Source organism: Engraulis encrasicolus, chromosome 2, assembly GCF_034702125.1.
Source record: "Engraulis encrasicolus isolate BLACKSEA-1 chromosome 2, IST_EnEncr_1.0, whole genome shotgun sequence".
Taxonomy (NCBI): Eukaryota; Metazoa; Chordata; class Actinopteri; order Clupeiformes; family Engraulidae; genus Engraulis; species Engraulis encrasicolus.
The window spans coordinates 13,462,938-13,607,116 of NC_085858.1; the positions used below are offsets into that span (position 1 = coordinate 13,462,938).

The 144,179-nt window shown below is 43.5% G+C and overlaps 2 protein-coding genes and 3 long non-coding RNA genes across 6 annotated transcripts; 3 read left to right on the plus strand and 2 right to left on the minus strand.

Annotated features, from left to right (window-relative positions):
• Positions 1 to 6,891: 6,891 nt before the first annotated feature.
• Positions 6,892 to 94,275, minus strand: LOC134459368 (alpha-1,6-mannosylglycoprotein 6-beta-N-acetylglucosaminyltransferase B-like). The gene is made up of 12 exons (XM_063211712.1): positions 94,248 to 94,275; positions 93,771 to 93,913; positions 89,662 to 89,841; positions 85,939 to 86,108; positions 57,613 to 57,744; positions 55,856 to 55,887; positions 52,462 to 52,592; positions 43,418 to 43,564; positions 42,998 to 43,114; positions 14,053 to 14,127; positions 11,335 to 11,582; positions 6,892 to 7,633 (listed from the first exon to the last, which is right to left on the minus strand). Exons 1-12 carry the CDS (start codon positions 94,273 to 94,275, stop codon positions 7,435 to 7,437), a joined length of 1,602 nt encoding a protein of 533 aa, XP_063067782.1. The 3' UTR covers positions 6,892 to 7,434.
• Positions 24,842 to 31,092, plus strand: LOC134468670 (uncharacterized). Its single transcript, XR_010038886.1, has 5 exons — positions 24,842 to 24,919; positions 25,789 to 25,838; positions 26,439 to 26,541; positions 29,106 to 29,169; positions 29,597 to 31,092. It is a non-coding gene; the product is annotated as an uncharacterized LOC134468670 (long non-coding RNA).
• On the minus strand, positions 36,150 to 41,617 carry LOC134460771 (uncharacterized). The gene is made up of 5 exons (XR_010037168.1): positions 41,427 to 41,617; positions 40,489 to 40,538; positions 39,786 to 39,888; positions 37,471 to 37,539; positions 36,150 to 36,254 (listed from the first exon to the last, which is right to left on the minus strand). It is a non-coding gene; the product is annotated as an uncharacterized LOC134460771 (long non-coding RNA).
• LOC134460778 (uncharacterized) lies at positions 63,380 to 69,377 on the plus strand. Its single transcript, XR_010037169.1, has 8 exons — positions 63,380 to 63,423; positions 64,494 to 64,563; positions 64,893 to 64,985; positions 65,753 to 65,837; positions 66,011 to 66,086; positions 66,197 to 66,410; positions 66,678 to 66,822; positions 67,466 to 69,377. It is a non-coding gene; the product is annotated as an uncharacterized LOC134460778 (long non-coding RNA).
• On the plus strand, positions 71,573 to 73,519 carry LOC134460783 (uncharacterized). 2 transcript variants are annotated; one of them, XM_063213337.1, is made up of 3 exons: positions 71,573 to 71,660; positions 71,838 to 72,150; positions 72,238 to 73,519. In XM_063213337.1, exons 2-3 carry the CDS (start codon positions 71,899 to 71,901, stop codon positions 73,303 to 73,305), a joined length of 1,320 nt encoding a protein of 439 aa, XP_063069407.1. In that variant the 5' UTR covers positions 71,573 to 71,660; positions 71,838 to 71,898; the 3' UTR covers positions 73,306 to 73,519. The 2 variants fall into 2 exon arrangements, with proteins under 2 accessions (XP_063069407.1, XP_063069398.1); XM_063213328.1 differs by having other exon boundaries at positions 71,574 to 71,660; positions 71,776 to 72,150.
• Positions 94,276 to 144,179: the final 49,904 nt, after the last annotated feature.

Consider the following 144,179-nt stretch of genomic DNA (forward strand, 5'->3'; position numbering starts at 1 on the left):
CTAGCAGTGTAGCCAGCAGCAGCACAGAGGTTGTTGTGGGAATCATTCTGTGTAACCTTTAGAAGGCTATGTAAAGCACAGCCATTATGTCTATCTTGCTCCACAAGCTAGATACTTTCAGGGTGTCAACAGCCAATCTTATGCCCATAATGACTACACTGCTGGGCAGGGAGAGGTCAAACCACTAGTCTCCAGTACTACATAAAAGCACTGTTGTTTACTCATCACCAAGGCAGCCTAACACTACAATGAGCCAGAGATGCAGTGCTGTGTCAGAGCAGAGAGGTTTACACAAACTTCACACGTACCAGAGTAAAGATGGAAAAAAAGAGAGAGAGAGAAAGAGAGAGAGAGAGAGAGAGAGAGAGAGAGAGAGAGAGAGAGAGAGAGAGAGAGAGAGAGAGAGAGAGAGAGAGAGAGAGAGAGAGAGAGAGAGAGAGAGAGAGAGAGAGAGAGAAAGGGGGTGTCATTGTGTGACAGAAATCAATGCAGAAGAAATGAGGTGGAGAGAGCATCCACACACTCTGCAGCCAGCACATTGCCACCGACACAAGCAAGTAAAGAAGCTGACAGGGAAACAAAGAGCGCATTGACGTGCACCTTGTCCCTGAGAGGGACGTGGAGAGATGCCATAACGACCCTGTAATGGCAGTCAAATGCCTATAAAAGGAAAACGCTCTCCAACACAGAGATAAAAGGGACAGTCCTTTGCTCACAAAACTACAGAAGTTATCTCTCTCTCAATCACTCATCCCCTTTATCAAAAAGGGACAGAAAAAGGATATAATCAAAAGCACATACAGATATGCACACATACACACACACGCACACGCACACACACACGCACACACACACACACACACACACACACACAGACACACACACACACACAGACACACACACACACACACACACACACACACACACACACACACACACACACACACACACACACACACACACACACACACACACACACACACACAATACCATGTACGCACACACATAATCAGAAGTACAATCTGGAGACACTAACTGTAGACTCAGAATTACATGCATACCCCCCATACCCTGTACAAGCTGATCAAAATGCATTATTTCACTCTCTATCTCTGTCACACAGAAATGAACACACACACACACACACACACACACACACACACACACACACACACACACACACACACACACACACACACACACACACACACACACACACACACACACACACACACACACACACACACACACACACACACACACACAAGTGACTTGTTTGATGGATGCTCGGCGTCACATGGAACAGCTGAACACAGGAAATGGGTAATAGATCTACACTGTCACACGTTTAGTCGCAACATTGTCCCCTCTTATTCATGCAGCACTAGCACAGAGGGACACACCCCCCACCAGCACTGCATGAGAAACACATCCCTCACCGCCCCTGTCCATCCATGTTTTTACATTCACATGCAGTACTGTATATAGGGGGCTGGGAGCATGGATGGAACAGTGATGGGGGGGAGGAGCTGAGCCGAGGAACAGTGATGAGGGTGTTAGGGTGGGGGTTAACTTGCTTGCTATACAGCATGTATAGTTGGAGCCACTGATTTTATTCCATGCTTTCTTTTTAAAATATATTTTTAGGGCTTTTTGTCCTAAAAATGAGTGGGGGAGAGAGAGACGGGGAGGGATCAGCAAATGACTCAAGCCGGAATCAAACCCGGGTCATCGGTGTAGTAAGTAACCCAGTGCCCAACCATTAGGCCACGGCAGGCCTTATACCAGAAATGGTCTATTATGAATTATAATTAAAATAATCTTTGCTCATACCATGCTTTCTTGACTGTACCATGATTGGTCCTTGCAAGGTCCATAGGGAAACACTTTGGAGGTCTCATGGAAGTTGCATGGTAAGGCATGGAAAGGGGGAAATGAGTGGCTCCTGCTGTAAGTCAAGAGGCACACATGCACACACACACACACACACACACACACACACACACACACACACACACACACACACACACACACACACACACACACACACACACACACACACACACACACAGAGATTTAAATGAATGCATGCAACCATGGACACAACCATGTCAACGAGAACGAGTTGCCATCACAACTTTGCATCAATCAAATAATATGCAACAGCTTGCAATACGCGCACGAGAGAGAGAGAGAGAGAGAGAGAGAGAGAGAGAGAGAGAGCGACGTCTTCCAACAGGTGCCGTGCCTTCGTAACGCTTGCATAGGCTACTGTACCCCGCGACGTTCTTGATTAGGCTACTGTATAGGCTACCCACAAGTATTTTTTCATAACGTGCAGTCCCGTTTTCCCCCGAAGTCGTTCTAAAATATCGACAGAGATTTATGAGTGTCGCGGCCATGATTTTTTTACACATTGGACGCACTGGCTTATAAGACGCTCTGGCAGTTTTTGACAATATTTTATTATTAGCCTACAATATGTCATTTTAATCATTGATTTCCCCAAATGGTATTTTAGTTTGACAATTTTATAGAGAAGTGTAGACAAGAGGAAATGAATGTAATATTTTAGTTGACTAAAATTATTTTAGATTTCGTCGACTAAAATTGTATGAATTTTAGTCGACTAAAATTAAACTAAAACAAAAATGATTTAGATGACTAAATTGTGACTAAAACTAAAATTAAATTTTCGTCAAGAGACTAAAACTAAAACTAAATTAAAAATTCCTGTCAAAATTAACACTGCTTATATAAGAACCAAAGACTGGTTAGAAGAACCCATGATCAAGCATCTTTGTTGGAGCATGACAATCTAATCAGGTTCTCCAAACAAAGAGACCGCTGCAGCACTGTGTAATTTCTAGACCAGCTCCAATTTACACTTTCAATCAATTCCCCTTGTCTGTTTATTTGGCTACAGTGGGGTTGCCTGGCAGCAGACAGTGTGCCTGGGTGTCAAAAGGAGCCAAGACACACAATCAGAGTGACAGGAGACTCTGCGGACCACCTCAGGTTAATAGTGACATTTAGCTTACTCAGCCCTTCTCTCTCTCTCTCTCTCTCTCTCTCTCTCTCTCTCTCTCTCTCTCTCTCTCTCTCTCTCTCTCTCTCTCTCTCTCTCTCTCACCTGCTTCCCTTGTGTCCAGCTGTACAGCAGGGGAAGGAGGTTTGGCAAGACAAATGGGAGGGAGCAGTGGAACAGGCAGGCTGTGGTAGCTAATGTGTCTAATATGGGGGTGCAATGTACTGTGCTGTACCTTCAGTTCGGATGGTGAAGGGACGCTACAAAGATCCTGGAAAACAGAAGCGTTATGCAGCTGTGGCATGTGGTACAATTTTCAGCACCATGGACAGCGTGATGCTTGATTGAACACGAGGAGTTTAAATGGAATTGGCCAACAAAACAGCACACATGCATACCAAAACAGTTCTCTCTCTCTCTCTCACACACACACACACACACACACACACACGCACACACACACACACGCACGCACGCACGCACGCACGCACGCACGCACGCACGCACGCACGCACGCACGCACGCACGCACGCACACACACACAGAATGTTCACTCTCTCTACTATAGTCTATAGCTTTGACTGCTCCCCACACACCAGTGTCAGCTCAGAGTGGCTCATGTGGTGCCACTCCACCCAAAGGTGTAGACGCAGGGCTTGACATTCACTTTTCGCTTGCCGGTCACTGTGGCTAGTAGTTTTCCCGAGTCACTAGCCATCCAGCTATTCTACTAGCCACAATTGTTTTATCATGACACTGTACATTTAATCTCAGAAGATGAGTTGCAGCAAGAATATGAGTGCATGGGTTTCTACATGGAAATAAAACAAAACAAATAGAAATTGAGTAATTGAGCTTTTCCTTGAACTTAAATACCATTAATTGATATGCTAGGGGCAAAGTGCAGAATATACTGCAGGCTATTCTGATATGTCATACCAAAGAATAAGCTACCTGCCAAATTGGCTAGTGACACTCAAAGTATTACCAGCCACAGCCAAGTTTTACCAGCATTTGGCCGGTTGGCAGGTGCCAGTGTCAAGCCTTGGTGTGGAGGGTGCAAGACAAGAGTGACATCGATAAAGGACATTGGTACAGCAGGTAAAGGAGTTAATCTGAAGGTCTCTGGTGTGCTTGGTTAGATCATGGTTTGCTTGAGCAAGACGCAGTACTGAAGACTAAAAAAAGCTCTTGAGTTGAAGGCCTTGTTGCTTTCCACCATCTTCCACTACTTGTTGGAGACTGAGTGTGGATGGCGTATAGTATAAGACATTACTCTACTGTAAAGCAACTTTGGTCTCATACTGATTAGAAATGTGATATAAATATAGTCCATTTTCTAGATAGTGAATGAACAGTCTTTCACATAGCAGCCGGCCAGGTGTAACCAGGCAAATATAATGCATGCTCCCATACATGCACTGTTCGATTAACCTTTGAATCTCCTACATGGCGTCTGACAAGGATTGGGATTGGGATAAATACAATACGTGAGGAGGGGTATTGATCATATTCTGTCCACTCTAACAATGCCTGATTTCTGACCTCGCATTTGGTTAATTCATTTATCTGAACCAAGGCGATCTCTTTGACCTGTACACATATGTTAGTGTCTCATTCAAAGACATAACTGTCATGCAGCACTTAGACTCAAGATCAGAATAAATAGGATCTGCGTGCTCCATTGAGGGATGATTTCACTTAAAAGTTTAAAAGACCGTTCCCTTTAGGTTCTGAATAACAACACATTGCACTGTGAATTTCAGGACATACGATTACTTTATGTATTTCTTACCTCACCTCCAAAGGCATCAGCTGATATATCAAAGTTGTCACTGGATGCTAGTAAGGAAACAATAGCTTTGCGATTTGCATTCATTTCCCTGTAACCCATTTTGTCCTAAGCCCTGTTTGGGAAAGGGTGCCCTCTGTCTATTACATCCTAAATATCTCAACCTCTGAAGCACATACAAACATGACATGAGTTACATTTAAAAGCTAGGACCCTTGTTTTGCCTTAAAACGTGTTCATTCAGCTCTAACTTACCCACATTTGTAATAAACAGCTCAAATAGCAAGAACCTGGATGCAGCGTATATGTGTTTCCAGGACACAATGGGTTAAACAAAAGTAGGCTATACATTCTACTGTGATGTTGGCTAGGGCTAATACAGATGTCCCTACAGCTTTGTTTACCTTTGCCCACCAATGTGACCACAAAATGTTTTGCCTCATCCTCATTAGGCCTACTCTTAGCCAAGACGATTGGTCAGTAGATCGGCACATCAGAGTGGAAGACAGCGTTCTCCTGTGATCTCATTATCTCTATAATCTGTAATCCCTGTGAAGACAGAACTGGAGGCAATGTGCAAGTCTAGTCTAATAGCCTCATTAGGTCTAGCCTAATAATCAGTGCAGTACAATTAACAAGCATGGCTGCCTAAATCCATCCTGTTTTGGATCCTGTGTCTGTGGATGACTCATTCAGTAGTTAATCGTGTCCAGTTCACCTGCAGGAGGAAGGAAGTGGCATCATCATCATAGCCTACTTGGACAGAAGGGACAGAAACTGAGTGTTTTTCTTTAGAACTGGGTATAGCCTTTGTCTTTATATAAAAAAGACTTTATATAGCCTGCTAAATGAATCATTTGACCAAAGGATAAATGATTGACAGACACATGGCTAGACGAGCTTGTTTTTCAGCCTTATTAGAACACATCTCTCTGTTGCTTCAGAGGCTGTAACGGACTTTATTGATCTGTCACCAGCTGATTACAAAAGCTAATTATTAACCTTGAAGCTTGTAATGGTACCTTTCCTCTCCAATCTGCAGTTAAGTAAGTGGGAGAGAGAGACGGGGGAGGACCGGGAAACGACCCCGGCCGGACTCGAACCGGGGTCCCTGTGGGCATGAAAGCCCAAATGTGGGGGCTTAGCCTACTGCACCACAGCGCAATCTGCAGTTAAGTTATGCCTGTTGTCTGAATTGGGAGATGTGTTCTTGTTCTTGCAGGTGGGGTCTGTGGTAGGAGAACCTGTGGTTCATCACAACTTCCACGCTGTGGAGAACTTTTGGATGTAAGGCAGTCTTGTCCTTTTAACTTCTCTCTCCCTGATTCTGTGCGTGAGGTTAAAAAACTATATATAGAAATGCAATGGACAAAGGTAAAAAAGTACAGGTAGTAATGTGTGTAGGATTGTTCCGTTTCACTTGATTCAATCTGTATGTGTCTTTGAAAAGCATTTTCATTATCACATTACCAGCCTTTGACTTTGTAAAACCCTGAGCTAGTGTTGCTCTCTGTTATCCCAGATGCCATGTTGACATGCAGCTCCGAAGCAAGCTCTTCTTGAGGACGATTAACTTCTATTTTCCCTCACAGTCACAGGCACACTCATCCCATCATACAGTTGTAGACAAAATGGTACAGATAAAGATTTTTTTAATTTAAAATGAGAATTAAAAAACCTTAGACAACAGATGATTTCAGAGGTGTCCAGACATAATAAATAAATAAATAAATAAACAAACAAACAAACCCATCATTTTACTCATTTGGTAAAAAATCTGGATGGTTTTCGGTGCAAATTGTTTTTTGGTGCTCCCACCCAACAGATGAATAGTATGACTAGGACAGTGGTTCCCAACCTTTTTTGTCTTGCGTACCCCCTAAGCATCTTAGTTGTGCCGTGAGTACCCCCTAATTCATGTTCTATATCGCTTTCTCTGTCCTGATGTGACTACTCCATACATTTGTTATAATAATTACATTTTTCCGCGTACCCCCTGCAGTGTGCTCGCGTACCCCTAGTGGTACACGTACCCCTGGTTGGGAAACACTGGACTATGTAATAGTATTGACTATGAGCATCTATTTCCCCTCATCAACATTCATATTCATTCCATCATACAGTCCAGTCATCGTTTTGTAGATGTGTGACACATCATTGGTGTGTCTGGAGGGAAATGTTGACACTTTCATGCAAATGAAGCCTGTGAACATCACCGACCACATCAGTCAAGGAGACCAAGTGACACCACTACCTTAGAGAAGACTCAGAGGCCCAGACTAAGTGATCCTCCAAGTGCCACTGTAACCTCCTCCCTTTCATCTACCACCTGTTGCTAAATGTCACTGATGATCACACTGCTCCCTCATGTTGACACTGACTCTTGTGTACTGGCCCAGCCAGACAACCACACAGCTCTCATATCACTTCAGTGAGAGCTACAGGTGGAGAGTCACATGTCCAGTCATGGAGCTTTTCCACAGAACCAGCTGCAGCCAGAGGTTCCTGCTGTAGCCCCAGAGCTGACCATCCCTGAGGCCGCCCTGCAGTGCAGTGCAGTGGGCATGGGGCCAGCGGCTTTCTCCCCAGCTTGTGTTGAGAGGTGGCCTGGTCCTCATAGGCAGTCCCTGCAGAGGGCCTGTTGGCCCTGGATGAAGTCTCGACAGGGGCAGAGGCGGCGGTGCTTGGGGCCGGCCCCCGCACAGCTGAACAGCAGAGGCTCCTTCTGCAGGTAGCACTCGGCCTCCTCCGCGGACACCGCCGGGTACAGGTGGCTCACCTCCACCTCCAGAGCCTCACACTGCACCTGCAGCCTGGAGGAGGAGAGGAGAGGAGAGGAGAGGAGAGGAGAGAGGAGAGAGGAGGGGAGAGGAGAGGAGAGGAGAGGAGAGGAGAGGAGAGGAGAGGAGAGGAGAGGAGAGGAGAGGAGAGGAGAGGAGAGGAGAGAGGGACAGATGGCAAAGTGGATGATAACAAAGACAGAAGAGGATGAGAGTAAAAGAGAGGGAAGTGAAGGGGGCAAGGAGAGAGGAGGAGAAAGTGGTAGAGCAGAGGGGAGGAGAGGAGAGATGGATAGATTAGAGGGAAAGAGAAGAGTGCAAAGGAGGGAGGAGGGGAATTAGAACATTGGAGAGGATAGGTGGTGAAGTATACTTGGAAAGTGAGGTGGAAGAAGGAGGTGGAAGGGGTTGAAGGAGGGAAAAGAGAAGGTAAAATAAATAATAAAAGGTCTGCTAAAAAGGAAAAGACAGATGGAGTTGAGAGGAAGATAACGAAGAAAGGATCAAGAGAGGAGATAAGGAGGAGGACAATAAGAACTATAACTAACTAGAGTGCATTCTGAACACAATGACCCTCAAGTGAATTACCCACATCAACATGACCATGTGTCATTATATTGCACACAGTATCACTCCTCAATATACAGCTGTTGACACTTCTGTTGGCTGAACCCAAACCTTTTCCGAGACGGAGAGTTTAGTCAGTTTGCTTTATAACTTAGAGAGTGATATAGCCAGGAGAGCACATTCTCAAGTGCAAAAGCCGACATGCTCAAATGAGAAAACAATCTTTTTAAACACTGCGTTTGGATTCCGTGGAGAAGACCCACACACTGAGGACGACTTGACATCAAACAACATTTGCTGTGCACCATGTAATAAACTTAAGGGAGCACATTCTCAATAACTCCTGGATTACACAACACAACAATGCTCAAATGAGTTCTTCCCATTAACACGGCCATCATGTCAACATGTTGCACACAGCACCACTCCTCATTACACAGCTGTTGACACTACTAATGCCTGGGTAATGTGTGTCTGTCTTTGACTTTGTAGAAATCCAAACCCTTTTCCCAGACCTGTAACATGTCCCAAAGCTCCAGTTGTAAAGAGCACAGTGATCACAGGCCTGGTGCTTGAGTTTCAATTGGCCTTCTGTCATTACAAGCTTCACGCGCTCGCCACATTACGAGCTGGTTTCTTATTGTCTTCTGATTATAGACCGGGTTGGGGGCTAAGTTAATTTTCACAAAATGGCTGCTGTATTAAAGTATCATTTGTGTGGGAACTACGCATTGAGGGCAATTCAAATTCTTCCGTATGTACGTACATGTAATGTGCGTTGGGAAAAATGCAAAAATGCTTCATACAGTGAAGATGTTCCACTACCATTAAATTACACATAATACGTGTAATATAGTTGGACTAATTAGAATGATAACTTTTTGCCAATTAAGGTGATTATACTGTGCAGTTAATGAAGTGACATTTTACAAATGATGTGGCAGTGTGTATGTGGCTCCTCTTGTTATCTTTTTCATTAGTGTACTGGTAATTATAACTGTACCGAAGGTAGGCAACGCTTTTGACAAAAGTAAATTAAAGTCCTGTCATTTATTTGTTTTGTTTGTGCTTCTAACAATTTTCCTAATTAGTTAATTTACCTGGTTGGGAATTTCTGCCAAGTATGATCAGTTAGTATCTCAAACAGGAACATCAGTTGGTCAGACGTGTGGAAGATCCCACAGGCAAGACTCAGCTTCCTTATTTGCTCAACCTACGGCACGCTTCCCTGTCCCCGGAACCTCCACCAGTGGGTTGGAAATGAGGAAGGTTGTGCACTCTGCAATGCCCCAAACGTAAGCCTCCAGCACATCTTGTCAGGCTGCAAAGTCGCCCTCTCTCAGGGCCGCTATAGATGGCGCCATGACCAGGTTTTGAGAAAGCTATAGCCGAAGTGCTGGAGGAGTTCAGACAGGGAAGCAGAACACCATCGCCGGCAGAGCAACCCACCACCTTTGTCAAGGAAGGAGGGATCAGAAGCATCAGGTAAAGAGAAACCGCAAGACCCCTCACACCTGGCCAGGAGTGGAGCATGAAGGTTGACCTTGGCAAGAAGCATCAGTTTCCCACAGAGATTACCACCACATCTCTCCGACCAGACATAGTGGCGTGGTCTGTAAAGGTTAGAGCGTTATCCCTCATAGAGCTCACTGTGCCAATGGAGGAAGGGATTGAGGCTGCCTTTGAGCGAAAGAAGGCATACTCCGAGCTGGCTGCTGAGTGCCGGGAGGCGGGCTGGAAGACTACCATCTACCCAGTGGAGGTCGGATGCCAAGGCTTCATGGGGTTGTCAACCATACGCCTCCTGAAGGATGTGGGAGTCAACGGAGGAAGGCTAAGGAAGGCAACAAAGGAACTGGCAGAGGAGGCGGAGAAAGGGAGCTTTTGGCTCTGGCTGCGGAGGAAGGACAGAACCTGGGGGAATAACACCTAACCCCCAGACAACAGTTGCAGGGAACAACACCTATCAGCTGCAGGGGGTGACAGGGAGACGTCCCTGTCGCTGCTCCGCCACACGCTAGACGTTTCAGGATTAAAGGAGCGAAACGTTGATAAAGCAGTGGTTCCTGACTGACGATCCTGCAGCTGACCCATGGGCACCGGAGGAGGTTTTACAAGCAGCAATGCCAAGCAGGAATTAACATCTTCCTGTACAATCCCACATATGCAGCTGGACATTAACTTTCTGCAATCAAGATCCATCTTTTTCTGCACACACACACACGCACACGCACGCACACACACACACACACACACACACACACACACACACACACACACACACACACACACACACACACACACACACACACACACATCCAAAGTGGTGTCTTATGTGGTGAAGGCCTGGAGATTGTTGACGTAGGGGAAGAAGGCCGGTGTCCTGTCTATATGAGCGACCCGTCGATATGTTATCCTTTTCGCTACTGAGCATGCGCACGCATGCGCACACCCTCGCGGCGGTTTTCGTGGGTGATTGCCCATCGAATTGTGCAACCGCGGCAGTAGACTACTGGTTCGGAAATTGCATACTCTCGTAGGCTATGGGTTAAGTAGCCTAAGGCTGGTTTGGTACAATAATAGGTAAGAAATGCACTGGTGGGGATGTTTTGAAAATATGATTCCGGTCATTAAAAGAGGTTGCCCATAAATAGACAGACATCTGCCAATATAAAGCCACAATACGCTATCTGCTATCTGGGAATCTCTAAACCGCGCTTGTTTATCCCCATAGCACATAATTTCATATGGCAATGTTGCCTTGAGATACAGGCCCACGTCGTATTGGAACCAAACCAACAGCAAATGGCTGCATTAAACAACTCGTAGCCAGGCCCTGATCCCAAACACTTTCTCCAGTCCTGTATTTGCGCAAACTCAGCTCAGTCTATTTCATATGGCACGTTTCTTAAGTTGCTCAAACGAGAGGCTAACGTTTTTTTAGTGGTCAGCAGCCGCACGTTCTTATTAAACTCCGCACGAACGATTGCACACCCCTGTCCGTGAAATAAATAAAGTAATGGTTATTAAAACAGTCCTACGTGGACCATGGCCAATTGAAACATCTTCCACGGAAAATCAAGGTTGTTCATTTAGATCAGGCAGCACAAATCGATAGAACACCGCTATTGAGTAAGGCTACCGGTCGCTTATCTCGACGAGGCAACATATCTCGACAGAACACCGGCTCACACAGCAGCTTCTCCTCCTGGCATGTGTGGACACAGGAGAGGCCCTCAGGGGCCAGCACCAGCAGCATGGCAGACAGGGGAGGCCAAGAGGGGGGTGCTGTAACGTTGGGGGCCCACACCAGGGTGCTGCTGTTGGGCAGCAGTGTGAAGGGGCTGGGGGGGTTGCCTGGCCAGGACCTGGAGGTGTTCACCAGGGGAAACGGGGCATCTGGATGGCAGAAGTCCTGGTATGGGGAATAGTCAAAATGAAGCCACATGTATAAACTGTACATACAGTAGGCCTTCCTTGTAGAGTTAATTAAATGAGTCTTTGTAACCCATCTTGATGCTGTGTGTATATGTGCATACACTTGCATGTGTGCATGTGTTCGTTTGTGCATGCATGCGTGGGTGTATCTGTGGGTGTATGTCTGCGTGTCAAGAAAATGCTCAAATGCACACTGCTTGTGAAATGTTTAACTTGGCCTTGGATAAAACGGCAAGGAAACCATATTGTTACACTGGGGACCCGGGTTTGATTCCGGCCCAAGGTTTCTTCATGTTCCTCCTCTGTCTGTCTCTCCCACCAATTCCCTGTCATCTTCGCTATCCTATCACAAATGAAGGCGAAAAAGGCCCCTTAAAAATGTTTAGCGCAGCTGTATGTAATGTGGACTCCTTATGAAACATGTCGAGCCCTGCCTACACTAACATCTCTAAATCACAGAGTAAAGCTGAAACAGAGAAACTATTAGGTTTCTCTTAGGAAAATACCCTCTTAATAAGCAAAACATATCAGGCTATATTAAATGTGTTTGCATATGCATCAGGGAGCATTTAAATGTTGATCGGGTAAATAGCAGAGTTTATGTCTCAGTGCTCTGCAATACAGAGAGTAATGGAGAGTGAAATGTGGTTGAGCAATGTGATTGAGACTAATAAGTAAGTTAAGGGATAACGGCCGACGAGGTGACCGGCTCCACAAAGTTAATGGTGAGGCGGCGGCTCCGAACTCTGGCAACGTGTGCAGCACAGAGTTGCCTCCGCCAAGCGGAATCGGTCGACCTCGAAGGCCGTAATCCCGCTTATCTGCTGTTAGGGTAGGGTACTTTTTAAAATCCATTACTGTCTGAAAAGTTGTGGGATCTAAGCCAACTGCACCAGAATCTTGTGAGCGAGATAGACGCATTGCGTCAAGGGTGCGACTAAGTAAGACGCATCTAGAATTTTGGCCTGGAATGCCGACGTTGTGATTTCTTAATTTTCCGTAGATAATGTGCAGGTTTCTACAGCGTTATTCCTTGGACACCGTCTGTATTCCAAACGAATATTCTAAGTGCGTCTAACTTAGTCACACGCTTGACGACTGACCAGTTCCACGGAATTAATGGCCACCCCATCAGCCAATCAGAGAAGAGAATTCCTTTGCGAAGGCAGATAAAACTGATTTAAATCATCCATCTTCTCATCTTCTCCCCCTTATCTCTCTCTCTCTCTCTCTCTCTCTCTCTCTCTCTCTCTCTCTCTCTCTCTCTCTCTCTCTCTCTCTCTCTCTCTGTCTCTCTCTCACAATCTCAGCACAGTAACTGGCTAGCTATAGAACAGCATGTTTCTTCCAGGGTGAGGGTAGGATTCAATATCAGCTCCATCTCTGCTGATCTGAGAAACAGTAGCAGCAGTTGTAGCAGCAGTGTATTGACATCTCAGTCTGCCCAGTGAGAGTGTTTGGTTGGCCTCCCCCTGCAGGCCAGACTTTCTCTCTCTCTCTCTCTCTCTCTCTCTCTCTCTCTCTCTCTCTCTCTCTCTCTCTCTCGCTCTCTCTCTCTCACTCACTCACCCCACCGCAGGGGCCGGGCACCGTTCTGCACTACACTGCACCTCACCGCACCTCACTAGCCTTGCCTCTCAGCTGAACTCAGTCGACTCATACCAGAATACAGCACCGATAAACAATGCACTGACAAACGTCATATGTGCGAGAACATAGCCATGGGTCTGTGTGTGTGTGTGTGTGTATGTGTGTGTGTGTGTGTGTGTGTGTGTGTGTGTTTATATGTGCATGTGACCGTTGTTGTTGTGTTGTGAGAGAGGGAGAGAGAGAGAGAGAGAGAGAGAGAGAGAGAGAGAGAGAGAGAGAGAGAGAGAGAGAGCAAGAGATCAGTAGGCAGAGTCCACATTCTAGATGCCAGACCCAGTGATGTGTACAGTACGTTTATATGCATGTAACAACGTGGTGTTGGGATGTTGACAGGCCTGAGACAGCGACCCCGAGAGGGGATCAGAGGCCACTGCCCTCTATTCCTCCATTTCTCTCTGGCTGTCAGACCATTATACAGATAACAGATAGCTCAGGAAATAGCTCAACACACACACACTGTGTGTGTGTGTGTGTGTGTGTGTGTGTGTGTGTGTGTGTGTGTGTGTGTGTGTGTGTGTGTGTGTGTGTGTGTGTGTGTGTGTGTGTGTGTGTGTGTGTGAAAGAATGGGGGCAAGAAAGTGAGAGAGAAAGAGGTTTGCTGGTATGTGTCTGAGCGAGAGAGCAAGAGAAGAACCAGATAAAAAGGGAGAGAGAGAACAAGAGAAGAACCAAAGACAGAAAGAGATAGAGCAAGAGAGAGAGAGAAACAGAAAGAGAATGAGAGACAGAGCTAGAGACAGAGAGAGAGAGAAGAGAGAGCATGGATATGATTGTGTGTGCGTATAGAGGAATCTGACCTGGTGTTCTATGTAGGCATTCAGTCTCTCCAGCATCCCCTCACAGGTATACTCATAAGGCAGGTAAGGCTCCACCTGAAACACACACACACACACACTTGTGGACATACATCAGACTGCCAAGTATCACTAAACCTCTGCTGATTGCAGACACACACACACATGCTCGCACACACGCACGCACGCACGCACGCACGCACGCACACACACACACACACACACACACCAGTTTGCACTTACTGGCACAGGGCCTCTTGAGGACATTATTATTTTTGTTAATAATGAGAGGTGCTCCAAAATCATATCTTTATATCGCCCACATGTTCATAACAATTTCCCTACAAAAACATAACTCACAGACAGACAGACAGACAGACAGACAGACAGACAGACAGACAGACAGACAGATAGAAAAACATGCACACACAGAGACACACACACACACTCTCACACATACACGCACACACGCACACACACACACACAACACTATATTACATTGCATTTGGCAGACGTTTCATAACCAAAGCGACTTACAATCAAGTACATAATCATAGCTAACATCACTAGCAGATACAAAGTGCACAGGACAGAACAACAAGTGCAGATGCAAAGAAGGGTAAGTTAGGTTTTTTTTTGTTTTTTTTTGTTTTTTTTAATTAAAGTAGAGTACACACATATACACACATCATGTTAAGAAGCTGGCCTGGGACTAGGCAAGCTCAAGCATTAGTGCAGTAGATAGTCATGAAAGAGGAGAGTCATTACTTGCTTCTTGAGGGCTGAAAGAGATGTGCTTAGTCTTTCTCCCTCTGTTAGACTGTTCCCCAACTGGGGAACAACAACAGAGAACAGTCTTGACTGGGAGTACCTAGAGCGAGCAGGTGGCAGAGACAGACGGCTTGTGCTGGAGGAGCACATTTCTCTTCCATCAACATAATATGTTTAGTATTATGGCTTTAGTAAGTCCTTCAGATAAACTTGGGTCGTTCCTGCGATGGTTTTGTAAGCAAGGGTCAAGGCCTTATGCTTGATCTGGGCGGCGATCGCTAGCCAGTGCAACTGAATGAATAGAGGAGTAACATGGGTCCTTTTGGGTTGATTGAATACCAATCATGCCGCCGCATTCTGGACAATCTGCAGTGGTTTTAGCACACAGGCAGGTAGATCTGCCACGAGGGAGTTGCAGTAGTCATCGCGGGATATGATTGTGGCCTGAACCAGTCGTTGTGTAGAATATTGGGTCAGCACGGGTCTGATTTGCCACATGTTAGACATCTGGAATCGACAGGTCCAGGTGACTGAGTTGATGTAGTTTGCGCATGACAGTCATCAACGCCAAGGTCTGGTGCCAAGGTTTTTGGTGACTTTGTTTGGGGTCACAATGGTGGAGCCCATCTTGAGGTTGATGCTGTGACAGAGTGAGTCTTAAGTTGGGATCACCAGGAGCTCTGCCTTGAACAGGTTCAGCTGTCGGTGGTGGTCTGGTCCTTCATCCAAGTTGACAAGTCGGTGAGGCAGGCAGAGATGCGTCCCAAAACCGTGGTGTCCTCTGGACGGAATGGCAGGTACATCTGGGTGTCATCAGCATAGCAGTGATAGGAGAACCCATGTGTTTGAATAACTAGTCCCAGAGAGGAGGTGTACATTGCAAACAGAAGGGGCCCAAGCACTGGTCCTTGGGGTACACCTGTGGAGAGGGTGTGAGTCATAGACAGTTTCCCTTGTCATGACACACTGAAGGTGCGCCCAGATAAGTAGGAGTTGAATCAAAGAAAAAGGGGGCGCACCTTGCATCAATTTTTTTCTTTTTTCTTTATTTTTTGTGCACAGACGCGTTTCGGCGTGTGCCTTCCTCAGTGTGGAAACGCGTCTGTGCACAAAAAATAAAGAAAAAAGAAAAAAATTGATGCAAGGTGCGCACCCTTTTTCTTTGATTTTAAGTATTCTTTGGGGCAGCACCCTTAAAAGTTATCAAGAAACCTGAGTGAAGCCTGCTATCTACCTGATTTAGGTAGGAGTTGAACCATGAGTGGACAACACCAGTGATTCCCATGGTCGTGAGTATCCTCAGGAGTATCTTGTGATGACTGTGTCAAAGGCTGCAGACAGGTCTAGCAGGATGAGGACCAAGGATATTCCCTCTAGTCCTTCTAGTCCTCTAGTCCTTAGAGCTTCAGTTACTGAGAGTAAGGCGGTTTCAGTTGAGTGTCCACTTCTGAAACCAGATTGTTTTGGGTCCAGTAGTCCTTTCTGATTTAGGAGGTTGGTAACCCGTTTTGCATCTTCCCTCAGTGTCTTGGATATGAAGGGAAGCAGTGTGACAGGGCAGTACTTTTCTACTTGAGCACGGTTCAGTGCAGGCTTCTTCAGTAGTGGTGTGTTACCCTTGCTTGTTTGAAGGCGGAGGGGACAGTGCCAGAGAACAGTGAGTTCATGATGGATGTGATCGCTGGGACCACTGTTTGGGCAATGTCTTGAAGGAGGTTCTGGGACTAGTGGGACGGCTCACTGTGATGAGTCTGGAGACATCTTCTTCAGAGAGCAGAGTAAATTCATGTGTGGCAGCAGTCTGCATGGTTGCCAGGGGGGATCTTTGGGGGAGGAGGGCGGCTCACAGAATTGCTAGTTAATGTTTGCCGTCTTTTCAGTTAAAAACAAGTTGTCTGGGTTAAGGTCTGTGGCCACCGGAGGGGGGTGAGGGTAGAGCAGTGACTTGAATGTAGAGAGCAACTTACGTGAGAAGGTAGTGTTGCACACACACACAAACTCCATTTTCATCTCCAGCATTCTTACTTCCGCCACCACTTATATACTCAGTAAACATGTGCGTCTACCCCGTTCATATGATTATGCTTGCCTGCATTAAGCAAGTGCAACCGCTCCCACAAAGTCATTTGCACTACCGTGTGATTGCCCTCAATTCTTAATCAGTAAAGAGCTGATAAAATCAAATCACTGGCAAATGGACTGAGAGAACATCCACTTCATCATCCATTGGCACACTCCTCTCTGGCTTCTGGAGTGGGCTTTACTAATTCAGACAATGGAGAAATAAAGCGCCCTGACTCCACGTCCACGGCTGATTCCTTCACCCCTCATTGGGTGTTTAACTCCAAGTCTTTTGCTCTCATTGACTTGTTTTCAAGTCGTGTCTGATCAAATGAAAAATGTACTGAATAATAAGTGTCAATTTTGCTGTGGGCGGCCTATTTGCATGGGCTAAGTTGTGTGTGATTATTTGTGCGAGAGGCGCTGCATGGTCAATGAGATTGATGCATATGTGAACGGCTGCTGCACTTCTGTTGGAGGAGTCTCTATTTACTCCAAGTGGAAGCAGCCTTCTGGCACTACAGTGTGGTAGGGTGAGGGTGTAGGGTGTACAATGGTGGGTGTATGGTGATGTGGAGGCTCTGTGAGGACAGTGGCTTTCAAACTGCTAGATAATGACATTTGGAGTTTATTTTCTTTCTTATTAGTTTATTTCATCAGAGTCAAATGAAGTGTATCCAGCACCTCATCAGCTATTCTGCTACATGCTCTGCCCTGGGCGACGCACACACACACACGCACACATGCACACACGCACGCACACACATACAGTATGCTGGAGCAGCAGCAATGAGATAAAGTCTTTATCAGTTCTTATGTTGTCAGAGGAATCATAATCATCATCATTTGCGTTGATGTTCTTCACATTATTCTGGAGAGGCAAACAACTCAGAGGACGCATTTGCCCTCGAAACTGCTATTTGCAACCTGTCTGTCAACTTACCCTTTCATGTTATGAACCTTTCATGTTTTTTCTTTTTTTCCTTTCGTATCCTACAGGAAGCAATCTCAGTTGGTCTTTACTTCTTGACATCTGACACCTAGGCAACAACATTAACACCCACCAAAAGCAGGGCGAATTGCTCTGCTCAAATCATTTTGTGGATCCTCTAGATTTCTGAAAGTAAAAGCTAAAACAAAAACCAAAAGGTGGCATATTTTTTTCTTTCTTTTTATCTTACTTTTGAAAAGGTTCATATTAGAAAACAAAACACTGCACGGTGGCTCAATGAGCCAAGCAGGCTTGTACGAAATTCCGAATGGAAAGAATTTCAATTCAAAGTAATGCCATAATGCTAACACTAGGTGGTGGTGTTCTATGTACTTTCAATGGGGGGTCTGGATTAAATTCAAAGAAATTCAAGGTAACGGCACCACCTACTGTTCGTATTATGGCATTATTTTGAATTGAAATTCTTTCCATTCTGAATTTCGTACAAGCCTGGAGCCAAGAGGCTATAGTACTAGGCCGGCGACCCGGTTTTGATCCTGACCTGAGGTCCTTTGCCCTCTCTCTCTCCTCACTCCCTGTCTTTCTCAACTGTCCTGTCTGGTTAATAAAGGTGAAAAAGCCTAATAAAATATATTATAAAAAAAGATACAAAAAAGAAAACAAAACAAAACAGCTAAGACATTTGTAATGTTAATATCTTAGTGTGAACGGTTCATTCTAGAGGATGTTTCTCTCCATCTGAAGAGGCTGAATGAGAGATATTTTTTATATTTCCATTACACCAAAACTATCGGTATTCTCCTGCTAAATTCATGTCTAGTGTTACTTATCCGTTAACAGTGCCAGTTATCATGTGGCATTATGAGGGCAGATGAGGGGTTTTGTTTTAAGTCAGGTTGGTGAGGAGAGAGCAGGAGATTAGGAAGTATTATGGACACTCCACTGCACTTTGGCAAAGGGATCCTTAACCTGTTGTATTGTTATGCTGGGACAATAGATCAGAACCAGAATTTTATTCATAAATGGTGGCCTTGGCAGACAGCAATTATCACATCGCCTCACTGCTGTTTACTACCATACTAACATTCTTTATCCCACTCTCCCTGTTTTGCTTAAGTCATAAAACCACTCCAGCTGGTGCATAATTTGTGAGCTGACAAGTGTTGTTTTCAGTTTCCCTGTAGGGGAAGACTCAACAGACATAGGATCTATTAAAATAGTTGATTGAGTACATTGCCTATCAGGGGTAAAATCTAATCAGTAGGGGTCACAACCCTCCCCTCACCCAAAACCTAAATCTTCTGACTCAGGAGCTTACTAATGCGAAAGCCGTCTAGCGTAGCTGTAATCAATGGACAAATCAATGGCTCTGTGGGAAAAAAACTCTAAAACTGTTGAGAATCCTGAGTATCCATGGACCTGGCTCCCATCAGATTTATAATTAATATTTCCACAGTACATCACAGTCACTTCAAATGATCCAGCGTCTAAAAATGCACTGAAGAACCCTCTCACTCATAAACTCAAACCTTTCAGAATACTTCCATGTATTGTACTTTATGAGTGGATGGGTGTGGTACTTTTCAAGCAGTGACATGATGGTTTTATTATATTTTTATATTATTTATTTTAGTAGTTTTATATGTATTATTTTCCAAAGTAGTTAAAGTAGTACACATCAGATGGAATAATTAATGTGTGATCAAATAAAATCTGCGTCTTCACACATAATCAAGCTGTTTGAATTTGCAAATATGCGAGTGAAAAGTTCATAATGCATGAAAGATTGATCACGTTTTGAGGTTTTGTTAGTGCCAAGAGAGTTGGATGGTGACTCAAGGACAATGTGATAGAAGTTCAATCCAGTGAGAGAGTTTGGCAGGCTGATATGGCCTCATGTTAAAGACTTTAACATTGTGTGACAGAGGATTTAATAGTGTGCAAAAAAGTTGAGCTGAATGTAGCTGAAGACACTCTCATTTAGACACAGTTCAAACTATGTGACATTTGTTGGCACTCAAAAAGACCTTGAATTATCTGAGCTGGACATTTCAAACATATGGTAGTCTCTCTTTCTGTCTCACACAACACGGCACACATACATGTGTGTGCACAAAAACACATACAAGAACAGACAATGGAAATGGGCCTATTTAAGATAGCATGCATACATATATTGTGCCAATATGTGGACGCTGATGTGAACATCTTCCTCCACTCTTGCTGCCCAAAACAATTATGACAAGTATGCACACTTTTCATATATCTCTGTTTCAAAGTTTAAACACCAATTGTAGTACATGCAATTACAGATACTGCCTTCAGGTGTCTGGGATAGCAGACAGGGCTGCTATCTTGGTGAAGAGGGTGGCAGCTCCAAGCCCATACACACTGGAAACTGAAACAAATGTGCTGACACTACTGTCATACCAGTACTTTTGACCACAAAGCCTGCATCCTTGGCCTTAAATACTGTACTTTGTGCACAGTAGATACGATACTTATTCAACTCAAACCTCACAATTGACAAACCTCACAATTGGGAGCTCATCCAAGACTGTGCTAACATAAATTGATGCGGTCTGTGGAGAATTAAGGAAAACCATGCTGCAAGGTGCCATACTACTAGCCAGGCTGTGCCCTCCTAGTGACGCCACGTATTCAGCGTTGCCTCTAGTCAGGCCAGGAACAATACAAACACGATTCTGAGCTCCCGAAAAAAACGGGAACTCCTCTCACTTTGTCAGGGAGCAAACAATCATTACCAAACTAAGGGAGGTGGGTCAACCATACCGTTTGGGAAATGTTTATTGTTATGCTCTTGGTCAGACCAAGTCTCGAAGAGATTTGAAAGTCGATGATAATCAAGCTACCATACTACACAAGTTGGTCTCCCTCTAGCAAGCAGACTCTAAATACATTATAGTTTTGACTTTTGACAGGTTCTCAGTGATGAACAATGAGCTTAGAGCGCTCATGTAGTCTCTTCTCTGCCTCTAAATCAATTGCTCTCTTTAACACACCTGGCAGGTGCTGTGGCACTATAGCAAGAGAGCAAAGAAGAGCGTGGGAACAAGAGCGGAAATGAATTGATCTGGCCTGCTTGTTGTACTAACAGATCAAGTCTGGCACCAATGATAAATTCCACCTGCTTCCCTTGCTAGGCAGAGTTCATCGATTAGCCCAAAAGTTGGCCATGTTCTCTGGAAGGCTGCCATCTTGGAATGGCGAGCCAAGCCCAGTCTTAAACAGGTGTGTGCCGCACTTCACCACAACATTGTCTGGTAACACTTAATTTTAGGGTTACATCTATTAGCACTAATACATACAATATTAATGCCTGTGTAAGTAACTTGTAAGGCATGTACTAAGCAAAATCAGACAGTTGTTAGACATTTAGTCTTGTTCATGTAAAATAAGGGATTTATTACCAAAATAACCTTAGTAAGGACCTAGTAGACCTAGATTTCTATTTATGAGTAAGCAGTAAGGGCCAGAATACAATGTGTATAATCTCCTGGTACACTGTGTGAACAAATCCTGAACAGTGTGAAAACAGATGTGGAATAAGGGTCCCTATTCTAAAGTGAGGCATTGCTCAGCCCAGATGGCTTAGGGCCCCCGCACTACCTAGGGCCCACGCTCTACCCAGTGTTAATTTTGACAGGAATTTTTAATTTAGTTTTAGTTTTAGTCTCTTGACGAAAATGTAATTTTAGTTTTAGTCACAATTTAGTCATCTAAATCATTTTTGTTTTAGTCTAGTTTTAGTCGACTAAAATTCATACAATTTTAGTCGACGAAATCTAAATTCATTTTAGTCGACTAAAATAGGCTATTACATTATTTCCTCTTGTCTACACTTCTCTATAAAATTGTCAAACTAAAATAGGGCCTACCATTTGGGGAAATCAATGATTAAAATAACATATTGTAGGCTAATAAGAAAATATTGTAAAAAAAAAAACTGCCAGAGCGTCCAATGTGTAAAAAAAATCATGGCCGCGACACTCATAAATTGCTGTCGATATTTTAGAACGACTTCGGGGGAATATGGGACTGCACGTTATGAAAAAATGGCCTACTTGTGGGTATACCAGTAATCAAGAGCGTCGCGGGGTACAGTAGGTGCATGCAGGCAAGGACGCCTGGAGCCGTACGGCCGTACGCACTGTGGGTACCTTCACCAGTGGAGGAAGTTTTTTTTTTTTTTTTAAATAAATATTACGCCTATTGTGTCTTCTATGAATGTTGTGACAATGCAACATATTAGAAAAGAAGCAGCATGAAGCAAATTAAAGAGCAGAGACTCCATTGGGCACCATTAATTTACAAAGGCAGATAGCCTGCTTTTTGCTTCTGTGCGTAAAACTCGCGCGCTCCTGAAAAAAAGATACAGTAACAAGTTCTAGTTCCATCAGCGGAATTCTAACTTGTTGAGCGGCTACCTCCAGTCAGACATAGCCCGCAAATTTAAGTCTAGTAGTTCTAGTTAGCAAAGACAGCTCTACATTTCCCACTTGGAATAACACATAGCCTATGTCGTGGCGTCGCTGATGGCAGAACAGTCAAATAACCAAAGTTAATGTATTGAAAGTGACAAGTTTCAATCGTAGCCAAAATCCAGTTGTCATGTGGGCTAGGAAGAAGGCATCGGATGGTAGCAGTACAGGTAGGCTAAGTTGTTTCATTCATCACTGAGCCCGCCGCGGCAAATATTATAGGGTACTTTGCTTCTGGTGTCATATTTCCTAAAGTATTTTGGTTTAGTTCTGTGTATTGTGGCTTTCTACAGAGACGGTTTTATGAGAGGTACGGAACTTTGCTTTGTAGCCTACTAGCTTCGGACGGCAGCACTGACAGCTGGTTTAGCTGGTTATGTGTGCTACGCAAATACATTATGTTCAGGAAAGCGTTCTAAAGCAATTCTGCATGTTTTGATGACATGCAGTTTGGGTGTTTTCTAATGCTTATTGCGCACGTTTTCCTGTTTGCTGACATGAACAGCATTCTGCGATTTGTGTGCGAGTGCGTCAGTGGTTCTCTTGTGCTCTGTCTCTATTGCGCATTTGTTATCAGCCTGGACTAGCATTCAGTGCATTACAATGGCACTGCACTTGTTGGAAGACGTCTCTCTCTCTCTCTCTCTCTCTCTCTCTCTCTCTCTCTCTCTCTCTCTATCTCTATCTCTCTCTCGTGCGCGTATTGCAAGCTGTTGCATATTGTTTGCTTGATGCAAAGTTGTGATGGCACGTGACACGCGCTCTCGTTGACATGGTTGTGTGTCCATGGTTGCATGCATTCGCAGGACGTTATTGAAATAAGTAAGCCCATACGACTTCATTGCGAGCGTCGACGTTGCGCAACGGACGTCAGCGAGAACTTGTTGTCACGATGTGGGTGTTATTAAATACAGCGCATTTAAAGTCGGCCACAAATATGAACGAGACGATGAGCTCGCACCAGTTTGCTCTACTAACACACCACGTGTGAGGAGTGGGGGGACAGGCAGTGAGGAGGAGCTGAAGTGGGGACCTGCGCAAACTTGTGTAGAGGTGTGAGACAAGACCCATATACACACGTGAGTGAGTTGTTGACCAACCAGTTCATGGGCGCGTGACCTCGGAGGCAGTCCGCCGACGAGCGCCGACGAGCGTTGAAGGGGATAAGCAACTGCAGAGGTTGCAAGATCTGACTGCAGCCGCATTCATCCCGCGATAGTTTTACACCATGTGACATGTCACCTCGTCAACGCAACGTCGACGAAATTTCGAAGTTTGACAGGAAATCTAACCGTCATGCAGCATTTTCCACCCAGGGTGCATTGCTGTCTAAATGCGCATACATGCGTTGACACATCTCGATCGCACCTACTCATTTGAAAGCGTGGAAGGGTCGTTCACTTCCTATTTCAGTGTCCTTGACTGAAACAAGTCGCAAAACTCCACACTTCCGAATCCTTTGCGATCGGCACTAAAGTGATTCTTATCAGAAGGCTTTTGCCTACGCATAGACCCTTAAATTAGCCTACAAACATTAGCGAACATTGAAAAAAATTCAAACAATGACCGTCGGGTAGCAGGTTCATGAAAGCGCAGGGAGTGGAGAAGTTCCACAAAAATGCAGAGAAAGATGTTTGCTACTGTGCGACAGCACCACCACCTATTTCATGACTGCTTAAACTTCTTCCTCATGGATAAATGGGCAACAATATTTTCTCCAGCCAGGATTGCACTGAAAAGTAGGCTACTGCTGTTAAAAAAGGGTCACGGTCACTGCCTGTCACTGTGCCTGCTGCGTGTGTGTGTGCAACACGTTCTCACCCCCATTACCTCGAATACAGACGCTTTGTCAGGACCCGTGGCGTCGGCGTTCGAGTGAAAGGCAGCCCATTTGCGTCTGTATCCGATGCGAAGGCAGTTTCATGCTGCAAGCTGCACAACGAAAAGCTTTCTTATCCACATGCGCAGCAAGGCTGTTCTGGTCCATGAAAGGACACGGCACGCATTTATAACAGAAATAAACATTTATTTAGGCTACCTGCTTTCTCACTACAATAGCATTTCCATCGAAGCCCTATCCTAAAAAGCCACGATTTAATATCAAACTTTATGGTCAATTTGATTAATAGTCTATGCAAATAATATTTTATCCGAATAAAGTTTTATACAGTAGATGCGGCATATATTGCATACCTTTTTAATAGGCATATTTATTTCCCCGATGTTTGTTCTTCGGACCGTATCGGATTAGTTTCAGGATGAATTAAAAACTAAACATTTGCTTCCTACTGTAATAGAAATGATGTCATTTCCTGAAGAGGGCTTGCGTGCGCCTATGAAATTTGAAAAAAATGTGCTGGATTAGTCGAATAGTTGCCCATAATGTCGCATTTTTTGAGTATTTAACCTACTGCTATTTTTATGAACGTGATTGTTTTTTTGGATTAAAAAATAAATAAATGAAGTTTGGAAATGATTGCGCTTGCAATGATGTCATTTCCTTGCGGATGCCTGTAGCAGTTGACAGCCAATTTGTTGACAATTTGCTTCCACGGTGAAATTGTTCTCTCCTTGTCCTTATTGGTAAGTAAGCCTACATTGATGCCGTTAATAGGATCAAACTATCAATATTTTTGTAACATGCATCGGCATTCTTGACAGCTGGGTCGTGTCAAACTTTGTTTTTCATATGCCGTTCGTCAAGCTTGTTTTCAAGATGAGCAGGCTAGGTTAGCCTTCGTCAAATCACATTTGAGCGCTGGAACTACAATATTTGAGCTTCTATTTTTGAGTGAAATGTATTGATTCAATATCTAAACAGCCAGGGAACGATTAGTCATCCCATCCTCGTTTAGCGTCGTTCTGACGAAACTGTTAAGGTGGCTGTTTGGGCTTGCATGCAAGGCCTTTTTAGTAGCCGATCCGGGAGGGTACACCCACAGCTAAAGCCCATGAAACAGGGGTGGGGATGGGGAACCTATGTCTCGAGGGCCGTTTGCGGCTCTTGAGGTAGTTTTATCTTCCCCCCCATATAGTTTTAATGTTATGCAGCTTCACATGACATGCAGCTTCACATTTGCAATACAGCTAAGTTATATTTAGGGAACCTAGAGAAGGTGGGGTCTGTTATAGGTGACTGCTTCAATGTAGTCCTAAAGTGCAGAGGGAAATCCTGGTTTGTGTTCGTAATATGGCCCTCGCAGGACTTTAACGTCCCTCGGATGAATTTGAAGTGGCACCTTGAATGAAAAAGGTTCCCCACCCCTGCCATAAAAGAATGGTAATTAATGTACTCGCAATGAACGAATACTCCTCAGATAATCCAGTAAAAGCCAAGGAAGCCATTTAAGTTATATAACAGTAGTGTTTTGATTGCACCATTCTTGTGTACTATAAAAACACTGATCCACTGTGCATTCTTCTCTTCAAATTGTTTTCATTTATGTTTCCAGGTGTCGCAGAGGAAAAGAAAGTATTTCAACGGAGTGCATGGGACGTGATGGTATGTTACACAAGATGTACACTAACTCACAGTGTACGAATTAAGTCACTACTTAATTCATACACTGTGAGTTTGCAATGTATGATGAGTCATACTTTGCATTGGAAGATGACTCAAGTCTCAATCCACCCTTTACTGGGTATAAAAGTGATTGAACCGTTGACATTAGGGTATTTTGAGTTTGGGCAGGTTCTGTCAGTAGCCTACTGCTTGACGTTACTGTCACATGTACTGTAGGCCTACTGAGTTAACCATGCCCAAATTGTTGGGGTGTTGGGGAAAGAATTTGTGTGGTCTCCCTACACTTTCTGCTGTGACCGAACTTCAATTGAGCAATGCCCCTAACCCCAACTTTCTGCAGAACAATAGCCTACAGTTAATTAACTGCACAGTAACTTACTTAAAGATGAAGGCATGAAATAATATAAAGGTTCCGTATGTCCTTATTAGTATGAATGTGAATGCTCTGTGATTACATCACAATGACTGTCTGAGCGCTATCACAAGTGGCAAAAGTGGTTTCATCTAACTCATAGTAAATCTCCATGTGAAAAGTAAATTGCAATTGTCTGATTGTAACAATTCTCAATACATTTACAGCAGCTCAACACAGATTGTAATGGAGGACGATGCTAAGGAGAGGATGATGGAACATGCTGACAGTCACGGTGTGCGGCCTCACCATGGAAAATTACATTGAAAGGTTTGTTTTACTTTCACTGTCCAAACAGTAGGCTACATACAATGCATACAAATTATAGTACACCCCTTTGAAAAGTAACATTTTGAACACAAATACAGAAGCAATTTCCAAAATTTGCATGGAATGATTTTAATATGCAAGGCATACAACTAATGATACAGTAAGTAGACCTCCTTGCATACAACTGAAAAAAGTTTCAAATATAGCTTATTGACATATTTTCCATTTTTGTGTAACTACGGTGGTGCAAAAGTGAATTCCCTCACTAATGTCCAGTTTGTCTCTTCAAAAAGAAAATCAACATTGGCCATAGGTGTCTGTTTAGGGTAGTGTGTCTCAATGGGGCACTAAAGCCCCCCCAGAGGGTGTTAGGGAAAAGAGACAGCTGAGATGGGTCAGTAGCCTTATTATCATCAAGGTTCAAATCTCTTCGAGACTTGGTCTGACCAAGAGCATAACAATTAACGTTTCCCAAACGGCATGACTGACCTCTGGGAGGAGTTCCCGTATTTGCTGGAACTCAGACAAGTACTTGCATTGCTCTTGACCTGACTAGCTGCAACGCTGAAAGTGTCTCGTCACTTGGAGGGCACAGCCTGGCTAATGGGTCATGGCTTAGTTGCCATTGTGGGACATTAGTCTATTTTGTTTTGTAATGCTTAGAAGGGCATTGGCAGACTTATGATGAGGTGAAGGGGAATTGGCATACACTAGGCCAGGGGTCAGGAACCTTTTTGGTGGAGAGAGCCATAAACGCCATATTTTTTAAAATACATTTTCACGAGAGCCATACCATTTTAAAAACACTGAATACAATCAAAATCAGGTATTTCAATTAAGCCCAACAATTTTGAGTGTACTGTCAAGTTATTGCTTTTATTGATAACAGGTAAGTATAGGGTTGCCAACTGTCAACTTCATTATGGTGAGGGTTTGGGAGAATTTTGTATTTCTTAGATGAAATGTCCTGGATTTTAACACTTGTTAACCTCCCTTGTCCCGTTTCAACTCTATATGGAACCCGTACTTTTATTCATAAATACAGGACGATTCCATATTTCAAGGGATGGTTGGCGACCCTAGATAAGTAAGAGCCATATACCGTTCCCAAAAGAGCCACAGGTTCCTGACCCCTGCACTAGGCATACACTGATGTATGCCTAGATATTCTAGATATACTAGATATTTTCAATAGCAGCTATTCAGCTCCTATTCACACTGTACCGTCCTGTACTGAGGTGAAATTGCTTGTTGTTACCCCATGTATGCTACACCAGCAGTTCTTAACCAGAGATTGCAGGGGGTGTGCTGATGTTTTTGTGCTGAGGTTGTGACCAAAATTCTGCATGGAAGCATTATAATTAGGCCAAATCTAAACCAGAATACGAATGTAAAACATGTTTTGGTCGCCATGGAAAGTCATTAGGGTATCCTAAAACTTTGGACCACATTCGACACAGTATTTTGACATATGAGTAAAGCTTTGATGGTCTTCCAATAGCGTCAAACTAAAACAGATTTTTTGTTTGTCTTTTCTCTTCTATGTGGTGTTATTGCTTACATCAAGAAATGGGAAATGAAAACTTTGTGTGAAGTGTTATTTAAAAATTCTTTTCTGTGGTAATTTCGGGGTAGTCATGGGTAAGTGGTCAGGACTTCAGACTTGTAGGCCAATGGTTGCCGGTCCGAGTCCCGACTCGCCAGGTTGGTGTGGGGAGTAATTAATCAATGCTCTCCCCCATCCTCCCTGACTGAGGTACCCTGAGGATGGTACGGCCCCGCCACACTGCTCCCTTTCGGGCACTCAGTGTACTCTTGTGTTGTGGAATGCTGTGTCACAATGACAATGGGAGTTGGAGTTTCCCAGTTGGGCTTTCACTTCACAGATGGTGTATTAACCCATTGATGCTGGATGTTGCGTAGCGCAACATTCACCGTGACCCTAGTGCCTGGAGCTGCATGACTCAACATTCAAGCTCATGAGATTTCAGATTTTTTTTATTGAAGGACAGTTTACACAAAGAAGAGTACCACACTGCTTCTTCACGGTTCACCACTTTTTATTTAAGTCCCTTGAAAAGCTGCACCTGCTGAGAAAGAAGCCTTCAAGGTGTGCAGGCTCTCACAGAACTTTATTGAAGGACAAAAACCAACAAGGTCGGCTTCTGTGCCTACACTTTTGATTCATGTATTGCTTGGTGCGTCCGCTCCAAAAAAGTAGTTATCACTTGATCCAGTAGCTACTGGAGACATTGAGAATGGACTATGTCCGAAATGTCTGTTGCTCCAGCTTTAACCTCTGTTGACTTCTGTTGTACATTAAAGGAATGTACTCATTATTGGTTTGCACTGTAGCATTAAAATAGACTGTTAACATACTGTTGTAACTCCCATATTCTTTTGCAACTTGTACTCCTTTATCCTATCTGAGATGTTTTTGACGTCCACTTACATGTATAGACAACCAATCAGACAGTGGTAGGGTGCATCATGAAGGTGGCTCTCAGTGGAAGTACTCTAAACCATATTTCTCAACCTAATGTCATTGTCTCTCCCTCTGTCAGTGCTGCAGTGAATGGGCCATGCTAACCTCCCAGCTCGCCACAGCGATGTACAGCTATATCACAGGTAAGCGGACTGCGCAGGAACACCGCAGTTAAATATACAAGTAAAGCATATCAAAAAGTGCTGCAGTAAACTAACTGGAGGACCTATTCAGTATGTAAACAGGACAAAGTAAACTCACAAGTAGTTTTGTTATAGGGAAGCGCTCTTAGAAGAGATGAGTCTTCACAAGCTGTTTAAAAGTTGAGAGCGATCACCCTGGTCTTGTGGCAGTCCCTAGCTTATTCCACCATTTAGGGGCAATGACAGGAAACAGTTTGGGGGCCAGAACCACCTTGTGGGAGTACAGGGCAAGTTTCTGGAAGCTGTTTAGATATTTAATGCATTGTTTCCCAAACACACCAAGAAATGGAAAGCCATTATTATGTCTCTGGATTGTTCATTTACGTTTTGTTGTGATGCACACATTTACATCTTCTTCTATCCACAGAGGAACAACTAAGACCATACTCTTCAGCTGCATAACTGTGTGGGAAGCTGCTCAAGCTACAAGTGCCTTTGAGGCTCCACTCCCCCCTGCAAGACATACCCCCTGCTTCATCTTTAAAGGACTGACGGTTGGCAGTGATGCATGCTGCTCAGCCTTCTGCCCTCCGTGTAGAGGCACAGGAACGTGTGCACCAGACTCACCAGCTTCATCTACTAGACTGTCAGGATGCTGAATTGCCACTCCTAGCCACATCAGCCACTGCTCAACTCCCAAACTTGACCCTGACTCGCCATACCTGGAAATGCACAATATCAGAATTCTCCTGCCAGGATCCTGAAACAGCACAGCTGAAACTGGCAGCACATCACCCCCGTACCCTGACAGCTAGAGTAGAGTAGAGTAGAGTAGAGTAAAGTAAAGTAAAGTAGAGCACCTTTATTAATTCCGTGTTTCCTCTTTTACTCACACACACACACACACACACACACACACACACACACACACACACACACACACACACACACACACACACACACACACACACACACACACACACACACACACACACCTTACATGAATCCACAAACACAAAACATACACTCAGACCTACTACACATTATTGCTACACTGTCTCCCCGTCCAATCTTGCATCTCCTCCTCACTTTCTAGTCCCTCAATGATCTGGCACCTCACAGACATCCTCCATCACCCATCGCTGCGCTCCCCCGCGCTCCCTCGCGCCAGTGTCAAGGCCACCAGTGACTGAGCCTTTTATGTAGCTGCCCTACTCCTCTGGAATAACCTACTGAACCACATTCAAAATGCCCCTTCATTGGCCATCAGTTTAAACAACACCTTAAATCTCATCTCTATTTGGACGCTCTTTGGCTTCTAGTGTCCACAATCACACACCTTCATACTTACACACATGTACATGTATACTGATACACTTACACTAATATTATGTTAAGCATCCTTTGGTGTTTTGAAAGGTGCTATATGAAACGAAAGCATTATTATTATCATCATCATCATTCAAGAACTGCAAAGTTTGACTGTAACTGCATAAAATATGACAGACTATGCACAGGCTCTGTACTCCCCCAAGAATGTCTGTCCAGCTCACCATGCACTACATGACTGGAAATCATTACTTGACTTTGGAACTGCAGTGTATCTTCACTTGGTCATGGCATAATAAAGGCCTGTACAGCGATAATTGCACATGATCCCCTATAAGTAAGGTCATATTTGATATATCAATAGTTTAAATAGCTAAGCAATAATAATGTCTGCTAAGAATTCTGAACTATGCACAACATGTTTTAGGTATGTTTACTTCAAAGGACCTGCCCATCACCACTTGGTATGACGGATAATTACAGTACCTCCTTAGAATGTTAAGTCAAATGGGGATACACAGTTGACTTCATTTTACTCTGATGCTGAATGACCATTTTTGAATGAAGCTACACATTAAACTGAGGCCAAATATTGTGCTGTATTGTGTTACATTGGTTCTGTTAAGATGAGTTGAATGACGTTGGGGCAGAGGTGTCAAAAGTAAAAGTAAAAAAAAGAAACACAGTTTCCTTCCAACATAAGCAACTTATCTAAGTAACCAGTAGACCCATGTACTTGTCTTACGATCAGCTAACTCTGCACTGGTTGGATCAAGTTTGTTGTTTGTCCTTGTTAGGTTTTCAGTGTTTTTTAGTAACAACACAGTCTATCTATCTCATTAGGTACAACAGAGTAAATGGTGTAACAGCTATGTAATGCCATGTGCTAGTGTTGTAATTACACCACAAAATCACTTTTACTTTTGACACCTCTGCTTTGGTGTGTTGTTCAATGCAGGTAAAACAAACTATGATTCTTTTTGTACACATACCTTAAATCAGTGAAAATCCTGCAAATATACTTTTATGTGTTCTCCTTTGTAGGTCCTATTTAACACATATTCTTTGGTGTTTTTACATACTCTCAAAACAAATGAATCATTTTCACACTTGGTGAAAGTGTGAGATAAGGGCAGAAGAGACCTGAAATGCAGGCTACTCTTTTGGCATTCAGGCTGCAGAAGTAAAATATTCTATACATCACCATAACAGCTTTAATGAAATATAATATACGCCATTTTAGATGCATTGAAGTCTGCAGACACACTGCCACTGATTATATTCACACCATATATCTGAAAACCCACTTGGAATTGTTTCTCCTGAGTCATATACAGTTAGGCTCAATAGATGTGTGCCATTCTGAAACTGATGAATATTCAAACTCTTGAGGTGAAAACGTTTGGGAAATACACAGTATGCAAACAAGTAATTTTCTTCCCAAATAAAGTAAGTATGTTTTGTATACACACAAACCTTCACTCAAAACCCATTTAAGCGAGGTGTGATTTGTTGAAGACCCAGAAGGGGGGATATGTTTGAGATTTTAATCATTATCAATGGAGTTACATACAGCCACAAAAGAGGAGACATCAATACCAGAAGGACATCAATTCCAGAAGGGCCCCCCCACACACACAGAAATCGCACCCTGCATTTAAGCATCCACATTTTAGTTGAGTTGATGGGTGGATGTATGCTGTGCTAAAACAAACCTATTCCCAGGCATCAGAGATTATTGGAAATAAATAATTTTAGCAGCAGATTTGACTTAGTACCTACACATCAATAAATCCTTCAAAAAACAACTTTAACATGCACATACTGTATGTGGGTACTTAAATTGACAAGTTGATGTGTGCTGAGCTGAATTAGGCTAAACCATTTTCAGATATTTGATTCAATGTTGCTATTATGGGGCAACAGGGATGGTTGGAAATACATCATTATGGCAGACAACGGCTATGGATCTTGGTACTCAAAAGTAAATAAATCATTAAAAAATAACTTAAACATCCACATTTCTACTTGAAAGGACAGGTTTGTGCATGCTGTGCTGAATTAAAACAATTTTTCAGAGATTTGATTCATTGTAGCCACTGTGGAGCAGCAGAGAAGTTTGGAAATACATAATTTCAGCAGCGAATGGACATGACTTTTTGTACTTAAAAGTCAATAAATAATTCAAAATCCACTTTAACATTCATATTTGTACTTGAATTGACATGTTTATGTGGGCTGGGGTAAAATAAAACAATTTCTGGTCATTGGATTCAATGTGACCACTGTGGGATGGGAGAGATTATTGGAAATGCATCATTTTGGCAGCCAACAGCTATGACTTTTTATACTTGTAAGTAAATAAATAAGTCAAATCCCACTCATACATCCACATATGCACTTGAATTGACAGATTAATGTGTACTGTGCTTAAATTAAACAATTTACAGGCATGTGACTTACAGTAGCCACTGTGGGGCAAGAGAAATGCTTGCAATATGTCATTTTTGCACCATACAGTGGTGACTTTTAATGGTTAAAATTCAATATTTTCCCCCAAAAACATTAAAACATTGATATTTTCAGTTATATTGATCCAGAAATGTGTGATCTACAGAAAAAATATATATTGTACCAACTTTTTATGCTTTGTCAAGACGGAGTCCAAAGATATCCTAAAAAAGTACCATCGAAAGAAGCAAAGGAGCCATGTAGGGCTTGGTATGGCAAATTCCATTTTTTTCATGGAATGTCAGCATATGGCACATATTTTGATAGGGTCTATAGTGACAAACTTGTCTATAAAATTTTAGGCCTCTAGGTGCTTGTATGTTGCTGGGAGGCGGGGCCAAAGTTCAGAAATGTGGAATTTCAAGGGGGCGCTATAGAGTCTGTGAACATAGAAGTTGTAATTTTTCTTCACTTTCCTGTTCTGTGTGATACATAGATCTAACATACCAAATTTCAGGCGTCTACCTCATTAGGTGTTGCCAGTAGGAGGGGCCAAAGATGAGAAAAACGTAGAAAAGTTTGAATTTCTAGGGGGCGCTACGGAGTCTGCAAATGTGCTGGCTGCATTTTGACTTTACTCATATGTTAAGTGTGACCTATATAAGTGACATATCCAATCTTAAGTCTGTATGTACTTCTGTATTTCAAGGGGGTGTGGCCAAAGTTGTAAAAAATACAGAAAATACATGAAACTGTAGGGGGCGCTATGGGGTCTGTGACTGTGAACACTGTAATTTGACTTTACTTACTCATTCTTTGAGGCACAAAGATGTCACATGCCACATTTGATATGTCCAGGTTGTTGTATGTTGCCAGTAGGTGGTGCTAAAAATGACAAAAAAATGCATTTCTAGGGGGCGCTATTGAGTTAAACAATGAGTAATCAGCAATAAGACTCCTATCCCATGTTTTGCGTGAAATAATGATGTTGCATACCAAATTTTGTCCTCTTATGATGAAAGGACGTTAGAAAGGCAAACCCTAACCCTAAGATTCACAAAATCCATAGGCCGAATAGCCTGTGGTACAATGAGCCCAGTTATTGAAAGTTTATATGAGTATGTGTTGCTGTCAGGGATTACACAAATTGCTCTTAAGAGTATGTCACCTCTGGCTGCTTGATTAATGTCAGGGAATGGAGATTTGCATGTTGTTTAAATGCATAACTAGGGAGTTCTACAGAGCCTTGACTGTGTAAATTGTAGATTACACACGTTCTGGTTACAGTGTAAGCACATGTCACCATGTCATAGCATGTAGATTATCAAACCACATTCCATCAGTGTGTAATGTAGCTGGAAATGCTATGTATTGATATGTCAAATGAAGAGTTCAGATGCAAAACCCCATTTCTAAAGACCTGCACTTCTATATTTTTAGAGAACCCCATTGTTGGTTTGGTTTACATCCATGTACTTGATAATACATATAAATATTTAAATTACATAAATAAAATAAAAAAATATGCAATTTTGATAGTTTTGTATTAAATAAAAATGAATGACGAAATGTTTCTGAAAAGGCAATTAGGGGGTTTTGCATCTGAACTCTTCAAATGCAGTGCACAAAAGGCAGCATGGATTAATTTTACATTGTTGTATTTCCATTTTGAGTTCACAACACCAGTACCTAAGACTCCATAAGTCAGTGTTAGCCTTGTATCGTATTGTATTGCCCTTGTGAATATCTTTAACCTTGACCAAGGTGCACAATGTCAGAGATCACAACATAAAAAAGACCATTATAGTTTAGTGCATCAACACGAACATGTTTCATTAATTCCAAAAAACGTGACATTATTTAATTGCAATATAATGACATACACTTCTGATTGATTTGGACAAATAATGGTAAATACAAAATGTAGAATAGATTCGATTAACTTTAATAATGCAGAAGGAAATAATGGTGTACAGCAGCAAACACAAGTTATAATATTGCAAGAGAAAAAGCTCCCATCCACAATACTGTACAGTACACAGTAAACCGACAACACAAAAGTGTTAAGATCAAATAACTTGGGGGTAGACCTCATGGTCATCCCAGTGTCCTTAAATTTCTCCAATGTTGCAGTGCATAGAGTATTCCTTCAATAATAGTCCAACATGGAGGAAAAGGTGTTCTACTGGAGTTGTTACTTGTGTATCTCTCTCTCTCTCTCACACACACACACACACACACACACACACACACACACACACACACACACACACACACACACACACACACACACACACACACACACACACACACACACACACGTTTTGGAATCTTCAGTCAAAGAACATCAACAGTGCTGACTCTACAACAGGTGGGTATACTAAGAAGCTGGCACAGTAGTAAACCAGGTTTGGTTAACCTTGAGGCAGAGGTAAATCATTTAATAGAAGAGACTGGAATCCTAATTTTCTTAACTAAATGACGCTTGCAGGTAGACTGAAGATATTGAATCACATCGTGATTCGTTGTGATACACATTCATGATACTGAAGCGCTATGCAAGGGCGCAGTATCGTGGTGTGTCCTTTCAAAGTTCTGTTGCCCTTCAGTCAAGAAAACAACCACATGATATTGTGATAGTGCTCCCAGGCTTCAAATCATCATTATTATTTTGAAACGTTATTATTAACATTTTGCACCCTTTTCTACGAATGAACTATCATGGTTTTTATTTTTATTGTATAATGTTGGTAAAGGTAAAAAAATGAATTAAGTAAATATCACAATGCATTGCAAGAATACATGTATCGCAATGCATCGAGATCGTATGGCATTGTGGCATGTGTATCGTGATGCGCATTGAATCGTGAAGCCCTTGCCAATACTTGCAGGTAAATGTATTAGCCGGTTTACTACTTCCTGTAGGTTAACTAAGCCTGATTTACTTCTGAGCCAGCTTGTTACTATATACGCCTGATGTGTAGCATTTATGCAGCATACATTTCTTTGACACAATGGTAAACTGGACTGCTACTCAGAGAACCACTGACCCTAGAACTACAAAGACTTCAAAGGCAGTACTGAAAAAGTTAGACAAGAGTGGGACAAACGGCTCAGTTGTCCTGCCCAGAATGGGGTCATTACATTATGCATAAGTTTTTTTTTTTTTTTTAGGGGGGAGGGGGGTGGAAGGTGAATGACATTGTCCAGGGTCCAGCCAAGGCTGTCAGCAGCTGAATAGGCTTTGGGCCAAGCAATCCACGGTGCAGCTCTTTGTTGCGGTCACATTGGTTCTTTAGTTACACCTGAAAAAAAAAAACATGTAACATGGCATGAGTATACACATGAACAGTTCAAAACCAAAATCAATGTTACAGGGTTTTAAATGGCATTGTCATTCAGTGTAACGGATACCTTCTGCTGACTGTAACGGTAAAAAAACATGATTTTTAAATTGTTTCAAGTGAATGCATGACAGCCGAGGCTTTCATGAATTCACTGGGAAAAAAAATAAAATAAAAGAGTCATGTTTTTTTACCGTTACACTCAGCAGAAGGTATCCGTTACACTGAATGACAATGCCATTTTAAACGTCTTTGACCCTACAGTACAAATACACCGAAAGCAACAAAAGCACCCAATGTAATAGACTTCATATAGAAAAGCACGAGTAGTGAAGGTCATCCTGCATAGTCACCACTTTGGGCTTCAGCGACCTGCCAGTCAACGCTCCAATTCATCATGAGAGGCACACATGATACCACTGAGCTTAAGGTCCAGACCAATAACTCAGTGCCACAAAAACTATGTATATGAGGCTTCAGAAGTAAGGTTAACAAACATTATACGGCCATCCCTCTAAACTTTCAAGAAGCTTGTGAAGACTCATCGCTTCCAAGAGAGCTTCCCTGCATAACAAAGCTAACCTCTACTCAGTTTTGTCTTGCTTCACACTCAATAGGTCAGTTAGTTTATTGCCACACCTTGTTTTGTCATGCTTCACTTGTATACACTTCAAGATTCTCATCACTGATGAATCCCTTGACCCCCCTCCACGTCCTCCTCGGATGCCAACCTCCTCACTCCCATCCTCAAGTACTGCACCCAGGGGAAAGAGACTTCGCCACCAGTGCCAACCACCCTCTGGAACTACTGTACCTCCACCTGCCCATCCGATAGTCTGACTCACTGCCATCATTCAAACACATCCTCAAGACCCACCTTTTCCAAACCATGTATAACACCAGAGGCGTCCAGTGCCACTAATCACCATCATCTCCTCCCTCCAGATCTGTTGTTGCCCTTTGTTTGTCTGTTTTTGTACTGCCGTTTCTTCCTACCTCTGTCCAGCCATTCCTTATACTGTGTGTTTGTACTGTCTATATTTTTTTCACTTGTAAAGCATTTTTGACCATCAAGAAAAGCCATATAAAACCCAATTATTATGATTAAATTGGATGGGTGAAATTGAAGAGAAGTGAAGAGTGAAATGAATAGAGAGGAAGTGACTGAGACGCTTACCTGTAATGTGGCTGTTCATCGTCGTGCTGTAGCTGAGCTGTACGTTTAGCATGGCCCATTCAGCAGGAACTGCATTGACAGTGTGGTAGAAGAAGAGAAGATGAGTTGAGAAACATGGATTAGACTACGTTCTACTGTAATCCACCTTCTTGGATCATAATAAATCATAACAAACACTACTTGGTTGTCCATGTGATGGCCACTAAGAACATCACAGGCAGGACAAAGGAGCACAAGTAAAAATCAGAATATGCTATTGGGAGCCATTACAGTGTGTGAATACATTTTTGATGCTACGTACTGTAGACAGTAAAAGTAGCTGGGACGATGAACGACTGAGTGTTCAATCACCTCCTAACCACCTGTAACTATGTGTATGTGTGTGTGTTTTGAGGGAGGGAGGGAAGAAGGCAGAGAGAGAGATAGAGAGACAGAGAGACAGACACAGAGACAGAGACAGAGTATGCATCATTCCAATCATACATCCATGTACTTGTCAAGTGGAGATTTGTGATGGGTTAGCTGAAAGCCTGAAAGTAAGACAGCCGTTTGCCACTTATCTTAAACATATCAGTCATTACGTTTGGAAATGTGTTTCATTATGATATAATCACAAAGCCCATACCATGACACACCACATTAATGACAGCTGAACTTGACCTACTTAATTGACACAGTCATCTAATGCTCATTTGTGGTTTGGCCATGCATGAAAGTGTAGAGACACCATATAAATACTTAATAGTTGAAAGACTCTAATTCGAACCTCTGAGCCCAAGACCAACACCCCAACCATTAGGGATATGAATAAAATTGTCATGGCAGTGCATTGCATCAATTGACTTATGAATGCAAAAAGTATCAGGCAAGTATGCAGGCAATGTATTGCAATAACACAAGTATCGTAATGCATTGTGATAGTATTGAATCATGGCATGTGTACCATGACGCTCATTGAATCATGAACTCCTTGCCAATACTGTCATACCATACAAGAACACACTAACTGCATATCTGGTCGAAATTGGGCATAGATCAGAAATCCAGACCAATTTTTTGACACAATTTGTCAGACTTACAACTTTTTGGAAATCAGGCGGATTTTTTCTCAATCGGAGGTCAATCTTAGGTCACATATCGTGTAGCATAGTGGCATAGTCTTAACCTTTTTTTTCTTAAAAGCACCCCCTTACCTGTGCCCAAGGCAATGAAACCACTCACCCCCAACCCAAACTTCTAGACATGTATGCACTAAAAATGATTTAAGTGATGAATTACAATGATTCTTGCTTGAGACATTATCAATAAAAACCTAATGACTTTCCATGGGGACCAAAACATGTTTTACATTTGTAATCTGGTTTAGATTTGGCCTAATTATAATGTTTCCATGCAGAATTTTGGTCACAACACAAAACAATCAGCACACCCCCTGAAATCTTTGGCGCACCTCAGGTTAAGAACTGCTGGTGTAGCATACATGGGGTAACAACAAGCAATTTCACCTCAGTACAGGACGGTACAGTGTGAATAGGAGCTGAATAGCTGCTATTGAAAATATCTAGTATATCTAGAATATCTAGGCATACATCAGTGTATGCCTAGTGTATGCCAATTCCCCTTCACCTCATCATAAGTCGGCCAATGCCCTTCTAAGCATTACAAAACAAAATAGACTAATGTCCCACAATGGCAACTAAGCCATGACCCATTAGCCAGGCTGTGCCCTCCAAGTGACGAGACACTTTCAGCGTTGCAGCTAGTCAGGTCAAGAGCAATGCAAGTACTTGTCTGAGTTCCAGCAAATACGGGAACTCCTCCCAGAGGTCAGTCATGCCGTTTGGGAAACGTTAATTGTTATGCTCTTGGTCAGACCAAGTCTCGAAGAGATTTGAACGTTGATGATAATAAGGCTACTGACCCATCTCAGCTGTCTCTTTTCCCTAACACCCTCTGGGGGGGCTTTAGTGCCCCATTGAGACACACTACCCTAAACAGACACCTATGGCCAATGTTGATTTTCTTTTTGAAGAGACAAACTGGACATTAGTGAGGGAATTCACTTTTGCACCACCGTAGTTACACAAAAATGGAAAATATGTCAATAAGCTATATTTGAAACTTTTTTCAGTTGTATGCAAGGAGGTCTACTTACTGTATCATTAGTTGTATGCCTTGCATATTAAAATCATTCCATGCAAATTTTGGAAATTGCTTCTGTATTTGTGTTCAAAATGTTACTTTTCAAAGGGGTGTACTATAATTTGTATGCATTGTATGTAGCCTACTGTTTGGACAGTGAAAGTAAAACAAACCTTTCAATGTAATTTTCCATGGTGAGGCCGCACACCGTGACTGTCAGCATGTTCCATCCTCCTCTCCTTAGCATCGTCCTCCATTACAATCTGTGTTGAGCTGCTGTAAATGTATTGAGAATTGTTACAATCAGACAATTGCAATTTACTTTTCACATGGAGATTTACTATGAGTTAGATGAAACCACTTTTGCCACTTGTGATAGCGCTCAGACAGTCATTGTGATGTAATCACAGAGCATTCACATTCATACTAATAAGGATATACGGAACCTTTATATTATTTCATGCCTTCATCTTTAAGTAAGTTACTGTGCAGTTAATTAACTGTAGGCTATTGTTCTGCAGAAAGTTGGGGTTAGGGGCATTGCTCAATTGAAGTTCGGTCACAGCAGAAAGTGTAGGGAGACCACACAAATTCTTTCCCCAACACCCCAACAATTTGGGCATGGTTAACTCAGTAGGCCTACAGTACATGTGACAGTAACGTCAAGCAGTAGGCTACTGACAGAACCTGCCCAAACTCAAAATACCCTAATGTCAACGGTTCAATCACTTTTATACCCAGTAAAGGGTGGATTGAGACTTGAGTCATCTTCCAATGCAAAGTATGACTCATCATACATTGCAAACTCACAGTGTATGAATTAAGTAGTGACTTAATTCGTACACTGTGAGTTAGTGTACATCTTGTGTAACATACCATCACGTCCCATGCACTCCGTTGAAATACTTTCTTTTCCCCTGCGACACCTGGAAACATAAATGAAAACAATTTGAAGAGAAGAATGCACAGTGGATCAGTGTTTTTATAGTACACAAGAATGGTGCAATCAAAACACTACTGTTATATAACTTAAATGGCTTCCTTGGCTTTTACTGGATTATCTGAGGAGTATTCGTTCATTGCGAGTACATTAATTACCATTCTTTTATGGCAGGGGTGGGGAACCTTTTTCATTCAAGGTGCCACTTCAAATTCATCCGAGGGACGTTAAAGTCCTGCTAGGGCCATATTATGAACACAAACCAGGATTTCCCTCTGCACTTTAGGACTATATTGAAGCAGTCACCATTAAAACAGACCCCACCTTCTCTAGGTTCCCTAAATATAACTTAGCTGTATTGCAAATGTGTTTTCTAAAATTGCTTTACAATGTCATATTTCATGTGAAGCTGCATAACTTTAAAACTATATGGGGGGGATAAAACTGCCTCAAGAGCCGCAAACGGCCCTCGAGACATAGGTTCCCCATCCCCACCCCTGTTTCATGGGCTTTAGCTGTGGGTGTACCCTCCCGGATCGGCTACTAAAAAGCCCTTGCATGCAAGCCCAAACAGCCACCTTAACAGTTTCGTCAGAACGACGCTAAACGAGGATGGGATGACTAATCGTTCCCTGGCTGTTTAGATATTGAATCAATACATTTCACTCAAAAATAGAAGCTCAAATATTGTAGTTCCAGCGCTCAAATGTGATTTGACGAAGGCTAACCTAGCCTGCCCATCTTGACAACAAGCTTGACGAACGGCATATGAAAAACAAAGTTTGACACGACCCAGCTGTCAAGAATGCCAATGCATGTTACAAAAATATTGATAGTTTGATCCTATTAACGGCATCAATGTAGGCTTACTTACCAATAAGGACAAGGAGAGAACAATTTCACCGTGGAAGCAAATTGTCAACAACTTGGCTGTCAACTGCTACAGGCATCCGCAAGGAAATGACATCATTGCAAGCGCAATCATTTCCAAACTTCATTTATTTATTTTTTAATCCAAAAAAACAATCACGTTCATAAAAATAGCAGTAGGTTAAATACTCAAAAAATGCGACATTATGGGCAACTATTAAACTAATCCAGCACTTTTTTTTTTCAAATTTCATAGGCGCACGCAAGCCCTCTTCAGGAAATGACATCATTTCTATTACAGTAGGAAGCAAATGTTTAGTTTTTAATTCATCCTGAAACTAATCCGATACGGTCCGAAGAACAAACATCGGGGAAATAAATATGCCTATTAAAAAGGTATGCAATATATGCCGCATCTACTGTATAAAACTTTATTCGGATAAAATATTATTTGCATAGAATATTAATCAAATTGTCCATAAAGTTCGATATTAAATCGTGGCTTTTTAGGATAGGGCTTCGATGGAAATGCTGTTGTAGTGAGAAAGCAGGTAGCCAAAATAAATGTTTATTTCTGTTATAAATGCGTGCCGTGTCCTTTCATGGACCAGAACAGCCTTGCTGCGCATGTGGATAAGAAAGCTTTTCGTTGTGCAGCTTGCAGCATGAAACTGCCTTCGCATCGGATACAGACGCAAATGGGCTGCCTTTCACTCGAACGCCGACGCCACGGGTCCTGACAAAGCGTCTGTATTCGAGGTAATGGGGGTGAGAACGTGTTGGTGTGTGTGAGGGAGGGGAGGAGAGAGGAGACACGAAGCAGATGAGGCTCGCGCCTTGCGAAATAACAGGCAATTCTTTTCCAATGTTTCAGTGACATATTAACAAAAATGCTTCCTATTGGTTTTCGTCTCGGGTGGTATTGTAGTCACATTTTTATTTTTTTGACGAAAATATTAATCAATATCGTTATATTTTTCGTACAAACGCATGCTGTTTTTTTCGTCATCGTCGTCAGGGGAAAAACAATCGTTACGAATATTTATGACGAAAATATTTCGTCACGAAATTAACACTGGCTCTACCCAGCCCCCCTTCTACTTGGACAGCAAAGTGTAAGAATTTAACTGATCCTGCATCAGTCTAGTTAGATAAGTAGTACTCACTTATTATGATTTGCCCAAAAGTTGGCCATGTTCTCTGGAAGGCTGCCATCTTGGAATGGCGAGCCAAGCCCAGCTCTACACAGGTGTGTGCTGCTCTTCACCACAACATTGTTTTCATTATCATAGCACTGACATGTACAGTAACTCACTGAGAACTGTAGAATACAGTAAACGGGAATAGACTAGATGGTACCACATTATGGTCCTGAAATAGCTGGGAAATATCGCATAAAATGCTGAAAAGTGCAAACACAAGAACTGTCCCAGAAAATACTGCAATGTAATAGTTTTGTTCACTGGCACCCTTAAATGTGTGAAGACACAGCTCCTGTTATGAGATAGTTGATACCAGAATGGTGATGGCCAAGTCATTTTGCATTACTAAAGACAGATTAGGCAGATGGATTACTTTGGTTCTCATGATCTCCTGGATGGCTGCCTCCAGCTCTTGGGAGTTGTTGAAATCCACAGTCATGACGTGGGGCTTCCCGATGTACTGCTCTGCATACGGGTGTTGGGAGGAGACCTGGAGAAGGAAGAGTGTGCTGTCACTGTCTATATGTGTTTATCTTGCAACTACAGACTGTGCTCCACTTTATTGTTTATCAAGCAGACCGTGCCAGTGTGAAGCAAGAATTGAATCAGAATTATGAATATTCATTAATCCTGTTTGTAAATATTCAAAACTGTTGTTGCCCACCCCTTGTAAAGTATAAAATGAATGCTCAACCATTCTGAATCGCGGAATGAACCTACTACAATCAACACATTACAACAGAAACATTACATTACTTAAAAAAGTGCAGGGGACAAACAGCAGTGAGCTCACCTGTCTTGACGTGGGCTTGCCCCTGAAGAACTCGTGATTTGGGGAGCTGTGAGGCGGTTGGAATTTGGGCTGGAGGAAGATGCACCCATTGGCTATTGCTTCCAGAGGGGCGGGACCTTCATATGGGAAGCCAAAGCCAATGAAGACCTGGAGGAGAAATGAGGAGAGAGAGAGAGAGAGAGAGAGAGAGAGAGAGAGAGAGAGAGAGAGAGAGAGAGAGAGAGAGAGAGAGAGAGAGAGAGAGAGAGAGAGAGAGAGAGAGCATACTTTTATTAATTGGTGATCACATTAGTCTGTTAAAATGTATTCAACAGAGATGTAGAAAATGCCAAAGTTTTGTATTTTTGTAACTGAGTTGGAAAAAAACAATATAAAATTGGCGACTATGACTCACATATCCTTATCACTGCTATTACACAGCATGGGGGAGATGTTTATCAGACATGTTTCATCGATTTAAGTGCCAAAGCACTTAGTAGTTATGTAGTTTTGATAGTTACAACATGAGTATTTGGCTAATTAAACTGATCTATTTATATAAGAGGACTAGGTCTACTGGAAACACCAGCAACTCTGTGTTTAGTTGATATTCCTTATAATGATGGGAAATGCAACCAACAAAATGCATCCAACCCTAAAGATCAAGAATAGTCTTAAGGCAGTTCCTCTCATGTTTTATTCATAATTACAATGTATGTATAGAAACTACTAAAGGAAATACTAACAAACAGTCAAACTCATCACTTCATGCACCAATAGTATACTGTAGTTAGTTCTAGGTTTTATCTTAATTTTTCTCAGTGAAAGTCTTTGTCAGGTTCTGTTTGTATTTAATTGCAATTAAGAGCTGTCAAGCTGGATTGTGTTAGCGTCTACACTGGCTGGCAGAAATAAAGGATCTATTTTTGTTCAGCAGTCAGACCAATTAAAGAATGACATATTCTGTCAGTTAGACGCCTGGACATAGGCCTAATTGAATATTTTTCAAAGCATAATTTGTTACAAAACATGTCCCAGTCGGTTGTTAGTTTGATCAGAAAAAAACACATCCATCCTGGATGACAACATATCCAAAAAGATAAGAACAAAAAATGGAAGGAAGTGAAGGGAGCAAACATACAGCAGTGTACTCACAGTGCCTTTTGCAGTGTTAATTCAACACTACACTTAACACTCTTCTGACTGCTCCTACTCTCAAAGTGCATGTTCAGGACGACAGAGAACCATGCCAGTGGCCATTCCTGCATCTAACCTCGAACCAGCTGCCGTGTTCATGCCGCAACTTTGAGCATTTGGAAACCAGTAGGTTAATTTGCGATGCAAACCAGACCATAATAACAGCGTGGACGTCAGCAGGTTCATCCGGGTAAGTCATGGCCACATAATTGAAAGTTCGGAGCCCGGTATGAACACGGGTGGTTCGCAGGTAAGCACTTTAGTTCACTTCACTTCACTTGGAGCCCACATTGACGACTCATGATCTCACATGGAACATTATATCATCTTATGAGCGCTTATGACAGTGTATCAGGGGTATAGGTACTCATAACTAGGGGTGTGCAAAATAATCGTCATATCGATGCATCGCAATACTTACTTTCACGATACAATGCATCGATTCAAGACCAAGGTATCGTGATACTTATTTTCTCAATATAGTGCATGGATTCATGACAATTGATTATTTGATAACAATAAAAATCGAATTGCCACGGGTTATTTTGAGAATAGGTAATATTTCTGTTGTGATGTAAGCTCTCTCCCAGATGATAGAATGCTTAAATAGAATGAACTGACTTAAGAAAGCTACACAGAAACTGACAAATAAGCTGTATTTTACACATTTACTGAAGTAAATATCGCAATGCATCACAGTAGTACATGAATCGCAATGCATCGTGATAGAATCGCATCGTGGCATGTGTATCGTGATGCGCATCGAATCGTAAACCCTTTGCCAATACCCACCCCTACTCATAACGTACTATAAGCCCCATCAGGCAGCCTGTAGTTTATAGCCAGTCATGAGCACTCATAACACCCTTGGATTTATAAAGCATTATAAGCTAGATTCATGGTTATTCATAACTATTAATATAAAGCATCATGAAGCATTATGAGTGTAGTCATAATACGTTGTAAGTAATTATAATGCACATTATAATTTGTTATGAATGCGCTTATAATGTGCTATAGATATGGGCTTTAAGTAAAGTGTTACCAATATTGTATTATTATTACTTCCCTAATCTATTAACCCTACATGTTAGAATGTGCGCTAAAGGTTGCCCTTCAAGAACTCCATATCGAAGGCAGAGAATTTCATTACTAGCCAACGAACCTGCCAAATTACTCATCTTCTCATTAGGTTCAACTGGTTTTAAAGATGTTTGCTTCAGATATGCTATAGTGACATTTCCAAAAGCCAGGCTTGACATTTCTGCCAATAACACAGACTGTGTGCACACATAAAGCAGCAAAAGTACCTCACTGTCTCTCTCTGATCCTCAGAGACTCACCTGGGACACAGAGAGTCACCTGGGAGTATGATAAGAGATAGATACAGAAGTTCACTGATGTGAACCTGAGGGAGCTCTGACTAGGCCTGGGGTGACTTTGACAACGACACGATACGAGTTCAGTCAGGAGACAAACCTATTTTACATATCACAGTTTCTCTCTCACACACACACACACACACTGTCTGTTTCTCACGCCGTCTGTCTCTCTGTGTCTGCAGCTCTGTCTCGCTCTGTCTGTCTGTCTGTCTGTCTGTCTGTCTGTCTGTCTGTCTGTCTGTCTGTCTGTCTGTCTCTGTCTCTGACTGTCTCTGCCTTTCTCTCACTGCTTTATTGATAGTCATTTGTTGCATTCATTTAATTTCATTTATTGTTTATTTAGCAGGGACAGTACACAATATACAATTGAGCCAGATTATAGCCACACGGCTAATTTTCATCTGTAGTCCCTGGACAGGAATTGGTGTTAAGCTAAAAACAAAAAGGATTAAAATAAATAATAATACAAGAATTTGATAATGCAATTAAAAGGTACCCAAAGTGCAAATATAGGCCCACAACTTTGCATGGCCAAAAAGGCATATCTAGTTACAAGAATACACCAAAGAAACAAAGAAAACAAGATGTATGATCAAGTAAACATAAAACACCAAACATAAGATAAATGACTAAAAGTGTTCACATTGCTGCCTTGTTTTTAGCCATTTCTTGAGACCTGATTTAAAACTACTGAGTGTGTTGCTTTGCCTAATACCTACAGGAATACTGTTCCATAGCCCTGTAGTTTTTACAGAAAAGGCACTTTGACCAAAAGTGGTACTTCTAAACACACTTGATGAGTCCCCTCTAGATGATGCTCTTGTGTTGTTTTCTGCTCTACTCAGACTTAGACATTACCAAATGGATAAAAAAACATTATAGGTACTTTTATATAAAACCATGGGCATTTACAAATAAGCATGTTGTGCATTTCTGAAAGTTAAAAATTAATAAAAAAAAGAAGTAAAAATATTTCACGTAGCCCACAATGTTTTATTTTTTTTAATACTTTATTGTGTGAAACAATGTATTCAGTTAGCATTTTCTGTTGTTACATCTCACAGATATCACACATTTTTTCCCATTTTTTTATATCACCCCCTGTGTGTAGAAATATAATAATAAAAAAAAAAAAAATTAAAAAAAAAGGTAGAATAGACAAAAAGAAAACTTGAATTATCACATAAACAACAACAATGACAACGACTTTAAGTCATTGTCACTCTAAGGGATGAAACAAAGGAATACTTCTTCTTTACCACACTTCTGTTCCTAAAAGGAAGTTAAATAATAAATAAAAAGTAAATAGATAAAGAAGAAGAGTGATTCAATAAATAAATAAAAAGTACACAAAGTAAATCCCTTGCCTTTGGTTTTCATACATATTCTTATATTGGCTTTGTCACCTCTTTTACGCTAGAACCCCCGCCCCACCCATCCACAAACACACACACACACACGCACACGCACACCCACACCCACACCCTCACTCTCACTCTCACTCTCACTCTCACTCTCACTCTCACTCTCACTCTCACTCCCCCTCCCCCTTCACCACCCCATTCCCCATATTTTCATATATATTTCCCAAATACCTCTTGTTTCTTTAACAGGTAAAGTTCCCATCTTTTCTCGAAAACCTTTTCCTTTTTAATAATACTGTAAGTCACTTTCTCCATTTCATCATCCACAATGTTTTAAATTCTCAACCCCAGTGCTGACAGAGAGAGAGAGAGTCCGTCAATCACTGTGGGAGTGAGATAATACCTTCGTTATCCTTAACCTGAATCCGTATGGCACACCTATCTCATAGAAATGTACGCACAGTATGTAGTGAGTAGAAATGTAGGTACAGTATGTAGTATGTGCTCACCTTGGTCACAGTGAAACTATACAGTAAATGTAGTCAAATGTAAAGGAGGCATGTATAAAATTAACCTGGTTCTCACACGATGGTTGTCGGAACATTGTCAATTGCTTAGCTCTGGAAAGGCATAGGTGTGTTCAAAACAGCTCGAACCTGATTGGAGAATTCACGAGGCTTTTTTTGAATCACGTACTACTTTACCAACTGACTTGTATATACCCCACCCCGCGATCCCGCCCCGCAATTCTTATGGGACAGGCTATGAAATATCTGATTCCGTTCGGGCTCGTCTAAAATTTCCAGACCCTCATGTGAGCTCACAAAGTTTAACGAAGATGCACGACGCAAGAAGGGTCTGCGTGAGAGCCAGGCTAGTATAAAATGGGGCTAATGAAATGATAGTTGTAGTTAAAGAAGGGATGTACAGAATGGCCCAGTCTGGTTTAAACTGATAGCCCTACTGCTGCTAACACTGTTCATCAGATCAATAACCAAAACAAACACTTTGTAAGGACAACTGGATCAAGATCTGTTTAATCTATGTTCAGAAAACAACACCGTGTTTAATCAGGCAATAAAAAATACTCTTGCTTGCGCACCAGATCAATGGTAAACATTCAATATGATAAAAAAGAATGAATAATTAACTCATTTTGATCAGTAGCAGCCAGTTAATAATTGATGTGTTGCATTGAGGTGATTCATCTGATTGGACCATCTGGAGGCCTCTGAGCCAATAATCTGTTGAGCATGCTCAGACCTGCTGTGCCATATGGAGAAGAACGCTACATCATGTGAAGCAGAACTTGCTGGGATCCCACCGTACCCTACCATTACCATCACCACTACCATCATTTTAAATTCAAATTATTTGTGTGTGTGTGTGTGTGTGTGTGTGTGTGTGTGTGTGTGTGTGTGTGTGTGTGTGTGTGTGTGTGTGTGTGTGTGTGTGTGTGTGTGTGTGTGTGTGTGTGTGTGTGTGCGTGCGTGCGTGCGTGTGTGTGTGTGTGTGTGTGTGTGTGCGTGTGTGTGTGTGTGTGTGTGTGGATTTTCATCATGGCAATGCAAAATGAGTTTCTTGAGGGTCCACCTCCACTTCCTGTGAAATGAATTTATTATAAAAATATGAAAAAAGGCTCACTTGTTTGAGGGTTCATAAACCAGTAATAAATGCAAGAGAAGTAGAATAATAAATGTAACAGAAGTAGATCAGATGCACAAACCTGGAGCTGTAGACAGTCCAAATGCACAAGAAAAAAGAGTAGGGAGAGAAAAACAAACAAGTAGAATAAAAAGTTAATTAGTCTTTCGGGTTTCTTAAGATAAGAGCAGCTTTGCATAGTGTAGCATCACCTGAGGACAACTGGGGCTCCAGAGAACAGCAATGCACACACACACACACACACACACACACACGCACACACGCACACTACCTCCTCCTGCCTGCCATTTTCCCCATCATAAAACTCCTGTGGACTGCCTCCTCTACTGATTGGTGGAGATGTCCAACTTCTTCACAGCAGGAACCTGACAGTCTCACTCAGCCAGCCACCAGCGAGCTTCTAGCCTCAGTCATTTATCAGGAGCTGACAGGTAACATCTGGGTGACAACGCTCAGCGCTATCGTACCATCACCCCAACAGCCGAACTACACAGCGGCCCTGACAACCCTCACTAGGCAATCAGCTGATCTGAGACTCTGCCTGCACTGCCAGAGATCAGAGATCAGATACTCCAGCGTTGGTAGTGTTTAGATGCACTGTAACTCTCTTTGACTGAGGTGACATGGGAGACTGCAAGTGTGAAGGTGCATGTGTATGAATTTATGCAAAGTGTGCTTATGTGGGTGTACTTGTATGTGTTTATTTGGATTGTGTGAGTGTGAGTGTGAGTGTGAGTGTCTGTGTGTGTGTGTGTGTGTGTGTGTGTGTGTGTGTGTGTGTGTGTGTGTGTGTGTGTGTGTGTGTGTGTGCGTGTGTGTGTGTGCGCGCGCGTGCGCGTGTGTGTTTGAATGCAATACGTGTCATGATGAAATTTATGAGCAAAATCAATGCAACAGAGTGAGACAGTTTACAAATTGCATCTTTCCAGAATTAATCTGCCCTTTAACATCAAGATATGCTACATATCAGAGGAATTACATGCATGCCTGCAATGTGTAAAAGATGCTTAAACACACAGAATGTGCTTTTACAGGAGACAGAATATCTCGACAAGAGACAGAATATTTATGGGAATTCAGTGAAGTTTGTCAAAAACACATTTGCATTCATTAGTCGACGTTTTGGCAGCCATTTGGTTCAAGTTCATTTTTAATGATTCATTATGAGTAATTACTGAATTATCTGCTGACAGACTGTTGCCACTGGCATGAAGAAATAGGCGGAGATTTGGTTTAAGGGGCAGAGCGCTGTCAGTGGTAACCGGAATGAAGATTAATTAATTAATTACTTAATTTTATTCATCACAAGCTAAAAGTTTTCATTTGGTTTTAGTTTGTTCACGAACACATAAATGAGGAGGGCACAATGACTGTCAAGCTCAGTAATTTATTTATGGCTTTTCACACACGGGTGAACAAGGTTATAAGCACAGTCCTCTCCAAATATACTGCTCATAGCATCATGCCTCCTGGACATGGATACGGTAAATAGCATTTATTGTAACAAGGAGGTGTTTCCTATGGGCAAAAGCTGTAAGAGTATCTGAATTAGGAACATTATATCGCTCATTCAACTACAGTATGGTTAAGAACAGAGTCATTGTCCAGCCATTAAAAAAGTTGGTTTAATGTGCTGGCTGTTATTGGTTGTTAAAAGTTGGTTTTAATATTTGAACCTATTGGCCTTTATATTGTAACCTAACCTATATGGAGAGGTGTCTTAGGTGGGTCACGGAGCTGTATTATGCATTTATTCCCCGTTTTATTACCAGGCACATAATGGCTCACAGTGTTATGTTTGTGGAAAACCGTGGGTCCCAAGACTATTCAAATTAAGAATTTACAGGATTTACAGTATTATGCTGACAGAAACAGATGTCTAGTAATACTGTACATAAGGAGATTACAGATATCAGATAGAGTATCAGATACAAACAGCAAACATTAATTGCATCCAGGATCACTAGGAGTCAATAAAATGAGTCAATTTATGCAGACACATATTGAACATCGAACATCAGCAGCTACTAATGAGATTGATCCTTGGAGCTGCCCCTGACCCTACACAAAGACATCTAACCCTGAGTTGAACTCCGCCTGTGGTTAGATCACACTAGGTCATTCTGGTTAGGAGCACTGCATGGCTAACTGCCCTGTGCTATGTAATGTATCATAGTGATGGTGTTAGTTAGATCACTTTGGAGTTGGGGTACGTGTCCTGTGTTATGTAACCCATGCATTAGGCTGCCTTTGAAAATGGCAATGTTGTTGTCCTTCAGTTAGATCGGTGGTTCTTACCCTTTTTTTCTTAACACACCCCCTAACACACACAAGCCATGCACCCCCAAACCACAGCTACACACGTATGTGCACTAAAAACTGATTTAAAGGGACAGTTTGGTCAATTTCAACATGCAGTTGTAATGCTCACACTACCCTGGACTTGTCAGTGCCTGAGATTTTTTTTTCTTCTTCTTCAGCCGTTTCCGAGATCCTGGTCATTGTAATGGGGGCAGCTCTTTGTTTACATTTCAAAAAAACATTTTTATTTATTCCCAAAAACATCCAAAAGGTTATAAAACATCAGCAGACAACTAGCAAACAACAGTACCTTTTGGGAAAATATTTGGAGTTGGCCTATGTTTCATTTTTAAAAAATGTAAACAAACGCTGCCCCCATTAGAATTGCTCATATCTCTGAAAGGGCTGAGCCGAAATATATGGCATTACCAGGTACTGACAAGTCAAGGGTAGCGTGAGCAATACAACTGCATGTTGAAATTGACCAAACTGTCCCTTTAAGTGATTAATTACAATAATTCTTGCTTGAGACATTACCTTAATCACTTTACACGGGGACCAAAACATGTTTTAATTTGGTTTTGATTTGGTCTAATAATGTTTGCAAGCATAATTTTGGTCAATCCTCAACAACAAAAAATCTGCGAACCCCCTGAAATCTCTGGCGCACCCCCAGGTTAAGAACCACTCAGTTAGATCACTCGAGGTCATTCTGGTTAGGAACAAGACTAAATGGCTTGTTATGTACTGTATTAGTTCTCATGGTTATAATATGAAGACAACTTTGTAGATGAAGATGAAGATGTGGTCGTATGCAGTCTCACAATAAAGGGATGCTAAGTCCAGAGCACTGCTGGACCTCCTTTAAAGTTACTAAAGAGGCAAAGGCCTTTAGTTAGATCACTCAAGGTCATTCTGGTTAGTAAATGACTAAATGGCTTGTTATGTCATGTATTAGTTCTCGTGGTGAGGATGCTGTCGGACAGCAGGCTCACAATAAAGGGCTGCAATGTCCACAGCACAGCTGGGCTTTAGGACCAAATCACTCCTATCCATTTACTAAATATGCTTTGACCCTTGGGCATTTCGTTTATTGCAGATTTCAGCCCTGTGTGCTACACACATGTACTCCTCTGAGTGTGTTGGTCAGTCTCACCTTCCACATGCTGGGCTCCTTGCCGTACACCACCGCCATGTTGGTCACCTTGTTCCTCTGGATGCTCCTCCTCTCAGTCTCATTCAGCTCCTCCGCCACAAAGCCCATGAAGGAGTTGTCTGGCGTGTGCGCTATGAATAGACAGATAGATAGATCGATAGAACAATAGATGTTAACAGAATAAATCAATGTTAATTACTGGTTTTATTATTGCAATTCAAGACATACACACCTTAATCAGTTTTCTGCCATTCTAGAATCATAAAGTAACCAGTCTTGAATCACAGTGTTATGTCATACACATGAGGGAAATACCTGCAGCTCACCCATTCATTATCTGTTTTTAAATGCATGCAAAAACCCAATAACAGATTATTCCAGTCATCAATGTCTTGCCAGTTAACAGTTTATTGTGACCATGTCAATCAGCATCAGCGCCAATGCCTATGGAACAGTACCAAGGGAACAGCACCAATGTCAATTTCAATGTCAGTGTCAACAGTCTTGTCACCATTGTCAGTGTCTGTGCAGCCAAATGATGCCTCTGGAGGGACAGATGGATCAATCCAGTTTGGGAACTTGTGACCCATCACGATTACACACACACTTCATCTGCTGTGTGCCATTGGCATGGCCGGCCTTCATCTGCAAGTGACTTCTAAATGAGTCAGGCTCTCACGGTGCCAGTGGGATTTCACGTCACGACTTTTGTTTATCAGCCATCTCCTCCTCAAGCTGAGCCAGACAAACACCTCATCAGCAAGTTATTTTCTGTCATTAACTGAGACAAAGAACCACAGAGGGGGCCGAGAGATTACAGAGAGACAAAGGGACTTCATGAAACAGATGGATAGTTAGAATTAGAGGTCAAAGACTGAAAATCTCCCCAGATTTGAATGGCTGCCTGCAGATAAACTTCTGGAAATTCACCCACATGGTGATAAATGAAGCCATTACAAATCATTCTCTCCATCATTATGAGATGCATGGGGTGTTATTCTGTGAGGTGGAGAAGCGCCTTGGTGAGAATACTGGGTCTGGTATACTATGTGAGCTCAAGAAACTGCTGATATGTCTCAACTTCTCCATAGCTCAGAGGACAACAGATGTTTTGGAAAAGGTCAACCGCTTACCTTACTTGCAGTCAACTTTGGGGCAAAAGGTGTGAGGTCATTTTAAACAATTTATCTGTATCACAAGACCACATTTCTGTTTTCAGTAGAACAACTTTCTGTTAGCATAATAAACCAGCCTAAATGTGAGAGTGGATGTGTAATCTAGTCTGGCCCCGATGAACGATACACCCGAAGATTGTTGATGAGAACAACACATGGTCTTTCAAACCGTGTCTGAAAGGCCAACGCTCTGACCAATCAATTGACAAACTGAAAATTAAAACCATCAAAGAACATGGATCCACGTTTTATAGCCAGTCAGTAAAACAGTGAAAAAGTCCTTCTTAAAAATGAATGAGCGTAGAACATGTTCCTGAACACGTTTCAAGAACACCTCGAGTCTAATTCTTCCAAAACTGACGTCTAACGATAGCTGTTCAATCATTCTTGTTGTTGTGCTTTCCCCAGCATCGCAAGCTTTGTGTTGTGTGTTGTGATGGAGTTGAGGGTTCAACAGTTTTCTCTGAGCTGACACACCACCACAACTCATTATCGTACTGCACAGCTACTGCACTCACACCTACTGTATCAGAACTGCTTGACACTGTACCTAGCCCCCCTAATGTGCAGTCACAATACAGTGTTGGGGGGGCTATCAGTGTGTGTGTGTGTGTGTGTGTGTGTGTGTGTGTGTGTGTGTGTGTGTGTGTGTGTGTATGTATGTTTTGAGTTAGTGCAAGTAGAATGTGCAAGTAGAATGTGCAATGGGAGGGCGGGTTAAGTGTTCAGCATCCTGATTGCTTCGTGTATGAAGCTCTTTGCCAGCCTGGTGGTATGGGAGCGAAGGCACCTGCACCTCTTTCCAGAGGGCAGGAGACTGAACAGTTTGTGTGCAGGGTGGCTTGTGTCCTTGGTGATCATCAGTGTTTTGCGGGTGAGGCGGGCGGTGTAAATGTCCTGCAGGGAGGGGAGTGGAGCCCCAATGATCTTCTTCGCTGTGTTCACAATGCGCTGGAGCGTCTTCCTGTTTTGCTCCGTGCAGCTTCCTCCCTACACTGTGAGTGCGTTTTAATATGCGACCTTGCTTCCTCCACTTGCCTCCTCCACTTGCTTCTCGTCATGATGACATCACTGACAACAGCATTATATTTCAATATCTTGCAAAAGCTCAATTGTAAAGTCTTTTTCTCATTTGCAATTGGGATGGTGAATGAAAAACAGTCCCTCAAAAGTTGTTGTGGCGAGGCTGACAGCTGGAAAACTTTATCGTTTTCTCCATGGAGGAGGGGCCAGGAGGCGGGACGAGGAGACAAGCACAAGTGGAGGAGACAAGGTCACATATTGGGATGCACCCTGTGATGCAGCTGGTAATTCTCTCGATGGTTCCTCTGTAGAATGTTGTCATGATGGTGGGTGTAGCATTTGCCTTCTTCAGTTTGTGCAAGAAGTAGAGGCGCTATTGGGCCTTGTTCGCCAGTGATGATGTGTTGGTGGTCCAGGAGAGGTCGTCACTGATGTAAGGCATAACATTAAGGTTTTGATATAAGGTATTGATGTAAGGCAAAATAAGGCATTACATTACATTACATTACATTACATTACATTACGTTACATTACATTCTCTCTCTCTCTCTCTCTCTCTCTCTCTCTCTCTCTCTCTCTCTCTCTCTCTCTCTCTCTCTCTCTCTCTCTCTCTCTCTCTCTCTCTCTCCCCTGCCCAGGGCAGTACATGACTATTATCAGTCTCCATGTAACTGTGCCTTTTTCATCTATTCCCCTCTTTCCATCCCTCTATCTATATCTATTTCCCCTTATTTGCTTTCTCAATATTTTTTTGTCTACGAAAACTGAAAAAAGTAAATGGGAAAAAGCCGAAAGTACAAAACGAGAGTGCAAATAATAACAAAACAAAACAGTAAAACTGACAGTAAAGTGTAATGATGCCATCTACACTAGAAGAGACAACTCCACATTTGCCTAAATGGTATATTTTTTTAAATGTTTTTTACCCCCCAACAACCATGTTTGTTGAAACACCCAGATTTTCCATACAAATGCAAATCACTGCGTAATACCTCCACACTACTAAAAAAAGAAAAAAAGGCTTTTCAGCAGTTTTTGTACTTTTGTAACATCAAGTTCTGCTTTTTTCTTTTTGATCAATTTCAAGGTCTGCCCATGAAAAAAGCCTGCAGTGTAGAAGAAAAGTAATGCATCTCCATTTCCAAGAATGTGTTGAGACGTGCCTCATGTTCAGAGCTCAGCAACTGTTTCCAGACTCTCAGCGGTGACCCCAGAGTGCATGCAGGAGCTGACAACACAACAGAGAACTGGACTCTGGACACACAGAGGCTGAAAAACATCTTCCATACAGAAGAGAAAACCAAGAGGGATTCAGAGAGAGAGAGAGAGAGAGAGAGAGAGAGAGAGAGAGAGAGAGAGAGAGAGAGAGAGAGAGAGAGAGACAGCAAGATAGAGAGGGGGTACTACATACAGTACACATACGTAATACATATTCCAGAAAATGCTTTTTGTTCGCTGTGCATACAGCACACATTTATGACATGCACAGCATATGTACTGCATGTACATGTTCAGTTATTTTCCTGTGTGTATGAATTTGTTTTCCTTTGTACAGAGAGCCTTGGCAATACATCATACGTGTGTCATGTCATAGGCTATTGAATTGAGTGAACTTAGTTGAATTAGGACACTGAGAGAGAGAGGGAGAGAGAGAGAGAGAGAGAGAGAGAGAGAGAGAGAGAGAGAGAGAGAGAGAGAGAGAGAGAGAGAGAGAGAGAATACATTCAAAGCATGTATGCTGAAACAAAAAAATGTACATGTATTTATTTTCTTTGTACTATTACTATATACAGAACTTGATCATTGAAACCTACGTTGTTGCTCTACACACAACTTAGTTGTCTTATTTGACAATGGCAATAAATCTTTTGAATCCTGAATCTATCTCTCTATCTATCTATTGTCTCTGTATTGTGGTATGTGTTATAGGGAAAGTAGAAATGGACAGACAGAGAGTCAGAGAGGTTGTGTTTACGATGTCTCCAGTTTGACAGATCAGAGGCTGGGAGGAAAATAGAGGATTTGGCATGGCCACGCTCCACTGCACATCACAAGGAACTGTGCGTGCGTGCGTGCTTGCGTGCGTGCGTGCGTGCGTGCATGCGTGTGCGCAGGGGGCTCCATAGAAAAGTAGCTCATTCGCCAAAGTAGGTGGGACCCAGACTACCAAACCGCCACTGCAGGTAAGAAATTAGCCCACCAGGTTGGGCAGACGCTCAGAGGAATCCATCACAGCGGAGACTAATCAACTTTCTTCCCATGATGCTACAAATAGACAGAGTGCTGAAGCCTATTCACGATCATCACTTCTGTCCCATTAGCCGCAACAAATGATCCATAATTGCCATGGAAATAATTACGCTACATTACATATGCACTATGGAGACACGGTTAAGTCGGGTTGAGCGAAATGGTCATTATGAAATAAAAGAAGACAAAGGCTGGGATAAGATGTAAATGACAGTGTGTTGACACATGACCCCATATGTCAAAAGCACTCAAAGAGGGTGATAGGTCAGTATGGTCAATACTTAGAGATGTTCACAATTACCTAGTGATCATATTGCTTTATGTCAGGGCTGGTGACGGCTTTTACGCTTTTCATTTCAGTCTGTCCAATGTCAAAATATTAGCCAACTTCATAGAGGCAACTTCATAACAATGTCATAATGTGCATCCCAGTGACAACAGAATAGGTAGAGATAGCCTGCTTTTCCAAACCAGAAGGGTCGCTGGCAGAACTTACCGAACAGAGAACGTATTCTCATACGACATATCTCTTTTTTTCAATCTTTTTTATCATTCACATAGACAAAAACAGAAGAAAGACAGAAAAAGGTGTGTTGTTGTGTAGCCTTGTGGCCAGGAGCGTGGTGGTTTGTTGGAAGAGGATGGTTAGAGAGAGAGAGAGAGAGAGAGAGATAGAGAGAGAGGTGTTATGCAGTGTACTAACCTGTATTTCTTGAGTGAGAGGCCCATGAGCTTCTTGATCTGCTGCAGGCCGTGGTAGTCGGTGTAGACCAGGTCAAAGGGGAACGCACCAGTCAGAGGACAGCTGCCTCTCCCAGGAGGAACCCCCAGAAACCTACAACACACACACACACACACACACACACACACACACACACACACACACACACACACACACACACACACACACACACACACACACACACACACACACACACACACACACGCACACACACACACACACACTATTGATGTTGGCAGCTCTGATACTTGCTTGGCAATAGACTGCAGGCATCAGGCTCTGCAGCAGTGGAGAAAGCATACAGGCATACAGAATATATATTATTGGCCAAGCATAATGCTGGAAAATACATGGAACTCTGTTGTCGTATTGATGTCTCTCAGGTAATATAGGTGTCACAATCCCTCCAAACACACACCCTCCTGAACAGCAGAGGGCGCAGATGAGTCAACGAGTGACGCGCTCAGCCTAGAAGAAGCGACTGCCGTCTTTAAAATGTGTTGACAATTGTTTGTCACTGTTAGTGCTGATGTTGGCTCAATCCTCTGTGCCTTTGTCCTTGCCTTGCAACTCAACTTTGGTCAGTCTGAACTATCTTTTGGACTCTCTCTTAGGGCTTTCAGGCCGACCGGAACGGAGCCGGTGTCGGTGCCCGCACCAGTTATGTTCGGCACTGAAGTGCTTATCTGCGAACCGGGCGTGTTCATAGCGGGCTCTGAACTTTTTCCACACGTGACTGTGTTACCCGGATTAACCTGCTGATGGCCACGCTGTCGTCACGGTTCGCGGAGAAAATCCTAGTATTTTGCGGTTCGCATTGCGAACCAACTTTCTGGTTCGCGAAGGCTAAAATTTTTGGCATGAACACGACTGCCGGTTTGCAATTAGGTGCGGGAATGGGCACCGGCACGGTTCTCAGTCGGCCTGAATGCGCTATCTGTGAACTGCCTCCTGGAACTGCACACTTGGTCACGGTACTGTGTCTGCCTTGTCACTTTATGTTCTATGTCTACTACCATTCTTGGAGATCATTGTCACGCTGCCTCTTTTGTGTACTTGGATCATGGACTACATGTACACTCTGAATACTGGACTGTGTTTGTGAAGATTATTCTACCTCTGAAGACTGCATAAGTTCTGTAATTACCAAGCCTGACTTTTGTTGTGAATTCATGCGTGACATCCTCATTTTGTTTTCTGAACCTACTAATTTGTTGACACATTGAAGATTCTGTTGAAGTAAAAACTCTGAACCACATCTGCAACTGTGCTCTTATTTCCAGTCTGACAATAGGCAATATTGTGCATAATGCAGCTGTGGCCTAGTGGTTAGAGAGCTGGTCTTTCAATCTAGGGGTTGCAGGTTTGAATCCCCCCTGACCTCTCTCTACATCTCCATCCATGGCTGAAGTGCCCTTGAGCAAGGCACCTAACACATTGCTCCAGGGACTGTAACCAATACCCTGAAAAATAATAACTATAAGTCGCTTTGAATAAATGAAAGCGTCAGCTAAGTGAAATGTAATAATGTAATGTAATGTAATGCACACTATACAGTATCAATAGGGACTGAGTGTGCACACCATACGATGATATTACTTGCAGGCAGAGGCCAATGTTTACTGAACAGTAGAAAAACAAATACCAATGTCAACTCTGGCAATAGCCACAGTAGGTATTTCAGTCTAAGCCTGAATAAACATAGTAATTATAAAATACTCACACTATGCTAAAAAAAACCTGATACAAATCTCCACATTGATTTACAGTAATTACATACATGATGTAATTGCACCACATCATGTTCTGTGTCTAATGATGTGTGCTTTTAGCTGTGTGATCACAGCTAAAGCTCTTATTCGTGACCAGCAGTGACAGTAAAATGCTCAAGAGAGGAATCCTTCATCAGTTTTCTCAGCATGGCAGCAGCCAGAGCAGCAGCCATCAGGGCAGGGGAGCTTAGGAGGAGATCTGGGAGGAGACGGCTTCATTGGAGCTCAGGAGGAGATCTGGGAGGAGATGGCTTCATTGTTTGGGGACGTACAGTTACACTCAGCTCTGCTCTGCTCAGCAGCACTCAGGAGAGACAGGGGACTCATGTGGAGAACTGAGACACTAGAGAGGGGACACACAGAGCTGGGGGAGGAGAGAAATGTGAGCCCAGAAGGAGAGAGAGATGGAGGGAGACAGAGAAATAATAAGAGATGGATAGAAAGAGACACAAAACTAGAAGAGAGGAGAGGGAAGAAGGGAGCAAGAGAAAGAAAGAGGTAGGGTAATAAGTCCATGCCCAGGAAAAAACAGAACAGAAGAGAAAGAAAAAGAGAAAGGAGAGAGAGAAAGAGAAAGAGAGAAGCAAACAAAAAGCCAGCCAGTCTGAGTGGGTATGTGAGTGCCCTCCACTACTCCACTCTGCTGTGCTCCTCTCCTCTCCTCTCCTCTCCTCTCCGGTGTGTGGTTGTGGTGGTTCCGCTCTGCTAGACTTCGCAGGGCTCGGTTCTAATCCGCTTGGCTGCCTCAGGGACATGCCTGCCTGCAGGGCCATTGGGGCTGACTGCTGAGAGCCTGACACTGGGTCTGGACACCCTCGCTCCACTACACAAACACACAGCCACAAATGAAATGGGTACCATGCCTGCACAACCAACCAACCAACCATCCAACCCCTCTCTAAAAAAGACGTGGAAAACACACGCACACACGCGCACACGCATGCACGCACGCACGCACGCACGCACGCATGCACACAAACACAAAGCAACAGAAAATGCAATCACAATAACAAATTACCATCTGTACCTCCACTGGGTCAAATGACGCTGACTGCATGGCTTAGTAGGCATTAAGCGAAATAGCTTTTCCATCATGGAGCCTGCAAAAAGTTTTGTGGCGTGACTGATGCTTTCATTATTCGCCAGCTGTTGTTTGACCTACACTGCCCGCCTGCATAATCAAAACTCACAAGTAACAAAGATGTGGTCAGTATATTGTGAAAATCCTGTTTCAGTGTACATGCTACCCACAACTTTATTTGGATTTCAGCAGCCACTGCTGTCAAAATCTGTGACAAGTCCACTCAAAGCATAAAAACGAAAATAAGTGCAGACAAATCCAGATTTTCCAGTTATCAGAAACAGGCAGAATAAAAGATTTTCCACCTGAAGTTAATTGAAAGTGCAAAAATGAGCTCTTGATGTTAACATCAAAAAACGAAACTCTTGAATCCCAACACTCATCTGCATTACAAACGCAAAAGTTTTCTCTGAAGTGGGATCGACTGAGTCAGCATCCCTTGTTTATCAACACAGTTTTATTTACCACCACTGTTTGAGGCATGCAGGGATACAGATACACACAGACACCGTCTCTCTCTCTCTCACACACACACACACACACACACACACACACACACACACACACACACACACACACACACGTGCGCACGCACACAGGCAGGCAGGCATGATGCTGATGACATTGCCTTAGTGGCACATATGTCTGACTCTGACGCTCCAACCCACTACCAGGAAGCAGTTGACAACCTGAGCCAAACTTTTGAAGAACTTTCCTTAGAGCTGAATGTGTCAAAGACAAAGGAGCTATGCTGTGGGGGTAGAGAAAAGACATCAACTTTGTCACGCATAGTGAACCAGGATATCAAAATGACTGGCTCACCTCAACCCTCCCTATCTGAACTGTACAGTAGTGCAGTGATCGGGAAAGCTGACGAGATCATAGAGGTCCCCTCTCACTCCCTCCATCACTCCTTCCAACTGCTGCCATCGGGTCGACGGTTCAGTGTTCCACTGGCGCACAAGAACAGATTCAAGAAATCTTTCATCCCCTCAGCTGTGGCCATACTGAACAAAAGATGAGCTGTCCACTCTCAGCATGCATGTCTTGTCTTGTCTTGTTTTTGTCCTGTTTTGTCAAGTCTTGTCTAATGTCTGTGAGAATCACTGAAGCCACGCCAAAGACAATTTTCTGTTTCACGTGTAACAGACAATAGCATTTTATCTAATCTAATCTAATCTAATGCACACACACAGGCATGCACACAGACATGCAAGCACACGCACACGCACACGCACACACAGACGTAACTTCCAGTCAAACTGGCTCCTTTTATAGTCTCACTTAATCACAAGTCTGCCGATGGATGACATTAGGACCATCTGTTTGTTTGCAAACAGTATGTGTTATATTTTCAATGCAGGTAGCCTCAACTAGAATTTAAATTCTTCAATTCAGCCTCTTAAGGCATGAACAGAGTGGAGTTGTGATTAAAGGTGTTTGTGCTGTGGCGGGGAAGAGAGCAGTTTCAAACAGCACAGAAGATTAAGGGCGTATTCAGACCAGGAAAGTCTGATAGTTCACTTTGTTTGGTCCGGACCAAACGGGGTAGGTGTGAATACGCCCTAAGAAAAAATGAAGAAGCGAAAACAAGCCTGCTGGCCTGGTCTCACACTGAGTTTCAGACTGAGGGCATAGCAGAGGCAGTTTTACCAGAGATTCTAGGAGTTATTATGAAGGCTCTCTGATTTTACAGTAGGCTACTGTCTGCTTTTGTATGTGTTGTCTGTTCCCTTCCACATTGCAGCGATAATGTTCCTCTCTCTCTCATCACCTAGAAAAAAACAAAAAAAAACAAAAGTGCTGCTGTCAAGCTGTAAACTCTCTCCTGATAACCATTACAGTCCAGAGTCATATCAACTCCAGCAGACAGTAGAGCCAACACCATCAGAATCGCTACGAGTGGGATTCACAATGTAAAATGCACCGTGCAGTGAAACATGGAGCCCTATCAGCTGCAGCACAGTTGTGTATTTCTCGAAACCCTAGTTGCTAACTTTGATAGCTACTTGTTTACAATGCAATTTCCCATTGCCAATTACTCAAGTTGCCAATTGGCTAACAACTATACGCTTCCGAGAAATGCAGCCCTTTTCAGCCCTTTATTTTCAACTTCAGCACCATGGACAGCAGCTAATGAGTTACTGCTGCCTTCCACAAACACTGTTGCACTGTCACAGGGTAAACAAACTCACATTCATCAGTATCATTGGGAGTCAATGGGACAAACAACTTATTCAGAGCTTGCCTCTCTGAACCTAAAAGACTCAGGGCATATGAACTTAAACACAGAGCCCTTTGTGAATGCACAGTAGGAGCCATTGTTACCCTGTGTCCTTGACTGCACCTTATAAAGATCCTTGCAAAGTCTCCATTAATCCTCCATACATTAATACTGTGGATGTCCCATGGAAGTCACATGGTATGCACATGGAAGGAAAGACAATAAGGGGCTCCTACTGTGTGTAGACTCTGTGGAGTAGCTGAGATGTAATGTGCTTGACCCATTACACTGCACAGTAAATAATGTCCGTAATTAAACGGTACAAACTACCGTATTCGTATGAAGGATTTTTCCGTAATCTCATACTACGGATGCTTTACCCGTATTTTGAAGAACGCAATGCACTGTGGGATACACTGCCTAAACAGATGTGTCAAAAAATAACACATTGAGATGTGTAGACAGCATATTGACAGATTATGTGTCATTTTTGTGTAAGATTTACACAGAATGTGTGAAACCTGAAGTTAAGAGGTTCATTTCTGAGTCGTGCTATACAAGTGAGAAACTAACGGCCATTTGGCTGTCCCCTCGCGTGACTGTGGACATTTGAAAGCAGACTTCCGCCCGCCTTTTCTACCGTTGGAAAATGCAAGATGCGGGCGACTTGACTTCAGACACCGAGAAAGGCTGGCGTAAGTAATTCGCTTTATTTGTATAATTTCGTAACAATTACGAGTGTTAGCGTTAGTTTATGGTTAAAATCAAACCCTGCTTCACAAGTTTTGCTGTACGAACAATGGAACAGCCTCAGTGATTCTGTGAACATTAAGCTAGCCTACAACCAGATGTAGCTATTGATACTCAGTTAGCTATTGATCTTTAACGCTTGCACTATAAATTATGTTTATTTTCTTTTAATTCACATGTGGACTACTTAATGGTTAAAACGTTTTGTGTTGGGAAAATTAAATGTTTGAAATGTGATATTGGATGGTTTGCTAACATTGGTTGCTAATAGGGTAACTGATAATTAGCTGGTGGTGTGGAATAAATCAGGCGGCACTTTACTGATGTGAAGTTGAAAGCTATTTTCTGAACATAAAAGAAAGAAAGAAAGAAAGTCGGACAGAATGTATGCAAGGATACTGAAACACCACGGATGGATTGACGTAGAGCTAGTACCGGTAGTGGGGCAAAAGTGGATGCTGCTAGTAACAGGTATCGGAGGGGGCAAGACAGGGGCTAGTTAGCATTTTAAACTTCAGTTAAGCAGTTCTGCGTCAAATCATGTAAATCAGACCGTCCGCCACCCTCGTATATGATAAAGAATAGCACTAGTAAGCAAGAAGTATCCCACTGTTTTGTGTTGGCTCGATGTCAATAGACAAACTTTGAACCGTAGTTCTGTGTAAGTGTCGTGGTTTTCACCGTTTCAGTATGTAGTTGAATATGGTAGATCTGGGCATTGGCAACTGGTCAACACTGTCGTGTTTTGTCTCGGTAGACCTCGTATGACGGTGTTAGGAAAAGGTGTTCAGATGGAGGGTGCGACGTGCGAGATGCACGGTCGCTGTTCGAGGGATAAAACGGCCACGCACGAGATTTTGTAGGCAATGGTAATTGGTGACTATACCATGGCGTTTGAAAAGAAGATTCAAAGTTTGAGTTTTAGGTGGCAGAGTTGAACAGCAGTACCTTCAATGCACTGGGAACTAACGTGCTCTCTCCCTCTCTCTCCCTCTCTCTCTTCTCTCTTAATCAGGGCCCAGGTCTTGTGGCCACATCTGTCCAAGCTCCTACTCTGATTGAACAGTTGGATGATCAGACTGATGGTAAGTGTGTGTGTGTGTGTGTGTGTGTGTGTGTGTGTGTGTGTGTGTGTGTGTGTGTGTGTGTGTGTGTGTGTGTGTGTTTCCATGTGTATCATATTGTCTATGTGATCATGTGTCTTATTGCCATCCACTTACAGGCCCTCTGCCTCCTTCCATTTGTTTTTGTTTTTGTTTTTTTCTTTTTAGATTTTTTTCCTGATTATTTTTCTTATTGTTGTATTGTATGCAATTGTGATACATATGTTACTATATGTCATTGTTATAACACAGAGACTTTGGTAAATGTGAAATTTAAGTACTGCTGTACAATTTTCTGCTCTCATTTTCAGATGAAAAGTGCTACACAGTTCTCACATATCTTCTGCCTCCGAAGCAGCTGCAGTGTAAAATCTGAGATGTCTTTTCTGGCTGATTTTGTGCAGGTATGTTTCAAAGGATAGTCACTTTTAAAACGTATTTTAATCTTTAAAAACACGTTCATGCAGAGCCTCTGTTAGGACCTCATTGCTATAGTTATGACCTTGTTGTCACCAAAATGTCAATGACCATATTTTAACCTGCTATTTAAGGCTGTCATAGCCATATTCTTATAACAATAGGGCAGTCATGGGTGAGCGGTTAGGGCGTCAGACTTGCATCCCAGAGGTTGCCGGTTCGACTCCCGACCCTCCAGGTTGGTGGGGGGAGTAATCAACCAGTGCTCTCCCCCATCCTCCTCCATGACTGAGGTACCCTGAGCATGGTACCGTCCCACCGCACTGCTCCCCATGGGGCGCCACTGAGGGCTGCCCCCTTGCACGTGTGAGGCATAAATTCAATTTCGTTGTGTGCAGTGTTCACCTGTGTGCTGTGGAGTGCTGTGTCACAATGACTATGGGAGTTGGAGTTTCTCAATGGGCTTTCACTTTCACGGCTTTCAATGCAGTTAAGTTCAAGAGAACTATAGTTTGGTGATATGGATCCCAAACGGAAGGGAACAGCAGCGGTTTGTAGTTGTAGATAACTAATTAGCGCAAAGTGTTGTTAACCTTTTGTTTCTTGTTTACCTGTCACAGTAGCCCATAGCACTTTTGTCATAGAGAGCAACTTGGTCAGTAAATATGTGCCTGCTGTATAAAGTAGCAGTATTTGGATAAGTTACAGCTAACACGGACGGCGAACTTTAGACTGTATATTTTGTGTTTGACAGATTTCTGACAGCGATGGTGAGGGAAGCAGTGTACCGAATTCTCAGATGACTCGGACCAGGTGACCAAACCCATGCAAAACACAATGTGAGTACACACACACACACACACACACACACACACACACACACACACACACACACACACACACACACAGACCATGAGTCAACACAGTAGCCCCTACAATATTTTTCCAATTTATTGCTGTATGCTTACCATATCCATCATGTGTGTTGTGTGTGTGTATGTGTTGGTGTTAGGACTGTGCTGAGGCGTTCCGCCCCCCTCCCCCTCCACACCACTCAAGGCACGGCGGCGGCCCAACCGCAAACTAACGTGAGTACACAACACACACACTTGTGTGCACGCCACGCACTGACACTATCTCTACAGTGTCTTGTCAACTTTCCTTACATTGTGTGTGTGTGTGTGTGTGTGTGTGACAGGGAGATTAACAAGAGGCTGGATGCTGCGTCCATCACCAGAGGGGCCGGGATTGCTGCGGCAGCTAGCCAATTAAAGGAGGATGAAGGAGAGGAGGATGAAGGAGAGGAGTCTGACGATGCAGACATCGCCATCGTATGCAGGCCACGCCCTCGCAGGAAAACCAGCCAATGAAAACGCTCGCAGCAGCATCAGCAGAACACACCGGCACGACTGGTAAACTTAAAGATACGCCACAGACCAGACATACACCAAATACAACTAGCACAGGTACACACACACACACACACACACACACACACACACACACACACACACACACACACACACACAGCAGTACATCTGTTTTGTATAGCGCTTTGCCTAGTCAAAGACTTTTTACAGGAAGTATTATAATTCTGTTTTATAGTTGGGGGAAGCCATGGAAAGTAGAGAACCCTATACAGCTGATGTGAGTAATATTTATGTGTATGTGTGTTGCAGACAGAGCTTCTGAAGCATGCAGTGGAAGAGCTGTCAGTCAAGCTAAAGGTCCCGCCCTCCAACCTGCTGCTGCTGCACGGAGAGGCGGAACTTAACACCTCACACACTATTGGCCAGCTAGGACTCTGCATCGCTGCCATCATTGGTAGGTGTGTGGGTGTTTGCGTGTTTGCGTGTGGGTCTGTGTTGGTGCAAGTCAGTCTTGGCTCCTTCTTGATATTATACTGTATAAGTTCATACGTATACCGGTCATATATATGAAGAGTTTATTTGCAAAACGGTGTATCTCCATTTTGTAGAATGTTGGGAAATTAACAATTTTGTATTGGGCATTCCACTGCATTGCATTGCAAAATGAATTTCATATAAGTTGAAAAAGTATGTTCTCAAAATATTTGAATGTCAAGAATTCACACATAGGTGATAGGACCTATGGACAGCCATTTTCAATAGTAAAATGCAAAAAATGGTAGATACACCGTTTTGCAAATAAACTCTTCATATGTATATATAAATAATGAAATGAAAAATGAATTAAATTACATTCACTCAGTTTAATGAAGATCTAAGAAGAAGTCATGATATCAATGTATGTATACCTGTAGTTGATTCGGCTATACTTAGTTTGACTGGTATGCTCATACCTTTCAATCAGTTAAGTAACACTTGCTATTAAGTATTATTGATGATGTCTCTCTCTCTCTCTCTCTCTCTCTCTCTCTCTCTCTCTCTCTCTCTCTTTCTCTTTCTCTCGTCCTTCTTCTTCCTCCTCTTCTACTTCTTCTCAGTCTGGAACCAACTTCACATCCCTCTTCACTGCACTACTGACACTGAGATGGAATCCACAACCCAACCACTAGTGGTCTGCATTGGGAACCTGAAGAGTCTGTCATCATCGCCAGGAATGACCGCGTGACCATTCCCGTTGCAGACAGCCTGACTTGCACAATTGACAAGCTGTTCAAGCTTAACTGGGTCTGCAACTTGTCATATCCAACACAGCTCAGCTCTGTTTTCACCTTCTTTGAATATGTTTATGACGTTCCCATCTCAACCAACACACGACCAAAGGTACTAGAATTTCTCTCAAAGCTTCCCAGCAACCCAGTGATCTCTCAACATGTGTTTATGCCCAAAATGTAAATAGTTACTACAGACATCAAGAAAGTAGTGTGGCATCTTTGTCAAGTACACGCTTTGTCAGATGCACAGGGTATGACGATAATAGGCAGCCAAGATGGCTGTTCAAGTGCACAAGGACTTACTACGTAGACACCACCAGTCCACAACAACAGAAATGGGTGTATCTTTCAATGACTCTTTTGAATCCACTGACATTCAGACAGCCTATGCAGCTTCAAGTAACATCTGAAGAAAGAACATTTTGTGTTCCTTCTCAAGGACAGATTCTCCATAATTTACCACTTAATGACAATTTATCTGTGTTCATGCTTGTTAGGATTATTACAGGGAATTATTTTGATTATCATTTTGGCAACACTTTATTTTAGCATTACATCTATTAGCTCTAATACATACAGTGTTAATGCCTGTATGCTGTAAGTAACTTGTAAGGCATGCACTAAGCAAAATCAAATATATGTTAGGCATGTATTCGCAAATTCCTTGTTCATGCACAATTAGGGATTTATTACCTAATATAACCTCAATAAGGACCTAACAAATGTTTGATTTCGCTTAGTACATGCCTTACAAGTTACTTATACAGGCATTAACCCATTGATGCTGGATGTTGCATTGGCCCTGGCCCACATTTTCTCACTTGTAGGTATTTGTTGCGCCGTGAATTGCCGCGCCGCGATAAATTGCTACTCAAAAAAAAAAATCAAGGTTGGCAGGTATTAGTGCTAAGCGATGTAATGTTAAAATTAAGTGTTACCATCATATTTAAAAAAATATATATATATATGTTGTAAAACTGGACGATTGTGAAATGATATGATGTGGCAGATGTAAGACCCATTGATGTAATGCAGAGTTTTCATTCAGATGAACTGTCTCTTAACCCAAGGTACAATGTCTTTTCTTTCAATATGTTGGAACCTTTTCATAAGAATGTTATTTTCAAGAATATTTAACACTACTTCGAATTTCAAGACTTTCTGGTTTTGTTATACACCGGTAATGTTGTTAAGAGATGATAGTGTACGAGTCATAATCAATACTTCATGAAATTGGCAGTGGTGTTAATTATTCTTGAAAAAGATAACATTTGTTATCTCCCCCTCTTCTGAAAAGCCTAATAAAAAAGAATATGACAGTAAAGTTAATGTAATACTTTTTTTTTTAATTGAGTGTAATCACAACTACAAAAAAAAAACGTTGTAGAGGTCTTTTAACAGTGCAAGAAAACACACGCTAAATATATTTAGTCAAGACTTTTGAAGATTGAACCTTGTAAACAAAAGTGTTTGCTAGATAAAAGTAAACCTCCCCTGTCACTTTCCATGTGATAAATGTCAGTATATATTTGAAAACTAGAAGTTTCAAAGTTTTTAATGCTGTCACTTTTATGTTTGAATGACAACTCACAGAGTTACAGATGTTTTTGTAGAAGTGTCAAATGGGGTCACCGGTGACCCCGTAGACCTCAGAGTGTTAATGAAAGACTGTGTATGAGTCATAATGAATTGGCCTACTTGCTGAAATACTGAATAAACAGAATTTATTGTAAATCTACGGAATCCTCCTTTTTATAATGAACGGAAGTGCATGTAAATGAACAGAAAATGTACTGTAAATCTACGGAATTCTCCTTTTTTATGATATACGGAATAGCATGTGAATGAACGGAGAATTTAATGTAAATCTACGGAATTCTCCTTTTTATTATGAACGGAAGTGCATGTGAAAGAACGGTGAAGTTGCTGTAAAATTACGGAATTCTCCGTTGTAGAATAAACGGAACTGTCCGTCACATAACGGATATGTCCCCGGTAATAAATTGCCAGGACTTTATCCGTTTTTTTACGGAAAATTTTTTTTCAGTGTGGTGCTTCAGGAGATAGAGATTGGTGTGTATGGCAGACCAGAAAAATACAAAAGTGGAGAAGACGCGCTCACACTATCATCTATAGCACACTTGAACTCTGGGGAATGCCCAAGTTAATGTGTTGTATGGTATTTTTATATGATATTTAATAAATTTAATTCGTAGCCTCTTACTGCAGCAGGGGTCGCCGGCGACCCTATTCACTTGCTGAACATGCTTAACTACATCATAACAACATTGCTGTGACATTACAGAGAGCCATAGTGCTGCGCTAAGGGGTTAATGTAATTGTAACCCACCTGATATTGCCAAAGCCTGATCTAAACAAGGGTATTATGATAACATGTATGAGACTTAAATGCAGTTATCTTTTATTCTACTTGTTCCATATTGTATAGTATTAATTTGTTACTGGGCTATCGTCTCGATCCCTATTGCTAAGTTAAATAGAAATTTTTCTAGCTGCTCTGAGTTTCGACAACGGATTTTTATTCTTTTCGTGTTCAGTTAGCTGACATGAGTTTACGGACGAGCCCCCACGTGTAGGAACCCTGCTACTCAGCATTCAATCAGGTAGTCCAGTTCCATAGATTACCCCTAGGTCTCTGCTGAAGTGAGTAATCATCCCTAGATAGTGGTATTTTAAAATGCTGAATAGCAGGGTTGCTACATACGTTAACATGCGTTAACATTAGGGCGAATAAACAAAGAAAAAAATCTGAAGAGTGCTGTCCTTCACTTCCTTCATTCAGACCTGCAAATACACATCTGTGTGTCTGCATATTTGTCACACATCTGTGTGTCTGCTTATTTGTCGTTTCTAGAACATTGCTCAGTGATGTGATGCTTCAGTGTCTCCAGCATCTGCAGCTTGTGCTTCTACCAGATGTTGTTGATGTGGCATTACATTATGACAGATGTGATTGTGTGAGCAGAAGCAGCTCCTCCACTACTGTTATTCATACTGAGGAAGAAGACGCAAGACAAACATAAACACTAGTCACAGTTTACTGTACATACACTATAGTGTACCTAAAAAACACAACTGCAAAGCAGAGCAGATATAAAAGCTGATAAAAAGATAAAAAGCAGTTTTTTTTCTTTCTTTCTTTCTTTCTTTCTTTCTTTCTTTCTTTCTTTCTTTCTCTCTCTCTCTCTCTCTCTCTCTCTCTCTCTCTCTCTCTCTCTCTCTCTCTCTCTCTCTCTCTCTCTCTCTCTCACTCTAGTAGTTGCTAAAGTCCTAAAGTGATCACACACACACACACACACACACACACACACACACACACACACACACACACACACACACACACACACACACACACACACACACACACACACACACACACACACACACACACACACTGTAATCGTCAAGACCAGTAATCCAATCAATGCTGTTTTACACTGCAAAAATATAGGGCCAGGATTTAATGAGTATACTGTAGAATATATTGTATTTAATGAATAAGCAAGCAGCAGTGATTTGGAAATGTGAAAGATTTAAAAATGTCCTTCAGAGGCTACTATTCAAACATTTTCCATTTAGATATCTCTTATTTAATATTCATTAAAAATCATACTGATAATGTATTTAAAACATTTTTAAAATGTTGTTTTATTTTCTTTATATGATATACTAATTATTGTTAATTCATACGGCATGTTATATTTTACTAAAATCCCCCTCAATGAAACCCCTCCACTTTGTAGGCCTAACCAGGTTATTTGAACCAAAACAAATAGAGCTGTTATTTTTTGAAATTAGTACACTGACTTGGCTTTCCAAAAATCAGTGACATCACAATCATTCTGAATTCAAGATTCCAAATTTACCATTGGCAACCGATTCCAAACAATGAGAATTTCACCATTTGGTGAACTTGAACAGTCAGAACTCTTGTTTCTCCTGGCAAAAAAACACTGTTTTGGATCATTATTGGTCAAATTCTGTGATGAATCTTCTAAGGGTAAGCCACAATATATTACCTTCACATTTTTAAATATTATTTTAGACTTTTATTTATGAATAAATTGAGTAAATTTAGATTTCCTTATAACAATCCATAATGATTTCTCTTACAGGTCAGTGAGTGCCATTCTCTGAATGGCCACTATGGCCTTAGAAAGAATACTTTTCCATCCAGATGCTTTCAAGATTACTACGTCGAAGGAGTGAGCTTGTCTAAAAAGAAATGTACCCAAACCATGACTACTGGTGTGAAAGGGGACAGATCTACTGCACAGGCTCCTCAGCTATCTGTCTCCACTGAGGCTAGCAGCAACAGCGGTCGCGCACCACTGATCCTGCGCATAAAAAGAACTGGACTTCCAGGTTCCTGTTGTGGATACGTCTCAGAGCTTGTTTTCCCCTCCATGCAAGATGGATTTCAGGCCACTATCAACGGATGCAAGCCAACTCGGCTGCTGATTTCAGGAAAAGAAGAGGCTGATGTGCAGGTGAGGTAAAACTGGTTGGTGCACTGTGATCTGAATGTATTTCATATGCACAACCTAGCCTAATATATAATCTGTGTTTATTTTTAGGAAACAAACACTGGAGAATGTGCACTGTTGGCCGAGGAGAAATCTGGTGCGTCAACGGCAACACTTGAGAAGACACTTGAGGTTGATTCCATCTTCCACCATTCCATTCCCCAGCAGAACACTGTCCAACAGGCTGGATCCACAACCCCGGGAGCTCCAGTAGTTCAAAAAAAGAAGTTCAGGTATCACCAGGATCATACCTATTGCAAAATCCGACCCCAGGAAAGTCTAATCCCTGGCCATGTGGAAAGCTGTGAGACCAAAAGTCGGAAGAGGAAGCAGGCCAATCCTTGCCGTATAGTGCCCTGTGAGGTGAAGACCCAGCCCCTGCATGTCCAACAGCCTGGCCACCAGGGAATCTCCAGATCAGGACTGGAAACCCAGCCTGGTGACAGCAGCAATCATGTTGCCAGCTGTGAGACCCAGAGACGGAGGCGCAAGCAGGCCAGCCCTCGCCACGTTATGGTGGATGCAGATGGCGGAATCTGGGTATCAGAGTCCTACTGCGGTGCCACCCTGAAGCCTCACGCAACTCTCTTTGATGTGGACACTGTTAATGTGAACACAGTCCAACAGGCTGGATCCACAACCCAAAGAGCTCCAGTGGTTCAAAAGAAGAAGGTGAGGGACCACCAGGATCATACATATTGTAAAGTATATATCCAGCCAAGTGCCATCACTGGCCATGTGGAAAGCTGTGAGTCCAATGGTCGGAGAAAGAAGCAGGTCAACCCTTGCTGCATTGTGCGTCATGAAGTGCAGACCCAGGCCCAGCATGTCAAACAGCCTAGCCATCAAAGCATCTCCACACCAGTCCATACCCAGGCAAGTGGCATCACAGGCCATGTGGAAAGCTGTGAGACCAAAAGCGGCCCAAGCTGTCAGATTCAAGCACGGAGGTGCAAACAGAGCAGCCCTCGCCACGTTATGGTGGATGCAGATGGCAGAGTCTGGATATCAGAGTCTTACGGCAGTCCCACTCTGAAGCCTCATCCACCTGTCACTGATGTGGACTTTAGTGAGGAGCCAATGCCTGGACAGCCAGAGAGAAAGAGGGCAAGGCGATGAATTCATACAGAATAGATAACATGATAATACAAGATAATGATGAACTGTTATGATACTACAAGACAATCAAGAACTTATTTCAAGATAATGATGAACTTTAATTATTCTACGGAACAATGATGAACTTACAGTATAATGAGCATGCTACAAATAATGAACTTTAACTGTATTACAAGAAAATCAAGGACTATCACATAAAAATGCTATACAGACATTTTACAACCTTTGTATTTGATTTCATATATCTGAATACTATTTTAATATAACTCTGTCTACACTGAGTTTGATGTTGGTCAGTGGATTCACTGCTAACTTGTGGGTGTTATATAATAGTCTGTACAGTCAAAATCTGGGTGTTTTGTAAGGCTTTCTTAAAGGTACACTGTTTAAAATTTTACTTGTTTGATCATGCTGTGCATTCACAAATGTTATCTTTTTCATGAATACTCACCGCCACCATCAAATTCTATGTATTCATTATGACTGAGAAAAGTGCACGTTTCCATGAAAAGGGGGATCTTCTCCATGAGCCGCCATTTTGAATTTCCAGAAATTGACATTTTTAGCCAAAACAAATATTGTATTTTGATCATACTAGTAAATATTAGATCATTATTTAGTAAATATGCAAGAAAAGATCAAATTTGGTGGTGGACAGCACAGTTTCATTGAGCAGAAGTATAAATACCCATTCTGGCCACATTCTACACAGTGAACCTTTAAAATGTACTTTTATGTAAAGGGTCAGCAGCTATGTCTCACGCTCACCCATTCACACACTAGCTGCGAGGTCTGGCATACAAGGTGCCAGTCAAGCACCCCGGGACTGGTGTGGGGTTCAAGGACACTTAGCTAGCAGGTGGACTCAAATCAACAACATTCCAACTTCTGTGGGACTTATCTATCTCTTCAGTCACACAATCAACACTATAGGCTTGCTTCTTCTTTTACTTTCTAGAACACACTGTATAAATCTTACGGTTCATTCATTGCTGTGTTGTTGTGCATCCTTGTTATGTGATGATGCTACTATATTTCAGCAACAACAACAAAAACGCGACAAAAGTATGACCCAAAATAAAATGTTCTGAAAGAAATGGATCTGTCCAGCATTTTTGACAGAGATTTAAGGGGGGAAAAAACGATAGAAACACCAAAGTTATAATGATGATGATTCTAGCTCCACCTTCAATCTGAGGTCTTCAGATATCCCCCTTCTATTCCCTCCCCAGTGCCCTGCTCTTATCTCTGGGTTCAGCCAGTCACTGCCTCCCCTCAGCACATCCCACAGCACTGACACCAAAATGGACCAAATGTCTCTTGGAGATTCACAGCAGTGATCCAAAAACTCTCTCCTCTCACTCAACAGACACCAACTCTGACAGCGGAGGCCACTGAAAATTGGACCTTCTCTTCTGGGCTGGCTTGGATGAGAAAAACAAATGGGGAAGGTGGTGGCAGTGGGTGGGTGGGTTAGGTGGCGTTGTCTAGAATATTAAAAAGTGATAAATTGGTGCAGCTCAAGTGCAAAACGTGCAAGGAAGACGGAAAGTGCTTTTGTGTTTTGGCCGTGTGCGTGGTGAATCGACTGGATGTGGCGTGTTGCAGGCCTTTAATTGGATATATGCAAATCTCTCCTGTTGAGCTTGCAGAGTAAGGATGGGGATTAAATTTGCAGTTATGTAGCATAAAATGAGCTGAGGAGGGAAAAGAGAGGACAACTCTCAGTGTCCCCTCCTGGCTCTCTCTTTCCTGCCTGAGATACTGGGCTTGACATGATCTCTCTCTTTCTCTCTCTCTCTCTCTCTCTCTCTCTCTCTCTCTCTCTCTCTCTCTCTCTCTCTCTCTCTCTCTCTCTCTCTCTCTCTCTCTCTCTCTCTCGCCTGACAGACAGCATATAATGCATACATCAAATAGTTGAGTACTCCTGAGATCAAGCAGAGAGAGAGAGAGAGAGAGAGAGAGAGAGAGAGAGAGACTATGTGCATTTCATTTTGTAAGACTGGTTTTTACACATTTGATATGAGCAACTGTGTGGTGACCCAAGTGCGATATGGTGTCAAGAATCTGGTACTAGCTTCCTCTCATTAGCCTGCTCTGCTCTGCTACTGGCTAACTCAGTGTGGCATGTCTGCATAAGCACATGTGTGGACAATCACTACTAACACTACTGTTGCACGCTACTCTGCTTCCCTGATGTAGAAGTGTGTGTGTGACGAGAGAGAGAGAGAGAGAGCGAGAGAGAGAGCGAGAGAGAGAGAGAGCGAGAGAGAGAGAGAGAGAGAAAACATCAAGCATGTATCTCACTCTTTCTTATTTCTGTCTCTTTCACACACACAGTGACATATTGCCTCACGCACATACTGCTCAGGCAATCACACTCACTCATGCTCACTTTCACAAACATGCATAGACACACACACACACGCACGCACACACATGTGCACACACACACATACACAACAGTGGGCCGCTGCTGCTATGCCTCCTAGCAAATGCTTACACACACACACACACACACACACACACACACACACACACACACACACACACACACACACACACACACACACACACACACACACACACACACACACACACACACACACACACACCGGGATGCCACGCAGCACGCCATGCACCAGCACCACACACCCCAGTCACGACCACAACTGAGCCCTGGGTCATAGAGACGCCAACAGCAGGACTACACACAGCATGCCACACACAGCCTCAGAAATAGATCTGAGAGGAGATGCCAACATGAAGAGGGAATGCAACATGCCACAACAGCAGGACACCACAGCATGCCACAGCCACCACGGCTGCAAAGAGCCAGGGTCATAGAGGAGATGCCAGCAGCAAGAGACCACACAGCATGCCACAGTCACCACGGCTACACAGCCAGGGTCATAGAGGAGAGGCCAGCAGCAGCAGGACTACACACAGCATGCCACAGTCACCACGGCTACACAACCAGGGTCATAGAGGAGATGCCAGCAGCAGGACTACACAGCATGCCACAGTCATCACAGTTACACAGGGTCACAAAGGAGATGCCAGCAGCAGTAGCAGCATCAGTAGACTCTGCCACGGCCTCTGCCTCAGCACCCTCATCTGATTACAGAGGATGATGGGTAAACAAAACACCCACAAATCCCCAGCAGGAGCAGCAGCAAGAACAAAGCACAGGTACCTTCTGCTTATCTCCCAAATGGCCCCACACAATCCTTTTATATCCAAATTGTGTCTGCATAAGTGTGTGGTATTACATATAAAAGACTGATCAGTCAGAGAAAGGTCACCCGTGACAAAATGTTGCTTTTGCATTATAATACAACTCAATTAACAGATAAGAGAAAAAAACACATCACAATTATTGTATGAAAACAGATTACACCTACAGGCAAAACAACAGTGATCTGCTGTATGCCGGAAACTCTGTGGCATTAAGAATTGTACATTATTCATCTGCAGCATAATATCACAGGAGAGCAGGCAGCAGCGGAGAGCGAGAGCTCAGGGAGTGAGCAGCAACCGCATTACATCACTCAGGCAGATGGCACTGCCAAAAGTGCCCACGTCAGATACACATGCACACGCACACACACACACACACACAGCACACCTCGTTTCCTCCGAAGTAGCAGCACTGACGTGACTACAGGCTCTAGTTCAATGCAAAAAAACCTTCAGAAAAGTTCCTGATTGCACTCCTAGCGTAGCTGTTGTTTATGCCCATGAAGCATGCCTTCCAGCGTAGCTAGTGCATGTGAGTCGAGAAATAACTGTGAATTGCATCACCAAAAGTGGGCTTCCACTTTGAATATTACTCAGAGCGAAGTGGTTTTGACAAAACTTAGAAGCTGTTCGCAAGAACCAAAAACTCTTCTCATATTATGGCAGAACTTGTAGTGAGTTAAACTATCCGGGCCAAGGCATAAAGCAGATCTATGAAAAAATACATTGAAATGTGATCCTTTCTCTGTCCCGCTTTCTGTCTTTTGCTCTCTCTCTACATCTCTTTTTTCCCCTCTGACATTCTCTGACATTTTTAGCCTACATGATCAGTCTATCGATTAGTCTGTCCTTCTATTCTTATTTCTTTCTTTCTTTCTACTCTTCTCTGACTAATATTGGTGCTCTGTACAGACTGACATTGGATTCTGTCAACGGAAAGATTGGCGTGTTTACGGCTCCAACTTTGTGTCTATCTTCGTGCTCTTTTTCTATTTCTTCCTCCATCTTCATTTTCCCTCTTTCTGGTTCTCTCTCTGCCTAGTCCGGCAAGAAATGTACAGTCTGGGGTTGCACTATAGGAAAAATTGACAGCTGGCATGGCAATCCATCCAACTGCACGCAATTGACCACTGCTGTCACGTCAATTATCCCCAAAGGTGCGATGATAGACCAAACTGCCGGGTAAGAAATATTTCTGCCACTTGGCTAGTCTCTCCCATCATTTTTTGTTCTTTCTACTCAACCCCCTTCTCTTGAGATGTCAGTGAGTGAGTGAATGAGTGAGTGAAAGATAAAAAGAGAGAGAGGAGCTATATGTGTGTGTGTGTGTGTGTGTGTGTGTGTGTGTGTGTGTGTGTGTGTGTGTGTGTGTGTGTGTGTGTGTGTGTGTGTGATCATGATGACATAGCGAACATGTGGGTGGTGAGTGGTCAGGTGTCATGGGAAACACTCTGCGCTTGTCTCCTCTTGCACACAGAACAGGCCAACAAGATCCAGCCCAGTCACACAATGCTGAGCAACTAGCGTCACGCACAATGGCCGCTGACACAGATCGCCTAACACCCCCTCTCTCACCACCACCATGACAACGCCTGCCTGGGTATCTCTTTCCATGGGCCAGTCACAACACAACTTCACCAGTTTAAACACAGCAAGCTCTCTGACACTGCTGATGCTCACTTTGAATAGGTTAGAGCTTCAAGCATCATGAAGTGGAATGAGCATATGAGTGTGTGGGTCCGTGGCTGGAGCTCACTCTGACTAGGTTTAAGGTTCAAGTATCATCATCAAGTGTGTGTGTGTGTGTGTGTGTGTGTGTGTGTGTGTGTGTGTGTGTGTGTGTGTGTGTGTGTGTGTGTGTGTGTGTGTGTGTGTGATTGTGAGTGAGTGTGTGTGTGCGTGTGCGTGTGCGTGTGTGTCTGCATGGATCACCTTATTTCATCATCAACAGCCATGGAATACAATCAATGACAGCGCAGCAGCAACATAAAAATCACAAGGGAACTTCAGAACTAAACAAAACACACAGTTCAGCATGTTCTACATACTCTCCCCTTCCAAAGTGGAGCAAAGTCATTTGCATCATAATTAGAAGCTACTGATGTGTGAACAGACATCAGGGGCAAAACAAAGTGTTCACAACCTCCACAGCTGCTGCGATGTACACTACAGTACGTAACACAGAGGATGGGAGTAGAGCCAAGCAGCTTGAGCAGGAGAGGAAGAGAAGGAGGAGGTTTTGCCACAGACTAATGTGCCATATTATGAGAGCTCGCCTCTCTTCTCTTCTCTCCTCTCCTTCTTTTCTTGCTTCCCAGCGTGATCAATCTTCTGCTGAGCAGCAAAAGGATGATAGGGAGATGAAATCTAAATAGAAACCTCCCCAAGGGATACTGAGCCAAGGCAACCTAGATAACTATCTGTCAGCTTAATGGAGAAAGAGAGACTGTGTGTGTGTGTGTGTGTGTGTGTGTGTGTGTGTGTGTGTGTGTGTGTGTGTGTGTGTGTGTGTGTGTGTGTGTGTGTGTGTGTGTGTGTGTGTGTGTGTGTGTGTGTGTGTGTGTGTGTGCGTGCACGCGCGCATGTTTCTGTGAAGGATGACAGAAGAAAGAAACGGCATGAATTGCTGAATCGTTCTCTCAGACACTAATGGTGCATCACCCAGATGTATTGGCGTTCAGCGCCTCTTTGACGATCAACTTTGATGAGACGGAAAAAGCGAAAGAAAAATCTCAGGGTTCGTTTCCTTTTTCACACTAATGGGTACTGGAGGAAAATAGCCATTCATTTACATGCGTCTGCAGAGAGGACGGAGATAATTTTTTAATAATAGCGGAAACAGCTCATACTAACATACATGCAAACACAAAAACACACAGTCGGAACTCGTAAATGAGCAAAAGCATGCTGCATGCACATACACACACACATGCACACGCACACGCACACACACACCTCACATCCCACACACACACATTCCAGATACACACACATGCACACCATTTTAGTTACTCAATATTATACAACTCTCCAATACAACAAATTCCAATGGAACTCCACTTCTCAAAACAACAAAAAAACAAGGACAAAGTGGGGAAGAATTACACTGAACGAGACAACCCCTTTTCCTCTACTTAGATCGACTTGGCTTCTGTGGCTTTGGCTGTGGTGGCACCTGGGTCTCCTGCTGAAATCAATATTTTCTCAGCTCTCCTGACAGGATGTGCCAAGGTAAGGATGTCGCTGTTGTTGGCTGTTTTGAGGTTTAAGCTCATCAGAAAGGAACACAGGGATTTGGCAGACCCACGGCTGCACACACATAAAAAGAACACACACAAATGTTGGCACAGACGCACATACGCAGACACACCCATACACAGTCGCATGCATGGACGTACGGACGCACGCACGCACGCACACACACAAAATAATACATTTCTGGACATGTCTGAATAAATTAAGGGTTTATCATGCCAGCATCCACATTAGTCTTAAGATCATAAGAGCATAGTCATAAGTCACACAATGCTACACTTCTTTCCACCTCACCTCTCTTTCTGACTCTTTCTCTTCTTCAAACACACAGTCAGTCAGACAGACACCCAGCAGCATTAGATGAGATTAGATGCCATCTTCCACGACACTGCCGGATCACTCTGGGCAGCTAGATGCAACAAATGGAACTGACAAAAGTTCAGTGGAGCCTGCAGCGGCTTAGCCATGCTCTGAAACCCCACATCCCCACACATCCCCATCCCCAGCCTCTCTCTGTCACAACCCCACCCTCCGCTCTGAAGCCTCCAGTCTCCGCAGCCCCCTCTCCCTTCTCTGCCCCCTGCTCTGCCTCAAAACAAAGCTGGATCAGCAGGCAGAGTCCAGGGCAATCTGGGCCACTTATAGGTGGGCTGGGAGGCTGCTGCTCAGGAACAGAAAGTGTGGAAAGGAAGGGAAGCAGTGAAGAAGGAGAGAGGAGGAGAAGGAGAGAAGGGGAGAAGGAGAGAATGGGCCAGGGCTTTTCTAAACCAATGTGCTGCTCCACTGCCCTCCATCAGGATACTATTAGGAGCCAGCAGCCACCAACTGACCCACAGACCTGATTCAAGTCCAGCCCTCCCCAAAGGACTCTGGGGACTATCTGGAACACAGCCATTACTGTGTACTGTCTTCACACCTTCAACTAGTCAATGGAATCATGTGGCTCCAATGCTGATTATTAAATAACAAGGAGAGGTAGGAAAGAAAGAAAGAAAGAAAGAAAGAAAGAAAGAAAGAAAGAAAGAAAGAAAGAAAGAAAGAAAGAAAGACAGAAAGACAGAAAGATGAGCAAAGACGATAAAAAGGAAAGAGAGAAAAAGAAAAAGAAATAATAGAAAAACAAAGAAAAAATTGAAAAGACAAAGAAGAAAAAACAACACAGTAGAATGTAATAACAAAGTAAAAAAGAAAGAGATGCAAAGCAGAATTCACAGCAGGGAAACACAGCAGGCATAAACCCATAAAAGCCTGTGAGAAAAAAAATCAGAAAAGAAAACTGAAAAGACATAAAACAGACTGTAGTAAATGAAACACCAGAAAAAAACTGAAAAAAAGGAAATTAATAAATATAGAACCACAACAGAATGCAGGGCAGTGAAATGCAGCAGACATAACCCCATAAAATCCTGTGAGTATGCACCGGGAGGGCATACAGCAGCTATCTGCATGGCGTGCTGCAAAATCGACCCTGTAGTCTGGAGCTGTCAGGAGAGCTGCTCAGACACTCACTCACCCCTGCAGCTCCTTGAGGGAGAAGGAGACCCGGAGGCTGTGGCCGAGGACGTGCAGCGCCGTCAGGATGTCGGCCCACTGAACCATCTCCCCCAGGGGCCCCCCCTTCAGCACCTTAGGACTGAACATGTCCCCTGACTCCTCCGTCAGGAAGCCCACGTGCACCAAGACCTGCAGATGGAGACAGGGGGGGGGGGGAGTGGGAGAGAGAGGGAGAGAGGGATGGGGAGTGGGAGAGAGAGGGAGAGAGGGATGAGGAGTGGGAGAGAGAGGGAGAGAGGGATGGAGATAAGGAGGTCAGAGGTGAAGAGTTTCAGCTTCAGCAAAGTAGGCAGGGTGGACAGCAACTGGAACTGATATATTATACACCAGACCACAAGCCCCAGTGTCAATAACAATCTATTGTGTGTTAGCGCATGTTTGTGTGCACTTGTACTTAATGCATGAACGGATAATGTGTTGAGAAAACTGCTTTCAAGTGATATCACTTGGCTCCTGGCCACACACACACACACAGACACACACTCACATTTAAAAATAAGCTTTCACACCTGCTCATCACATAGAAGGGGATTTAAAAGAAGAAAGAAACAATTGACAGACGTGCCCTATCACCTAAACACAGTTGCATTGAACTGAGAACTTCTCTGTAATATATTCTACACACCAGCGTATCCTCTTCTCCTCGCCACACACATCACAAAACCTTGTTTTCACACAGCACACTCACCACACAAACCCTCCTCACTGCCGCTGGCTGGTTTAGAGATGGAGCAGCTACGTTAGCCTCCACCAACACCAGCGTGAACACCTCAGGAGTGATGGTGCCATTAGATCAAACGCTCGCTTGTTGCAGACGCTTGTTAGAGCCCTCAGCGGTGGTGGGATATAGTGTGTGTCGAAGCACTTTAGGCAGAACTGGTAAAATAAAGGCTGTTAGTCTGCCGCTCCAGTTCAGCAAAACTGTGAGGAGCTCCTTTGAGTGTGTGTGTGTGTGTGTGTGTGTGTGTGTGTGTGTGTGTGTGTGTGTGTGTGTGTGTGTGTGTGTGTGTGTGTGTGTGTGTGTGTGTGTACGGCTTGGAGTGATGTTTCCCAGGGAAAAATTGAGACGATTCCTGCGAGCACTTAAGAATTATCTGTGGGAGGATTCTCAGTGAGTGCACGTACAGTGTATATCTGGCCACACCAAAACATAGTGTGAAGAAAATAGTGTAAACAAAACATAATGACATAAAACAATGAAGGCTCAAAGGCTTGTGTTGACAGCAGTGTGGTAATATGTAGACATACGGTGCTTATCATGCTAACACAGCTGGTGGTGCAATCGCAAGCAATGTAAAAGTCCCTATTTCCCTCTCTCTCCTTTGCTCCCTTTCCACCAGACACTAACACACTGACTCACACACTCACTCACTCAATCACGCATTCTTTCACACACACAAACACTTTTTTCTTGCTCTTTTGAGCAAATGTTCTTTAAATATCACTACATAACATAATGAAGTTGAATGGATGTTCTTTCAAGAAATACAGAACGTTTCTCTGCCCTTTTGTACAGCACAAGGTGTACTGTTGTGCAGTGACATGATATGTCTTGGTCTTATTGATCTGTGTATGTATATGTCTGTGGAGGGTCTTATCCATGGAGTGCACGGAGTGTAGTGGTAGGTAGAGTAGTTTCAGCACTACAGTGCCCACCAGAGCCTTCTGTCATATTCCCAATGGTCTTCCTGTGGTGAAATCAATCATCAATGTTGACCACAGTAACTACAGTAACTTCTCTATCCAGAACTACGTAGCTGTCTGAATCGATGCCTGACTAGGCGCCTACTCTATGGCCAAGTAGATACTTCTTTGTTCCTCCCAGCTCTACAGTGATTATTTCTGCTGTTTCAGTCTGACCAGAAGTTGAAAACGATATGCAAACGATATGAAAAAGATAAAAACAGACAAAAGAGAGAGAATAGAGAAAACAAGGCACTGTTTTGACCACAGGGGTTTTGTTAGACCCGTGCTCAAAGCAGTGGCTTGTTTGTAGCCTCTTACTGCAGAAGCGGCGACCCTATTCACTTGCTGAAAATGCTTAACTACATCATAACAGCATTTCTATGACATTACAGAGAGCCATCGTGCTGCGCTAAGGGGTTAATGGGTTTTTTTTGTCAATAGTTGTTATTAAACTGGGAACATGTGCAATGTGCAGGCATTCTCCATTTTCTGGGTCAATACCTGTATCTGACATCATTTTGATGATGCTGAGGCTATTTTAGATGTGCACACATCACGGCCTTGTCAGTGACAAGACATAAAGGACAGGCCAGGTACCCAACCTCTTCTGCTCCCTGTCCTGGCTGTGCAGTCGCGTGTGGAGTCGTCGTGCGGCTGCGGCCCACTGCGCTGCCAGCCTGCGTATGCGTCTCCTAATGAAGCTGAGAGACTCCTTACCCGTGCCCACCTGCTCCAGCAGAGGCCCCACGTCTGAACGCAGAGACGCCTGTGGACATGGACATGGAGGTGGATTAGGGTGGGGGTTAATTTAGAAAAACACCAAAGCTATGAGGTGAAACTCAAAACATCTGATTAGATGACAGTCCAATACAGCTTCCCTTTTGGGTAAAGGCACAGAGTTCAGGTCCAGAGTTAAATCCTTCAAGAAGGACAAGAAATAGAACTACAGGAAACACTGACAGTGAAGAAATCAAGAAGTCAAGAGTAAAGTTAAGAAAAAGAATAGGCCTATTATTAGATAATAATACAATTATTATGGTTTACCAAATAAAACACACCTCACATCCCACACACATACATTCCAGAAACACACACATGCACACCATTTTAGTTACACAATATTATACAACTCTCCAATACAACAAATTCCAATGGAACTCCACTTCTCAAAACAACAAAAAACAAGGACAAAGTGGGGAAGAATTACGTTGAACGAGACAACCCCTTTTCCTCTCTGCTACTTAGATCGACTTGGCTTCTGTGGCTTTGTCTGTGGTGGCACCTGGCTCTCCCGCTGAAATCAATATTTTCTCAGCTCTCCAGACAGGATATGCCCAGGCAAGGATGTCGCTGTTGTTAGTAGTTTTGAGGTTTAAGCTCATCAGAAAGGAACACAGGGATTTGGCAGACCCACGGCAGCACACACATGAAAAGAACACACACAAATGTTGGCACGAGCATGCATATCCAAAAACACAGACGCACATACGCAGACACACCCACACACAGTCGCATGCATGCATGCATGGACGCACGCACACACGGACACACACAAAATAATACATTTCTGGACATGTCTGGATAAATTAAGGGTTTATCATGCCAAAATCCACATTAGTGTTATGATCATAAGAGCACAGTCATAAGTCACACAACTATACTCTTCTTTCCACCTCACCTTCCTTTCTGTCTCTTTCTCTTCTTCAAACACACAGTCTGTCAGAGAGACACCCAGCAGCATTTGATGAGATTAGATGCCATCTTCCACGAGACTGCCGGATCACTCTGGGCAGCAATAAAATGGAACTGACAAAAGTTCAGTGGAGCCTGCAGCGGCTTAGCCATGCTCTGAAACATGCCCACATTCCCACACATCCCCATCCCCAGCCTCTCTCTGTCACAACCCCACCCTCCGCTCTGAAGCCTCCAGTCTCCGCAGCCCCCTCTCCCCTCTCTGCCCCCTGCTCTGCCTCAAAACAAAGCTGGATCAGCAGGCAGAGCCCAGGGCAATCTGGGCCACTTATAGGTGGGCTGGGAGGCTGCTGCTCAGGAACAGAAAGTGTGGAAAGGAAGGGAAGCAGTGAAGAAGGAGAGAGGAGGAGAAGGAGAGAAGGGGAGAAGGAGAGAATGGGCCAGGGCTTTTCTAAACCAATGTGCTGCTCCACTGCCCTCCATCAGGATACTATTAGGAGCCAGCAGCCACCAACTGACCCACAGACCTGATTCAAGTCCAGCCCTCCCCAAAGGACTCTGGGGACTATCTGGAACACAGCCATTACTGTGTACTGCCTTCACACCTTCAACTAGTCAATGGAATCATACGGCTCCAATGCTAATTATTAAACTAGTTAAACAAGGAGAGGTAGGAAAGAAAGAAAGAAAGAAAGAAAGAAAGAAAGAAAGAAAGAAAGAAAGAAAGAAAGAAAGAAAGAAAGAAAGAAAGAAAGATGAGCAAAGACGATAAAAAGGAAAGAGAGAAAAAGAAAAATAAATAATAGAAAAACAAAGAAAAAATTGAAAAGACAAAGAAGAAAAAACAACACAGTAGAATGTAATAACAAAGTAAGAAAGAAAGAGATGCAAAGCCGAATTCACAGCAGGGAAACACAGCAGGCATAAACCCATAAAAGCCTGTGAGAAAAAAAGAATCAGAAAAGAAAACTGAAAAGACATGAAACAGACTGTAGTAAATGAAATACCAGAAAATAACAGAAAAAAAGGAAATTAATAAATATAGAACCACAACGGAATGCAGGGCAGTGAAATGCTGCAGGCATAACCCCATAAAATCCAGTGAGTATGCACCGGGAGGGCATACAGCAGCTATCTGCATGGCGGGCTGCAAAATAGACCCTGGAGTCTGGAGGTGTCATGGGAGCTGCTCAGACACTCACTCACCCCTGCAGCTCCTTGAGGGAGAAGGAGACCCGGAGGCTGTGGCCGAGGACGTGCAGCGCCGTCAGGATGTCGGCCCACTGAACCATCTCCCCCAGGGGCCCCCCCTTCAGCACCTTAGGACTGAACATGTCCCCTGACTCCTCCGTCAGGAAGCCCACGTGCACCAAGACCTGCAGATGGAGACAGGGGGGAAGAGAGGGAGGGGGAGAGAGAGAGAGGGAGAGAGGCTGAGAGAGGGATGGGGAGTGGAGAGAGAGGGAGAGAGAGATGGATATAAGGAGGTCAGAGGTGAACAGTTTCTGCTTCAGCAAAGTAGGCAGGGTGGACAGCAACTGGAACTGATATATTATACACCAGACCACAAGCCCCAGTGTCAATAACAATCTACTGTGTGGCTGCACATGTTTGTGTGCACTTGTACTTAATGCATGCACAGATAATGTGCTGAGAAAACTGCTTTCAAGTGATATCACTTGGCTCCTGGCCACACACACACACACACACACACACACACACACTGTTTGGAGAAAAATAAGCTTTCACACCTGCTCATCACAGAAAAGGGGATTTAAAAGAAGAAAGAAACAATTGACAGACGTGCCCTATCACCTAAACCCAGTTGCAGCGAACTGAAAACCTGTCTGTAATATATTCTACACTCCAGCGTATCCTCTTCTCCTCGCCACACACATCAAAAAGCTTGTTTTCACACAGCACACTCATAACACAAACCCTCCTCACTGCCGCTGGCTGGTTTAGAGATGGAGCAGCTACGTTAGCCTCCACCAACACCAGCGTGAACACCTCAGGAGTGATGGTGCCATTAGATCAAACGCTCGCTTGTTGCAGACGCTTGTTAGAGCCCTCAGCGGTGGTGGGATATAGTGTGTGTCGAAGCACTTTAGGCAGAACTAGTAAAATAAAGGCTGTTAGTCTCCCGCTCCAGCTGAGTGAAACTGTGAGGAGCTCCTTTGAGTGTGTGTGTGTGTGTGTGTGTGTGTGTGTGTGTGTGTGTGTGTGTGTGTGTGTGTGTGTGTGTGTGTGTGTGTGTGTGTGTGTGTGTGTGTGTACGGCTTGGAGTGATGTTTCCCAGGGAAAAATTGAGACGATTCCTGCGAGCACTTAAGAATTATCTGTGGGAGGATTCTCAGTGAGTGCACGTACAGTGTATATCTGGCCACACCAAAACATAGTGTGAAGAAAATAGTGTAAACAAAACATAATGACATAAAACAATGAAGGCTCAAAGGCTTGTGTTGACAGCAGTGTGGTAATATGTAGACATACGGTGCTTATCATGGTAGCACAGCTGGTGGTGCAATCGCAAGCAATGGAAAAGTCCCTATTTACCTCTCTCTCTATTTACCTCCACCACACACTCACACACTCACTCACACACTCACTCACTCACTCACTCACTCTCTCACACACACACACACACTTTTTTCTTGCTCTTTTGAGCAAATGTTCTTTAAATATCACTACATAACATAATGAAGTTGAATGGATGTTCTTTCAAGAAATACAGAACGTTTCTCTGCCCTTTTGTACAGCACAAGGTGTACTGTTGTGCAGTGACATGATATGTCTTGGTCTTATTGATCTGTGTATGTATATGTCTGTGGAGGGTCTTATCCATGGAGTGCACGGAGTGCAGTGGTAGGTAGAGTAGTTTCAGCACTACAGTGCCCACCAGAGCCTTCTGTCATATTCCCAATGGTCTTCCTGTTAATAATCCTCGTGCTGTTCCAGGTGAAATCAATCATCAATGTTGACCACAGTAACTACAGTAACTTCTCTATCCAGAACTACGTAGCTGTCTGAATCGATGCCTGACTAGGCGCCTACTCTATGGCCAAGTAGATACTTCTTTGTTCCTCCCAGCTCTACAGTGATTATTTCTGCTGTTTCAGTCTGACCAGAAGTTGAAAACGATATGCAAACGATATGAAAAAGATAAAAACAGACAAAAGAGAGAGAATAGAGAAAACAAGGCACTGTTTTGACCACAGGGGTTTTGTTAGACCCGTGCTCAAAGCAGTGGCTTGTTTGTAGCCTCTTACTGCAGAAGCGGCGACCCTATTCACTTGCTGAAAATGCTTAACTACATCATAACAGCATTGCTATGACATTACAGAGAGCCATCGTGCTGCGCTAAGGGGTTAATGGGTTTTTTTGTCAATAGTTGTTATTAAACTGGGAACATGTGCAATGTGCAGGCATTCTCCATTTTCTGGGTCAATACCTGTATCTGACATCATTTTGATGATGCTGAGGCTATTTATATCCCCGAAACGCGGAGCGTCGGGGATGTAATGGTTTTGCGTGCGCCGCCGCCGCGTCCGCCGCCGCCGCGTCCGCCGCCGCCGCCGCCGCCGCCGCCGCGTCCGCGTCCGCGTCCGCCGCCGCGTAAGGTCTTTCGTGTTAACGCGATAACTTTTGAACGGATGTTTGGATTTGTCCCAGATTTTTTGGGTGAATGCTCTAGGGCAGGTTCATGAACTGATTCGAGTTTGGAGGTCAACACTTTCAAGATGGCCGAATTCAAGATGGCCGAATTTTTGTTTGGTCAATAACTTCTGACCGGGTGGATGGATTTGTCCCAGATTTGGTGTGTGAATGCTCTAGGGTAGGTTCATGAACTGCTTCGAGTTGGGAGGTCAACACTTTCAAGATGGCCGAATTCAAGATGGCCGAATTTTTGTTTGGTCCATAACTTCTGACCGGGTGGATGGATTTGTCCCAGATTTGGTGTGTGAATGCTCTAGGGTAGGTCCATGAACTGATTCGAGTTTGGAGGTCAACACTGTCAAGATGGCTGAATTCAAGATGGCCGAATTATTGTTTTGCCCATAACTACTGACCGGGTGGATGGATTTGTCCCAGATTTGGTGTGTGAATGCTCTAGGGTAGGTTCATGAATTGATTCGAGTTTGGAGGTCAACACTTTCAAGATGGCTGAATTCAAGATGGCCGAATTATTGTTTGGCCCATAACTACTGACCGGGTGGATGGATTTGTCCCAGATTTTGTGTGTGAATGCTCTAGGGTAGGTTCATGAACTGATTCGAGTTTGGAAGACAACACTTTCAAAATGGCGGAATTTTCTTTTGGCCCATAACTTCTGACTGGGTGGATTAATTTGCCTTATTTTAATGGTTCACCATTTCAGTGAATCTACCATATTAGGTACAGTGTAATAACCAATGTAACAATATTTAATAGGCTACCATGTAATACTAGTGTAATACCAGTGTAACAATATGCAATATCAGGTACAGTGTAATAACGAGTGTAACAGTATGCAATACCATGTAATATAGTGTAATACCAGTGTAACAATATGCAATACCATGTAATACCACTTACGCACAAACACATGATGTAAGTAAAACAATTACATTGTATTAAATATTGTTACACTGGTTATTACACTGTACCTAATGTGGTATATCCACTGAACCATTAAAACAGTATTACCATTTGCCCCATTTTTTGCTTCATTTTCACAGTAGTCGTTTGGTTTTCAGCCTATGCACGTCATGTCACGTCTGTATGTATCATATACGTTTACGAAATGGTGGACGGGAGTGGTAGGAATGATGGGGGACTGGAAGCGTCGCGTTTCGGGGATATACCTTAAGCAGTCGAAGGCGACTGCACAGGCAGTCTAGTTTAGATGTGCACACATCACGGCCTTGTCAGTGACAAGACATAAAGGACAGGCCAGGTACCCAACCTCTTCTGCTCCCTGTCCTGGCTGTGCAGTCGCGTGTGGAGTCGTCGTGCGGCTGCGGCCCACTGCGCTGCCAGCCTGCGTATGCGTCTCCTCATGAAGCTGAGAGACTCCTTACCCGTGCCCACCTGCTCCAGCAGAGGCCCCACGTCTGAACGCAGAGACGCCTGTGGACATGGACATGGAGGTGGATTAGGGTGGGGGTTAATTTAGAAAAACACCAAAGCTATGAGGTGAAACTCAAAACATCTGATTAGATGACAGTCCAATACAGCTTCCCTTTTGGGTAAAGGCACAGAGTTCAGGTCCAGAGTTAAATCCTTCAAGATTCATAAGATGACAAGAAATAGAACTACAGGAAACACTGACAGTGAAGAAATCAAGAAGTCAAGAGTAAAGTTAAGAAAAAGAATAGGCCTATTATTAGATAATAATACAATTATTATGGTTTACCAAATAAAACCATCCAACCAATATCTATGCTGATCAGAGTGACTCTAGTGGGCATTGAGGTGGAATAGAATGGGGGTTAAATTTGTGTCTGAAAGCAGCCATGAGTTAACAGCTATTAAATTGACAGCTGATTGTGGAGACTTTCGTGTTGGTGGAGGTGCAGACTAAGGGTTCAGAGAGCATGTGGCAGAAAGTGCAAAAATTGTGTGGGTTTACAAATTATACCCAGGTGATAAAAATCTGAAATTATAAAATATGTCTTGCATCTCTGCTTTTGGGATTAAAACTGTAGTAGCAGTGAAAACGTTTAGGATGAAGTCCTCCAATATCTTTTTATGTAATGAGGGCACTGCAATACAGAGCATGAAATAATATGAATTTTAATGTCCTGAATGACATTATCGAGAATAATGAAAAAGACAAAGAGATGGCGTCCAAAGTATTAGTATTACATAAACTGACAATTAGAAGGGAAGCAAAAAATAGCCCAATATATTGTTCTCTCTGTGAATGAGTCAGTATTATTGCGAGCGGCGTCTGTAATGAGTTGGGCTCTGGGGCTGAAAAGCCTGCGGTGTCTTCTGTCTGAAATAGACTCTGAGTCTGACTGTGCTGGCTAGTTCTCCTGATGCCCTGATCCCCTTGAACATGACCCTGTGCCCTCCCACACAGGCACAGCAGGAGCCTGCCAAGGCGCAGAGAAAGACAAGAAAGAGAAAGAGAGTAAGAAAGACAGAGAAGGAGACAGAGAGAGGAGGGGGGGGCTACAATAATGTAAAAAAAACATCTCCCATTCACCTCCCTCTCATGGGGAGATTTGTACTGAATGTGTGTACCTACCTACCTACCGCTCAGCTGAACCCTCCTAGAAATCAGGACAAGTGTGAGCTCTTGGAAGACTGTTAGCTAGTAATAAAGCTTCTAATGATCTGGTGTCAGTGTCAACCAAGTGCACCTACGCTGTACATGAGACATCGGAGAAGCTGGAGCTGAATCTCCCACCAGTGAGGAAAATAAAATGAAAATAAGCCATTTTATAACATACATTAAAACTAGGGGTGTAAATCACAGCCTCCATGATGATATGATTCAATATCGATATCTTATTATTCAATGCGATGCGATGCGATGCGATTATTTTCAATACTTGCCCCACAATACGATTGTAGCGAAGGGGAGTAGAGTTGCCCAGCTGGGACTCGAACCCAGACCTTCTGGGGTAGTAAACCGGGGCTCTGACCGCTACACCAAAGAGCCAGGCTCGTTGGCATATTAGTCAGAACACACCCACAACCCTAGTGATGGTCACTCCATCACACTGCCTTCCCCTTTGGGAAGCGCACCCGTGCGCTTCACACACTCATGGTGTCCCTCACGCAACTGCCCATCATGCTTCTCCCATCCAGTGTGCCCCATCATCAATGCTTCACCCATCACTGGGGTCCCTCACACCGGGGTCACCAATCCTGGGGGTCCCTCACATGGAATTACGGCTTACACACAATGGGTACGCTTCCGATGGCCTCACGGTACCATCCCACTTCTGACACCATTTGTAGCGAAGGGGAGTAGAGTTGCCCAGCTGGGACTCGAACCCAGACCTTCTGGGGTAGTAAACCGGGGCTCTGACCGCTACACCAAAGAGCCAGGCTCGTTGGCATGTTAGTCAGAACACACCCACAACCCTAGTGATGGTCACTCCATCACAACGATACAATACGATTCGTTTTTTTCCCAATTACTTTTCCACTTCTATTATGTTCCATATGCTCTATGGCAGGGGTCGGGAACCTTTTTGGTGGAGAGAGCCATAAACGCCCATTTTTAAAAAAATATTTTTTGTGAGAGCCATACCATTTTCGCCATTATTTCTAATGCTAATTGTCATGCACAGAAGGGAATAAAAGTAACGCTTGCATTGGGGACAAGAAGGGAGAGCTAACGAAAGAAGAACTAAAACTACTTGTAGATGTGCTGATGTGCATTTAAGAAGCCACGCGCATGCATTACCTTTAGTTTCTATCTTTTATGCATCGGAGTTGCCAATGAGCAATGAGAATGACGGAGGTGCTTCTATTCTAGCCATCAGACAGACACAGGGAAGGTGCATGAGGAGGGAGGAGGGAGGGAGAGAGAACTTCAAGACAGGATGCTCATCTTGGTCGCGCTGACATAGTTAACATTTTACAGTTGATATGTGGCTGACATGTCTATTTTTAGTAATTCGCGAAAATGCCCTACAAAGCGCGTCCCTTACCGACATGCGTCCCCAATACAGAACGCATGATTTAACCGCCAAATAGGCTACAGGGCGATTCCGTATTTCAAGGGACGAATGGCAACCCTACGTTTGCCTTCGCATTGTGGCACCAGTTATCTCGCAATCACACTAAACTGGGAAAGACTTACGTCAGTTGATTCAGCAAAAGTTATTCCTGTAATCGAGGGAGAAGTACAGCGCTGCATTTATATCCCTCACTTGCGTTTCCTCCACTTGATTTGCCATCATAATGGCACGGTCGTGAACAGTTTCTTTGTTTTGGATACAACCGTTAGCCAGCTGAACTTTAGGTAAAGCATTACGGATGGAATGTTATCTCACGACACGACCCAGCGCTGGCACGGCATTGTCCAATAAAAAACGCGTTTTTCATATCTGTACAGTAGCCTTCGTCGAAGGCCTGTGCTTGGCTCAGCTGATCGGACCTGGGATGGATTAAATGCGCGATCATACTTTATATTTTGAATATTATCTTAACTTTTCGATTTCAGTAGGTCCATTTTTAATTTAGTGCCGTAACAAAATGATCCATGGCTAATTGAGTAAACAAATGACAGGTTTGTCCGAGAGCCACATGCAGTTCCCAAAAGAGCCACATGTGGCTCGCGAGCCATAGGTTCCCGACCCCTGCTCTAGGGCATTGGGCAGGGGCAAGCGTTTCGATTATTTTCAATAATTAAGAATGCCCCTCGATCATATGCGATTCGATTCAATCGTCAGATTATATCGCGATATATTTTGATTATTATTTACACCCCTTATTAAAGCGTTTCTAAATATGTGGAATCAAGTTCAGAATCTCCTACTAGTGTAGAGTGCGTGCTCTGGCAGGAGACTAAGTCTAAGTCTGGCTCAGGCTTTATTTTTTCCCGGAGCCTCAGGGAGGGAGCGGCTTGATTGCGATGAGATGCAATCGTAGCGCCTCCCTCGCAGGGAAGCAAGATGAAGGGACTGGGTGAATCAGATGATCAAGTTTCTGCTGCTGCCGTACTGTAATGCTATGCACGAGCCCCAGGGCACCATCCACACTCACTGGAGAATTACAGCAAGAGTTCTGGAGCTGTACACTGCACTTATCCTGAGGCGTAACACAGCGGCAATTACATATTAACCAGAGTAGCATCCACATATAACTACATCAGCCAAAGCCCAGTGACATCAACCTGTTACGGTTCACTCCAGTGCTCTCAGCCCAAATGTTTTCAGTGGCGGTGTAGCGTCGCTCCTTAATATTAAGTACAGCCACAAAATCTTCTCATCAATTAGTAAAAACAGATGTGCAATGTCTTTCAATTGCACACTGTGTAGGCGGTACTTCCTTGTTTTCAAGTCTCCATCTGTTAGAGGTAATGTTGCACTCACTTGTATGCGTGGTACGGGGTGAGTTGTTGGCATGCTGCTGTGGTTCCTCCAAGCCAGAGGGGGGCAGAACCACTCAATATCACTCAGGTAAATGAGGAAGGAGCAGTCTGAGCCGTCCACACCATAGAAGCTGTAACATGGGTCTAGGGCTGGGCAATATGACGATATCGTTATCGTGATATAAAAGTGTATATTGCGACCTTTCTCCTATATCGTTTATATCGTGATGGTAATTTTATACAATTGAATATCATTTAATTACATTTCATGTTGTCACAGTACACTCTCTAAGTTAATGTAACTGTCAAAATAAGAATAAAAAGATCCATTTTAAATAAAGTTTGATTTGGGACGTGAAAAATAAATAGAATAACTGAAAACGTATGTAATTGTGCTATATCGTGATATATATCGTTATCGTGACATAAAGTAATCCATATTGTGATATTGTTTTTTTCCCATATCGCCCAGCCCTACATGGGTCAGACATCCACTGGGCTCGCATCCCATGCAACAACAAAAGTTTCCACAGTATGGCTTGCCTTTAAACACAAGCTTAAAAACAAATCTAAATCTCTAAATGAGGGAAATTAAAGAACCACTTCAGTCAATTTCAATATGCTGTTGTATTGCTCATGCTACCCTTGACTTGTCAGAACGAATGCCACATTTTTCGGCTCAGCCCTTTCCGAGATATGAGCTATTCTAATGGGGGCAGCGTTTGTTTACATTTTTTTTAAATGAACATAGGCCTACTCTAAATATTTTCCCAAAAGGTACCGCTGTTTGCTAGTTGTCTGCTGATGTTGCATAACCTTTTGGATGTTTTTGGGAATAAATAAAAATGTTTTTTTTAAATGTAAACAAACCACTTCCCCCATTACAATGACCAGGATCTCGGAAAAGGCTGAAGAAGAAGGAAAAAAAACCCTCAGGTACTGATAAGTCCAGGGTAGTGTGAACATTACAACTGCATGTTGAAATTGACTTAAGTTGTCCTTTAAGTCTACGAGATGTATAATTTTAAACATACTCTAAGTAGTTGCTATCTTTGGTTGCTCTAGTAGTTGGAAGAGGGATTGTTTCTCCCCTATAACCAAAGCTGGTAGCCAAGCGAACTCAGAGGTGTCCATAATGACAGTAATTAACCATAGTGAATAACGGCAAAAATTTTGCAACTGTTATTCGAAAAGATTTTTTAAAAAGTTATATACGGACTATGGTTTCCTTAAACTTTTGCTACTGCTACATATTCTTATGAAAAAATTAGTGTGAGGTACTCACGTCAACTTTATTGGGGCAGTCTGGGTATAGAGGATCCTTTGGGACGTCACACTGGCCCATCAAGCCATCTCTCACTGCACAGAAAAAACATAGTTCTGTCAAAAAAAAATTTAGTCAAGAAACACAAGATTCTGAATTAAATTTCTTTAATGAAAACTATACATTACATTTGGTGATATGGCTCTGTTCAGGAGCCTCCCTATTTCCATGAGCACCATAAAAAACAGAGAGGCAGAGGGCAGCAGGACAGGGAGAGATAAGTATTGCCCACTAATCAGAGCAGGTGACAAGACAAGAGGACATGCCATGTCATACACAACAAGGTGGAGCAGGGGAGAAGGTGCTTCGCAAAAAGTAAGCAACATACAGTTGAGGGGAAAAGGGTAGAGTGTAAATGGCGTGCCAAAGGTGCATGGCCAATGATGATCAGCTGAAAAGACACACCTAGACCAATTAGTTAATGCAATTGAGAGGTGAGGGGGAAGCAGTGAGCTTCTTGACTACCTTGGCCTGGCCAGAACTAACATTGACACTTGATTTCTCAAAAAAAGCAAAAAAAACAGAGATGGCTAAAAAAAGGTTTGAAGGGTCTTTCGTTTGATCTCTCATTTTAAAGGTAGCCTAATTGTTTTCTCCTCCATCTCTTGTTATCGGTCCTGTTTTTAAGGGTTATCAGAGATTGGCCTTGATTATGTACAAAAATGTAAATCAACGAATACCAGGACTTGGATTATTGGAATAACTCGCACATTAAAATGCTTTTGAATCTGTACATGTGTGTAGTCAGCAATTTATTTTTTCTTGGCTCTGCATGCACTCTGGCTCCCTGGTTCAGCATGTACATCTAAGCATGTGCATATTCAGTCCATACAGTCATGCATGTAAATGTGTGTGTGCATATGGATATGTGCATGTGCGTTTTATGTGTGTGTAAATAATTATGCGCATGCACACAAATACAAACTCCTTCGCATATTCATGGCGTTGGCAGTGTGCTCTGGCTTTTCCTAATTATGCAACACTGACTGAGGGAGCTCTGCTCTCGAAGCCTGCCAAGCCTGGGGTGCATTTCTCAAAAGAGAAGTTGTTAGCCTGTTAGCAACTTCGGTAGTTGCCAATGGGAAAATGCATTGAAAACAACAAAGTAGCTAATGTAGTAAGCAACTTTGGTTTCGAGAAATGCACCCCTGAGTTGTGGTACTCGCACACGTACTCTCACACACACACAGACACACACGCACGCACGTACGCACACACACATTTGCGATCACATCCAGAGGATTAGAGCCTATTAGAATATTAATTATAGCTGCAACAATGGCGATGGCTCCTGCACAATGTCTCCGAGCTCCACAGTCAGGAGGGATTAGCTGTCTTGCAATGAGTATCTGAGGAGCAGATTTCAATACCACGCTGCCTTCAGGATCTCCACTTGACAAATAATCATCAGTGAGACTGAAAACTGAATGGACTAAACCAAAGAACATAGGCCTATATCTTTACTATGGCCTCTGGTTTAAGGGTTGAGGCTGAGCACCAAGGCTGTCTGCAGGAACTCTCAGGACACTACCGAGGGCAGGGGGGCTAATATCATGTAATCATATATTTTAATACTAAATTGGGGCCTGAGGAAAAACGTTTCACTGGTATGTTAGAAAATTCTACTTGAATGAGATGGGGGGAAATGATTGGTCTGAATAGGCTTTATTCTAAACAGCCATTGGAATATACATGATTTTGAGTAGACATTGAGCAGAAAGCAGTGCACCTTTGCTGGCACTCTGGCTCCTCTGAAGGATCTGCTCCACCTTCACAGCCATGTCTGAGACGTTCTGAGCAATAGCCTGGATACGCTCCACCAGGCCCATGGGACGCCACCTGGAGATGGACAGAGAACGTTTGTGTGTAGACAGAAATATGACACACATACACAACAGCTGCAAACCATTCCCTCATCTTTTCAACACTGAAGGAGCATGCAATACTTAAATAGCATTTGATTGGTTGAAATTGTTTAAATAGAGAATTCATTATCTTACAATTAACACCACTTTTTCAACAGTTCACAGAATCCTGTGGTGCAACTGCAACACTACACTCCTATAAATTATTTTTTTTCAAAGTTTTGTAACTTTTACATTATATCATAGTCATGCAGCTCTTGCAAACATTTGCAATCTCAGTGAACAGCACCACCACACTTCCTTTCCGCTCTTCTGACTGTAGCAATATTGTAGTCACTTCCTTATGTGAATAAATGACTGAGCGCGGCAGCGTGAGTGTGACAGTGTGTGTGTGTATGTGTATTGATAATGGGAACTTTGGCTGAAGCATGAATGCAGTTCTTTTCAATCCAGATGCAATTTATTTGCTGGCGATAATGGTCTGACTCAGCAGGACGTGACGGGCAACTCACACAGTCACCCCAACCAAGAACAACTGGTATAGTCAACAAACCAGTTCCCTGAGAGAGAGAGAAGGAGGGGATGAGAGAGAGAGAGAGAGAGAGAGAGAGAGAGAGAGAGAGAGAGAGAGAGAGAGAGAGAGAGAGAGAGAGAGAGAGAGAGAGAGAGAGAGAGAGAGAGAAAGAGAGAGAGAGAGAAAGAGAGAGAGAGGGAGGGGGGGGTGAGAGAGAAAGGACGATAGAGGAAGATGGAGAGATAGAGGAAGAGAGATACAGAGAAAGAGATGGGCAGAAAGAAATATGAAGGGAGGTAGAGAAAGAGAGAAGTCAAGAGACAGAAAGAGAAAGAGAAAAGAAAGGAAGGGAGTGTGTAGTCTACATATTCCTGGAAAGCAGACAGGATCCTTGTGTGCATATCAGCTGCGTTCTGGGTAGAAAGAAAATCAAACAGAATTGGGGCTAGTTGAAACCCACACTTACGCGTCAGCAATTTTTAATATATGGCTTATTTTTTGTCCTCCACTTGCAATTTCTGTGCTATTCATGAGGTGCTTCGTCATGGTCAAGTGCTTTTGACTGGCCTTTTCACACAGCCAATGCTACACTCCATGTAACTCCCTTTGGAAGTATATTGTATAAATAAACTTGTCTGGCCAGCGGTGCCTAGTGCCCGTCACTCTGAAGGATTACTAAACCCCAGGTGGCCAAAGCAGCAGTCATACTGTAGCAGGTTATGCCAAGGGGGGCATCTAGCATTTCATATATCACACCAGGAGACACCCGGAGGCCTGAGGAGGGAGGGAGGGAGCTGGGCAAGGCTTTTACTGCCTTCAGGGAGAGAGGCTAGGCTGGTCGGCTATGAAAAGGGGTTGGTGCAAGTTCTGTCTGGTTGAATGCTCTTTTCAAAAAGCACGTCTTAGTTTAGAGAATAAAGAAATCAACAGGTGCAAAATGTTTTTAAAATATCTGACAGAGGAGTGGAGACCTTCAGACCCTCTTTTCAACAGCAAAAGCAGCACTCGTCTTCTCACAACCTCATTTCTGGGTCTGTGTGCATTAATGCTCTTTTCAAAAAGCACCTCTTTAGAGAATAAAGAAATCAACAGGTGCAAAATGTTTTAAAAATATCTGACAGAGGAGTGGAGACCTTCAGACCCTCTTTACAATAGCAAAAGCAGCACTTGTCTGCTCACAACCTCCATTTCTGTGTGTGTTATACAAAATTATCATACACACTTGCCTTGACCTTAATCTATAGTGACACATCATTCTCATGACACGGCAAAACTTAACTAGTTTTTTGAAGCAGAATTTGGATGCACTTCACTAGAAATAGCTGGCAACAAAGCTCGAAGAACCTACTCAATACTGGCTGAGAATGAAAGAGGACAAAAAACTTGTCATTTCAAGTTTAAGGGGTCTCAGCCTCTTAGCTCAGCCTCAGCTTGAACCAGTGTCCACTGTGGATCATCTGCTGTATCTCTGGCTGGCTAGAGACACTCATCAGTGGCTGGCATTTAGCTTGCCTCCAGGGCTTCTTTTTGTGTGTATGCTGCCCACCCACATCCACCCTCCAAGGCCAAGCAAACCACATCCAGCCAGTGGGCAGAGGGCCTAACATGGCCAAGTTGAAGCATAACTTTACACTACACGACCCAATACAGCATGTGATGGGCTGTCTGTTGCCATGGCAACTCAGAGGAAAAAGTGGAGAAAGAGAGGAGGAGGAGGGCAAGACATGAAGAACACGAGGAGGAGAAACAAGGAGGAGCATCTAGTGCTGCTGGATCAGCAGAAGACATCACGACCCAAAACTGACACGCAGAGAAGAAGAAGAGGAGAGGAGAGGAGAGAGACTACTGATAAGAGAGCCATACAGTAGCAAGGCAGGGCTACTGAGGAGAGAGCCAGACAGTACCAAGGCAGGGCTACTGAGGAGAGAGACAGACAGTACCAAGGCAGGCTACTGAGGAGAGAGCCAGACAGTACCAAGGCAGGGCTACTGAGGAGAGAGACATACAGTACCAAGGCAGGGCTACTGAGGAGAGAGGAGAGAGACAAACAGTACCAAGGCAGGCTACTGAGGAGAGAGCCATACAGTAACAAGGCAGGGCTACTGGTGTAATGTTGTGGACTGTTGACACTGATCAAACCCGGCTCTCACATGCTGAGCTAATGACTTGAGCCGCTCTGTCACAACTGATAAGAATCCTGACACTGCTTTCCCTATTTTCTCTCTCTCTCTCTCTCTCTCTCTCTCTCTCTCTCTCTCTCTCTCTCTCTTTTTCTCTCCCCTTTCTCTTTTTTTCAACTCAATTTCTTTCTGTCTCGCAGAAGTCTGAAATAGATTCACACACACACACACACACACACACACACACACACACACACACACACACACACACACACACACACACACACACACACACACACACACACACACACACACACACACACACACACACAGAGTTGGGAAAATTAGGAAATACTCTAGTCTAGTGTTTCTCAACGGGGGCCCCCAATTGCAATTGGGAAGCATTGGTCTATTTTATTTTTCAATACTAAGGGGTGCGTTGGCAGGCTTAAGATGAGGTACAGTAAAGGGGGCATTTGTTTCAAAAGGTTGAGAACCACTGCTCTAGTTCATACTACTATACATCCCCATGAGCTCGGTCACACAAATGGACAACTTTTATTCAGTCTGAAGAAAAATGTGCCGAAGGTCCTTGCATAAGCTCATGCTCACAAATGATCTCTCAAAGACTCACATAAAACTTTCTGTAACATATTCTGCCTCCCCAGTTCGCATTACAACTGCAGGGATGTGTGAAGAACAATGGCATGCAAAACAGAGGGGAATTAAATGATCCTGACAGTTTGGTTTTCTCTCCTCTCCTCTCCTCTCCTCTCCTCTCCTCTCCTCTCCTCTCCTCTCCTCTCCTCTCCTAGCTCTTCTTAGTCCAGACCTGGGGTGAATTTCTCAAAACCAAAGTTAACTACTACATTAGCTACTTTGTTGTTTTCAATGCATTTTCCCATTGGCAACTACCGAAGTTGCTAACAGGCTAACAACTTCTCTTTTGAGAAACTCACCCCTGATGTGCACAGCTGGAGCGGAACACACTGGCCCTGCTCTCAAATAGTTAATTAAATAACATATACCTACATGCACGCACGCACGCACGCACGCACGCACGCACGCACGCACACAAACACACACACACACACACCTTGCTCTATCAGTTGTGGTGAGCTTGTGGGATCTGAGTTCATGTGTTTATTCATGTGTTACAGTAGGCTGTCAAGGATGCTGCAGTAAATTGCTGATGTGAGATTTTCCCTGGAACTGTTTACAGCCCTCATTAGCATTAACACATGACAGGGTTATTAGCTGGAGGAATGGAGTGGACTTCAGTAATTAACCAACTAACTATGGACTGAGGTGGAATCTAATATCAATGTAACCATAATAATTAAGCTTCTTATTCAACATACTCTTTTACGATTATAATGGGTACTAATGATACCACACCATTCCATTGACTTCATACTAGTAGTCAGACATAGTACCTCATTATACCACCGTTACAGGATTTTTTAAGAAAATGTATTGTGATAGTTTTCACCAACTTCAGCATCGTGAGCAATACTTTGTTCATGAGCGCTGTAGCTCATTGTGCATTCATGTGAAGTAATAAGGCTGTATTGGCTTGGGGAGATTTTTTAAACATTTTCTATTTATATGGTTCATCAGCATCATAACACTGCAAACCTGCAGACGCTCAAGATTCTGACAAGGAGGACAGACAGTGGTGTAGTCTACGACGTAGAACGCAGGTATGTACGCAGTATTCCCACCTGGAAATGTCAGGGATTTCAGTATACCCACCTAAAATTGACTGATTCAGTCTTTAGAATTGCACAGTATACCCACCACAAAAATGCTCAAATATACAGTATACCCACCTCAAAAAGTAAACTACACCACTGAGGACAGACATTAATAAATTAGACTCCTTAAAGTAGACATGAGACAATTGGACTTAAAGACCCAGGGGCTTCAGCTGGGTGTGAGAACATGTCTTGTTTTGTTTTGTTTTCCGTTTTGGCTGGAAATAAAATAGTTGTTAACCTGCCACTCACATCCGCCCCATAACGATTGTTGGCCAACAGTACCTCTGGACCACCGGACCACCTGCATTACAAGGCTATAACCCAAACTGGAGTTCAATGACTTAAAATTAGCACGGGGGAGGGCCAAAGCAATCTTTTTTCTCTCTCCCTGCAAATCAATTGCATTAAGCCCAAGAAAGTGCACAGTGAGCAGGCTCCCCCTCCCCACGCTGTCGGCCTTCATTTATCAACGTCCAAGAGGAAGTCAGCCCTGTCAGAATCCAAAACAAGCCTAGAGTAAATCACCATAGAAACACAGCATGGATCAAGTGGTTAATCAGAGGAACGGAGGTATGGCGAAGAAAAAAAAACTTAATTAGAGAAGGATTGATCCTCATGGGCTCTGGGCCCACTTTCACAACAGTTTGAGCAGCAAAGCAGCCGTGACCAAGTTTGTTTGTACACTTGGGTGGACATAAAAAATTGGTTGACGAGAAAAGTAGGTGTATTTGGGAATTAAAGAGTCATGTTATAACCACCAGTTGTGCATCTCTCTGACTTCCTTGGCGCATGAAGACCAGAGCAAAACAGGTTCTGTGCTGTAAATCTAGATGAAACATGTGTCATAACTGAGATGTGTGGTGTATGCATTGTATTTTATTTGCAGAACCCAAAACAGCTACTGTTCTTTCCAGTCAGTTCTGGACGAGTTGTCTGTTGGTAATTCTGTCGACATTGTAAAATGTGTTTCCACTTGGTTTCATTTATGTATGAGCATGCCCTGTGTGTGTGCCTGTGCTGTGCTGCAGTGACTTGGAAGCCAAATAGACTAGAAGCATTTCCAGAAAAAGGCCCTTTATAAGGGTGTTAGAAGCATTTTTTAGTAAAAGTTGGGAACCTAGTTTTCTAAGATAATTAGAGTACCCTGAATTCAGCTAGCCTGGTTCCCAAGCTGAATTTTGAGTTTTTGACCATGAAATGGGCAAAAAACAAAATGGCCGCCGAAATTCTTGATTTTGGGCAGAATACGTAGAAAGTACCACTTCTCCATGGAAATAAATGTGCAATGCTCACATATTTGCATTTATCATGCATTCCTACACTTACACAAAGGCAAATTGTCATGGCAAAAAGATAAAAAATACTATAATTATGCCGTTCTAATAATAAGATATTCTCGTAAACTGGCATTCAATAGCAATAGCCTCCATGAAGCACATTATCATACAAAATTGTCATTCAATAAGATTTGGAAAGAAAAAGAGAGGCAAAGAAAATAGTATTATCTAAAAGACTAAATATTTGGACATGAAAATGTCCCCTGTTCTTTGAAGGAGATGAGTGAGCCATCTCTATGGGAGCGCACTCTCAGCTGTACGATTAGCTGAAGACCTTTGCAATCACGCCAAAGATCCAATCAACTGTGTGGGCAGGATGTCCACTTTGTCAAAACCGAATGGTTGTGCGCAAATAAGCCACTCTGATGCCAAACATCTCTTCGGCTGTCGGCAATAAGGTTGTCTTGAGAGATGGCTCACTCATCTCCTTCAGATAACGGGGACATATTCATGTCCTAATGCTCTCTTTCAGTCGAATCGTTCGCATATCTATGGGAGAGTTACAATCACTCCCGATTGCTGGTCCAAACTAGGCAGAACTCCAAGACCATCCTGTAAGGATAGCGTTCCTATCACCCTACAGACAATCAGTGGTCCTGCCCAGAACCCTATGTTCCTGTGGCAACGTGGTCACATCTAGCCGGTAGAACCGGACAAAGGTGGCGGGGTTGGCCCAACCAACTGCTCTGCACACCTCTGAAACTGCTGCACCCTTGAAGAGAGGACAAGATGTAGAGACCTGCACTGGTAAAGTGAGCCCTAATCTGAGCTGGGGGTTGGCGACCCTTGGACTCATATGCCAGGGCAATGGTTTGAACCAACCATTTGGAGACCTCTATTTCAAAACTGTGAGCCCTGTAGAGGGCTTGATGAAGCACACAAACAGCTGCTCAGTGTTCCTAAAAGAGTGAGTCCTGTTCATGTAGATGCGTAAAGCGTGCACAGGGCACAAGTTGTGTTGTCACCTCTCTTCCACGGATCTGAAAGGTGGTGTGCAAAAGCAGTTTGGAGAGGCCCCTCTTAGAGGGGCTCGAAAGGGGCCCCCACACATAGCCTCCAGTACTAGAGAGATATCCCAGGAGGGTATCGTCTGATGTAGCACGGGGCGTAAGTATCTAGTGGATGGGCACTCAGAGTGTTGGAACCGAATCCTACATGGCACGATGAAATCGCTGCAAAGAAGACTTAAATGGTAAAGCCTTGTCTCCCCCCAATAAGTCTTGTAGGAAGGACAACACCATCGGTACTGAACACTTTCGCGTTGGTCACACTAGCGTTGGAAGACAGACCACTTCAGGTTATACAGTGTCAAAGTAGATTGGGCCCTGGCCCCTTAAATTGTCCTGATAACGTTATCCAGAAAAGCGGTTAGGTTCAAATGTTCCCTTGCCAGACCCATAGGGGTAGGTGGCCCCTGGGCTGGGGTATGTCCTCCTCCTGGTCCGTTGCCAGACTCGAACCAGCAGGAGAGGGGAAAGTAGCAGGAGGGGCTGAAGCCCCTATGCTCTCAGCTGAGGCCCCTGAGCCCCGTGGGCTAAGGGGGGACAAACCCTGAGAAATCTTGCTTCCTTGCAGGAGGGGAAAAAGGGAGGCGTCAGGCGAAGGCGCTCGTGGTGCATTATGCAGGACTTTTGGAGCGCGCCATGCCTGGTGACAGGGTGCGCTTTCGTGCCAAGCGCAGTGGCCTGCGGTGATGCCCAAGGGGCTCCAAGGCAGCTGCTCGAGCTGGGGAAGCCACATCAGCCACTAGGGTGGTGGTCAGTACTGTATGAGATTCTCTGTGGTGGCAGGGAGTTGGGATAAAGAGTCGTCCACCTTAGGCGGGAGATCGAAGCACTTTGCCAGGGGGGAGTCAGAGTCTGACTCCACTGAAATTCTTTGCCAGCAGTCGACCGTAGTCAAGAGAACAAAGGGACAGAGCAGACTAGAACTAGTCAAGCTCTCGTAACTCGTGTCCTTCAAGGTACTCGTGACCTCAGTCAGGGGACGTGAGTCCAAGGAACCGAGTACGCACAAATGTTTGTAAAGAACTTTTACTCCGTATTGTTTCTAATCTGCCGTGAGTAGATTCCGTCATTGTGAAGTTTCTTGCTGCCATGGGGAGGACACTGTACATTTCATATGTTTGATCTGCAATGTGTGATCTCAGGTTAAAAGAGAGTGTCCACCTACACAAAGCTGAGGCTGTCTTGGTGATCACAATTATGCTCTTTTAATGCCTGTGACATTTACCCTCTTCATAGCCTGATCAGAATCTGGCTAAACTTGTGAGTCAATCTCTTGGCCACAAAGTGGCCTTTTTGGAATTCAGACAAAATGGTTCTGGAAGCTGACTCATCAAGTAGATACAGTGGGCCCCATTGTGCATAATTAAGATGGCCATACCGCTTAAAGTAGGGCAACATTAGGCTGAAAGAGTGAAAATTCAGATCCCAGGTAGCTTCACGTTGTTCTCTTGTGTATTGCAGCAGATCAGTAACGATATCCATATACTGCCACCAGTTCACATCATCAGATTGACTCTCAGCAATATCATGCAGAAGATTTCTGTCCTTTTCCTGATACTGGAATGAAATCAGTTCACTAATTGTCTGAGGATCATCACCATTAGCCATCCTAGCAAGACAGGTAGAGAAGACTTGGCATGAGAAGACTCTAAAGGGATTGCAGAGTAAACATGTGTGCCATGGCTTTGTTGGATGCCTTTCCTGCCAGAACAAGTTCAACAGGGCCTTATCCAAGCAATCCACCATCCATACATTGGTCAGTCCAGATCCATTCATATGTTCTCCTATGGCCTTAAGGAAGTTGATTGACAAGTGAAGTCCTCCTAGGCGAGGTATTCATCTGTTGTTCTATTCTGAAATTGCCCACTTTAACTCTTCAAGTCTGCAGTACAATGCTTGGTCAACTGTGATAACTGTTCCTGTCCAAAATGTTAAGATATGACAATGCATTTGTATCCAAAGTATCAAAACGTGTGCAGTAGCGAGGACTATTGGCAAATACCCCGCAGCAGTCTGTTGTTCCTTTGATGACAGTGACTGATTGAACACTGACCAAGAAGTCTTCATGTCCAAGTTTTGACAGTGCAAGAGGAAAGGTAGATCCGTAGCCTTTGCTTGTCTAGCATACTTATGCTCCTCTCCAGATTTTCCAAAGCATGATTGAGCAATGGGTGCTGAATGGGTGCTGAATGAAAAAGTTGGCTTGAATGTCCTATGAGTAATCCAGGGAGGATGTAGCTCCATCAGGGCATTTGGCACATTTAATGTATGTCTAGTAGACACCTCTATATCTTTAACAGAATCATCAATTGGTTGGCCTCTCTGCCATGCTGCCATTTGTGTTGCATGGGAAGTATTCTTCCCATCAAGTGTTTCATCCAGGATATCAATGTTATCACATGTGTAGTGGATGAATTTATCTGCCACAATGTTTGTTGGAATAATGGCACCACTCTCTTGGTTCAGTGTTTTAGAGTGCTCTCAGCTAAGGAGGATCTGGACTTGGAGGACCTGGTCGTAACTCAGACAATGACCTGCCTGATTGAATAGTCATATTAGGTCTTTTACCCAATAGCTTGATGAAGAGTACAAGCAAGACTGACGTGTTTCGGAGTCCATTTTTTGCCATCACTGACACAATAAACAAGGACTTTAGCCTCATTCAGAACTCTTCTTTGAGGAAGTTTTTCCTTGCCACCAATTCAATCATCTTCAAGAGATGTCTGGCCACTAACAACCAGGCTGAGTAGCATGTATAGACTATCTGGAATGCAATAGTATCTGATAGAATATGTAAAATATGTCTGAACATTTTTCAAAATTTACATTATATGTAATATCATGGTGTCATCTAGCGATTTCTGGACAGTTTTCAGAGAGCCAATAGCAACTTTCAGTGATTTTTTTGGAAACACTAAATACTTCACATAATGCAAAGAGTTTCTAAAATACTTACATCAATTTTCTTAACCATATAAACACACATAGGCTACAATTATCTTATTAGAAAAGCTAAATATTTAAAACGTTTAGGCTAACACCTAGCCTACAATATTAGCATTATTAGCATTCTAGAAGCTATTTTATACTTCTTAAAATCCTCTATAGTAGATACATTCATCAAGAAACATTAATGGGTCACAAAATGTTAGAAAAGAGCATTTATTTCCAAGTACAGCAATACTTGGTAAAAATGCTCTGTCAAAAATAGCGTATTTTGGCAGCCATATTGTTTTTCAAATTTAACTGTCAAAACCTCAAAATCCAGCTTGGGAACCAGTCTAGTTGAATTCAGCACACTTAAATTATGTGAGGTACATAGGTTCCCAACTTTTACTAAAAAATGCTTCTAACATTCACAAATATGAAAAATGTGTCTAGACTAAAGGACCAATCTCTCTATGGAAACAATGTTTCCTTACACCGCCCAACCCATACCCGAGTCTCAGTTCCTGGTCTAATGGTGACTTGAACAATCAAACGGAAGCCTTTGTGTGAGTAATGTCCACAGTGTAACCTGTTGGCATGGATACCAACTACAGACATGTACAAACATCACACCTAAATGGCACTTGTATTACAAATAGTCTGATGGTCAAATCACAGATACAGCATGTTATGCAACAACCAATCAATGGCCAGTTACTGTATAACGTGTCTCTATTTGAGATTCATTTTTGTACATGCTATAATGAAAGCCCAGCACAAGTCACACTGAATGAGAACGTAAACAGCTTGCTACTGAATGTTATGGAGAAGGGGGAACAAGAAGATATGAGACCCTAATTAACAGTGAGTTTCATGCCTCAAAGTATTTTTCCCGTTGTCTAGGTCAGAGGTCACCTTGTAAGCCTGTAAGCCAGGGAATATATTTCTTATTATATTCATATAATTAATGCATGGTTTAATTTTGTCTTGAATTTTCTGTACAAAATGAGATCATACAGTAACATCCATTTCAACACTGACCAGGGATTTTTCCACAATGATGTCTCAGGAGGTATCAGCTGGCTGGTCTCGCGCCATAAATAGTCCTGTGTTCACACATTATATCATGTGAAAACACCAGTGTCACAGTTTTACAGTACTAGAGCACCTCACAGCAGATGTGCTATTTTCACAAGCAATTTGTAAAGTAAAAACAACACTTCCACTGCACACTGACTCTTGTTGTACTTGTTTCCATCCACTGAAAAGGAATGGGTTGGGTTGACTCGTTTTATACAAAAATATGAAACTGCTCCTATGCAATTTATGCATGCAGGGCCTGTAATAAAAAAGCAGACTTAATAGTCATTCAGGCAGATCTGTGTGATATGTGTGTACTGGACAGACCGTTTCCTATTTATGTCAGTGTACTTCTCTTCTGTTTAGCATAGCTGTAATATATACACTGCCCACCAAAAATAGGTCACTCTAGTACTGTCTTTTGTTGGAATGCCTATAGCTTCAATCATCATGGTACACATATACTGTACCAGTGTATAGATGGGTGTCCAAAATGTTACAAAATATATTTCCATCCAGTGTTGCATTCATTTTTCGGAGTCTAGTTTGGTACCTCTTTGCTGATGGCACACTGCCAGTATTCATTGGGCTCAAAACATAACCCTATTGAGAATCCTGGACTTGTGCTAGAGACGGCTTTGTGTAGCAATCAGACTCTACTGTACATCATCAAGACCTTGTGACATTGAAGACTCTTATAAAACAATGCCACAGAAAAGGCATGCCATAATCAAAGATGAAGGTGTTCCATCACTGTATTAGAGTGTGTAACCATGTTTTGGGTGGGACCTTTTCTGGCTCACATTGTTATTGATGAAACTGCTCATAACACAATACACAAATCAACTATTTGGACACAGTTTTGTTTACTTCAGTAGCTCAGTAATTAAAAAACACACAAAATGGTTGACAATGCTGCCAACCTCTGTAAAATTCCTCCGTTGAAGTGAATAATTGAAGGCCTGAGAGTGATGGCACACTGAAACCTAAACCAAAACAAGTTCTAGGAATCCGATTGCCAACTCACTCACAGAGGGCAGTGCAGTAGCTGTGGAAAGCTGTCTGGCTTGGAGTCCTCATTACAAATGCATCATATTTTCTGGGCCGCTGGTCTGGGTACACAGAGGGGGACGAAAACCTCAAATTGCTGACTCTAAAATGAGCACGGTTTGTGTTCTGCCATAATCAGGTCCCGTTGGGTGCACAAGAACAGCTCACAAAACTCAAGCGTTTTCCAGGATCTGACTTCATAATGAGCCAAAGACAGTGGTGCACTGCTTTGATTAGGTTGCAGTGGGCTCACAAAAGGGTCATTAAACTGAAAAGAAAAGTGACCACCCCGAGGGACCTAAAAAACTGTATGAACCTTAAAGCAGGAGAAGTAAAAAATGGAAGGGGAACCACAAACCTAACTTGAGCATTGGCCCTTGACTAGAGGTACTGTACATGCTGTTGCTTTACACAAGAGTCAGACAACATCATTGTCACTCAGACAAACATCTGTCTGGTCACACTGAATTTAAGTGAGTGTCATAAAAAGCGTGTTCAATGAATGCACAACACTGGCCCTAGACTAGAGGTGCTGTACATGTTGTTGGTTTGTGTTGTGGCCCTTCATACACAAGCGTCCGACAACATTGTCACTCAGACAAACATCTGTCTGGTCACACTGCATCTGTGCTCCAGAGTGTCTGAGACCGGTCAACCAGAGAGCTTCCCCAACTCACCCAGGCCTCATCTGCAGTCAGCTGGTCATCCAGAGTGACTCCTTGGAGCTGCCTGTCAGTGTCATTGTTGTTAATCCAGTAACAGGATGCCAAGCCATGCCATTCTCATTATGTATTTATTAGCTCACTTCAAATCCCTTACTTGTCAGGCCACCCAGGACAATGTAATGGACAATTCATTACCTCATGATTGGATCAATAGATGCTGTACAAAAGCCCATCTGATATCCTTTTTATGGCAATTTATAGTTTTGCATTTTTAGTCAGGCAGTTAGTTGGCCACCTTTTAGGTTTGAAGCCCCCTTTAGGACCCCAGTTTTTGCATTGTCATTTAGAACAAGGCAAGGTGAAGATGTACAGCAGCTGGATCATGTCTGCAGTTTCCTCCTAGATGTTCTCATAGTTTGTGTGCGTGCATCTACTGGTGAGTTCATTTTATCTTTATAAGGAACATTTGGTGTTGTTTAATTGCACTAGTAATGTAATTTTCTTCTGAACACCAAAATCGTTTTTAGTGGAATTCTGAGGTAATTACTGCTGTGTCATGCTAACTAGCTAGCACTGTTTAATGTAGCCAGTAATTATTACCATGTTAGTGAAGACAACTGTACATTCCTTTTATTTCAGAACCACACACATTCCAGAGACAATGTTTTATTTGATTTAAAGAAGAAGAATTTAATAAGTTGTGTTGTGGGTGTGAAGAGAAAATAAAGAAGACACTCTACTTTGAATTCTGCTTCCCTCTCATCATTGTTCTGACCGGACACCCTGTAGAGCTTGCTACCGGATTAGAAACTAGCATTTACCTCCACATATTTTACATGGTCCTTCGAGATAGCCGGATATTGCAAGTTTTACAGCTAACCAATGTCGAAGCAAGTTCAAGATGAAGGTAATCATCCAGCTGAAATCAGCGACCACTCAGTTGAAATCAGTCAGTCACCCACAACACACGAAGCACCTAAGACTGAGGACTCACGTACTCCAGAGCTGAGGAGGCATGCATATCAGCTTGCTGAAGAGAATGCCATGCTGAAACGCTACATAGAGGAGATGCAGCAGCAACAGAGGTCTCAGAGCACGAGACATGAATATCACTCACTTCCAAGGCATCAGGCTTCACGCTCAAGATCAATCTCGCCAATCTCACAGGAATGGGAGACGCCTCATAGAGATCATCAGGATCCACGTCCTCCACGACCTACAGCTGAATTGGCAGCTACTGAGAGCAAGCAACAGTATGCACCGAAAGGAGATGATATTGATGAGCTCACAGGTGATCTTAACAGGGTATTACGAATTGATCATAGGCCCACAACCAGAGATCACCCAGGCCGTCACGACCAAAGTTATGTTCTCCAAGCACCTCCTCGCCGCAGCTATCATTCACATGCTCGCACTCTTCGTGACTCAACCTGGGGTACGCCGCATTACCCTCAAAGCTCATCCCATGTGCAACATCATTACAGCACACCTGCTGAGGCCTATTCAAGCCAGTACAGATACAACCCTGAGAGGAACTATGATGCAGGTCTACATTATAGCCCTCGTGAACCATCATACTCACCTCGGCGCCATGGCTCTCAGCCTCATGAACCATCCTACTCAACTTACCATCATCGCTCCCAGCAAGGCCAGATGTCCTACTCGCCTCAACCACAGAGCTCTAGGCATCGCCAGCCATCACTCTCGCCTCCACCCCAGAGCTCTAGGCATCGCCAGCCATCACGCTCGCCTCCACCCCAGAGCCCTCGGCATCGCCAGCCATCACGCTCGCCTCCACCCCAGAGCTCTCGGCATCGCCAGCCATCACGCTCACCACCACGGCATAGCTCTCGCCACCGCCAGCCATCTCGCTCGCCTCCACGCCATAGCTCTAGGCATGGGCAGCCAACATACTTGCATCAAAGCTCCGCACCACAGCGTCCTGTAGAGACCGAGCTCTCTTATCGGGGTCCAAAGGCAAAGATCCCTGACTTCCAGCGTGAAGATCCACGTGAGTTTAACAGGCTCAAAGTTGCTCTAGACAACCTGCTCCCTCCAGATGCAACAGAGCTATTCAAATTTCACATCTTAATGGATCACCTGAAGCTAGAGGACGCATTGCTTGTTGCTGATTCTTACAGTAATAGCCGCTACCCCTACTCTGAAACCATGGAAGCTCTGACTGAGCTATATGGCCAACCACACCAGCTTGCCCTTCAGCGCATCTCAAAGCTAATGGAGGAGCCAAATGTCAAGATAGGAGACACAAAGGCTTTCAAGCGGTTTGCACTGAAAGTGAGGGCATTAGTGGGCATGCTAGACCAGCTTGGTCATGCTGGTGATACAGAGCTACATTGTGGATCTCATGTCTCCCGGCTCTTAGGGAAGTTGCCTCATGACTTAAGAGCAAACTTCAGGAGGTTTGTGGATCCCATGAGGACACCCATCCCCTCTTTACTCAACCTGGCAGATTGGCTGGAATATGAGGTGAAGATTCAAGTGGACAACTCACAGCCGAGTATTGAGCATAGCAAGGAACGTCAGGGCCCCAAGGAGCAGCGCAAAGACCGCAAGTCACAGCCTAAGCCCACGACCATCCTTCACAGCACTGAGCAGGACAGTTCTCTGTCTGAAACACAGTCAACCAGTTCAGATCAGTCTAAGGAGAAGCCTAAGAAATTCTGTCCTTTCTGTTACACCACCAAACACTATCTGAACCAGTGTTCAAACTTCCAGATCCTTACCAAGGAACAAATTGAGAAGTGGATCCGGGCCAATCAGAGGTGCTGGAAATGTGGGCGTGAACACTTAAGTGCAGAGTGTACTCTTAAGGCTAAGTGCAAGAAATGTGACAAGCGGCATTTAGAGATCCTTCATGAAGTGAATGCGGGGAGTAAGACATCCACATCCGTGAAGAACACCATCGGGTCAACCGAGCACTCAAAGCCAACTAGCTCTACTGCCCAAACCTTCTATGTGGACAGACCTGCTGGCAGCAGTAAGGTGCTACTGAAGATGAGCCGAGTTATCCTAAGGAATGGAGACAACTCATTAGACACCTATGCTCTGCTTGATGACGGCTCTGAGCGTACCATCTTGCTGGAGGAGGCCGCACAGCAACTTGGTCTTCAAGGAACACCTGAAGAACTGTCTCTACGTACAGTACGCCAAGAGATGCATGTCATCAATGGAGCTACTGTGTCCTTCTCAGTCTCACCTGCTCACCAACCCGGGAAGACGTTCCACATTCAAAGGGCATTCACAGCCAAAGAACTCGGTTTGACATCTCATACTTACCCAATCGCAGCACTCAAGAAGTCGTATCGACACCTGAAGAACGTACCTCTACAGCCCATTGACTGTGCGCAGCCCTTACTCCTTATCGGATCAGACCATCCACATCTCATCATACCAACGGAGCCTGTGCGTCTTGGTCCACCAGGAGGTCCAGCCGCCATCAAAACCCAGCTGGGATGGTCACTTCAGGGTCCTTCGAAGCTTGTGAAACACAGCCTCACCACTCAACAATGCCTTTTCACGTCCATGACTCCAAGCAACTCTGAGTTACTACAACACGTCGAGAAGCTGTGGCAATTGGACACATTGCCATATCGCAGTGAGAAACTCGTGACACGCTCAAGACAGGATGCAAAGGCCATTCAGATCCTCGAAGAGAAGACCACCAGAGTGGAGGTAGATGGAGTTCTGAGGTACGCCACACCGCTGTTGTGGAAAGCAGACCAACCTCCTTTGGTTGCGCCAAAGGAAGCTGTGATGGCCCACCTGCGCGGAACGGAGAAGAGGCTTGCTGCTGATCCTGCCAAGGCTGCTACCTACCACCAAGAGATCAGCAAACTAGTCGAGGCTGGCTATGTGAGCAAGATCCTGTTGGAGGAAGCAACCAGCAGTCCTGGGTGGTATATCCCCCATCATATGGTCCACCATAATGGAAAGAACAGAATCGTCTTCAACTGCTCCTTTGTTCATCGAGGCATCAGCTTGAACGATCATCTCCTCCCTGGACCTGTGTTGGGCGCCACTCTGCTCGGAGTCCTTCTTCGCTTCCGGGAGCATGCCTTTGCAATCAGTTCGGATATAAAGGGCATGTTTCACCAGGTCCGACTGCTTCCAGAGGACCAACCCCTGATGAGGTTCCTGTGGAGAGATATGCGAAGGAATGACCCTCCAGATGTCTACCAGTGGCAGGTTCTGCCATTTGGAACCACCTCAAGCCCCTGTTGTGCCACTTTTGCACTCCAAAAGCATGTGACTGGCCACACTGAAGATGGAGACAAACTGCGCACATCAGTGGAGCGATGCTTTTACGTAGACAATTGTCTACAGAGTCTGCAGTCAGCTCAAGAGGCAAAGGATCTCGTGGACCAACTGCGCCATCTCCTGGCCGAAGGCGGATTTGACCTAAGGCAATGGAGCAGCAACTGCCCAAGCACCATCAGCCATTTGCCTTCAGAAAGCAGGTCTGACAGTGCCGAGCTCTGGCTCACCCAGGAGGCAAGTGACCCAGAAGAACGCACCCTCGGCTTGACTTGGCACTGCCAATCAGACACCTTAGGCTTCAAGCATGGGCAACTTGAGACCGACACACAGCCTACGATGCGCAGCATCTATAGCATCCTTGCCAAGCAGTATGATCCACTTGGATTCATCGTGCCATTTACCACCAGGGCTAAGGTCATAGTGCAGAGGCTCTGGGATCGGAAGCGGGAGTGGGACGACCCCAACCTACCTCCTGAGCTCCTCCAAGAATGGCACTCCTGGGTAGAGGAACTCCCACAGCTATCGCGTCTTACCGTGCCAAGGTGCTACACCACTCCTGAGCTGGACATGAACGACTGCAGCCATAGCATCCACATCTTTTGTGATGCTTCTGAAAAGGCATATGGTTCAGTGGCTTATCTCCGCACAGAAGACACCAATGGATGCACCCAAGTCGCCTTTGTTGCTGCCCGCTCAAGAGTGGCCCCCAAACGGCAATTGTCAATCCCAAGGCTCGAGCTGTCTGCGGCCTTAAGCGGTGCCCAACTGGCGTCAGTTCTGAAGAGAGAGTTAACCCTGAGTGTCCACCATTACATCTACTGGACAGATTCTATGACGGTACTTACCTGGCTGCAATCAGAATCCTGTAAGTTCAAAGTCTTTGTGGGAACTCGGGTTGCAGAAATTCAGGAGTTAACCGATTCAGGAGCATGGCGCTATGTGGACTCACCCAGAAACCCTGCGGATGACATCACAAGGGGAAAGACCTTGTCTCAGCTGCTTGATGACAGTCGGTGGCTTCAAGGCCCAGCCTTCCTTCGGCAACCGGAGACCTCCTGGCCTGAGCGACCCTCCGAGCGCACACCAGACATTCCTGAGGAGCTGAAGAAACAAGCCTTCTGTGGAGTCACAGCTGTCCTTGATGGTGCACCGCAAATGGATGCAAGCCAATACAGTACGTTTCAGGAACTCCTGGACGCTGTAGCCCGTTCAGCACACGGGGCGGCTTCAGATCCCAGTAACTTATCAGCTGATGACTTCAGGAATGCAGAGCTTGATGTTCTTCGCCAAGCCCAGGCAGAGTGCTTCCAAGAGGACCTCATTCAGCTACAAGCTGGAAAACCAGTAGCACTAACCAGTCGACTAGCCAAACTAGCCCCTGAGTTCGATTCAAGCACCCAGCTCATACGAGTTGGAGGCCGCCTACGTAGATGTGATGACATAGGTCAAGACACTCAACATCCTATTGTCCTCGACCCTACTCATCCTATCACAAAGCTGATCATCCAACGATATGATGAGGAACTGCTTCACTCAGGGCCAGAGCGAGTCTTTGCTGAAATCAGGCGACGCTTCTGGATCCTGAGAGGTAGACAAGCAATCCGTACGTTCCAGTCCAACTGCACTGAATGCCGTAAGTGGCGCGGAACACCTGATGTTCCACGAATGGCTGACTTGCCCCCCTCCAGCCTGAGGCTTTACAAGCCAGCCTTTCATTCAACTGGAATAGACTGTTTCGGCCCCTTTCAGATCCGAGTGGGAAGGCGCAATGAGAAGCGCTGGGGCATCTTGTACAAGTGCCTTACCACCAAGGCAGTCTACCTAGATCTCCTGTCAAGCATAGACTCTGACTCATTCCTCATGTCTCTACGTCGTTTTGTGTCCAGAAGAGGCAAGCCGCACGAGATCTTATGTGACAGAGGAACAAACTTCAGAGGTGGTGATGCTGAGCTGAAGGAGGCATTCCATGCTCTCCAACCTGCCATGAAAGAGAAGCTCGCCGCCCAGCAGATTAACTTCTGCTACAACCCACCTAGTGCACCACACTTTGGCGGCTCCTGGGAGAGACAGATACGGTCCATCAAGGCCGCACTGGCCACAGTTCTTGGAGCACAAACTGTCCCAGAAGAAGTACTCCGGACAGTCCTGGTAGAGATTGAAGGAATACTTAATTCCAAACCCTTGGGATACGTATCCTCAGATATCTCAGATCCTGACCCGGTCACTCCAAATTCACTTCTGATGGGGAGGACTGATGCTTCTCTGCCCCAGGTGATCTACCCAGAGTCAGAATTGCTCAGCCGCAAGAGATGGAGACACAGTCAAGTACTGGCTGACCAGTTTTGGGCCAGGTATATCCGTCATTACCTACCAACCCAACAGATTCGCCAGAAGTGGCAAAAGGAAACGGAAGATCTGGCTGTTGGCACAGTGGTGATGATTGTGGATCCTCAAACCCCAAGAGCCCTCTGGCTCGTTGGAACAGTCAAGACAGTCCATCCTGGTTCAGATGGGAGGGTGAGGACAGCTGAGGTACAGGTTAAAGACCGGACCTACCTGCGACCAGTGGTGAGGCTCATCAGACTTCCCGCACTTCCAGACGACCCCGGATAGATGGCCTTCGAGAAGCAAATCTGTGCAACAGATTTGGGGGCGGCTGTACAAAAGCCCATCTAATATCCTTTTTATGGCAATTTATAGTTTTGCATTTTTAGTCAGGCAGTTAGTTGGCCACCTTTTAGGTTTGAAGCCCCCTTTAGGACCCCAGTTTTTGCATTGTCATTTAGAACAAGGCAAGGTGAAGATGTACAGCAGCTGGATCATGTCTGCAGTTTCCTCCTAGATGTTCTCATAGTTTGTGTGCGTGCATCTACTGGTGAGTTCATTTTATCTTTATAAGGAACATTTGGTGTTGTTTAATTGCACTAGTAATGTAATTTTCTTCTGAACACCAAAATCGTTTTTAGTGGAATTCTGAGGTAATTACTGCTGTGTCATGCTAACTAGCTAGCACTGTTTAATGTAGCCAGTAATTATTACCATGTTAGTGAAGACAACTGTACATTCCTTTTATTTCAGAACCACACACATTCCAGAGACAATGTTTTATTTGATTTAAAGAAGAAGAATTTAATAAGTTGTGTTGTGGGTGTGAAGAGAAAATAAAGAAGACACTCTACTTTGAATTCTGCTTCCCTCTCATCATTGTTCTGACCGGACACCCTGTAGAGCTTGCTACCGGATTAGAAACTAGCATTTACCTCCACATATTTTACAGATGCTGTGTGTGTGTGTGTGTGTGTGTGTGTGTGTGTGTGTGTGTGTGTGTGTGTGTGTGTGCGTGTGCGTGTGCGTGTGCATGTATGTTTATGTCCATTGACCGAGGGTCTGTATCTATGAACATGAGCATTCAGTATTCACCTACAAGTGCAAGTGTGTGTGTGTGTGTGTGTGTGTGTGTGTGTGTGTGTGTGTGTGTGTGTGTGTGTGTGTGTGTGTGTGTGTGTGTGTGTGTGTGTGTATCTATACCTATCGTAAGTATGTGCATATGTGCTGGGGGCCATTATGCTCCAGTTGACCCCAGACAGGCTTGATGGGACGTGGGAGGGGGCATGTCACCATGGCAACTCGACATGAGAGCGAGACCACAGTGCTGAATGCAGGCAGGCTAATGACAGAAGCCTATGTGTGCGTATGTGCATGCGTGTGTCCATGCATGTGTGTGTGTGAGTGCGTATGTCCGTGTGTCCATGCATATGTGTGTGAGTGTGTGCATGTGTGCGTGCGTGTGTGAATTTCTCTTGCCTGAGTTAAGTCACCACTAACCAGGGACTTCACTGTGTCAACAAGTGTCATGGCGTCACTGTGGCTCAGTGGCATCAGAATAGGGACTCAACACTCCTCTGCATTACAACAAGAAGGACTCCAGTGCACTAAGCAGCCAATCATTACAGCATAACCTTGGAATTGACCCAGGACCAGATAAGGCAAACAAGAGCCATCTCTCAAAATCAGGAATGGGCTTTGCTCACTGCAGCTATGGGAAATGGTAAGAGAAACAGCCCAAAACGACCAGAGAAGCCCTGCTCAGCAGCTTAAATATGAATTAAAGTGGTTGGCAGAAAGCTTTGGAATATCAATGAGGCAAACACATTTTTACTTTTTAATCAACAGGACAAATCGCAGGCCAAATGCTTGTGCCAGTGAAAAGAACTTCACAAAGACTTGTGGTAGAAATCACATCAGTTGAGTCTTTGTTCCCTCCACCAAATTCCAATATATTCAGTTTTCATGCGTACTTGCTGACACTGTTATGCAGGCAATAGAGCAGAGCTGAGGACTGCTGTGTCAACGTCTCTCCCTCTCTCAGGAGACCCACAGCTACAGTATGTCATTTCATCCTCACTGACTGCCGAGGCATGGGCTGTGTGTCGTGAACATGGACTGACATCCTTTTTTTAATTGTTGGGGCTTTTTGGGCTTTATTGTGACAGGACAGTATGAGAGGAGACAGGAAAGTGTTGTGAGAGAGAGATGGGGTAGGGCCGGAAAATGACCCCGGCCGGTGTTCTGATAGGTTTCCCTACATTGTCATATTTTCCTACATAATATTGTTCACAGTAAAATACAAAACAGTAACACCAAACAGGGTGTTAGATTTACGAAAGATATGAAAATAAAATCGCATGGGCATGGAAACAAGTACTACCAAAAACCTGGATTTTTATTAAACGTTAGCAAAACCGCTAGCAAAATCGCTAGCATAACGAGTCAGTTAGCTAAGTTGCCAGGGTCACAATTCAATTTCTAAGACACACATACACAAATACCGATAATAAACACACACTCGTAGTGTAAAGTGTAAATTTAAGTACTGTATTTATCTGTTCTCCGCTAATATTGCACAGTCTTAGGATCAGCTGGTGTTGACGTTTCATGGTCTGCGCATGCCCAATAGGGGTTTGTAGGATTATCTGGCGTGTAGGAGTATTTTACAGAACACCGGACTCGAACCGGGGTCCCAGTGGTCAATGTAAGCCTAAATGTGGGGGGCTTAGCGCGCTGCGCCATAGCGCCTCCCCGGGCTACCATACTTCAATGCACCCGTTGAAGTGTGTCACATGTAGGCTCATTTACTGTTAAACCATTAACTATAATATTAATGTGAATATTAACTGTATGGAGTATACTGTATGTGACAGTCGGTATTGAACAGCAAAATTGTAATGATTACTTTCCTTACTGAGGAAAGTTAAGAGCTATTAGAATATATGACATTCCATATTTTAATGGGTTTCAATCTGCAACAGTTTTATTGTTTGTCAAATTGCATTAATACATGTATATCTGCATGCACATGCATACACATGCACACACACACGCATGCACACATGCAGGCATGCACACAGATCTAACTAGAAACAAACCTTTACATGGAGAGGGATTTGAAACCCTTCAGCCCTTCAGCCTCCATGCCCTTACCTATATAAGTTTGTAGAGTCATTCTCAACTTGGTTTTGAGAGGCTGGGTCAGACTGGATCCCTAATGAGAAGACGCAGCAAATTTTCCTGGTGTGATTAAAAGACAGACTGGGCAATGCTCCCATGAATTCTTGATTGGAGAGTTTGCGGTTCTCCAATGGAAATATAGAGCACCGAAAGAATTTTTTAAAAAGCAGGCTGCGGCATAAGTTTTACGTAAGACTGACTGCACATGCGTCATAGTAAGCGATATGGAAATGTGAAAAATAAGTCATTACGATTAGGAAAAGCAGCGCAGATGTAGGCCTAAGAAAATCACATGCACTCTCAAACACATACATCAACTGAGACATCTTGAACAGCCAATTTACAAACGTAGGCTAATGAATGCTGTGGTTCTGCCTCACAGGCACGGAGAAAAATGTGATGGTTGTAAAGACACTGATGTTGAGTTTGGACCACTGTTGCACCGACACAAGATGAAAGATTGTGCTTCTTTTTCACGCTTTAAGAACCACTTTAAGTAGTTTTAAGGCTCCAGAGTAACAACTTACAGTAGATGTGCTACTTGCATTTTGTAAAAGTTATAAACAACTCTCCAAGTGGACCTCACTCTCACTGTCCTGCTTCCAATGTACCCAATGACGGCACATAATACAATGAACATGCACCCACATGCACACGTGTGCAAACACGCACGCTCGCACACACAGAGACATTGTACACTTTATGCTTTATACTGTAGTATTAGTATCACATGCTTTTTTTTAGATATTTTTTTGTCTTTTTGACTTTATTGATGATGGTACAGTGAAGATGGTGACAGGAAGCGAGTGGGGAGAGAGATATAGGTAAGGGCTGGCAAAGGACCCGGGCCGGGTATCGAACCTAGGTCGGCCGCATAGTAGATGAGTGCCCTACCATTAGGCCAAGGTAGGGCCTAGTATCACATGCTCAGGGCCGTCGTTAGGCCTATTTTAGGGGGGCTTTAGCCCCCCCTACATTAGTATTAGCCCCCCCTGTAACGATTTTGCAAAAAAAAATAACATTTTTTTTTATTTTTTTTTACATTTTTCCAAAAACAATGCAGTAAAGCACTGACTACGAACCACCAAGAAGGCAAGTTAATCTGAATACAAGTTCATGGTTGCTTATTGATTGTTTAATGCCACTTATATCCTACTGCACTGCAATAAAAACAGGGTGCACAGCAATATGTTATGCGGGGGGGAAACAGGTAGAGGATTGTGCTTTGTGACTAACAACACCTCGAGAAAAGTGTAATTACTTATACGGATGAAATCTTCAGACCCAAAGTACCAATTTTCACTCACAATACCCGTGTAATAAATCAATTTGACATTGTCTTGAAATTATAGTTGAGTTTTTAATATTTGTCTTAACAGTTTGAAAACACACATGAACTGATTAAAATAGCTACTAATGGAGTAAAAATGACCAAATATCTGCCGGGGATGCATAGTTTTCCAAGTAAGGAACCTGTTTGAATGAATCCCTTCCTGACCACTGCTTCTCCTGGAGACGCGCAGTTAGTAACTCCTTAAAGTTCCTAGTCCTTGTGTAAATTGTGCTCTCTGCATTTTTATCTAATCATATCAACTTCCGTACATAATATTCATCAGTTGAAACATTTTGAAATGTTTTGTTTAGCTTACATATAAGGAATGTTCATTAAAATGTGAAATAAAAAATAAAAAATCACTGTAACTAGTGTTTAAAAATCGGTATGGTGCTCTTAAAATAATTGTTCAAGAAGACGCTTTTGCACACCTCTGTAGGTGGGCAGGTGCGTAGGATATTATCCCAGTGGGGTTGTCATTCAAGTGTAAAGAAATCCTGCATACTGTCCATTCCACCAACAAACTTTAATACAACATGAAGAAGGTCGGATGACCGAAACAATGTATTAAAGTTTGTTGGATGAATGGACAGTGTGAGGGATTTCTTTGCTCTTAAAATAATTAATTCATAGACAAAACCTTAGCAGGTGAGCTGAAAAAATTTCTGCGCGCGCTTTCTTCCTCTGGGGCTAAGCCCCCCCTGTCTCTCAAACCTAGTGACGGGCCTGCACATGCTAATTGAAAACATGAACACACACACTTCCCAAAAGCGTTCTCCCCCTTCCCCAGACACTCCAACACAACCCCACCTCACCACCACCACCACCCACCACCCCCCGTGCTGCCTATCCCCCCGGCCTCATTTTCCTCTCAGCAAATCTGACAGCTTAAGCATGAAAAGCTTTAGCACCACTGCAGCAGCAGCAACATACCAGACAGCCTCTTGAAGTCAATTACAAACAGGCAAGGAAGGGGGAGGGGTGAAAAACACATGCTATGTTTTTAGCCTTTGATGGGAAAGACACAAATATCAAACACCTCTCTCTGTGTCACTATCTCTAGCAGTTTTATGAGTGAAACGTGTTTTTGTCAAACTTTCAAGAATCAGTGACAAGCATATCCAATCTCCAATATGATTGATGAAGAGTTACAGTATTTGTCAATTGGTTTTGTACATTTCTCGAATCTCTCTCTTTGCAAAACATAATATTCATTCTCAAAACAGCTTTAACAAATGGCAAAACACCGTGGATAACCTGCACAACCGAGTCTGTTTCTCAAAACCCTTATTTGTCTTTCAAAATCAAGTTTTTGTGTCAATGAACGTATCAGCGCCAGCAGAATGGTTAGTCATTGTGTCATAGTGTATGGACAAGCTAGTCAAATCAATTTCTCATGTTGTCAATTGAATAGTACATTCTTGAGGATCTTTTCTGAATCGAAATGTTGTTTAGATTGGATGGGAAATGTTGTAAATTCTGCTTTATATTACATTGATCAGATAAGATTGAGATAGTTTCATGCATTCAGTGACAAAGCTTTTTGAGTGATATGACAAAAGCAATTGATAATGTACGAAATCACTGAGAATTGTACACAGCCATGGCATGGTGGACGAGAGCATTTGCTATATGCCGAAAACAATGAGAAACTGATTTGACCATGTGCACAGGTAACACCAGGAAGTCTCAATTGAACAAAGACTTTTGAGAATCATTATTCTGTTGTGAGAAATGTACAAAACCAATTGAGAAAAACTGTAATACAGGAGTGGTTTAATCTCTCTCTCTCTCTCTCTCTCTCTCTCTCTCTCTCTCTCTCTCTCTCTCTCTCTCTCTCTCTCTCTCTCTCTCTCTCTCTCTCTCTCTCTCTCTCTCTCTCTCTCTCTCTCTCTCTCTCTCCTGTATTGCATGTATTTTGGCTTGAATATTTACCACGATTAGGGTGTTGTACGTTCCCAGCAGCATTTTCTTTAAGCTTCTGAAATCCATCACCGTAAACAATGGTATTGGTGATGTTGGTGCTATATACTGGCTTCAAACAACCCAGAAGTTGACTGTATGTTGGGCAGAGCACTACAGCTCAATGCATCCTATAGATATCAGGTGCAGGCTGCGTAAAATAGGCTCTGGAGATGTTTCTTATATAGCCCTGTTGTCTACAAATGTACAAAAAACTTCCCATAAAAAATATACAATATCTAAGATTAGTCTTGCCTGGCACGCCCTGATGCAGATGATAATATTTGGTGGTAAAAACAGATGTGTGTGTGTGTGTGTGTGTGTGTGTGTGTGTGTGTGTGTGTGTGTGTGTGTGTGTGTGTGTGTGTGTGTGTGTGTGTGTGTGTGAGATCACTTTAGGACTTTAGCAACTACTAGAGAGAGAGAGAGAGAGAGAGAGAGAGAGAGATGGAGACACGCCCCCTGAGCGAGACGGCCATGGATTACATGAGCTCCTGAAATGTAAACAACTTAATTGTTCTAAAATGACTTAAACCTTTCATTACTCATTTCAAATTCGTAAACGATCCGTTTATTTTCAATGTTTTTCTTACGTCGCTTTTTTTTCACTGTCGGAGACCCTCAACGCTAATAACAACAAACTGACACCTCAGAACTGAAGCTGCCACTGTCAGACCCCGTCATCAGACCCCACATCAAAAGGATTTTAAAAACATCAGCGGAAACACCAGAAAGGCTAAACACGGGAAAACAACGAGGGAAATTTCGCAAAACAACAAAGGAAACCACCACGAAAGGACACAAACAAAGACCGGACTGTACAGACTTGCAATCTAATAACGTAATTAAGCTAACTAACAGCTAGCCGCTAACAAGCTACCACCAAGAAACAGAGACTGGTAAGCAAAGCTCGCATTTATTAGTAAAGTAGTGTCTGTACTCTAGCTGTCCGGAAAACGGAACCAAGGCAAAACGTGTGTTTACAACACCACTTGACACAGCCTAGCCAGATATGTCAGCCCAACCAAGAAGTGTTTACTGAATGACATTGCTACGTAGCCCTTGGTACTAGCCAACTTTCCACAACTGACTAGCTGAGCTGAGGCTGGCGAACGTTCCAATAATAACCGTTGCTCGGACCGCACGAGCGGCTGAAAGGAATCCCTTGAAACATTGTAACAAAAAGTAACAAGACGATGGCCGCAACAACTAGCACTACTGTACAGCGTAAGGCCCGCATCTTTGAATACCCAGCGGAGATAAACACAGAGACAGGCAGACAACAATTCCGGTTGAAGCTTCAGCGAGAAAACCCTGAACAACTTTTCAAAGACTGTTACGTGGGTCAAGGCAAGATGATACCGACGAATCTGCTCTTCCACACCGAACACACCACTGCATGGCACACAGCTTTTTGTACCCATTTTAAATTCCACACAAAAAAAGGAATATGCAAGGGCAGACAAATCTGTATTTTTGAAGACACAAACAAAGAAAGCAAATTCCTCACAGTAAACATATACCAGAATGGTACAGTCATGGTGCAAGGAAACCAAGCTGCCCTCTGCCTATTTGAAGAGGCTTTCCCCACAGTGAAGGAGCTATCGGAGAGCGAGAAAGGGAGCACAAACCAAGCCCCCAGGACAGAACCCCTGACATCACCCCCCACAGCGCCACAGATGACACCGTCCAGTGACACCACACACATACCTGCAGGTAACACCCTAAGCCCCAACTTTAATGCAGAAGTAGCCAAGCTAAAAGACAGCATCTCCAATATAGAGATAGGTGTGGTGGAGCTGACTGAAACGGTTGGAAGGTATGCACAGGACAACCAAACCGATGCTCTTAAAGACCAGCTAAGCCAAGTAAAGAACCAAATGAAGGCGTCAGTCCAGGAAATCAGAAGGCATACTGAAAACCTTTCTCAAAACAATGAACATTTACAAAAAGAGCTCGCAGAACTGAAATGTATGCTGAAAAAAGACTTTGCAGAAATCCATAGCGAGGTAAAAAGAGAAATAACACAACTCAGAGAGGAGCTCTACCTGAGAGATGAAATTATTGAAGAACTCAAAGCAACACACACACCCCTCATCCCACGCCCCCCACAGACACCTGTCCTAGGCCCAGCAGAGCAACATTGCAGCCAGCAACCCACACCAGCTGCTGCTGAGACTACAACTGCTACAACACCACCTAGCAATAAACAAAGCACAACTACAACAACCAAACTGGACAGAACAGCTGAAGTGGCTATCCTGATTGACTCAAATGGAAAATTTCTCCATGAGCAGGTACTGTTCCCTGGAGAGTATCAAAACTCTGGAGCCCAAAAGTAGAGGATGCCCTCCGGTACCTCTCTGACCCAGAATTGAGTTCACCAGCTCATATAATAATACACACAGGCACCAATGATCTTAGAACCGAACAGGAGCGAGTTGGAAAAATCATTGGCAGGCTGGCAAACAAAGCAACCCAGTCTTTCCCCACCTCCCAGGTCACTGTGTCCACCCTTCTGCCCCGCAAAGACTTCCACCCTACAACAATTCAGAGGGTGAATGCTGACATCACCAGAGACTGTGCTCGTCTCCCCAACGTGCAGGTAGCCCACCACTGCAACATCTCCACACGCGACCTCTACGACCAGTGCCACCTTAGTAGGAGGGCAGTGGGGAAGTTTGCAAAAGCGCTTAAAGATGCAGCACTTGGCAGACAACCCGCAGCCGATGGACACACTAGCTCCCAGACCTCGCCTCCACGCAGCAACACGACAGCGCGGCCACACCCTCCTCCCAGAGAGCACCATGGACCAACAGGACCCATCCACAAGCCCCTGCGCCCAGGGACAAAGGGAGCTCACACACAGCACCCACCATCGACGACCAGAAGGGACAGCGACACTCCGAGACCCCCTCCACTGATGAGCCCCCCTTGTCCCAGACCCAGCCCCCCACCTACACGCCCAGCATACACACCCTCGAATCCAGACCGGCAAACCCCAACGCCAGCCCACCCCCCTCCCCCTAGAGCAAACCACTGGCGCCCAGCACCTTGTCCCAGACCCGGCCCCCCACCTCCACATCCAGCATACACCCCCCCCATGCCAGACCTACAACGCCCCATGCCAGACCACCCCCATCCCTCCAGTGCAAACCACTGGCCCCCAGCGCCTAGGGACCACCACCAACACTACCCCGATGCCAAACCAGGAAACCACCCCCCAACCCAACAACCCCCCACCCCCTGGTTGCACCAGGAACACCAGCATGCAGCAGAGCCCACCACGCTGGAGTCAAGCTACGCAGAGGTGCTGAAAGGTCATGGAGCACCAAAAATGGGTGAGATCAAACAAATGCTCCTGTATATCTGTTCCAAGCTCACTTAGGACACACCCAAGACTTTAAAAAAAAAAAAAAAAACGTTCATTTACCTTCTGTTAACTTAATGTGTTTTGCTGTCATACTTTTATCTACATTCAACACTTCAATCTAACTAGTATGCAGTATGAAAGGTTTATTTCATTGTGAACATTTAGTTGTTGATATTTACTATGGCCTCACTTTCCATTAGCACTTGGAACATTCAAGGCTTGAACTCCTCAGCCTTTGGCGTAAAATGTAACAACCTAGAATTCCAAGAAAGCATAAAAGGTATAGATATAATGATATTACTTGAAACCTGGCAAAAAGATGTTATCACTCATTGTCCCCCAAACTACAAGGAAATAATATTACCACCACAAAAACTTAGTTCGGTAAAACAAGGAAGACACTCTGGAGGTTTAATACTATGGTACAAATCAAAATTTGACAAACACATCAGCATCTTAAAAACGGGAAAATACCACATATGGTTAAAGATTAAGAAAGATATATTTGTTTCACAACAGGACCTCTTTGTCTGTGCAATGTATATACCCCCCGCTGATTCACCATACTACACAGAGGATACATTTATGTCTCTGGAAACAGAAACAAGCCATTTTCAGGCCCAGGGAAATGTGCTCCTCTGCGGGGACCTAAATTCACGTACAGGCACAGAGGATGATTCTATAAGTGCTGATGGCAATTCCTACATCTGCCGTTTTTAAATAAAACTAACCACTCTGCTTATCCCCACAGAAGAAATTGTGATCCAGTTGTAAACAGACATGGGAAGGAACTCTTACAAATCTGCCGTAGCCTGGGTCTGTATGTCGCCAACGGTAGGATTAGAGGAGACACATTTGGAAAACACACATTTTGCTCACCTCTTGGGAATAGCACAGTAGACTATGTCATAACTGACATAGACCCTATGTCAATTAGAGCATTCACTGTCAAACCACTATCACCCCTATCAGATCACAGCCAACTCACAATATTCATAAAAATGTCAGAAAACAACACCCTAAAATCACAGCCCAGTAAGCTGTTTCACTTTAAAAAGTCATACAGATGGGCTGAAAACAGTAACGAGGAATTTATAAAAGCAACAGGAACCCAACACATCCAAGCTCTCCTGGAAACCTTTCTAGACACTCCATATACCTTAAGTACAGAGGGTGTCAACCAGGCTGTGGAAACAATTGGCTTAATATTTGAAAAAACAGCTGGAAAGGCCAAATTAAAGAGATTAAGGACCAAACCCAAAGTCGAAAAGGAAGACAGCTGGTTTGACGCCGAATGCCAGTCATTAAGAAAAGAAATTCGCAAATTATCCAACCAGAAACATAGAGATCCAAATGACACATCAATTCGACATCTATATTGTGAGACATTGAGACTATACAAACGCACACTCAGAAACAAGAAAGCTCAGTACACACAAAACCAGCTGGCACTGATTGAGGCCTCAATAAAAACAAATACATTTTGGGACAATTGGAATCATTTAAAAAAAATCTAAACACCAAGAAATGGTAATTCAAGATGGAGACATCTGGACTAATCATTTCAAAACTCTATTCAAGAATGTTCAATCTGACCAAAACAAGAACCAAAATGACATAATCCACAAACTGCATGATCTGGAAAACACAATCAAAGACTACCAAAACCCACTTGACTTCCCAATCACTGAACAGGACCTACTCACTCATATCAACAAATTAAAGTCAAAGAAAGCATACGGGCCTGACTGCATTTTAAATGAAATGCTAAAATGTATGAGTGAAAAATTTAGATGGGCTATTCTCAAACTATTCAACTTAGTCCTGAGTGTGGGTTATTTCCCTGACATCTGGAACCATGGATTAGTTACACCAATCTACAAAAACGGAGACAAATTTGACCCTAAAAATTACAGAGGCATCAGCGTTAACAGCAATCTGGGGAAGTTATTCTGTAGTATTATTAATTCACGGCTCATGGACTTCCTTATGAAGCACAATATCTTGAGCAAAAGCCAGATCGGATTCTTACCAAATCATCGCACCACTGATCATATTTACACCCTACACACATTAATCGAAAAATACACCCACAACAGAAACAAATTATTCTCTTGTTTCGTAGACTTCAAAACCGCTTTTGATACCATTTGGCACAACGGATTATTCTACACATTAATGAAAAATGGTGTAGGGGGAAAAGCATATGATATTATAAAATCCATGTACTCAGGAGCTAAGTGTGCCATCAAAATTGGATCTAAAAGAACAGATTATATCCCCCAAGAGTGCGGCGTGAGGCAAGGTTGCCCTCTAAGCCCAACTTTGTTTAATTTATATATAAATGAGCTGGCGACCATCCTAGAAATGTCAACCACCACAGGACCCACTCTAAACAACATTGACGCCAAATTCCTGCTGTTTGCAGATGATCTAGTCCTTCTCTCACCAACAGCAAATGGACTCCAAATGCAGCTTGGGCTCCTCCAAAATTTCTGCCAGACCTGGGCCCTGGCAGTGAACAACAACAAAACCAAAATAATTATATTTCAGAAAGGTTCCAAATACCATGGAAGACAAAATACATTCACTTTAGGACCACAAACAATCGAACATGTCACAGACTACACATACTTAGGCCTCAGAATCAATTACAATGGAAGTTTCAATAAGGCAGTGAATGAACTGAAAGACAAGGCACGCAGGGCTCTATATGCCATAAAAAGTCAAGTACCATTTGAAATTCCAATCCAAATTTGGCTCAAAATATTCTCATCGGTGATAGAACCAATAGCCTTATATGGCAGTGAAGTGTGGGGTCCACTCACAAATCAGGAATTTGATAAATGGGAAAAGCATCCAATTGAGACCCTGCATGTGGAATTCTGCAAAACCATCCTAAAAGTCCACCGACACACAACAAATAATGCATGCAGGGCAGAACTAGGCCGATACCCTCTTATTATCAACATTCAGAAAAGATCAATTAAATTCTGGAAGCATCTCAAATTAAGTGACCCACACTCTTTATGTCACAAAGCCTTGCAAAACCAAGAACTGAGCAAAATCACCACCCCACATACCAACCAGGTCCACTGCTATCCCTTCCCACTAACACCTCCACACTCTACAGACCTGCAAGACCAGATCCAAATTACACAACATACTCCACTAAACCAAATTTTCTTATACTTGAAAAATAACTATTATCGATATTGGCAATTGAAAACCAAAACACAAAGCAAGATGCAATGCTATCTGTCCCTAAACAGAGAGTATGCACTTGCAAACTATTTAACTGAAATCAAAGACCCTATCTTCAGAAAAATATTGACGAAATACAGACTCAGTGAACACCGCCTGGCTATTGAAACCGGCCGACATAAAAAAGACTGGCTCCCCAGAGAAGAACGTTTTTGCAGACAATGCACTGACAATATTGTTGAAACCGAGCTTCACTTCCTAACCGAATGCAACAAATTTAAAAATATCCGTGAAATGTTCTTCCAAAAATTCGAGCAGAAACACCCAAATTTCACTTCCCTCCCAACCCATAACAAACTCCCATTTATCATGGGTGAACAAGAACTGAGTTGTTTCTTGTCAGCCCAATACGTTTTCACATGCCACCAGCAGAGGGACAATGAGTGATATACCTACATACTGTATATTATATGTATTCTTTAAATACCTTATGTTTATGTGCTGGAATACTCACTGAAACACACTCAAAGACTGTGGATGGACATACGCGTGCACCCACGCATGCACATGGAAACACACACAAACACACACAAACAAACTGAGACATGCGTGCACACACACTCACTCTACATGCACACACAGACACACACACACACAGACACAGACACGAACACACACACACACACACACACACACACACACACACACACACACACACACACACACACACACACACACACACACAACGAACACACACACACACACACACACACACGGTACAATTTTATTATGTCTTACTGTTCCTCTTATTGTTGTCTTATATATGTTATGTACCATGCTTTGGCAATACAAAGTTTCTTTTGTCATGCCAATAAAGCACTTTTGAATTTGAATTTGAATTTGAGAGAGAGAGAGAGAGAGAGAGAGAGAGAGAGAGAGAGAGAGAGAGAGAGAGAGAGAGAGAGAGATTTAACAAGTCCTTTATTGACTCATTGTCAAACGTGTTACAATGCCAGGCCGCAACTTACATTCTCAGTGGTCTCAGCCGGTGCTGCACTTTCACAAAGCTCATGTACAGTACTTTACCAGTCAGGTCCTGAAAAGAGCTTGCTCCTGACAGACCCGACAGATCCGGACCGCCATGGTTCTCTCCTGTCCCCTCCATCGCAGGTACGACCATCAGTGGAGGGCATCGATAGTTCACCTCCCAGTTTCCTGGTGACCTTGACTCCAGAGCTTTCCTGCAGGCCCCTGGAAGCGCTGATTTGACCTCTGTCAACACCCTCTCCAGAAGTCGTTGAGAGCGCATCCCAGTTTTCCGTTGCAGAGAGGCCGCCGTTTCCCAGCCGCCCTCTGTTCTTAGATGAGCCAGGACACAGACGCCTGCCCCCACCAAGCAGCTCTGGATGCTGGCAGATGACAGAGTTCTGGCCCTGATCAGGCTGTTGTGAAACAAGGGTTCCCCCATAACCCAGTCCTCTGCATTCACAAGGTCCCTCTTCACACTGAGACCCTTCTGCCAGGCCTGCAGCATTGACCTGTAAAAGGGGGTCAGTTTGCTTAAGTCCACCTCCTCAAGATTGAGCAGGAACAGCTGATTGTCGTACTCCATCACTGTTGCTTCCTTTAGCAGAGAGCAGGCAACCCCTGCACACACAACATCAGCCCGATATAGCAGCCTCTGTGCCGCCTGTAGACGAAGGGCGCCTAGTCGACTACTCAAATCAACCAGCCCCTGCCCACCTTCCACCAGCGGAAGGTACAGCACAGGCGCTTTAACCTAAGTTGTTTAACCTGCTCTGAACCTCCTTCACCAGCTGAGCGGGTGGCTCCAGAACAGACAGTCTATGCCAGAGTGTGGAGGCGGCCAGGTTATTAATGACCAGAACCCTTCCCCTGTAGGATAGATGGGGTAAAAGCCAATTCCATTTGGATAGTTTCGCCGTCACCTTATCCAACAGACCCACCCAATTACTTTGCTTATAGCCCTCTGTACCCAAAAACACCCCAAGACACTTCAAGCCCTCCCTACCCCACCTTACCCCCCCAGGTAACAAAGGCGTCCCCCCTCTCCCCCAATCCCCCACCAAAAAACCCTCACTCTTTTCCCAATTCACCCTTGCCAATGATGCTTTCCCATACATGTCTAAGGCATGACACAAAACAGATACATCATTCCTTTCTGCAATGAACACAGTTACATCATCGGCATAGGCAGATACACAAATCCTTGCCCCAGTAGGATCCCCCGGCACCACCACACCTTTTAGCGTCCTTCTTAACAGGCATAACAGTGGCTCAATTGCAAGGCTGTACAGTTGCCCTGAAAGTGGACAGCCCTGCCTAATGCCCCTCCTCATCTGTACAGGACAACTTAGCCCACCCCCAGCTTTAATTAACAAAGATGCCCCAGTATACAAAAGTTTAACAGAAGAAATAAAATATTCCCCAAACCCAAAAGCCCTTAAGACATTAAAAAGGTAACCATGTCCCATCATATCAAAGGCCTTCATTTGGTCTATGGACACAAACCCCACATACAAATTCCTTCTCAATGACACCTCGGTTAAATCCCTCATTAAAAACAAATTGTCCATAATAGTCCGCCCTGGAATACAGTAGGACTGCTCCTTTTGGATTATGGTACTAAGCGTTCCCTTCAGCCTGTTAGCAAGACATTTTGAAAAAATCTTGTAGTCCATACACAGAAGTGAGACCGGCCTCCAGTTTTTCAACAGGCCCAGATCTCCCTTCTTGGGCAGCAGGGAGAGCACTGCGCGCTTGCAGCTCATCGGCAGTTCCCCCCTGCGGAAACACTCCCCCATCATCTCCCAGTAGTCGTTTTTAAGAATTGTCCAAAACTGCTGATAAAACTCAGCTGATAGTCCATCCAGCCCTGGTGCTCGACCCCTCGAGAGCTGCCGGACAGCCTCAGACAGTTCTTGCAGGCTGAGTGGCCGGTCCAAGGCTGCCCTATCGTCCTCCCCCAGCGTTGGTAGCCCCTGCAGCAGCGTATCAGTGCTACCAGGGTCACACTCAGCATTACCATATAATCCAGCATAGAAAGTCCTGGCCAATTCCCTCATCACGAGAGGGTCTGACGTCATTGTCCCGTTCTCTTTTTTCAGATAAAACATATGTTTTTGCTGTGCCTCCCTTCGCTCCAGATTGAAGAAGTGGGCAGTGGGAGCGTCCATATGTGCCATATCGACAATTCTGGCCCTTATTAAGGCTCCTTTCACCCTTTCCTGCATCAGAGTCTTCAGTTCATGTTTCTTTTCATTCAGTTCATTCAACACCCCCATATTTTGTTCCCCCAACCTTTTCTCCAGTGTGTTTATTTCCCCTTCCAACGTTGTTATACAGGCCCTTACCATTTGTGTGTGGTTACATGTATACTGCTGGCATAACACCTTTATTTGGGCCTTGCCCACCTCCCACCACTGAGCCAAGTTCATAAAATCACCTTTCTTTGTTTTCCAAATACCCCAAAAATGACAAAAATTTTCACAGAAGGATTTGTCTTTTAACAGTTTGTTATTGAAGTGCCAATAATATCTAGACCGTGTTGACACTCCTATATGATAATCCAGACTAATCATATGATGATCTGAGAATCCTGTGGGACATATTGCAGCAGACACAACCTTGTTATTAAATGAGTCTCGTACATAAAGCCTATCCAGTCTTGCAGCGCTAACTATGGAGTTCACCACCCTTACCCAAGTGTACTGCCTAACTGTAGGGTTCCTTTCTCTCCAAATATCAGTGAGGTTAAAATCCCTTGTCATGCCATTAAGAACATTTCCTGACTGGGCATGAGACTCCTCCCCAATCCTATCCAGCCCCGGGTAACAGGTGCAGTTCCAATCCCCCCCCACGATCACACACACATCCCCATCATTCTGCTTCAACGCCTCCCTCACCCTCCCAAATAGGTCTATACGGTCAGGCCCAGTGTTGGGTGCATAGACATTTAGAAAAATAAAAACCTGACCCCTCACTTCTGCCTTCACCATCATGGCCCTACCCCCCACCACCTCCCCAGTGTAAAGGATTTTAACATTTAGACGCTTGGAGAACAAAATTGCTACTCCAGCACTGAAATTTGTCCCATGACTCAACACACACTTTCCCTCCCACCACCTATACCAGTCAGTAGAATTATTTGCATCAGAATGCGTCTCTTGTAAAAAAATAACATCTAAAGCCTTATGGGCTATTCATTCAGAAAGTACTGCCCTCCTAGTCCTATCCCGCCCTCCATTTATATTAATTGAACCCACCCTTAAAATATCCATAGGGACACAGCCGGGACATGTGAAAGACCAGACGTGTCACGAGAGTCTCCACAAAACTTGGATGTAATTACCTTTAAACTTCAATGTTTTAACCACTATGTATGGTTATTAGTGTCAATACTATTTTCTTTCATCATACTCGACCACGCAGTGAAATATGCCACAGAGCAACCGTCAGAAAGGCAAAGAAGAAAAGAATCAAACGATCAGCAGCAAGGTGGCTAAGATGGCGACCAGCGCTGCAAACAACGAACTAGCCGTGATGTTAGCGTCTGAAATGGAAAAGCAGCGAGTTAATCTCCGACAGGACATGACCGCACTTATTCAGTCATCGCTGACGCCTATCCAAGCTTCACTAACGGGCTTTCAAGAAACGGTGGATACCCTTGACCGGCGTGTAACATCTGTTGAAACAACAGCGGGAGAGAACTTTGAAGCTCTATGTAAAGCCGAAAAAGCTATTGAGGAGTTGCAAACCCTGAATGCTAAGTTGCTAGACCGCATCGAGGACTTGGAAAATCGTTCGAGAAGGGCCAATCTCCGAATCATCAACGTGCCAGAGGACAGCGAAAAGACAGCGAAAATACATGTTGACATTTGTATTTGCGCTACTGAGGGAGACGATGGGGGAGCAGGTGTTTCCAGAACCGCCCGTTCTTGACCGTGCACACCGCGCGCTCCGCCAAAAACCTGAAGACGGCCCTCCCAGAGCCATCATTGTTGCATTTCACAGATTCCAAGATCGGGAGAAAGCGCTGAACATGGCCAAGCAGAAGGCGATTGTGTACGAGGGGAACACGCTGAGATTCTACGCTGATCTTAGTTTTGCACTCTCCAAGAAGCGTAAGGCTTTTAACGATGTCAAGTCGGCTCTCTACAAGAAGGGGATAAAGTTTAATCTGAAGTACCCAGCACGCCTTGAAGTGAGACACCGCGGAAAATGGCTGACCTTCGAGACGGTGGCAGAAGCAGAAGCATTCTGCGCACAACTGACTGAGACCGTCGGGGATGCTGTTGAAGAGGAGGACTAATCCTTCCCCCTTCCGTGGCGAGTTGGTAACGTTTATTTCTTTATTTGCATTCTAGTATGCTGTTGCTGCTACCTAAATGTTGCTTGGGTGGACATTAAACTGCGCTGTCCTGACTTTTGATGAGGGTATTGATATCCAAGGAAAAAGGACTGTTTTGTTTTTTTCCCCCCTCTCCTCTACACTGCGCGGCACCATACAGACTTAACCTACAGTATGTTTACTGCTTTAAAATGTCAGTTGGATGGACATTGAGCCGTGCCGCGTTGATCTTTGACGAGGGGATTGACATCCGAGAAAAACTTTTTGTGTTTTTTCCCCTCCCCTCTGCATTGCGCGGCACCACACAGACTTAACCCTTTACTTACTGCTACCTAAATGCCAACTTGAGTGACATTGAACCGTGCTGCTTTGATTTTTGAAGGGGATGAATATACTTTTTTCTGCTTACCCCCTCTCCTTTATGGAGCAAGGCACCTTTATTTATTTTATTCTTTTTATTTAATTCAATTTGTCTTTCTTTCCTTTTTCTTTTTTTTTTCTCTTAAAAGGAGCAGGTGTATGATGGTAAATTCATGTGAGATGGCATTAATTATGCCTTCAGTTTTTGTTTTGTATGTGTAAAAAAAAAAAAAAAGAAAAAAAAAAAAACTACTACTGGACACTAAATAGACCAAATTCTGTTATTTATATTGGAGTTTTACTTAGCATTTAATCTGTGGGAGCTCTTGAGAGCAGTGTTAACATGTTAATGGTGGAAATTTGGAAGTGTTTACAAGGGTGGATCCTGCGCGCTGCCAGAGAGGCAGACAAAGGAGTTTTTGGGGAGTTTAATATGGGGGATAATGACTGGACCTTTTTTCTTTTTTTCTCTTTTATCTACTATACCAAATGTTTCAATGTGAAATCTATTTTTCACCCATTTATAGGGTCAAGTGAAACGGAAAATGTACATGCTATAACTGGGACTCATGATCATGTCTATTACTATTACTTTAGTTCTGTAGCCAGCCATGGCTAGCACTGTGAGGAATAATAATTTTGGGGGGTTGGCTACCAGATTTGTATCTTGGAATGTGAAAGGTCTAAATAGTGCTGTTAAAAGGTCTAAAATATTCACTCATCTTCGAGGCTTGAAAACTGATATTGCATTCATCCAAGAGACGCATCTGAAAAAGGCTGACCAAGTTCGCTTAAAAAAGCAATGGGTAGGGCAAATTTTCCATTCAAGTTTTGACTCCAAAACGAGAGGAACAGCTATAATAATCCATAAAAGAATTAAATTTACATCTAATTGTATATCTGATCCACAGGGTCGTTATGTAATAGTTTCTGGACAACTCTTTGATACTCCAGTTGTGTTGGTGAATCTTTACGCTCCCAACTGGGATGATGAGAGTTTTGTACAAAAACTTATTGGTAAGTTACCTGATTTGACAAAGCATTTTTTGATTTTAGGAGCGGACCTGAACTGTGTTATGAACCCGACCTTGGACAGATCTAACCCCAAAACTAACTCTCTATCTAAAATGGCGAGAGCATTTTTAGATTTCTTCCAACATATTGCATGTGTAGACCCCTGGCGCTGGCTGAATCCTAACAGTAAGACCTTTTCCTTTTCTCTAACGTACACCATTCATATTCTAGAATTGATTACTTTTTTATTGATCAAAAACTTCTTAGTTCTGTGTTAAAAATAGAATACTCTGCAATAGTAGAATCTGACCACGCTCCAATTTGTCTAGATCTCTCCTTTCAGAATAATTACACAAGTCGTCCACAGTGGCGCTTTAACGCTGCATTGCTTTCAGACGAAAATTTCTGCAGTTTCATTTCAATAGCTATCAATAACTTTTTACTTAAAGGGACAGTTTGGTCAATTTCAACATGCAGTTGTATTGCTCACGCTACCCTGGACTTGTCAGTACCTGGTGATGCCACATTTTTCGGCTCAGTCCTTTCCGAGATATGAGCAATTCTAATGGGGGCAGCGTTTGTTTACATTTTAAAAAAATGAAACATAGGCCAACTCCAAATATTTTCCCAAAAGGTACTGCTGTTTGCTAGTTGTCTGCTTATGTTTTATAACCTTTTGGATGTTTTTGGGAATAAATAAAAATGTTTTTTTGAAATGTAAACAAAGAGCTGCCCCCATTACAATGACCAGGATCTCGGAAACGGTTGAAGAAGAAGAAAAAAAAATCTCAGGCACTGACAAGTCCAGGGTAGTGTGAGCATTACAACTGCATGTTGAAATTGACCAAACTGTCCCTTTAACAATGAATCAGAAGATATTTCTCCATCTTTATTATGGGAAACATTTAAAGCAGTAATTAGAGGGGAAATAATAGCTTACTCAGCATCGAATAATAAAATTAGACAGATGAGAAAACAAGAACTGACCAAAGCAATATTGGAGTTGGACCATAAATATTCTACATCCCCAGATCCATTGCTTTACAAAGAAAGGATTTCTTTACAATCTGAGTATAATTTGTTGTCAACTTCAGAGACGGAACGACAATTACTGAAATCACGTGGGTGGCTCTATGAACATGGGGAAAAGGCGGGACGACTACTAGCTCACCAACTGAAGTCTAAGTCAGCTTTACAGTTTATTTCTGAGATAGAAAATGACTTGGGACAACATACTACAGATCCTAGGAAAATAAATGATACTTTTCAAAAATATTATTCTAATTTGTATAAGTCAGAGTCACTGAAGGACCCATCACTCTTTTGCAAGTTTTTTGATAATATAGAAGTCCCAACTCTCTCTAGACGTCAGAAAGAGAACTTAGATGAGGACTTGGAACTTGGGGAGATTCTCTCAGCAATTTCTGCTATGCAAAGTGGCAAGGCCCCTGGGCCTGATGGTTTCCCTATAGACTTTTATAAAAAATTCTCTGCTCAGTTGGCCCCCTTATTGTTAGGTATGTTCAATGAATCCCTGGAGCAGGGTAGACTGCCAGAATCTTTGAACGAAGCGTCAATCACCCTTCTTTTAAAACCAGGTAGAGACGCTTCCAAATGTGGTTCATATCGTCCTGTGTCATTGTTAAACTCTGATTTTAAAATACTCTCAAAATTGTTAGCAATGCGAGTGGATACATCATTGCCATGTTTGATTTCTGAAGATCAGACAGGATTTATTAGAGGTAGGTTTTTATTCTCAAATGTCAGACGTCTACTAAATGTCTTGTATAGCCCTTCATCAGAAAAAGTTCCAGAAGTAGTGGTATCATTAGACGCGGAAAAAGCGTTTGACCGCGTTGAAATGGATTATCTTTTCTTTGTTTTGGAACGGTTTGGTTTTGGGGTAACATTTAGGAAATGGATTAATGTTCTTTACTATGCTCCCAAGGCATCTGTAATCACAAATCAGTTGCGTTCACAGAATTTCACTTTGTCTAGAGGCACAAGGCAAGGTTGCCCACTCAGTCCACTCTTATTTACATTAGCAATTGAACCTCTCTCTATTTTCCTTAAATCTATACACTCAATCCATGGTATACTTAGAGGGGGGTTGGAAAACAGACTGTCCCTATATGCAGATGACATGTTGCTATACATATCTGATCCAGTAACAAGTATAGCTAAGATTGTTTCAGTGCTCCAGTCTTTTGGGCAAATTTCAGGCTATAAACTCAATTTATCCAAAAGTGAATGCTTTCCAGTAAATAAACCAGCCATGGCAATCCCAGATCAATCTTTACCATTTAAGATTTCAAAAAATGGTTTTAAGTACTTAGGCATTAATATCACACCGTCTTTTCAAGATCTTTTTCATAAGAACATTGCCCCACTTGTATCCAAAGTTAAATCTGATCTTCAGAAATGGGATGTCTTGCAGCTGACCCTTGCTGGCAGAGTTAACTGTATCAAAATGAATATTTTGCCTAGATTTTTATTTGTGTTTCAATGTCTCCCTATTTTCCTCTCCAAATCTTTTTTCAGTCAGATAGACAAAATGGTGTCACAATTTATATGGAACAAGCAGAATCCTAGAATTTCTAAGGACTTTCTTCAAAGACAAAGACCAGAAGGTGGTTTAGCCCTGCCCAACCTCAGAAGTTACTATTGGTCAGCTAATATACATAAAATAACATATTGGATGCAATCCCCAGATACTAACTGGTGTGAGCTGGAAAGCAGATCATGTGTATCAACATCTTTACCAGCACTGGTCTCCTCTAATATACCTGTTAAAATGAAGCATTATACATCTAATCCTGTGGTCACTTCTACGTTAAAATATGGAATCAATTTAGAAGGCATATTGACATCAAACACACTCTTCTATCACAGAACCCAATTTGTAATAACCATAACTTCCTGCCAGCGAAATTGGATCAGATGTTTACAGTATGGCATAGGAAAGGTCTACGAACCTTCGGTGACTTCTATGAAAATGAAACATTTTCAAGCTTCAATGACTTGTGTTCAAAATATGAACTTCCACAGACTGATTTATTCCATTTTTTCCAAGTTCGCAACTATGTTAAGACAGTGTGCCCACAATTCCCTGTACTTCCTGAGAAATCACTGTTAGACTCTCTGTTGGAAGTCCCCTTTGGGATGAGAGGATGTACAGCACGGTTATACTCTATCATTATGTCAACAAACAAAGTCAAGATGGATATTGTTAAAAGTCGCTGGGAAAAAGAGATTGGAATGGTTATTTCAGAGGACGTGTGGTAAGAGGCCTTAAAAAGAGTTAATGGCAGCACATCCTGTGCAAGACTGGGATTAATCCAATTTAAGGTAGTGCATCGTCTCCATTGGAGCAGAGCCAAGATTTCTTCTTTCTACCCACATATGGACAGTAGATGTGTTAGATGTCATGCAGGTGTAGCGGACCTGACACATATGTTCTGGTCCTGTCACACACTTACACAATATTGGTCAACGGTCTTCAATGTATTGTCTGAGGTTCTTGAGGTGAGAATAGAACCCTGTGTAATAGTGGCTATATTTGGGGTACCACCGGATGAAGTTGATGCTTGGACTAAAAAACAATGTAACATCATTTCTACCATGAAGACTCGAGAGGCAAATGAACGTTATTAACATTTATTGAACAATAGACATGATACAAAAATGCATGAATCCGTTTGGCGAACAATTACACTTGATACAAAATGCATGAATCTGTTTGGCGAAGGTTCCCGTCTTCGCGTTGAACTCCGGGGTAGGACAGCATATCCTCCAGCGGAGATGGAGGCGGGCGTAGCCTGCCCCCTAACAGACGGGAACCACTGGTGACGGTGGACGGAGGGGTGGTGGTGGCTTCAAAGTCGGCTTAACTGGAAAGCAGAGAACAGAATGATTGACTGATTTTTAAACAAACGTGAATGCGATCCATTGGCTGAGAGGGAACGATGCATGAGTGATGTGTAACGGGGATTCCCAAATCTCGCGTTGTGATTGGTTGACGACCCTGGGCAATGATGACGCATGTATGATCTGTCAAAAGGGAGATTGGATGGTTAGCCTAGTAAGTTTGACAGCCGAGAAATTCGAGTCTCCCTGGTAGAATTTACGCAAGCTCCCATTTCTACCATGAAGACTCGAGAGGCAAATGAACGTTATTAACATTTATTGAACAATAGACATGATACAAAAATGCATGAATCCGTTTGGCGAACAATTACACTTGATACAAAATGCATGAATCTGTTTGGCGAAGGTTCCCGTCTTCGCGTTGAACTCCGGGGTAGGACAGTATATCCTCCAGCGGAGATGGAGGCGGGCGTAGCCTGCCCCAACATAGAGATTAGAAGTGAACTCACCTACCGCTTACAAGGAGACACCATCTGAAAGACATGAAAAGTTAGTTAGATGATTGATTGATGATAGACGGAAGATGAAGGATGATAGGTGATGATGATGATGATAATGATGATAACAATGATGATGGTGATGATGATGATGATGATGATAATGATGATAACAATGATGATGGTGATGATGATGATGATAATGATGATGATGACAATGATAATGATGACAATGACAATGATGACAATGACAATGATGACAATGACAATGATGATGATGATGATAATGATGATAATGATGACAATGACAATGATGACAATGACAATGATGACAATGACAATGACGATGATGATGATGATAATGATGACAATGACAATGATGACAATGACAATGACGATGATGACAATGACAATGATGACAATGACAATGATGACAATGACAATGATGACAATGACAATGACGATGATGATGATGACGATGATGATGATAATGATAAAGATGATAATGATAATGATAATGATGACAATGACGATAATGATGATGATGATAATGATGACAATGATGATAATGATGATAATGATGACGATGATAACAATGATGATGATGATAAAGATGATAATGATAATGATGATAATGATAATGATGATAATGACGACAATGATGACAATGATAATAATAATAATAATGATGATGATGGGTGATAAGTGATAGGTGATAGGTTGGAAGACAAATGATGATAGATTAAATGAGATTATAAATGATAGGGATGTTCTAAGGCTTAAGCTTATGGGCGGTGGTCTAGCGGAGGCATGAAGCCTGTGATGATGATGGTGATGATGATAATGTCGGTACCTTAGGCTATGCGAGAAGACATGGCGCGGATGCGCTGAGAGCAGAGACACAGCAGAGCGTTATGATTTGATTGATAGATGCACCTTGGTCAGGAGAGCGCTGAAAACTTAGATTATGACAGTAGGTAGAGAGCCGGAATCGTGACCTAGGAGAGAGAGTAGAACATGGTGATGAATGAGTAAATAAATGGATGGATGAATGAATGTAGGTTATAATATGTGGTATGATAGTTGACATCATGGATAAACAACCATGGCAACTAGCCAGGCTGGTTCAATGTTACAAAATATAGAGATAACAGGCTTACAGACCACTATAAAATCGATCTGATAGATGAGAGAAGGATAGAATACAGACATGACCGGGTGACCGGAGCGATAGCCCCCCAAGAGATAGAGTGAATGCCGCCGGTGCAGCAAAATACCACCGTCACCAGAAATGAGAATAGAAAACATAAAGTTACAGACCAGATATAGCATGCTTCAACGACGTGATGAGGAGTGAGGCAAATGCAGGAAGCGTATGCGCCAGACGACCAACGGCCCAGCGCCTTGGTCGCAGTAGGGGACAGACCCCGCTTAGCGGCCGTGGTGACCACGCCGATTCTGAACGAGCGTGCTGTATACCTCTTGGGCGAGGAACGAGAAGAACGAAACAGAGTTAACAGAACAGAAACAGTACACTGAGCCAGATGACAAAGCGAGGAATGAGCCGAATGCAAGACGCACATGCGTCGGACGACCAGCGGCTGAAAGCCTGCACTATGCGGGCGTCTGCCCAGAGCGGTGAGAGAGACAGCTTTAGACAAAGCATGAGTGGCTAACATTAAAAGACAAGCACCTCGGCCAGGATAGCAGAAAGGTCTGGTTAAAACAGAGGAGAATCGGCAGACAACTGGTAATCATGACCTAAGAGAGGGAGAGAGCAGAGCTCGTAGCTGAAACGAACAATGAATGAAACACCAAGAAAACATCTCGACCAAGAATAATAACACCATGTCAGTTATGATAAACACCTACGCGGTGTGGCGCGGTGAATGCTTGTGCAAAGCAGGCATGGATACAGGCAGTGGGGCGGATGCCCTGGTTGGTTGAGAGAGACAACTTGCAGTAACTGCATGATTAGACTAGCAATAAAAAAGGGTGGCACCTTAGTCAGGAGAATGCAGAAAGTGCGAGCTTACGACAGAGGAGAGTTGGAGAGCCGGTTATCGAGACCTGAGAGGGACAGAGCAGAAAGCTGAAACATCACTGAATAACGGCACCAGAACAAAAACGGCATATCAAAATAGACATAAACTCCTACTCGCTACCAGTGGGTAGCTGCGACAAGTTCGTAATGCAGGATGGATGAGGATACCGATACAACCAGGTGACTGGCGTTAAAGTTGGGGCGACAGCCCAGTGCGATGCTGAGGCGATGGCCCATTGTGATGCCGAGTTGTGATGTTGAGCCGTGGTGTTGAGCCGTGGTGTTGAGGTGCGACAGCCCAGGGCAATGTTGAGGTGTGCCGTTGATGCACGAGCCCTGAGGCGCCGGCCCAGGATGATGTAGAGTCGCCGGCCCAGGATGATGTAGAGTCGCCGGCCCAGGATGATGTAGAGTCGCCGGCCCAGGATGATGTAGAGTCGCCGGCCCAGGATGACGTTGGGGCCGATGCCCAGTCCAATGTTGGGGCCGATGTCCAGTCCGTCGTCGGGGCCAATACCGTCGCCGGGTCCAGAGCCCAGTCCATCGTCGGGGCCAGAGCCCAGTCCATCGTCGGGGCCAGAGCCCAGTCCATCGTCGGGGCCAGAGCCCAGTCCGACGTCGGGGCCAGAGCCCAGTCCGACGTTGGGGCCAGAGCCCAGTCCGACGTTGGGGCCGATGCTCAGTCCGACGTTGGGGCCGATGCCCAGTGCATGACGTAGCGTATGCCCTATGTGGAGCGCAGACGCACGTGTATGTGAAAGTGTACGGGAAAGCAGCAGAGACCACCATCACCAGATATGAGAAAACAAACGCAATACGACACATCACAGTCCGAGCGCCCTGACGATTCCAATGAAGCCTAAGGGCACGAGTGGTGTGCAGAGTGAGAGGGTTAGCCCATAGATGGCTACCAAAGGGGAGTGATCAGAACCCTGACAGGACTCCATGGGCAGAGTTTCATGTATAATTTAATTATGATTATTAACGGTCATCATCGATGTACTTCCCACGGATATCACTCATTCATTTACTTAAATTTGGACGGTGTACATGTAGCCCATTGTGATCAGAATAACTCAAAATAGACAAGGCATTGCGACCGGCTACAATATCCCTCGATGCTCGGCGACCGGGCGCAGGCCGAAAGCCCTGCGTGATCTTTAAAGGTACACTGTGCAGGAAATGGTCAAAAAAAAGAACTGCAACTATGCTGCTCATTGAAACTGAGCTGCCTATTGCCAAATTTGGTCTTTACATGAACATTTACCATGTAATAAACACCATTTTCTAGTATGGTCCAAGTAAGTCATTTTTGGAGCTAAAAATTGCTATTTGGGAATTCAAAAATGGTGGACCATGGAGAAGATCCCCCCTTACATGTAAGAAAAGTGCATTTTTTTTTCAGTCATAAGGAATACTTAGAATTTGATGGTGGGGGTAAGTATTCATGAAAAAGGTAATTAGTGAATTGGCAGCATGAATTCTGGAAATAAACAACTAAAAATCTCACACAGTGTCCCTTTAACTTAATCCAGCCCTGAATGACTTGAAGCGGGAGTGAGGAAGCAAGGTACACTTATCAATACAAACTGCCGGCAGTGCGATGACATTAAGTGATGATTGGCAAGCGCGCACAAGCATGTGCGATCCAGCAGTCTAGGCCTACGAACCGAAGTCATAACTCTTAAAAGTCAACGAGACCGCCACTCCTCCGCCACATGGGCCAGTCCATGCAAACGAAAACGTAAAATAGGCTCGCGTTGTGGGCATAGGCTACTGAACGGAACATTGAAAATAGGCGGGTGCAAACTGATGAACGCACGACCGGAATCCACATTGTAGGCGGTGCTACGGCCCGTAGGCTGAGGTCCTTGCAACATCGCTCCGGAACACAGGAAGTACGTTTGTAATCAGGACAATTAAGAACGAGTGCATGGCTCTGCAATGTC

Bases quoted from the DNA above. Each gene is read 5' to 3' on its own strand.
- LOC134460783 (XM_063213328.1), top strand. The intron at 72,151-72,237 runs GTGAGGTAAAAC...GTTTATTTTTAG, and splicing joins AAGAAGAGGCTGATGTGCAG to GAAACAAACACTGGAGAATG.
- LOC134459368 (XM_063211712.1), bottom strand. From the start codon at position 94,275: ATGCGAGCCCAGTGGATGTCTGACCCAT. The intron at 43,565-52,461 runs GTGAGACTGACC...TTTCTCCTCCAG, and splicing joins AGGAGCCCAGCATGTGGAAG to GTCTTCATTGGCTTTGGCTT. The intron at 14,128-42,997 runs GTAATCCATCTG...TGTGTGTTTCAG, and splicing joins AGGAGATCATGAGAACCAAA to GTGGAGCCTTACCTGCCTTA.